This window comes from Corvus kubaryi, unplaced genomic scaffold, assembly GCF_017639235.1.
Source record: "Corvus kubaryi isolate FWS band 111438036 unplaced genomic scaffold, C.kubaryi_AGA036_p1.0 37334, whole genome shotgun sequence".
Lineage (NCBI taxonomy): Eukaryota > Metazoa > Chordata > Aves > Passeriformes > Corvidae > Corvus > Corvus kubaryi.
The window spans coordinates 15402500-15515351 of record NW_024581108.1 but is presented as its reverse complement, the minus strand read 5'-3'; the positions used below and the strand labels follow the sequence as shown (position 1 = coordinate 15515351).

General features: G+C 50.4%; 3 protein-coding genes across 10 annotated transcripts; 2 read left to right on the top strand and 1 right to left on the bottom strand.

Moving 5' to 3' along the window:
* Positions 1-44034: 44034 nt before the first annotated feature.
* HYI (hydroxypyruvate isomerase (putative)) lies at positions 44035-47054 on the top strand. The gene is made up of 8 exons (XM_042030477.1): positions 44035-44256; positions 44333-44444; positions 45582-45696; positions 45843-45921; positions 46104-46153; positions 46328-46397; positions 46591-46725; positions 46924-47054. Exons 1-8 carry the CDS (start codon positions 44061-44063, stop codon positions 47010-47012), a joined length of 846 nt encoding a protein of 281 aa, XP_041886411.1. The 5' UTR covers positions 44035-44060; the 3' UTR covers positions 47013-47054.
* A 600-nt stretch (positions 47055-47654) lies between these two features.
* Positions 47655-102334, bottom strand: SZT2 (SZT2 subunit of KICSTOR complex). 7 transcript variants are annotated; one of them, XM_042030469.1, is made up of 72 exons: positions 102227-102334; positions 101897-102022; positions 101564-101737; positions 101051-101221; positions 99127-99258; positions 96985-97144; positions 96403-96509; positions 96010-96220; positions 94788-94958; positions 89501-89732; positions 88700-88829; positions 87335-87477; positions 86553-86705; positions 86086-86200; positions 83344-83549; positions 82731-82955; positions 82234-82312; positions 81807-81904; positions 81373-81541; positions 80781-80895; positions 80165-80278; positions 79475-79675; positions 79241-79353; positions 78592-78733; positions 77912-78070; positions 77061-77265; positions 76732-76844; positions 76032-76290; positions 74508-74673; positions 74331-74423; positions 74077-74158; positions 73663-73944; positions 73157-73295; positions 72808-72924; positions 72627-72690; positions 72081-72266; positions 71671-72012; positions 71375-71564; positions 70904-70978; positions 70594-70732; positions 70239-70359; positions 69881-70010; positions 69622-69774; positions 69406-69508; positions 68911-69028; positions 68569-68680; positions 68012-68130; positions 67349-67513; positions 66671-66755; positions 63418-63606; positions 63104-63301; positions 62577-62746; positions 62242-62408; positions 61728-61825; positions 60768-60900; positions 60530-60657; positions 60108-60238; positions 59430-59612; positions 58727-58997; positions 58447-58526; positions 57982-58107; positions 55983-56188; positions 55771-55861; positions 54364-54444; positions 53888-53962; positions 52815-53028; positions 52350-52533; positions 51913-52035; positions 51173-51674; positions 50734-50850; positions 50563-50631; positions 47655-48391 (listed from the first exon to the last, which is right to left on the bottom strand). In XM_042030469.1, the coding sequence occupies exons 1-72, from the start codon at positions 102329-102331 to the stop codon at positions 48248-48250; spliced, it is 10989 nt and encodes a 3662-aa protein (XP_041886403.1). In that variant the 5' UTR covers positions 102332-102334; the 3' UTR covers positions 47655-48247. The 7 variants fall into 7 exon arrangements, with proteins under 7 accessions (XP_041886403.1, XP_041886404.1, XP_041886405.1 ...); XM_042030470.1 differs by having other exon boundaries at positions 70239-70356; XM_042030471.1 differs by having other exon boundaries at positions 79475-79672.
* A 193-nt stretch (positions 102335-102527) lies between these two features.
* Positions 102528-111974, top strand: MED8 (mediator complex subunit 8). 2 transcript variants are annotated; one of them, XM_042030479.1, is made up of 7 exons: positions 102528-102627; positions 105007-105125; positions 106146-106290; positions 106685-106825; positions 107240-107321; positions 108251-108499; positions 111504-111974. In XM_042030479.1, the coding sequence occupies exons 3-7, from the start codon at positions 106288-106290 to the stop codon at positions 111566-111568; spliced, it is 540 nt and encodes a 179-aa protein (XP_041886413.1). In that variant the 5' UTR covers positions 102528-102627; positions 105007-105125; positions 106146-106287; the 3' UTR covers positions 111569-111974. The 2 variants fall into 2 exon arrangements, with proteins under 2 accessions (XP_041886413.1, XP_041886412.1); XM_042030478.1 differs by lacking the exon at positions 102528-102627 and adding an exon at positions 102905-103569.
* The last annotated feature ends 878 nt before the right edge of the window (positions 111975-112852 follow it).

Here is a 112852-nt window from a genome sequence, read left to right as displayed (position 1 = left end):
CAGTTGGCAGTTGTGCTGCTGAAACTTGGGTATCTCACTAGAACTTTCTCCAGGTGCAGGGATTTTAGCAGAGGTTTCCAAATTGTCGAAACTAGGCAAACAGGGGTTGGAGCTGGAACCTCAGATCTGAAGACAAGATCTAGGTGTCCAGGCTGGGAGTAAAAACATCATTTTGTGGGTGAGGAGTTCAGACAACACTGCAGAGTGTGTGGGCAGTCGTGTGTGGCATGTCCACATGCTGTGCCTTCCCACAGGACCCTGGCAGGTGAGGAGGACTTTGAGGAAAGGCATGCCATGAAGATAATCTTCCTCAGAGTCTTCTTGGGGTGCTTCCTCATGCAACTCATCATTCACATCTTATTTATGCTTCCCTAGTGCATGACCAGACATGCTGTGAGACTCCGTATGAAAATGCTGTAAAGTAAAGAAGAGTTTTTATTGCATCGGCTTAAAGACTGCATCAGTCTTTCAAATGGCGTTTAGTATTGCCACTTTGACTCCATAGATACAGCTCTGTCACCCTGCCATCATAAACTTCAACTTACAGCTTTGACCATGAGGCTGCACTTGGCAGTGACAGCCCAGCAAAGGAGGATGGAATCCTTTCCCAAGCTGAAGATACATAATCCCTTGGAAGATAATTTGTATGTGAAAAAACCACACATTAGTGGGATTTGTTGTTTATATAACCCGAGAATGGTTTTAATTAAACAATAAATCTAAGAAGCAATTAGGCAAAAAGGGGTTGAGGCAAAATTGGTATTTTGAGAGAAAGCTGAGATATTGCACTTTAAAAATCAGACGGGCTGCATGTTCAGCAAGTATCTGCTACAGCACCTGTGGAAGAGCCACAGTGTGGTGTTGCATAAATAGATGCCTATCAGGCGAGAAGCTCCATGGGTAGATATGTAATTATACAACTTTAAAAACAAAAAGGCATAATATTTATACTGCAGCCTGGATTGGCTTCAATCATGTGCATGATACATTTATTTGAAAACATCCTAATTATGTGTTTACCTGACAGAAGGAGCCATTACAATCACCCTGGCACACAAACCCATTTTATAAATCTGCCTGCTTTTGCCTTTACCCAAGAGACCTACACCAACCGCACATTTATGATTATTTATTTTAATCTGTGAAATATATAAATAGTAGTATTCTTAAAGAATATCATTAAAACGTTCTGGACTTCTTTTTCTCTTCATTCTATATTGCTGGGCTTTTTTCTTCGAGCTTTTCTGAGCAGGGATGTTGCATTTCATATGCAGAGAAAAAAATGCATTCTTAACACTCTAGAAATAATAACAAACCCCTTGAAAGATTTAAATTAGTTTGTTCCCTGAATTAAATGTCCCATCTGCTTCCCTTCCCTCCCCAAACCTCTTCTCGCCACCCCCTGGTGCGCATGCACATGGGTTTGTGGTTTGTTTTTTTTCTGGCGTTGCTTCTGAATTCCATCAAACCCACAGCTATTCCAGCCTGCTGGGGTTGTGCCTTGAAAACCAGGTTTGGAGTTTGTGCTGGCTGCTGAGTGCAGGCATTGAACCCGCTGCTCAGGGGCTGCGCAGTCCAGGGTGGGAACGGGTGTGCTTGTGACTGCTGGAGTGAGAGCAACACCGGGGCTTGGCTTGTGTTTGGTTTAAACTAAGAGCTTTGGAGCATTTTGTAGGGAGGAAAGTGAATATTAAGAATCCTAACAAGTTTGCAAATAGCTGTAAGGCGGAAGGGCAGTGAGGTGGGAACTCAGCAACCTTGACAATATCTTTCTGAATAATGCTGGTTGTCTAATGTACTCACAAGCTAAAGGAAATTCTAATTTAAGACTGACTCCAATTTATACTCACAGGGCTCTCTCTCAGTCTCTGTTTCTCTCCTCCCCATCCTCTCTCCCTTATTTCCCTCTTTGCAGAGAGAATACTTCAGTCATATTAGAGAATGTCCTGGCAGCCTTAACTGCACATCATCTCCCTCATTAGAGACGAAATAGAACATGTAAATATTTTCAAACATGATGTTTTGTTGAATCTTTTCTTGTAACTCATGCTGATCATTAGCTTGTATTTTCGACATTTATAATGAAAACGCATTCATTTAAATTTACCCGTGGTTTTGGGAAATATCTGATTTTAAATTTAAGAAAAAGGGCAGGAGACATGGTTTTTCTTGCTCGTTGAATGTCCTGCCAGTCTGATTACACAATCTGTTATAATTATGCTGAGCTCTGCAGACCTTTGGGGAGCCAAGTTATACAGTAGAATGACTGCTAATTGCTAGGGGTAAAACCTTGGGCCCATTGAAGTCAAGAGAAAAATTTCTACTAATTTCATAGAGAGTATTTCTAAGACCATCTTCAGAATGATAAACATCAATATTATTTAATGTACTAACTTAACTGAAAGGGAAACCAAATTTATCATTAATATTATATGGAGGCTAATAAACTCAATTTCTTGAACACTTAAGTTACATGAAATTTAAAAATCTTTAGCTCATCATTATTGAGGAAAACAGAGCTTCTTAATTTAAACTGACCAAGATAATTCCTTCTAATACAATTTGTTATGCCTCTGCAAAATTTATGATGGAAAGCTCTAGGTCTGTGTGGGTTTTATGTCGGGGCAAAATGCAAAATGGCTGGATGGATTTGCTAAAAGACTTCCAAATGCAATCTAAACCAGGATTCAACATCCAGCAGAGTTTGGTTAAAGGCAATTATGAGCTCTTGAAAGGGGTGAGTGAGGTGTAAAATGTATTTCAGTGACAATAGCTGTCTTCCCTTTGCCACAGTGTAAGGGAAGGAACATGGGATGCTTGGGATGGGTGGCTGGTGCCCAGCTCCCACCTCCTCAGAGGGCCACGGTCCATCTCCACCTCTTCCAGCATCTCCTGGCCATGCCCATTTGCCCCCATCCCACTGCTAAGCTCCAGTGTGGATGCATTCCGATGTGTGCCCTATCCCTTCTGCATGGCCTCCCTGTGACTAAATTCACCCTTCCCCAAACCAATTTACAGAACTAACTGATGAATTTATTAAACTTCATATACAGTTTCTAATCAGGCAAGGAGAATTTGAGAGAGGAATTGAAAATCAGAGCCATGCTCGTAAGTGGGAGAAAGCTCTCACCAGTACTGACCAATTTGCATTCTTTCTTCCAGTTCATATTTATTCCGAATTATCATGTAAGTTTGCATTGAGGAGTATTTTTCATTGCTGGAACATAATCTCAAGCCAAACAAATTTAAGAATCAGCATAGAAGATTTCATGTTCATAGAAGAGCATGAAATCCTGAGTAGTCTTCATCATTTTTTAAAAAGGGAATCAGTCAGGATGAAACTGTAAAGCTGTGCCTAAGATAATTAATTTTTAAAACCTTTTTTTTGGTAAGTGTACTTGGAATGAAAACAATCCTAATGGTAATATTGGTCTATTACTAGAAATGATGAAATTGTAAAAGCACAATTTTTTATAAAACATCATCCTCTGTCTTCAGAGGAAAAGATAGATCACATTGTCATGTTAAATGATGGTGGGACATAATTAACTGTCATTGATCATGGAAGGCAATGCACAGCACCATTTTTAAACCAGTAGCTTAGATAATTTGCATCAAGGATCTTTTTAGGAGCCAGTCAGGAAGCTGTCTGGATGATTACCATTGGTTTTCAAGAGGTTTTTGGAACTACGGAAAGTTCAGGATCTGTTAAATAATATTGTTTGTGTATTTAGGAAGATACACAGTTGTAGGCCCTTCATCTTGACAACTAACAACAGCAAAAAATGAAATGAATGATACAGCACTCTGGTGAAGAATTAGAACTGGCAAACATAACTCACCCCCACTGAATTTATGGAAAATACCAAGCTAATTTGATATACTTTTGAATAGCTTTTGAATAACAAATTCAATTTTAAAAAGCGATAGTCTATTAATACCATCTACAGCTAGACTTCTAATTGCCTAATACCAAACATTCTCGTTAATAAATTAGAAACATGCAAGCAAACATACTAAAGATTAAATGAATCTGAGGGCGGCTCCTCAACAGTTCTGGCACATGTTTGGCACTGTAATGGCAAATGACGAATGCTCACAGGAGATGTGACTAAAGAGCCCAAAATGATCAGTTCCTGGCCATGCACATTTGAATGGTTTAACAGTGAAGGAAAGAGAAAATATAAATTGTTAATCATTAGTTTGTTGATGGCACAGGAATTGTGGAAGTACTGAAATGCAGAAAGCCCTGATAGAAGATGAAAGAAGACAGTTTGCACCAAAGGCTTATCTTGGCAACATGCCTTCTTCACAGTATGCCCTAAAATAGTATTTTCATTCTCCATCAAAGGCTAAGAATATACCAGAAACCATAAGCTTATACTTAATACATTTTATAATATGTATGCAGAACATTATATAGTTTCTAGAAACCTAAGAACATGTATTCAGCCACTCAGGTCAGGGAGGAATTAGCTAGAGCTGCAAAACATCGGCACTTTTTAGTTTCTAAAAGAAAATTTGCAACCACAGGATTGTGTTTCATAGCCGCAAATGTGCCCATCCTTCATGAATTTGTCTAATCCCATTCTAAGCCCATTTATACTCTGCAGTACCTCATGACAATGAATTCCACAAATTTATATATGTGTATATATATATAGTGGAAAAGTGCTTCCTTTTGTTGGTTTTACACCTGTGACCCACTTCAGCTGGGAACTTGCCAGTTCCTGTGTAGGGAGAAAGAATGAGCAGTTTATTTTGGTTCACTTCCTCCACATCATTTTTGATTTTACAGACTTCTATGGCATCTCCTCAGCTCTGTCTTTTACGGGGTGCATGATCCTAATTGTTCCTTGTACAGGCATTGTTCCATGCCTTGCTGCCCTCAGAGACCTCAAGATAGTTATGGGGAATCACACCAAAAGTTTGTGAAGACCAAGCAGGGGACGACAGCAGTATGCACCTTCCTGATCTATTCTCCTTCATCCCACCGTTCACAGCTCAGGCTTTTCCTAATCCAGAAAAGATGAGCATTATTCTTCTCAATTGCTTCTTGATTGCTGTGACCCTTCAGCATCCTCTGGCACCAAAGTTCCTCACCTCATTTGCTTCTCCTCCAAAGGAGCATCTCCTCTGCTTGGTGTTGAACCTCCATCTGGTTGCTTGGCTTGTGCCCCAACCTCTGGTATTGAAAAAGTCATTGGAGAGTAAATCCCAATTCATCCTTTCTGGCCTGTAAAGGACCTTATAAACATTCAGCATGGTTTGTGTCAGTTCAGGTCAGGAGTCCTCATCTGTTCAGCCATTCTTGTATCCCTGTGTACTTGGGGTTCTGAACTACCCTTGGTACTCTGCTCCCATCTTTTCCAGCTCTGCTCTCTGCTTTTCCCAAGGTGCAACCAGAGCTGCACCTAGCATCCACAGTGCTACTGACCTGCTGCTGTTTAGTGGTTTGGTCTGTTTTCCTTTCTCAGTTATTCTATTGCTTTTCTGATCTCTGCTGAGCACTGTGATGACATTTCCAGGCATTTCTCTGTGATAACCTCAAAATCTTTTCTCTGTGTGGTAACAGTCAACTCACAGACCAAACATGTACTTGAAATTAGATTTGTGTGTTCTCATTATGGCACTTTTCAGATATCTACATTGGTTTTAGTGATATTTTATTGTCCAGTCGTTTTGAATTGTAAGATCCGTCTAATCTCTTCCTGTTAAATACTTGTCCTTTAACCTTGAATAGCTACGGTCAACAAATTTTTTCACTTCACTGTTCAGCCTTTCTTTTCCAAATATCTAGTGACTCTGCTGATAGCACAGGCTTTTGTACCTCTCCCATGCTTGTGAAGTAGGGAGGGAAGGAAGAAGAAGAAGAAATAAAAAGAAAGCATCTGTTCTGGTTGCGGTAGTCAAAACATGGCTGTAAAGATTTGTCTGTATGGTAGACCTAGAGAATGACAGTGATTTCCTCTGCTTTGTTCTCCACTTTTCTCTAAATAATTAATAATCTCAGATTTACTTTTTAGACTGGTGCTGAGTGGTGAGGTATTGCTTTCAGGAAGCCATCTGCAGTGACTCCACAACCCCTTTCATAGTACAAACAGCTCATTCAGGCCCCATGATCTTATATGTTGAGTTAAGGTTGCTTTTCCCCTGTGTATTCTTTTGCAGCTACAAACACTGAATATAAATTTTAAAGTCACTGACTCAATATTATGAGATCACTCTCCACTCTTTGCAATCAGCTTTGGTTGTGTTTAGCTTCATTTCAGTAACCTGAATAATTTTGTATCGTCTTCAGACTGTGTCATCTCACTACTCACCCTCTGCTTCCAGACTCCTTCAAAGATGTCTCGAGAAACCTGTGTGCCCGCGACAAAGTGAGGGAACCCAGCAAATGGTGTTTGCCAGCCTGCCAGGGGTAAGTGGGTGGTGAAGCAGGAAAGTGAGCACTCATGTTGCCAGTTTCCTGCTTTGGGAAAGAAGGTCCCTCCAACTGGCATGAACTGCTGTGCTGCCTGCCAGGAGCGGCGGCTGCTACCCCACAGCTACTCTTCCAGGCGTCGCAGGTGATGAACAGCAAAGAAACATTTACTGAGCAAGCCAGAATGCAGTGTATAACACAGGAGCAGGCAAACAATATCTGTTTCAATATAAGCAATTATTTATCTAAAAACAAAGAAGGATGCCTACAAATAAGGAATGAGGACTTTGGAAGCAGTGACTCTGAGTTGGACTCATGGGTCTTGGCGGAAAATCACTTGCAGATGAGCTGCCAGTGTGGTTTGGGGCCAAAAGAGCTGGGGCAACTCGAGTGTGTAGAAATAGAGTAACCAAGTGCTGGCCAGGAGATCCCATTGTCTCTGTGCTTGGCTGTGGTGTGGTCTTTGTTGCTATATATAATAATATCTACGTTGCTTTATTATATAAAGCTTATTTTATTAATACATATTACATAAAACTTTGTTATTTTCCTTGATATCATTATTCCTTTTGGTCAAATTTCATAGCCTCTGGATGATGGGCTCAACTAAATCTCAGCTATTGTCATACCACAAAAGTTAATTGAGACTGGTGGAATGAGGGAAGTGGGACGCCAGCGGGGTGAATGATGAGCAACAGTAAACTCTGGCCTGCAGATTACATGGAGCTTCCAGCAGGTTGCCACAGGCTTAGCACTTAGGCAAAGTATTAATTAACTTCTGTAGTAATGATCTGCAATGGAGTATTAATAGCACGCTGTGTGCATGCAGATCATCCCAAAGCTGGGAGTGTTGTACACACCGGTGAAGAAACATAAATAATACAAAAGGATCATGAACATCTGCAGTACAGGCAGTGTATGATCTATACCTTGGAAAGACAGGGGTGAGATGGTCATACCATGAGGAAATGGGGTCCTGTGTTTGATCCATCCTTGTTCCATGTTTCAAAGCTGAATAGAATCTGCCTGGTCAAGAGATCATATTTTAAAGGTAAATCTTTGCAGGGTCAGTGTTCCTGTTGGTGGGCTCTGAGCCTTGCAAGGAGGTGTGTGTTGGGCACCTGGATATCTTGGGAGTTTTCCTTGGCTCCTTTCTGCATATTTGAGTACCAGCATTTAAAAACCTACTTTATGAACCTGCTGTGTTGGTACAGTATTACTTTTCAGGGTCACTGCCAAAGCAGGACAAACTGTTAAGCTACGAGTCTGTGAAGTCTGTGGAGCCAAACATGGGAGGCTGTTTGGTTTGTATGATGTAAGGATATAAACAGGAATTCTGGGCTGAAATCAAATGGAAAAAAATTGATAATAACATGGTGATATAACTCCAATGAAGGACACCCAATACCAGTGGTAGAAAGGAAGGTATGCCTTTGGGAGCACCTTGCAGGGAATCATGTCCACAGGGGAAGACTTGAGTTGGTCACCAAAGAGCTTTAAATTGGGCCTGTGCCTGCAAGTTCTTGACAGCACCTGCCCAGGCGTCCCCTGAGGCCAACCTAGGGTTGTCTTAGGCTCCAACCAAGCTCCTCCATGGGGTGGTTTTGCCGATGTTACTGTCTGAAATGCCTCTTCACCACTGTGTGGCAGCACCAGATACTGGATTTGTCCTCACCTACCTTCTAGCCAGAGTGTGCCCTGGATTCATGGCAGTGGCCATAGGACTCAACCCTCCAAGCAGCTTCTCTGACACAGTCACGGGGATGGACGGCAATGCTCGCACGTCTTGCTGGAGTCTCCCTCCTGCCTTCTGCCCCAGCTGGAGCGGGAAGGTACTTTGTGGCCAGCACCCAACCTGGCAGCTCCTCAAGGAGTGGCTGCTCTGCAAATGAGACACTAATCCAACTCGCATGTCCCAGTGGGACCCTGGAACGGTGTGCCATTGCTACCTCGGCATGGGACAGGAGAGAGATCCCACTCCAGGACTACCAGCAGAGCTTCTTGCTGCAGCAAACACACACACCCTCCAACTCACATTTGTGTCTCTGCTATGCCTGGTACTATTCTGTTGGTGAGCCAGAGCTTCAAACTTCTTTTTTACTTTTATCTGCCAGCCATTAGCAGTGGGTGAGGAGCAGGCACGTGGGCTGCTCCTTGCCATCATCCCGCTGCTGCTGCGTCACTCTAGCCTTGTGTGCCATGGGGAGCTGAGTGCCCTGCCTGGGAATGCTCGCTGCTGAGAAAATCTTACATCCAGCCTCAGCTTCTCCTTTTTAACTTCAGGCTCCTTGTCCTACCATCTTCTGAGACTCTGAACTAATTCCCTTCCTTCATTTATATTGTTACCTTGAAGGTATTTATAGAGCAAGACAGCATCCCCTCTGACTCTTCACACTGCTAATTTATAAAACCTTAGTTCCTCAGTCTTTCATAACCATGTGCCTTAATCCTGGCATCATTCCTATTACTTCTGTTTCTCAAAGTGGAAGGACGTTTTTTATATTTTAACTTGGAACAACCTGCACTCAGGCAAGTGGACACGCACTATGACGGGCTGCCCACTCCTTGGCCACTTGGGTTCTTCTCCCCATGGGGAGGCAGGCAAGAAGAGCCCAGTGCAAGAGGGGTCCATCCCAGGGGGTGGTGCACAGCTGGCAGGCACTCAAATGTGACTGGGATAAAGGACCAAGGACCACACTGGCAGCACTGCTGAGCTGCAACACTGGAACAGGCACTGGCATGGCAGGTACTGTACAGAACTCCTCCTAACCTTCCATCCTGAATGGCATCAGCCCTGTTCAGGGCTGTTAAACTGCAAGGTTATACAGTGTTAGCCTGACTCTCACCCATTAGCCTTGATCTCACTGTTTTCCTGTAACCAAGCCATTCCTTGTACTGGGTTTGCATGGCAAGGTTTGAGTAGTGGGGGGGCTACAGCGGTGACTTCTGTGAGAAGCTCCTGGATGCTTCCTCCATGTCTGACAGAGCCAAGATGGGCCTGCCACTGGCCAAGGTTGAGCTCATCAGAGATAAGGCCTCTGGGATAACAAGTTTAAGAAGGGGAAAAAAAACCCAGCAGCTGCAGCCAGAGAGAGAAATTAGGGTATGTGAGAGAAACTGCTGTGCAGACACCAAGGTCAGTGAAGAAGGAGGGGAGGAGATGCTCCAGATGCCAGAACACAGATTCCCCTGCAGCCCTTGGTCGCTGCCCATGGTGAGGCAGCTGTGCCCCTGCAGCCCTTGGAGGTCTGCAGTGGAGCAGAGATCCACCTGCAAGTCATGCATGACCCCACTCCAGAGCAGGGGGATGTCTGAAGGAGGCTGTGACCCCATGGGAATCCTGAGCTGGAGCGGGCTCCTGGAAGGACCTGTGGGCCTGTGAAGAGGGAGCCCACCGTGGAGCAGCTTTGCTGGCAGGACTTGCAAGCCCATGGGGAATCCACACAAGAGCAGAGAAGAGTGTGAGGAGTCTTTTCTCTGCAGAGGAAGGAGCAGCAGAGACAACATGTGATGAATTGACCACAGCCCCCTTTCCCTGTCTCCCTGTGCTGCTGCAGCAGAGGAGGAAGAGGAAATCAGGAGTGAAGTTAAGCCTGGGAAGCAGGAATGGGTGGAGGGAAAGTATTTTAAGATTTAGCTGTATTTCTCATTATCCTACTCTGATTTAATTGTTAGCAAATTAAGCTAATTTCCCCAAGTCAAGTGTGTTTTGCTGAGATGGTAACTGATGAGTGATCTCTCCCTGTCCTTACCCCAACCAAAGAGGCTTTTGTTCTATTTTATCTCCCTTGTCCAGCTGAGGAGGGGAGTGATGAAGCAAGTTTTTTGGGCTCCCACTGTCCAGTCAGGGTAAGCCCATCACATTGCTCTCTCTGTGAGGTTTCAGATTGCTGTGTTAGTGCTGTGTTTTGTCTTGTTGCATCCAGCCCATGGATGTAATGTTTCTAGACAGATTTGGATGCATCCCAGGCTGTACTGAGTGCCCGCTGGTGATGCTGATATAAATGGTGCTACTTCATTCTCTGTTTAATGAAACTTTAAAATGCAAGTGCCGGTCCTGTCTCCGGTGGTAACGTCACTAAAATTGTTCCCAATTTTGAAGTTTCATTTTTATGGTTACTATCTGAGTCTATGACTCATCAACCAATTTCTAGCCCACACCAAATTCTTTATAGAGTTTTCATTCAGTCTTTAAGGAAACTCAGTTACAGCACTACAAGAGCAACTCTGAGAGGACTGGCCACAGAGGGGATGGAGGAGCAGGCTGCATAATGAGGGCAGTCAGTTCAGATAGAGGAGAAAATTAGCTGTAAGTCATAGGGATGGGCAGGGTTGGAGGCAGAGAAGTCCCACCTCCAGACATCCCTGTGGGTTAAAGGGAGCATGTGGCTAAGTTCCAGGCAGCAACTGATTGCAAAGCAGCTTCACTTACTGCAGAGGTCCCAAAACCACAAGCTGCTTGAAGGGCTTGAGGTGCATCCCACATCACCTTCCTCATTACCACAGTGAAGTGCACTTGGCTGGAGAGCTTTGTGATTCATCCCTGATGTGAGCTGTGTGCTGGGAGGAGCTGGGCGAAGGGCAGATTCCCCAGCCTCAAGAAACTTCATACCACTCTCATACCAGCTCTCTCATATCTTAGTCCTTTCCCAAAATGTGAAAGAGCTGGGGAGGAGAGCAGAACATCTGCTTCCTGGAGAGGGAGAGATGTGTGGCTGCTCAGCAGGTTATCTGAGACTAGAGGTTATTGAAACTGTTATTTTCCAGGGACTGCACTTAAAAAGGCTGTTGGTTGTGTGAGCTGCTGGACTTTGAAAATAAGATATAGAGTTAGCTTTCCCTCCCTACTGACATTCAGTTCCCTTTGGATTTTGAAAAAAGTCTCCATGCACAAAAGTGAAGGCAGAGTGCAAACATTCCCCTCCTGCTACATGGGAAGGACTGAAACACGGAAAGCTGTGTACACAAGCAAGAAGGTAGCCCTGCAGGCAGGCTGCCTCACCTCCAAGCTCCCAGCTCTGCTGTGGAGCCCTGGGAAGAGGCTGTAGGTTGGGTAAGGCAGGAACAAGAAGCAGGAAAGAAGAAGATGGAGGGATGAAACCCTCTTTGAAACTCTCCTGCCACAGAGCTGCAGGCAAGAGGGCAACAGATTCCGGTCCTGTCTTCTCAACCTTTTTTTGTAATGGAATGCACATTGGCCTCTCTGAGGGCCCAGATAACCCCTCTGATGAAGGGAAGATTATTTTTCAAGATTGTCTTCAGGGATTTCTTTAAAAATTCTCAGGTGCACTGTGTCTGGATCTGCAGATTTACAATATGTAGGTTGAGTTTTTTCAGATACTCTTTTACCATCTCTGTGTTTATCCTTTGCTCTTGGCCCATCCATTTGCTCCCTCATAAATTCTCTCCTTCCTGCAGAAGAATCCCCAGTTTCTTCATTATCAATACTGAAGGTAGGTGAGCACGGTTCTCTCCACCCCAAACCACTCTGGAGTCAGCCCAACTCAGCCTTCAGTAGCTGGAAGACTCAGATTTATTCACTAATTCCTCTGTCCTTCTGTTCTTGTTTTTGAATTAAAAACATAAATATACAAACACCACAGTGTGACTAGAGCGAAGCTGTCCACATGGAGGACGTTTAAAATGCACAGTTCAAGCATATGCTCTACAGATATACATCATTTTGGCACTTGCTCACCTTCACATGGACCTGGTGTGTTCATGTTTGATAGCTTAAATGAGTAGGTCACAGCTCTGCCCATGTGTATGGGCTGTTTTCTTATTTCTTGTTTCCTAACTACCTTCTGTAATTTTGTTGCTGTTTCATATGCTTCCCTAGCTACGCATTTCTTGTCTGGCATTTTATACCCGTACATTATCTTTGAATTGCTCCTCTCACCACCCAGCCACTCACACTGCAATTTCCCCTGCACAACTGCACACTTCTATTTTCCCTGCTCTGGGCTGTCGTTGCCCATGGGTGGCAGAACCAGCTGTCAGCTGCTTACAACTACACAGAGACAGGACGAGAGCCCTGGCACCAACCCACTACCTCTGTCTAGTGAGTGGACTGATGAAAGTGCAACAGCATCTCTAGGGATGACCTGGAAACTGGGTAAATCACAGTCAAGCACTCGTGCTGCCTCTCTGCCTTTGGGAGGTGTGGGGCTCACCATCTCCCACTCATCAGCAAAGTGGTGGTGAAAACTCTGGATGGCTTCAATCTGCTACAGACCAAAGGCACTGCAGGACACGAGGAAAGGATATTCAACCTGGAGCTTCATGTTAGTAGCCATTTCCTTTTGATCACCATGGGCGTGATTCTGCAAGATGCTGAGCATTGGAACGTGAATGCAGCAGGGCTTCTGGCACATCCACACATCCAATATATGTGTGTCAGGACTGCAGAGCTGTTCAAGACACTTGCCTGTTGAGTCTTGCTCGGTGCTTAGCACCTCCTGAGGCTGAGCATTACAAGTGAACCCCCATGTGTGACATGCTTCCTTATGGCAATTGGTAGCCCAAATTTAGATGCTAACAACAGCAGTTGTATATTAGTGTGGTTATAGAGACTGAAGGGAAAAGACCAGTCTGGGCATCCCACACTCCCACAGAAGTAGAGCAGGGCTCTTCCCCCAGGATCTTGGCTGCCCCTCTTGGCTTTAAGCAATTGCAGGCTTTTCTAAGGAAGGAATAGTCTGCAGCCTATTTTAATCCTTTTTGCTGTGGTGGAGCTGGCAGGACAAGGCTCCGCAAAGCCTTCGCCTTCTGTTCCAGGCCCTGGCTGGGTTTGTGTTTAGCCATGCTCAAGTGTTCCTAGTGCAGGCTGACATCCTGGGTAGCACAGGTTTTGGGGGGCCAGGAGCCTGCTGCAGAGCCTGCTGCCCTCCTTTTGTAGGAAATGTAGTGCATGCCCCACCTGTCCAGCGAGCAGCAGGTGGAGACCCCAGAGAGGCTCCAGCGATGATCCCTCCCACGCCAAACGCCTGCCTGGCTGTCACAAGGCAAGCCCAGGAATGGCTCACTGGGGGCCCTGCCTGCTGCCTTCGGGCCGGCAGCAAAGGGCAAGCAGGACCCCACGGCACGGGAAAGGCTCTCCATCCCCACGGCTTTAGCCTTTCCAGCACTCACGTCCCTGCCTGCCCAACACCAGGCAATTTCAGACTGCAGCACTTCTCTCCTGAGGAAATACTGGCCATAGATTTAGGAATAGATATTGCCAAATAGTATATTGTTTTCATAAATCTCTGTAGATCCGCTTTATATCCTAGAGGCTAGACATTCTAATTATTGCTTCTATTTTATCTAAATTGGCAACAAAGCCATCATAGCTCAGCTCAGAGACAGTGCAGGTAATTCTGCTAGACCAAATTCTGACCTTTTAAAGTTCATTCTGAAGTGTCTTCTCCACTCTCTCCAGTTCTCGCCTGGCTCTTCGGTTCTGCTTTCTTAGAACCATTGCCCAATTTAAAATAGCAATCACCATAGCTTCAATACATTGTACCTTAAAGACGTAGACAATTACTGTGTGAAATATCTCAGAGGCAGGACTAATATCAAAGGGCATTCTCATACCCTTACAACATCCAAATAGCATATTAAAGATCTTGTTGGAGTTAGATTTAAGCTTGTCTCTTCACAGTTTATTTGCTGAAGCAAATGCCCTTCATTTCACAGTGATTTTTCCCCTTTTGCTGGGAACCTGCCTGTCGTACAGTGGTTTCACAGAACAGTGTTCATGTGTTGCAGCTGCATTTAAATAATGTAAACCAAAGCATCTCCCTCCTTAAGCTGCCTCGGCAGTGACAGATACAGAATTAGCTCCATCTGAAATTTTTTCTTCTTTCAACAGCTCCCAGATTTTCTATATTATGTTGCATTTTTGCTTTACCCCTTAAAAGTAGGATTTTTGTTTTTTTGGTTTGGAGAGATCAATGAAGTAAGCAATCTTTGGGGTTTAATGTGGTATTCCCTTCCGGACAGCCTCAGTCCAACCAGATATCTGAGAATCCTCCTGGGCTAAGCCTATTATAGCAAATGTTTCTCCTTCTTTGAAGATTTTTTTTTTTTTTTTAATGTAAATGACATTCTGTGCACCAGCTTTTAAACTAAAGTGGGACTCGACTGTCACAAACAGTGTGGAGTGGTACAGGGTGAACATCTCCCTATATGTCATCCTGTGGCATTTACAATAAAAATATTTCTAAGTTCACAATTAGGAGAGGTTCTCAAGTGGAATTGTTGGAAATGCATTATCTGGTGCTTGTTTAAAGACAAACAGTGTTGTGTGTTTTTGTTCTTTTTTATATTCTAAATGCAAAGCAGTCTTTGTTGTAAGCTCCTGTTTAATTCCCATTACTGTAGCGCCCTGTATTGCTTTCAAACAGTGGTTTCCAAAGTGGCTTGTGCCTTTCCCCAGTCCCAAGGGAAGTGCCTGTTGCCTCCCCTTCAGGAGGCTCTCAGCCCTTCACACCACGCCCATCACCCACTGCCCTCACCTGTGCCTCAGGGCGGGGCTGGCTCCTCCAGTTTCAAGGATACTTCCATGAACCCATCTATCCCCCAGTTCTGGCCAATTTATTTTGTCTTGTAGGGGAGGGAAATCAGTTAATGTCCCACAAAGCTTCAGAGAAGGGCATTAAAACCTGATGCAACTGCCTCCTCAAAAGCTGGAAGATGATTAACGCCAAATTTGTGATGTTTTGGGTGGACAGAGGCAAGGGTTTCAGTGCTTGGCAACATTGCCAACTTCTGGTGACCGCACACCCGTTTCTCATCCTTTTCCCTGTAAAGTTTGACCACTCACTTGAACATATTTGCCCCTGTACAAGGGTTTGCTCTGCTGACATTCACTGCACATGCAATCTTGTCTCTACGCTCTCTGCCAGAAGGCACCTTGGCACAACTCTGCCACTACCAGAGAGAATTATTTTCTGCTTCATTTGTGGCATATTTGACTAAACATGATATGATTTTTGCCTTGTGTTTCCAACAAAACTTAGCAAACAGGGACTCCCGCCTGTCAGAAAATGTCTTATTCCTCCTTTCTTTTTTTCACTTTTAGCCTTTTGTTTTGGAAACGATGCAGCATAAATAGCTGGTTATTCTGCAGAGAGGGATTTAGAGCCCTGCTGGTGCCTGCCAGCCTTTTCATCCCCCCATCTCTAGGCAAGAGCCATGTACAGCCCAGCAGCCGACCTGCTGCCCATGCTGAATTTCACCCCCAAAAGCCTCTGGCTTAGGTTCAGGTTATGGCAGTTTCTCACAGCCTTCTGTAACTCATTTACTTAATGATCCTCTCCATACAAGTCTGTTATTAATGAGTCACTAAGTTTTCAACAATCCTATGTTTGAGCTTTACGGTTTAAGCCATCACATGTGCATCCACTAATCTGCATTTCAATTAATTATGAATAAAAATGAGTTTTTCCTCTACACAACATCAGAGTCTCCCATGTGCCCTGTGATCAGCAGCAAGGCTCCATCCTGGTGTAACAGGGTTCCATGGCTGCAGTGGTGGCAGCTGCCTTTGCTGTCTTCTCCAGGTTTCTGCTAATTCCCCCTCTCAGGCATGCCTGCTCAGGGGGTTGGCAGTCCAGTGCTGCTCCCTGGGGTTCCTCTGCACAGTGTCCCACCGGTATTTCAGTCACATACCCTCCCCCCAACCTCTGCAATGCTAGCCAAATCACAGTTGACTTCATGCATGAGAACTTCTCATTCCTCCTGCCTATTCCCTTGGTTTCCAGTCTCAATGCAGAGACAGCTCTGACATATTTTGCTTATTCCCTCTCTAATTCTCCCTCTAAGTTTCCAAATCTCATCACATTTTTTTGCCTGTGCAGACTCCGAAATCCACATGCAGAGACAGGATGAGACACCTCCTTTGGGCCTCTCAAATCCTCTTCTTGCTTAGGGCTGCCTGGTCCAGGGGGTCTCCAGATGTCCCTAGCAAAGGACATGAGCTCACTCCCTGAAGGGATGAGACTGTGTCCCTGACAGGGCTCTAGCAGTTGCCCAAACAGAGAAAAATGGAAAAGTAAATTCATGAAAAATCTTATTTCTGTTTTCCTTGGTTCCAATGAAATATTTTTCTTAATTTGTTTCAATTTTCAAAATCCGACTCTTCTGCACACCCTCCCTCATTTTTGTCACATTCTCTCCACCTGTGTGTTTATGGATTTTACTTTACCCACTCTCGTTTTCTTCTTTAGGAAAAAAAAAACCAACCCAACTCAAACCCCTGTTTTTCTTATTCTGCCATTTCAGATGACCAGAATTAGTGCTTCTTTTTTTTTTCTCTCTCTTGTCATTTTTCCAGAGTTGAAGAAGTTTGGCCCTGTTCCAGCTAGAAAGGGAAAAGTCATAAGGCAGTCCCCACCCACTATCCTTCTGCTCCACTCCAGAGCAGGAACAACTAATGGGAAAGAGATGGGAGAAGAGGCAAGGGAAATAAAATAACACACCAAACTCCCAAACTTTTTATTTCAAAGAAATAGATATATTTTTGTGATTTAAAAAAACAACAAACCAACCCAAAATCACTAAGGAAGAGACATTGCTTTATATCCACAGCATTTTTTCCCCAAATGAGACACTTCTATCTTTCAGAAAAAAGCAGGATGCTTGGAGAGGCGCTTGGGTAGGGGCACACACAAAGTGTGCTGCTATGGGCTCAAGGCTCAGCTTAACACAGGGTGACACCTCCACAGGGCATCCAACCTCAGTGTCCTGAGCAGCTGCCCAGCCCTGCTGAGCTGGACTCAACATCTGAGAAAGAAGGAGAGAGGGAAACAAAACCAGTCCTGAGCTACCTCCTGCCCCTGTGGCATGCAGGCCATGAACATATTGAGGCCAGTACAGGTGGTCCTGGTGTCCCCGGGACAGCTGAAGCACCCCTGGGTACAGAAGGGTTTGTGCACAACAAGGCTCTGGAGCCTGCCCAGAATCTGGATTTACTTATCTCACATACAGGAATTGGCTGTTAAATTGGTAAAAATGCTGCCTTCTAGGTAGCTGATCCAACATCTCCTGCCCTTCTGCTAGCATCTTGTATTTTCTTTCTAGAATGAATTTTTCTAACTGCTGCTTCAGTTTTCAGATCTTGTTGCTCCTCTGTGAGACGGAGACTGCTGAACTGTCAGGAACATTTCTGGCTGAGGTTGGAGCATCCCTCAACCTTCTTTTCAGCACGCTGAGCAGTTTGTACCATTCCAGTCTTGTACCAGAGCTTGCTTTCTGATGCCTGGATAGTATGTATGGCTTTCCTTTCCTGAACTTTGGTGACCTTTTTAATTCTGGACATCCAGGTTGCCAATAACCCATAGTAATCATTTCAACAGTAACATGAAGAGTTGAGATGCTCCCCTGCTTTTGTTTGATATTCTCCTGTTATATATTCAAGGAAGATGTTGGATGCTTTCAGCATGCTGTTGAAATGACAGCTCATGTGGAGTCAGTTACCTGAAATCATTCATGAGCCTTCTACTGTCACAGCTTTCCAAGCCCCGTCCTGGACATAAAGGCTGTGATCTTTGTTCCCGGTTGTCTTTGCTTGTATGCACCCATATTAAAATGCATTTAGTTGGATTATGGCCATTTTACCAGGCAATTTAGAAGATGCTAGAGCAGCAACATGGCCTGCTCATTATTAACATCCCTACCAGTCACTGCATCACCTGCAGACTTCACCATCACGGCTTTTTCATGGTCAGGTTGACCACTGGATAAAAACATACACACTGTTGCAACAGGAACAGATTCCTCCAAGAGACCTCACTGAGGACACCTCCATCCTCTGAAGTCTCCCCAGTAGCTACTCCATGGTGAGATCTGAGACAGGTTTTAGTCCATCTAGTGTGTGCTCTGATAATTCCTTCTGTAGCGTGGGTTTTTGCATTCCAAATGTCAGGTAGTAATAGGAAAAATGCTTTAAGGAATTCCAGTTTGCTGTAATGGTACACTTGCCTTTATCAATCAGACCTAAAAGGCTGTCCAAAAAAAGACCCCACAAAAAGACAGGAACCAGCTCATGTGCAGGTCTCTGGGCTGTGCCTTTAAATTTTTCTAAACACTGGAACTACACTGACATATCTCTAGTCTTTTGGAATTTGACCATTTTTCTAAGATCTGTTAAGCTGTGGCGTTGGCTTGAGGTAGTTCCTTCTAGACTCTTGAGCATCAGCTGTCTGGATGATCTGCAAATGCTGAATTCGAGGAGATCATGCCTCACATCCCCCATTGTTACAGATGGCAGGATTTATATTCCATCCACAGTATCATCTGGAGATGAATATATCCTCCTGCTTCATTCCAAATACAGAACAGAAATATCTACTAAACATTTCTGCCTTTCTGCACCAGTCACCATCTGGCACGAGCAGGGAAGAAGCAGTGCTCTGAGCCAAGCTCCAGCGGTCCTGCCGGGAGGCTCGTGCCATGAACACACCCCACAGCCCCCAGAGTGCTGGGGAGCCTTGGGGCACCCCACAGCCTGCTGCCAGGGCTCTCCCCATGCCTTCCCCTGAACTCACCAACCTGGTTCTCTGCTGAACCTTGCTCCTGGCAGGGTGCTGGGGCAGACCCCTGGCCCTTGCCCTCTGCCTCAAGGCCAAGCCGGCAGTCTGGCTCCAGTGAAATTCCCCATCTGACCCTGGGCTGAAGAGGCCATTACCATGTAAATCACTGAGCCTGGAAGGCAGAGAATGTGAAGTAGCCTTGATGGAGAGGGATGAGATAAGGGGGCTTTTATTGAAATACAGAAATCTTTTATTCTTTTTCCACCAGTCACTCAAACTGCAGCTGAAAGCCAAACTGGGTCTTGTATGAGACTTGTTAGAAGAAAATACTGCAAAACATGCAAACAGCGCTTTGGATGTGTGTCTTAGAGTGGAAGTCACCTCTTGTGCCTCTTCAAGTCACCCCTCTCCTCTATCTCCCATTGTGGCCTGGAGTGGCATTCCCATGCTGCCACACCAGCAGGGCTTGATGGTGGTTTCCTTGCTCTGTCTGGTTCCTCCTGGTTGCAGCATCAAGGGCTTAGAGCAGGCGGTCCCTGGGCCCTGTAAACCACACATTCAGGGAACACCAGAGTCTCGGGGCTGGTGTGAGTGAGATCGCAGAGAAAGGATTCCCAGCCTTTCCCTTGATCCTTTTTTTTTTTCTTACATCAGTGTTCTTTATTTACTCCTTATTGCATATGGCAAAGCCAGGAGGAGAGAAGAAGAGAAAAAAGGCACAAGTCTGCAGGGGAGAAAAGAGAGGCGTTATTGTGAACGTGTGTTGTCCCTGGCTGGTGGCACAGCAATTCTGTGGGATGTGGGATTCCCTGCTCCAAGGGCTGCCTTGCAGCTATGCCACAGTCAGTGGGGGCTGCTGCACGAAGGGCTGTGCTTGGGTTGGAGAATGGCTTCTGGCAGCAGTTGCTGCACAGAGCAGCAGTGCCAGGTTGGCCTGGCTGTGTCCCCCCTCAGCTCAACACGGACTTCGTTAATAATTAACCAGGTGCGGAGACAGGCGTCCCGTGTGTAATGGCATCGCAGACATCCGACACTCCTAATGGCCTCCTCACTCTGCCTCCCACAGCAGGACTGCCAGCTGATCCTGCCACTGCTCCTGAAGGTCATCCCTGTGGTGCCATCTCCTCCCAAGGGTGCCAGGGCCCCTGCTGCCTGCCCGCCTCACCCCACCTCCTGCCTCCAGGCACCTGCTCAGGCTCACAGCTTCACCCCTGGGATGGCTCTTGAGGAGCCACTTTCTCTACAGCCCCCAGTGCCGGCAGAGGGGCAAGGGCAAACCAAGCTGGGGTCCACCAACCAACCATACTGCTGGGGTTTCTGGCAAGGAGTCATCCTACCTGTCATCCAAATTCGTTTTTCCATCTAGGAAATCCTCTGGCACAGGCTGGCGGTCCCTGTGCTGGGGCTATGATGTGCTGCATCAGTGCTGCCTGCACGTGCTGGCTTTGCAGACCCGCACCCGGGGGACGTGTCCGTGTGGCTCCTTGAGTGCTCTTGAGCTGCCAGAACATGTCAGAGGTTGGGTGTAACACTGGGCACAGCAGGTCATGGGGAGGCAGAAAACAAGCCCACGGGGAGGGAAAGCCACTGGCAGCAGCTCAAGCATCGCTGCAGACGCTGCAGCTGTGCTGGGACTTGGGCACACAGCCTTGTCCCCCCGTGACAGAGAGAAACATCTGCAGCAGTGTCAGCACTGGCTCTGGACCTTACATAAGGGACTGCTGGAGGCACCAAACTTCAGGGGGCCCCTCTGAAGAGACCACCTCGCTGTGATAAGGCACCAAAGTCCCTGGAAAATGAAGGTAAAGGTTCAGGTAGGGGATTAGCAGGTGTGATTAAAGGCTCAGCAGCTCTTGGAGTAGATCTGAATCACATTCTAAAGCAGCTCACAGCAGCTGTGCAGTGAGGAATTGCTCCTAGTCTGGCTTCATTGTATCTCATAGCAATTCCTTGCTTGCTGTCTGTGCTCACCTTTCTCAGGGTCACAGTGAGGGTGACCTGTGCATCCCTGACAGCAGCTTGGCCATCACCATGTTTAGGGCTGACACATGGTGAGGGTAAGGAGGCCAGTGGCAGAGTTCCACCAAAAAATCACTTGGAAATGTGGAGAAATGCTTTTCATCCACCAAATTTCAGTCACCAGCAAAGAGATTTAATTTTAAGCACCACTTGATTTTAAAGAACCAGAATCTGCTGTCACCAGTGACTTCCACCTTTTCCAAACAAAGACCTGAGAGCTGGTGGTGCCACCAGGCTGCCCCCCTGCACATGAGCACCCAGACCCCTCCAGCCTCAGTGCTGGCAGTCAAAAAATTGATGTCTGATGTGCTCAGCAATGTTTGTCACCTACTTCTTTGACGCCTTGTGAATGTTCCCAAATGCCAGTGGTGGATGCCGTGAGGATGCTTGTGCCTCCCCAAAACCCCCAAACACTGGCAGTGCAGGACAGGGGAGATTTTCACTGTGCAGTGACTTTTCACAGTCAGGAAAACTCTCACATTTCCAAAGACAAGTAGGGGGTGGAGAGGGCTCTGCCCAACAGAGCCCATATAAAATAGGTAGCCCTGGGAAAAGGGCTGATTTGTAACTGACTCCAGTGGTGGATATGTGGAAGAGTGTGAATGGAAAAGCAGCCAAAAAGGGGCTGTGTGAAGCCAGTGGGCACTGCCAGTGCTGTCATACACAGAAAAAGGGCCAACACTGGGCACGTGGGGACTGATCCCCCTCTGCCCCTGCCAGACTCATGAGACTGCACTTTGTGTCATGAGAAAGTATTTCTTTGATTTTAAAAATGCCAAGCCAACTCATTTGGGTACTCTCCTTGTTTTGAGAGACACAGTGAGGACTTCCAGGCTACTGAATTTCTTCTATACCAAAAGCCACAGCTTGTCCCCCCACCGGGATGGTGCTCAGTCCCTCGCTGAGCCAGAGTAGCCACCAGCTGCACTGCTCATCCCATGGCTCTGCCACACTACCACCCCTTTTTTGAGTGGTTTCTGTTCTTTTTCCAGTATCCATCCATCCTTCTCCTCACAGTTTTTGTGAGCATCACTGGCACCGTGGAGAGGAGGTCTCCTATCCAAAAGGCAATTGGAAGCCCTATGTTGTCTGAGAATGCTGGGATTATTTTTTCCACTGCGTGCAGCATTTTGCTTCATCTGACTGTATTTCATCCCCTCAACTACGAGTTTTGTGGCCCAGGTGTGGCCCCCAGGGACCATGCTGGCTGAGGACACTGCAGGGCTCCGAGGGACACCGTGTGCGGAGGGGACAGGGAGGGGATGCAGAAGCGAGTGGGACGTGCACTCTCCCGTGCAGGGTTGCCATATCAACAGGTTCTCTGTGAGTTTCTCACTGCAGATGCAGCCTTCTAGGATGCTGTGATGCGAGCTCGGGCACTCCTGGCTTGTGGCCCCACATGCCTTCAAGTGCCCTCTCCTCTCTGCTTCCTGGGGGCTCTGCCAGGCACGTCCCCAGGTGCATTTTCCTTCTCCCAGTGCTGCCAGTTTGCAGCCTGCTGCCGGTACCCCTGCCTGCATCCATCCCTGCAACGGCATCTGGTCACGATCACAAGGCAGCAGCTTGAGCAGCTGCAGCTGATGCTGAGGGGGACGGGAGGGACACCGAGCCCACAGACAGGTGAGAAAGGAAGCAGCGGGGACCAGTGGCTCCTCCCAACCCCCTGCAGCATCCCCCGTGGTCACAGCAGGGCTGTCCCCCCAGCCCACAAAATGCAGAAAGGGAGCAAACGGCAGCTGCATTTACTAATTTCAGAGGGGGGAGGAGAGTTTTATTGTCTGACATCAGCCAAAGCACCAGGCAGCGGTGCTGACTGCCCTATACTGGGGTGCCCTGAAACATCCTGAGCCTCTTCCAAGTCCTCTGGTACCTCAGCATGGCTGTTCTCCAGCTGCCAAAATTGGTGAGAAATGCTGAAATCAGTGAGAAATTCTCTTTGACTGCTGTCAGGGTTGCATGGCAGAGATATTTCATCTGGCAAAACCGGTCTGAGCAGGAGGCTGAGGCTGCCAGAGCAGGGGGGGACCACCACCACCCTTCATCCTCCTGGAGGGATGGGGTGACAGTGTGGGGTGGCCTGGGAAGCTCCCAGGGAGCCCGGGAAATGTCAGGTAGAGGTGAAGGGGGCAAACAGGTGTGTGGGGCGAACTAAAATGAGGGGCTGCAGAACAGCAAGAGGTGGACATGTCCCTGCAGATCGAGGCCCTCACAGTTGATGCAGGAGGCGGAGCAGGAGGAATTTGCTCTGGAGGCATTTGCTACTTCAGATAGCTGGGATTCCGGAGCTGGGAGGGTGTTTACATTCTCTCCCTTATCTGCACATAGGCACTGTGGGGCCCCTTTCCTGCTAAACAGGTTCTCCTCGGCGGGGGAGAAGCAGGAGCGCAGAGCCAGTGCTGACCCTGCACGGTCCTTGGTTGCCAGGGCTGCCTGCAGGGACAGGAGATGGGATGGGGCAGCCATGTACCAGAGCCCTACTGAACTTCTGTCTGCATGGGCTGGGGGGGCGGGGCACCCCCCAGAGCACACCCCACCTCTCCTCCTGTGTGTGCACCTCTCTGGACACCTCATCTGAGGGTGTGTGTGAGTGACTCAGAGTCACTCATCATGTTCTTGCTTGTGTGGCTTGGCTTTGCCTGTCAGGATGTAAATCCCCCTTTGCTCCTTGTATCTGGGACCCACACGTGCAAAAGGGTCCTGTGGAGGAGTCGGGGGTCACGGCATCCCTAGATGTGTCCCCCTCACCGTTGTGCCATGGGCAGACAGAGGGGTCCCCTGAGCCTGGGGGCCCACGGCTCTGCTCCCTGGGCAGCAGCTCTGGGTGCCAAGCCTCTCCCCGCTGGACACTGCCAGGGCAGAGGGTGATTCCAGTGACAAGACAGCACTGCTGGCAGCATGGCACTGCCAGCCTGTCTGCTCGCTAAGCTGAACCTCGACCATCTCCCCTGGAAATTACCAGCCCTGGGAGTGTGTCCTGTTCCAGGAGCTGGGAGCAGCTGCAGTGCCTGGGGCATCCCCCCACTACCAGCACAGCTGGGCAGGCGAGGCAGCAAGTGCTGCAGCTTGGCCCAGCAGCGCTGCCATGACCTGCCTGCCCACGCTGCACCTCCCACATCCAGCAGCCTCAAACCCTCCTAGAGCTTCCACATCGTCTCTCAAAGTGCTGCTCCTTCTCCCCAGACACCCCACGGATATGTTAAGCGATGCAGGGCTGTGGCAGAGCCTGCAAGCCCCCGCAGCTGCCCTGTGCTGGGATAACAACTGCCCATTTATTCCTGCTCTGTTTTCTCTCTCTTGGTGAGCCTTTGATCCATGGCAATACTTTGCCTCTCGCTCCACGACAACTTAATTTCTATAGTAACCTCCTGTGCTGGATCTTGTTGAAAGGCCTTTTGAAAATCTGAATAAACTGTCGAGTGGTTTTTCCTCTACTCACTCTTTACTGGAGTATTAGAAGAGTTCTAATACAAGAAATGAGGCTGGATAGTCCTGTCTCAAGCCAAACACATTGCAGTCATCCAACCACTCAGGTTTGGATAATTGTCTCTTCCAATCTGCCAAACACACAGGATTTTTCCTTGCAATGCTCCCATAGCACGAGCAAGGCCACCCCTGCCATGGTGGACCCTGGGAACAGCCTGGGAGCATGAGAGTCCCCTGACCCTGCCCTGGGCCAGCAGTGAGGGGGATTGCCACAAAGCACTTCAGCTTGTTACAAAATTTTAATTACTCTATGAAAATTTCCTATCTGCAAATAATTCAGACCTTATGAAATTCCAATAAAACCATTTATCACAGCTGGCAATTTGATGCTGGCAGCGGAGCTCTTGGACGCTTGGGGAGTAATTGATAGCCTAATATAATTTTAAATTAGGGTTTGTGTTATTAATTTCAGCCTTCTGAAAACACCTCTTTGTTTGGACTAAACCCCAGTTCTCCTGTGACACTGCAGGCAGCGGGCATGCACCCAGAGCTCCCCATAGGCAGCAGCCCTGCCTGTTCTTGCTGCCCTGTTTGCAGCGGGGCCAGGGACACCCAGCATCCTGTGAGGGCTGTGACACCAGGAGCAGGGCTGGCTGGTGACATGGCTGTGCATCCCTTGGGAGCAGGGCTGGCTCCTGAGGCGGGAGGGCTGGGGAGGAGCAGTGGAGCTGAGAGCAGCGTGTACCCACAGCTGGGGCTGAGCACGACCTCCGTGCCCCAGCTCACCACTTCTGCAGTTAAATACTCGGATCGAGTAATTTACACTTACGCATCCATCACCTTTCAGGGACATGGGATCCTTCTCTCCCTGCTGAGTAACATCCCTGCGTAATGCTAAACAGCTATTACACCCTGTTGTGGGGTGATTGAGTTTTGGAGGTGGGAGAAGGAAAATGATCCCTGTACTTACGTGGTCTCAATTCCATAACACGCTCAAAAGCTTGAAAAAGATACTGAGTAATGAATATGTAATGTCAGCTGAAATGTGACAGTCTCACCATCCCTCCACTACAGCGCCCACCAGCAATCCCAGGGACAACAGGAGCAGCAAGGGACAGACCCCACGGCAGGGGGATGTCATGAGAAGCCTGTGGGCACCTGTAGTGGTTTGGTCCAAAATACTCATTACTGTTTATCTGCTGTGAGATAAGAATTAGGAGAAATGCAAAACAGGCACCAAACTTGAAAGAATATAAAGAAGTTTATTAACAGACCTAAAAGAAGAAAAAAAAATTATACCACCTTCAGAACTCTCCTCCTCCCCCCACCTTCCTCCCTTCTCCCACTGACAATGTGAAAAGACAACCCTTAAGATGTTCAGTCTGTTTACCACTTCCATAATAACCTTGTTCAGTCCATTTAGAAAGAGAAGTCTCTTCTTGCTCATGCTATGAAAACATTATCACAACGAGACAGCCGCCCACTTCCAAATATTGTTCAGTCCATTTAGGAAGAGGAGTCTCTCTGCCTGCGTGTGAGTCCTTTCCCCCGACTTGCAGCTTTTCCCGCAACTGCTTTCGAGGGTCCACTCTTGAAGTTTTCTGGGGTACAATTTTAAGGTTGAGCCATTCAGAAACAAAAACAGAGGCCCTTCTCCTTCCCTGGGAGCAAAGGGTCTTCCTCATCTTCATCGTTAGGACTATCTCTGGGAGCATCTCTAGGAACTGAGGTTTTCTCCTTTCCCGTTTGGAGCAAAAGTCCTCATCTGGTCCATCTCTCCCTGTCCAAACTTCTCATGAAATTACAGCTGCGTCAGCATCTGCCTATCTCAGCGCAGGTGCTTTTGCTCACGAGTTGAACACTCCACCCCCCATATCTTCATGAAATCACAACAGGATACTCTGATATATCATAGCTTCACAACAGAATTTCAGCTTTAAGCATCTCCTCTCTCTCTTCCCTCAGGTTTTCAGCTCTTCACAGCAATAAAAGGGTTAATCTCACCTCGGCCTTGCAGCTTTGCAGCTGGAATGTTGAATGTTTCTTATCGAAGTGGAGAGGGGGGAGAGCCGAGCCGCTCCGGCTGCCCACGGCAAGGCAGTGGGGGGGGTTCCACGGCTGGAACAGGTCCATGGCTCCAGGATGGCCGTGGCCCGGCCCGGCCTGGCCCAAGCAGGGCCTGGTCGGGCCCGCTGGCCCCCACACGGGGCCCGCAGCCACCTGTGCCAGCGCTGGAAACGAGAGAGAGCTTGGAGGGGGAGTTTGCCTATTCTTAAATGTGGATAACAGAGGTGATCACAACTTTAAGTGGCTTAGAGAATTGTCCATATTCAAACTGGCCAGCTGATAGGTTCTATCAGTTCCCAGAGGAAACTGTAAGCACCCCCTTAGCAAGGACGTCCCTTCCGGGACTATGCTTGCTAACCTATGACAGCACCCCAGTGCTGCTCTGGGGCTGTCAGTCCTGGCCAGGGCTTCTACCACAGGGTCCCAAGCTGGGAAGGGGTTGTTGGTGACATGCCAGGGGACCAGGGAAGGGTTGGGGACAGCAGGGACAGCGAGACAAGGTGAGATGTGAGGCAAGAACATGTTTGATATGATTCACTAATTAATGGGCACGCCAGGCCTTGAAAGTGCAAACCATTAAAGAGATGCAAAGGATTCCATGTTTTAAATTATTTATCCATTTTTTTCTCTTTTTTTCTAACTAGACACTGTGAGGAGCAGCCCATGAGTAGCTGACTGGGAGCAATGTGGCCATGCCCGAGCCTGGTGAGAGGGAAACTAATGCAGGACTGGGCTTCATCTGCTGCTGCCCAGCCCTGGGATTAGCACCAGCAGCCAGACTGATGGGGCAGGGGCTGCGTGTGGGGCAGCGTAGCCAGCATATACTCACCCCCAGCCAGGAATCACTGGGGATCCTGTGGGGCTACTGCCACCAAAGGGCAGCCCTGGGAACCCTGGGGCATCATAATGGGGTTCTCATAAACAACCCCCGTATGGCAGAGTGCAACTGCTTAACCCTTTCTTGGGGACCATCAGGACACTGAGCCAGAGGTATAATTGAGCAGGGGAGTGATTATCACGTTAAAAATCTGGACACAACCCCGTAACAAGATTTGCAATTTGTACCAGGCAGGCAGGCAGGCTGCAGGGTACTTTCCCTATTAGGGGCCACATGCTGTTAGCAATCACATTAGTGGGGCTGGGATTTAGCATCAGGAAATCAAAGTGGTCCCTGCAGACCCCAGCCTATTGCCAAACCAGCCAGGCAGCCAAGGGGCAGGGAGGGGCTGCTCATCCCCGCAGCTCCCTGCTCACAACTGGACCAAGCTATGCTGGGGTCCTCCTTACTCCTGCCAGCATGGGGAGCCACAGGGTCCTCCCACTCGGTCACCTGGTGGCTGAGCTCCCTTGGATATCAGAACACAGTTTGCTCTGCTCCCAGCTGCGCTGAAGCCCCAGCAGAGTTCCAACCCTTGCAGCCGTGCTGCTCTCATTCACTATTTTATTCTTCAGATCCATTGGTTAAACAGATTTTAATCCACACAGTCTGGAGCTATTGATACCGTGCCGTGCTAATTTGTTAGCTGGCTGTCAAGTAAATGAAGTGAAATGCCAAATATTAAATGAAATGTATTGCATGAAACAGGCCAGTGCTGAGTTCCCCATTTCCCATGTGGCATTCTGCTCCCGCGCAGGGCTCAGGGAGATTTATAGGTCTCATGGGCCTGGACTCTGAGCAATGGGTGCTCTTGGGGTGTACACTGGCATGTGGGACACCTGCAGGGCTCTCCTGGCCCCATGGCTTTGGAGGGAGCAGGAGCTATCCTAATCTGCACAAGAGCTGGGACATGTAGCTGTGTACAGCCAGTCCCTGGTGTCTCACCCCTCTGCCCTCAGTGGGGAGGATTGCACTGCTGCATCCCAGCACCCATGACACCTCCCAGCTCACCGGGTGCCCTTTCTGCCCCTCACTGTGTGGCCTGAGGGGTCCTGCCAGCCCCCAAGGGATGGTGGAGGCTGCTCTGTGCTGGGGCAGCTGCCTGAGTGCGAGGGGGCACCTGCTGCCTGAGTGCCGCGCCTGGGAGATTATTTATTTGGTGAGTTATGACTCTGTTTTCCCTTGTGTAAATATCTGGGAAGCACAGCTAATGTTCTGTGCACAGCTGAGGCAATTACAATCTTCAGCACAGCCCTGCACCCCCAGCCCCCTCACAGAGATCAGCCCAGCCATGTCCCTGCCCCATGCAAAGGGAGAAACTCCCATTAAACCACCACAGAGAAACACGGACAGCTCTGCCCATAGCCCTCAGCAACCCCACTCCGGGCCCTTGGGGCTGGATGTGCTCTTGGGGCAGCCCCACATTGGCCGGCTGTGCTGAGATTACCCTTCCAGCTGTGCCCTGGGTGGTCTTTACAGCTGTTCCAGGGGCTGAAGATGTGCAAAGGTGATTTTTCAGCTGTGCCTGGGGTGCCTCTCCAGCTGTGCAGAGGCGGGATGGGGCTCCAGCTGAGCAGGGCTGGCTTTTCCAGCTGTAGCAAGGAGAGCTCGAGCTGCCCCCAAAAATGTAGGGGAAGATCCCCATAGCCCCACATCCCCAAACAGAGCAGGTACAGCCCCAGACCACTCTCCTGATGCTCCGGTCCCGAGGGCTGCTCATTTCTCTCAGGAGGGCGGGTGCCCGGGCCATGGAGCCTGAGCAGCAGCTGTGTCTCCCAGGCCCCGGCCCCTCGACGACAGGCAGCCCCCGAATCAGCTTCATTAAGAACCATTGATCTGTTTCCTGCTTAATATATTTTTCATTTCCAAATGTTTTTTTCCAGTCTCCACAGCATTTGCAGCTTGTACCAATTAAGGCAGCAGCACAGAATGAGTGCTGCAGCCCATTAATTAAACTTACAGGGAGAGATTAAGTGCCCACTCCATTCTCCCTGGCAGGTCTCTCTGAGCAACAGGCATGCTGGGGACGGGAGCAAGGCTGAGCACTCACGTGCTGCTCACCTGCCCTCTGTCCCTCCCTACCTGTCATGTTCCCAGCTGGCCACGAAGCCCCTGCCGCGCTCAGCTCCAGCCCGTGGCCTGTGGATGCTCACCCTGGGCACAGTGTAGGCTGCAGAAGTGCAGGAGCAGAGGGAGTGGGAGCTGCCAGACCCCCACAGACCAGGGCTCAGGGTTGGCTCCTCCTGGCTCTGCTCAGAGCAGGGGTGCTGTGCTCAGTGTCAGCATGTCGGTGCCTTCATTCGGGAAAGGGCACAGGGCACACGGGAATGCTGCCCTGTCCTGTGTCTGCCAGGGACAGGGGTTCATGCTAGCGGCAGACCTGTGGCACCCACTGTGTTGTCGTGCTCCTGAGTGGCTTCTGCCCTCACTGCAGAGCAAGGGGACCTGGGCAAGAGGTCCATGGCTCCCATATGCCTCCACTGAGCCAGCTGTGGGCACAGCTCTGCCCCACATTCACAGAGGTGATCAGGGACCAGCTGTGGGTTTGCTCAGGCTCATGGCAGCCCTTTGCACCCCGCAGAAGGTGCCCATGCCATGCTGCTGCCTCCAGGAGGAACACACTGATGGGCCACCTGAGCTGCAGGCACCGGTACCAACACCGTGGAGCAGCAAACCATGCCTATGCCATCATATACTGTTGCCATGGAAATGATCATACTGTCACATGCTGACATCCTCCCATCCAGGGCACCTGGGCAGCCCCTCTGGCACTCACTTTGGTGCTGATAATGCCAGTGGGCAGGTGACTCACAGCCCTGCAGCAGGAGGGAATGTGCAGGTGCAGCAGGGGCAGGCCTATGGGTGCAGGTAGATCACCCCATTGCAGAGGGGTCTTGTTGACGAGTCCTCCAGACATTAATTTAGACCAAATTAAAGGGGAAATAGAGCCATGCCCAAAACCTGGAGCATGGCCCAAACCTCGTGTTGGAGGCAGAGTCGCTTTCCCCTGGGCAAGGATGGCAAAGAAAAAGGGATGCTGCAAAGAGCAAAGAACAAGTGGGGAGATGCTGAACTCAGTGAAACAGTGGAGGGCTCATCTGGGGTCATGTCAAAGAGCCAGGAGGGAGCCCACTCTGTGTCCCACATCGGCCCTGCGCAGCAGATCCACTGCCTCTTTGGGCAGGATCAGAGCCTGGCAGGCACAGACAGCTTCACCAGCAGAGCACCATGGATTTCCCTTCACCATTTCATTTACTGCGACATGACATTTTGATTAAAAACTTGTTTTATGAGGAATTAAGAGGACACAGTAGATGGATTAAAAACCTGCTCATGGACAGATTCCCTACCTGGTCCTGTTAATGGGGAAACATCAGAGAAAGCCTATGCCAAGGGGAGGCCCTGGGGATCAAAACTATTTACTGTTTTCAGCAACAGGTAATGTGAGGTTGCAAAGACTTCCCTGGTGTGCAGAAGATTTGAGAAATGATAGTGAAGAAGAAGATGGTTTGCTGCAGCATCACAGCCTGAGGTGCCAGGGATAGCACAGCAGAGCAAGCTGCAACATGAGGTGATATTGTGTTTAGGTGTAGGTTTAAGGAGAAATGGGGTATCCTCTTTCCTGAAACAGATTTTACACAGCTCTGTGGGCAGGGCACATTAACCTCTGACTTCTCTATTTGTTCATGTTTTTTGCCTTCCTGCGAGCAGTTGGTTCTGTGGAAAACCATCCCCCATCTCTGCTTTGGGATACCCAGTCTGGCCATGGGCTCTCCACTTGCCTGACACCACTGTGAACACTGGGCAAGGGCAGGATGCACAGGCCTGCTGGGACTAGTGGGGCTGAGGAACCTGCAGCAGGTGATGGGCTTGGAGCAGGTGGCAAGGAATAAACCCAGCCTTGCTGGGAGCTGAGCCTCTCCTGCCCATGGACTGCAGGGAACTGCATTGTGTGAGGCAGGGGGAGGGCAGGATGCTGCCTGCTGGCCCTCGTGGGCTCAGCCCCCCCTCCAGCTTGGGGCACCCACCAACCTCTCCCCAGCATCGAGGCTGGAAATGCCACACAAGGCTGTGGGGTTGGACCAGGGCAGGACCAGCATCCCCTGCCTACACTGACACCAGTGCTGGTACCAGCACTGGCACAGTGGCACCCACAGCATCACTTGGTGCTTCCCTGCCTCATTGCTTTCGATTTAGCAGTTGCTAGAGAAACTAAAAGTTGCAGTTTGGGGAGCATCTGCATTTTAATTAGTAATTACCAACAGTGCTGCTCTGGCCCAGCTGTTGCCTGCAAGGTCCCTGCTGCCACTTGGGGCTGCCCTGCTGGGGCAGCCGGGGATGCCCTCAGCCTGCCTGCCCTGCCCTCCTCCCTGTGCCAGCAGGCAAGCAGAGGGTTTGATTGGCCATTGATGGCCCCAGCCAGGGAGGGTGACCTGCTGAGCAGGGATCTGTGCAAATGTGTGGGGGTCCCAGTGTCCCAGCTGCAGCCCCGTGGGAGGAGAGCATCACTGTGGCATCTGCAGCCACGGCTGTCCTGGTTTGTGCTGCAGCAGCTCCCTCTGCTAATGCCTGCACTTGTCCCTGTTCCTCCACCTGATTAATTCCTCCTGTGGCTCCATAAATGCTGCCGTGATGCCCAGAGCAGGGAGATCTGCATATCCCCTCTGCCTGAGAAGAGCAGCTTGCCCAGGAGAGAGCCTGAGGGAGTGTCCCCAGGCACTGCAGTCACCTTCCTTGCTCCCCTCTGGGGTGATGTCTGCTATCCCCATGCCAACTCTCCACCCCATGCTAGGTCCCCTCCTGAAATTCCTGACACTGGACCTGCCAGGTGGGTGCAGGGGCCAAGGGCAGGATCCCCTGCAGAGCTCTGCTCCTGGTTGCTTCCATCCCCTCCCCGGCTCACTGGGCCAGTGGTTCATTTTTACAAGGCTTTTAGGCTTAAGTGCTGCTTGACATGACTGGAGAAATTGATATTTTGAGAATGAGCTTTCGAGGGGCCATGAATAATTCACGCTGGGGCGGTTCCGTTCCCATAAACAGGCTGCTAAAAAAGCCAAACCCAGCGCTTAACAGGGAAACCAATTCCCATCCTCCAAAGCCCTAGACCCCAGCTCAGCCTCTGATGAATCTTTCATCTCCAGAAAGGGGTTCCTACATGGCAGTAGCAGGGAGGGAAGGTGGCCCTTGTGCCCTTTCCAGAGCATCCCAGGATGGTACCTGCTCCTCACACCAGGCTGAGCAGCACAGCCCCCGGGGAACTCTGCTGGGGTCACTGGTGGCAGTGGCACTGAGGCCATGCGAGCCAGTGGTCAGCAGCATGTCACCAGCCCCATGGGCCTGGTTTGACCCCTTCATTTCATTAGGTCCCTTGCTAAAGGCTACCTGTGGGGCTGAGGGCAGTGAGCCCCCACTGCAATGAGGACAAGTGGGTGAAGCCTGTCACACCGGGGGTGACTCTGGGAACAGGGTATGGACATCTCACACTGCCAGGGCAGGCACCAGGACACACGACCTGGGGACACAGGGCAAGGGCACAGGACAAGGAGCTGAGGAGGGAAACTGGGCTCAGGCCCTCTGCAAGCATCCAACTGTCCACCTGAGGATGTCCCCATGGAGACCTCCAGGAGCTGGAGGACAGAGGGTCTCTCCCTCTGAGCACACTGTGATGAGCATGCAGGAGGGCACAGCACTGCCAGGCTGGAGCACAGCATTGGCATACGAATGATGGGTTTCAACTGGCCATGAAAGAATTTGGGCTGGAAATTAGAAGCAGGGTCCTCACTGCCAGAGCAGCCAGCCCCAATGTGACCCCAAGATGGACAGTCCAGGATGTGAGCTAAAGCCAGGCTGTAGAGAGGGAGCCAAGGGAGGAAGAAAGGGAGGAAGGAATGGATGGATGAAAGGATGGATGTAAGGATGGATGGATGGATGGATGGATTCCAGCAGGATTGCAGCAGCCAGGCATGGAGCCATTCCCAGTTCCACATGCCCTTCCTTCTGGGTGTGCCCACCCCATGCCAGCAAGGCTCTGGCATCCAGCTGCCAAGACCTTTGTCCTCTGCACCATGGCTGGGGGAACATGGCTGGCTCTGTGCATCTCAGGAGCATCCCCCACCTGTCTCAGTGCTAATGTAGGGAGTCTGGGACCACCTTCCCCACCCAGAGGGGACAGGACAGGATCACTTGCTGCTCCCATCCCTTGCATGGGTCCACTGGGAAGTGCCTCCATGGTCCCACTCCCAGCACAGAGCTGGTAGCCCTGGTGTGCCAGAGGCACTGCATGGTGACAGCAGTGTCTGTTTGCTGCCACCGAGGATCCCTCTCTCTCTGGCTGCTCATTACTGGACACCTTCCAAGTGACAGGGCTGGATGACACTAATCGGGCTGGTTTCACAGCAAGAGCCCATGCTGGCAAAGGGCTCAGTGGTTGCCCACAGTAGCTCTGCCAGGGAACTGGAGGATGCTCAGGTTTTCACAGGGGTCCTGGAGCACCCCGGGGAGAAGGGATCCAAGGAGGCAAACATGGGACCAGAGCCAAGCTATCATGACAGTGATCAGGAGCACTGAGGGCTACCTGGCACGAGTTCAGAAGAGTTTCCCCTACACTCCACACTGCAGGAAATGCAGACACCACACATCCCAGCTGTCCCCCATCCCTGGGCTACACACCAGCTGTACAGGATTCCTTGGCAGCGCTGCTATTCTCACAGATGCTGGTCCTGTCTCCTGTCCAGCTGAGACCCCCAGTGATCAGGATGCTGATGGCTTGAGGGGAGCAATGGTGCACGATAGAGGAACTGCAGCCAGCACCAGGGCCTGGGAATGCTCAGTGAGAGGTGAGGGGCACAGCATGGGCATCTGTCCTCTCCACAGGCACCCGCAGCTGTGGCTGCACCAGAGCTTCGCAGTCCCTCCACCATTCCATCTGGCCTGGCAGGAGCTTGGCAGGGACTCAGCCTCCCTCAGGCTGGATATGTGGTGAGGGGGCAGAGAAAACCCTCTCTCTTCTCTGTGGGGAAGAGGGTCCCCCGGCAATATCCCGCGGCCTGGGGACACGGACCCCCAAAGGCACCGAGGGCCGAAGCGGGAGCACAGGGAGTGACACGGCATCCTGTCCCCGGGGAGCGCGGTGGGAACCTCCGCCGGCTCCTCGCCACGGAGCCGTGCGGCGATTAGCGGGGAAGAGCCCTGCAGCCCCGCCGCTGCGCGGGGAGAATTAGCAGTAATAAGTCATGATCATCCCCTGATGACGAGCACTTAATGTGTGCCGGTCCTGCTATCAAAGTGCCTCTTAAACCCCAATCGCCCTGTCGATAGCGATGGCAGCGGCTGATGGATCCCCAGTCGCCCGGCCGCCCGGCCAGGTCGCTCCCGGCATGCCACAGGCAGGAGCATCGATTTCCCACAACTGCAAAGAGGCAAATATTTGAAAAGTGATAAATACGGGGAGCTGCCGTCTCTGCTGCGCACGTCAGCGCCCGGGATTAAGGCAACGAGGTGAGACTGCCCAATTAAATCCCAAGGAAAATGGCCGCAAATTCAATTTTTCCCTTTGCCCATATCCATCCCAAGGGGCGGGGGGGGCCGGGGGGGGCGGGGGGGGGGTGAGGGGAGGGGCTGGTAACACGGGGTTCATCGATTGGCACTGCTGGAAAGAAATCTCTCTGAATTCAATTAGTTGGGAAAACACAAGGGGCATCACAGGGAGCAGGGCTGTGACTGTGCCTTTGTCATACCCCAAGCACCTGCTGCGAATCACTAGAGGACCACTGGACACAGTGGTGACAGCACCCATGGGTGGCCACACTTGGTTTGAAACCCTTGAGGGTCACCCCAGGTTGGGCACCCCAGCAGCATCTGCAGGACACGGTGGCAGCTGTGTGGAGGAATCAAACATCCTGCTCCCTCCCCAGCACTGATGGCGGCTGATGGCGAGGGAACAGCCTGTGTGAAGCAAACTGTGCCCCTGAGCAGTGCCTGGCCAGTGCTGACCGGCACGGAGCAGAGCTGGCCCTGGCAGGGACAAGGCTCTGGGTGCTCAGCACATTCCAGTAGGCTGGGGGGCTGGGATGCCAGGGCTGGGGGCTGCAGCTGAACCCCAGCCCCTTCTTCCAGAGCTCCAGCGCAGAGGGATGACCCTGCCGGGATGAACAGCCATTATGTCTCATTGCCTTGGAAACCAAGAGGCAGCTCTGAGGAGCCTCTCAATCTCCTGCTTCTCCTTCTCTTTTTAGCTGAGCCCCATGGGAAGAGGCCAGAGGGATTTGGGGCTGGGGACAAGCTCAGGCTGTGCTGCTGGGTGCAGGCATGGGGGCTGCCTGTCCCTGCCAGCCCCTGGGCACCCTGTTGCCTGCTACCTTGCTTGGTTTCTCTTCCCTGTGTGTGAGAGGTCCTCCAATAAGGCACATGGTGCTCAAATTAGCCTGAGTAATAGGGGAGTCTTGCTTTGTCTCCACATTGGAGGCACAGAGGGGAAGATGTGTATTCCAGCCAGTCCCTGTCACTGTGGGAAAGAAACTTGTGGTGGTGGGTGAAGAAAAGGCTCCCCAGCCCCAGAGCCATCAGCCTCGCTGGACTGTGGAGATGGGATTGCTGGGGCTGTGGGGAGCAGGCACCAGGGTCCTTGCAGGGGTGGCAGTGTCCTTACAATCCCATTCCTCTGCCACCTTCCCTGGGGTGGCAGCCTGGGCTCCCCCTGCGCCAGTGGGGACAGGAGCCCAAAGGCTGCAGTGGGGAGTTGGAGGTGACAGAACGAGAGGTGCTGGGACAGACGGTCTCCCCAGCCGGCACACCTCTCCTCTGTGGCACAACAGAGCCCGTGCACGGCCAGTGGCCAGCAGCTTTCACCCGGGGCAGGCAGGGACCACTCTTCTGCTCTCTGCCAGTCCGGGGCCGCTGTGACGGCTGGGACGGGGCGCTTGCCCGGACCGGGATGGCAGGACGGGGCTGAGAGGCGCTGAGGCACATGTGGGCTGCTCTGCCTCGGGAAAGGTTCTTTTGCCAGCTCTAAGCACAGCTGGGGCAGCCCCGGGCTCAGGCCGGGACAGGATGAGCGCTGGGGCGGGAGGCGGCGGCGCGGCCGGAGCGCAGTGCCCTGCTCCGGCCTTTCCCTGCGTGGCGTCCGAGCGCTGTGGGGAGCAGGAGCACAGCCTGCTGGCTGCCGGCTGCACGGCCCGGCCCCCGGCTGCTGCCTGCCTTCCGGAGGGAGCGGGACTCACGCAGGACATCCCTATGGTCCCAAACAGAACATCCTGTGGCCCCATGAAGGGAATCTCCACAGCCCGACTGCTGCAGCCCTGCCAGAGCACCTGTGATGTCTGATGTGCTGACTGCCCCCACCTCCAGCCCCACCATGCCCAGAGCATCCCAGGCAGTGGGACAGGCCAAACCCTCAACTAAATGGTGAGGGAAGGGGTGGAGGGCCCAGCTGGCTCAGAGGACAGGATTCCCTTGCAGCAAGTGGCTCCAATCCTGAGACTGCAGCAGGACCAGTGACAGCCGGGGCTTGCTAAAAGCAGTGGCACCGTGTGTGGGCATGGGGCCAGCATCGCCTCAGCTGGCAGGAAGCAGGGTCAGGGCACATCTCTGCCTCCCACTGCCATTTGCCTCCAGCCCTGTAGCACCATGTCGCCTGGTGGCCTTCCTGCTCCTTTTCCTTCTCCTCCCTGCAGCACAGTGAATGTCATGTGAGTCTGAACAGAAGTGGAAGTGGAGGGACAGTGTTGTTGGGGACAGGCTTACCTGGCAGAGGGCTTAGGGGTCACAATGCAGTGTGGAGCCTCTCCTGGAGCACTGGGGGGTGGGAAGAAGGAGCTCATGCAGGATCCATGACACAGGCAGATGGTGGCTGACGTATGTCCCTGCTGCCTGTCCCCTCACACACACTCCTGCTGAGCCCACAGGAGCAGGTAGAGCCTCTCTAGTTGGCCTTCCCCCTCCTGCCTGAAACGTCCTGGAGTGACTCTGCACCCCAAAGCTCCTGGGCCCTGGTCTGAGACTTGATATTCTGCCCACTCCCCTACACACATTGGCAATTAAGCATAATTGTAATATTTGCATATTCATAACAGCTGAAATTAATCGCATTTGCATAATGGTAATGAAAGGGACTTCATTAATTACCACTTTTTTCTGGGGATTTTGCATGTAAGTGGATTCCATTAGGCAGGTTTAGCTGTGGTGGGTGCAACCGTGGGATGGGAGCCGAGTCACTGAACTGGGGATGGAGCTGTGAGGAACGACAGCCTCACTGCCACCCTGCCTGCCCCAATCCACTGTGCCCCACTGCCGGCCTCAGCTGTGCTGAGGGGACTTGGCAATGACTTCCTACCTGTGCCCAAACCCGGTGGCTTCCCCTTGTCCTGCTGACCCCACACTTGCCTCAGGCACCCTGCTATTTGAGGGGTCTGGGGTGGGAGCAGGGATGGGCACCATGGGCTGTGGAGACACAGAATCTCTCCTGGAGGCACTGCAGGGATGGCATCCTGCTCCATGTGCTCAGCGAGGGTGACTGCTGCCACCAGCCCCTGTGCCTGGAGTGTCCTGTGTATGGGGAGAGCTGGGTGGCTGCTCACAGCAGTCAGGAGACCCGAGTGCTGCCCCAGAATGATGCCCAGGGAGAGCTGGGCAGTGGGGCCAGCCGGTGTGAGCAGATGCCTCCCCCTGCATCACCTGTCACTGCAGGGGCCTTCCCAAGGGATGCACCAGCCCGGAGCCCCACAGCACAGCCCTGCTTGCCCTGCGCCCGGCCAGCACGGCTGCCTCCTGGCAGGGATGGAGCGGGGGGCAGAGGAGCAAGAGGGGGGAGCAGGGCTGTGCTGGCACAGCCACGCCAGAGCCAGGCAGGAGCGATAACCCCGCCCAGGGAGCTCTGGCGACCGCACGCAGTGGCCCCTGGGTGACTGTCCGTCCCTGAAGAGTGAACACCCTCCTCTGCTTCCCAGCCCGCCCGTGTGTGCGTGGCCAGTTCAGCCCCGTGTGTGCTGGTGCCAGCAGCAGCTGAAGTAACAAACGCGCCAGGTTTGGGGAAACCTGCTCCGCAATGGTGCCGGGAAGTGACAGGTTTCGGTTCGGCCCCGGCCATGTGCTGTGTGTGGACAGCCCTGCTCTGCTCGGGAGGACGGTCCAGCTGCCGGGCACCTTTGCTCAGCTCCGGGTAGGAAGAGGTTTTCCCGGGAGACGGAGCTCGTTGACTCCTTATTGATGACTCTTTCCCTCCTGCACGTCTGGGGAAGAGACCTGCGGAATAAATCAGTGCAAGAGACAGATTATGGCAGCTAAAGACTCCAAATGAGATGATAATTGCCGTGGTAATGACAACGAAGACCTGATGCTGCCGATGAGGAAACATCTCTTCTGCTCTTGCCTGGTGCCCGGACAGGGGTTTGGCACAGGCGTACGGATGAAGCTGTCCCCAAGGATACCAGGGCCAGGCTGTGCCCAGGGCAGGGGCTGGGTGCCCACGGCGGGGGTGGTCGGTGCTGGTCCCCACAGAGGCAGGGATGGGGGTGTTGGGGCCAGGCGAGGGGCCCGAGGTGGGCAGCCCTGGCGGGGCTGTTTGTCTGGTTCTCCCGCCGGCTGCGTGTCAGCTCTAATTAGGCAAACTTCTGTATTCATTGCGAGCCCAGCCAGCGGAGAATTCCACAATTGAATTTTAATGCCCTAAAAACACATTACAATCAGCCTGATTAATTAAGAGATGGCTTAACATGGTGACCGGGCTGCAGCGGGCTGTGCTGGGGAGGGGGCCACAAGGACCGACCGGATCCTGCGCCCCACGGCTGAGTGTGCTGGGGCCGGCTTTGCTGGGGCTGGTCACTGAGCCCCGTGGGGCTGTGGGAGGGGGTGAGAGCCAGGAACTGGCTGTGCCCTGGAGGTGTCGGGCTGCATAGGATCCCTGCGCCTCCAGGCAGGGAAAGGCTGAACTCGGACGCCGTGCACCTCGCCAGCCTCGGCTCGGCCAGGCAGGCAGCAGTGGGAGCAGCCCCTTCCCTCCGTGGGCCCTGCTTTCCCCTGTCAGGTTTGCCACTGGGGCCCTGCTGAATGCCTGTCCCCTGTGTTCCCACTATGTCTCCTCCCTGGGCATGGGGACTGACACTGTGCCATGCCACTGCCATGAGCAGGGCACTCCTGGGGGGAACCCGCTTCCTTTTGTTTGGGAGTGAACTCAAGCAGGCAGGCTCCTATTAATAACTAATAGGTAATAACTGATAGATACTATTAATAACTAATGATGAGCTGGGAGGTTCCTATTAATTTGTATCTGCAGTGATTCCCTGGGGTGCCAGTGATGCTGGCTAATGGGCTGCCACTTCCCTCAAGGCAGCTCTGCCCTGCTTCCAAGCCACTGCTTGATGTCACCGTGCTGTGCCCAGCCCTGCCCAGGCTGTGTCCCCACATATATCACTGCTTGGGGTGGTCTCACCTGCCCACCTGAACACTGTGTGATGAAGCACCCCCAGGGGTGCATCTCATCATGGGTGCTGGGAAGTGGGAGTGATCCCTGCAGACCCTTTCTGGGTTGAATTCCACAGGGTGCCCCTGGTCAGGGAGATGCTTTGGCCAAAGCCCATCCTCCTGCAGTGTAATGAAAGGAAAAGGGAGGAATCCATAATCATGATGTAAAGGAGAGGGTGCAACCAGCAGGACATCAATCAGAGGGAAAGTGATAAAGGGAGCCTCTTGACAGGAGGGGCCAGCAGTGGAGGGAGGGATAGTGGCAGCATCACGAGGCCAAAAGAAATTCTGGCACGGTGATAAATCCTGGAGCGGCTGGAGCTGCTCAAGCACTAATGATGAGGCAAAAACACCAGCCACGTTTAACAAATATTTCTGCTCTGTATTTGGAGAGAAGCAGGACGACATGCTTGAATTGTACAAGAGTGATGAAACCATCTATTAATTACTGCCGGGAATGTTAAACAACATCTGCCAGCTCAGCGGGCCCAGGCACCACCCGCCCTGGCCTCCTCCAAGAGCTGGAGTAGAATTTGGCCTCCTCATTAATTTCCTGTGAAATCTTGGAATAGCAAGAAAATCCTGGCCAACTGATGGAGAGCCCACCCCTGCTGGGAGCTGCAGGGATGCAGGGGTGCTCAGTCCTTAACTTGGCTCTGCTGGGATTATATCGTATTTGCACCCAGTTCAATCCTTCTTGACGAAGAATAGCCGTAAGTTGGCAAATGTTGGGCTTTTGTTTCCCATAACTTGGTATATAGATTTTTTTATATCCATGTGTTTTTGGAGGCTGCAAGAAAGTGAGGCCTGAGCTGGACAATGTGCTCATTAAGGCATCCTGCAGGAATCTTTGTCACAGCTTTGGGAGGGACTGCCAACTTACCCTGCATCTCCCATGTGCTGTGCAGTGCCTGCAACCAGAAAAATGGAGGGGACAGAAGCACAGAGGGGATAGGGGGACAGGGGAAGAGAGGAGATGAGATATGGAGGGGGTGGAGGGATGGAGGGGAAGGAGCAGAGGAGGAAGAAGAAATAAAAGAAGAAGGCAAAGATGAAGAAGAGGAAGAGGAGGAGGAGGTGAAAGGGGGTCCAGGAGGGGAGGACCCCACAGGACCAGGGCAAGCCCCAGCTATGGCACAGTACTGCTGCACACCATCATTAGCAGCCAAGGCAGCTTCTTCATATTAGGAGGTAGAAACTGAGTGAGCAGCAAAGGTGGCTGAAGGGCACAGCAGACTTCAACGGCAGAAAACAGGTGGCTCAGCAGCAGAAAGACACTAATTAACAAATTAACTCTGTACAGTATGCACTGACCAGGGTAAGCAGAGGAGGACTTGACAGAGTGACAATCCCACCAAGGAGTCCCCAGCAGGCACCGGGGCTGCCACCTCCCTTCAGTGCCAGGTCCTTGAGTCCCACTGGTGCCCATGGCCACGGAAAAAAGCAGGTCCAAGAAATTCAGGTGCGCTAAGGAGGAGGGCATACACATGCAGCCAGCCAGGTCACACCACTCAGCAAAACCTGCCCCAACACCGGGCAGCCGGGAGGGACACCCTGGCAGGGGCTGGGGCTGACGGGGCTCAGGGCACAGCCATTGTGGGGATACACTGGGCCTGGGGACATGGGTGGGGAGACGGGGCTGGGTTGGTGCTGGATCCTGTGGAGAGGCTTTTCATCTCTTGGCTCCTTTGCACCCTGGGGGCATAGGTTTAAAGAAGACTGGTGAAAAATCATGAGATTTAATACAAGCAAAGCTCCTGCAGCTGTCTCCGCAAGATGCTGGGTCACATGTGGATTATTTTTCCCAGCCTTTTTCCACACATAAAGAGGCTAGAATTTACTCACTGTAAAAGCCAAAATCCAAACATGGCTGCAAATTATTGGGGTGCTTTAGAGGAGAGAAGGAAGCTTGGGGGGAAAGGATGCCTGGGATACCCCCTCCTAGCCTGAGCCCTGGATTCCCTTGCACAGCCACAGGGTGCAGGGGGAGTGGGACAGGTCTGGGGGTGCCCAGGAGGGACAGAGGTAACAAACGTCAGTGGGATGGTGCCATCCAGCCACCCCAGCCCACAGCACCTCATCCCTCATGGCCCCCAGCTGAGCCACCTGAGAGTCTGGGACAAGCAGTTAAAATACAGAAATCTCAATTTAAATTAAAACATGTTTCATAAAGGAGAAAAATAAAACCTTCCCTGCAGCACAATGAGATGAGAGATTTATGGGGTACTGGGAGGACTGGTGTCCCCACTTCAGTGGGCTCAGGGTGGGGGGCTGGCTTGGCTGCTGCTGTTGGCACCGCGGGGCACCCCAAGGCACTGCCACCTCCCCATCCCAGCCATCACAGAGGCCAGAGCTGGGTCTGCGACGAAATGTCAGCTCGACAATAAAATGTGCAGGAGCTACGTTTCCTTCAGGCTAATAAAACTCCTGGGCAGCTGCAGAGATGCTCAGTACAGAGCTGCCCTCCCTCTCCAGCACCCTGTTCGGCCCCCTCCTCATCTTCCTCGGGGACACAGGGGTCCAACTCACCCCATGCTCATTGTGCTGTCTCCTCACACAGAGGGTGCCGAGCACAGGCCCCAGCACCAGTGTGAGACACGGCTCCAGAGCTGCATGTGCCACGGCAGGGAGTAAATCCTCTGCGTCCTGTCAAGGTAAAGTGACAAAACACCGGCCTGCAATGCAGGAACCGCAGTTATAACATGAGAAAATCAATGCAATATATTACCAGAGACATAAAGACGCTATTAATGCTTCAGCACAGAGCCCTCAGCTTCGCCTGCCATTGCAGGGCAGGTTTACATGAGGGCTCTGTGCATTCCCATCCAGCTGCCCAGATTACCCACATGCTGGGGCTCAGTTCTGTGTTTATTCACTGATATCCCGACCCAGCAAAGCTTTCCTGCTCCCACACACTGACTCCTGGGCTTTGACCCTGTCAGGGGCCCAGGCTCCAGCTAGAGATGCAACCAGGATGGCTGGGGCCGGGGCAATGCATGGCCTCAGTGATGCCTTTTTGAGGTGTAAGGACCCAGTGAGGCTGCAGCCCTAGGCCAGGCAGGAGCCACCTCTCGTTCTGGGGATTCCGATGACTGTGCAGCTCTGCCATCCACCCCCCTGCACTCAGGCACCTCCTAGGAAAGAGTGAAGAGGAGGACAACCCCTGTGCACCGCAGAGTGAGGCCACAGGACGTGTAAGGTACAGCGCTCCCCTGGCATGGCAGCTGCAGGCAGGGAGCAGTCTGTGTCCTGGGGACATGTGTGCTGAGGACATGGATGCCACTCCCTGCAATCGACAGTTTGGATTATTACTGAGAAGTTGAGTCAAGCCCGTTCTAATTGATTATCAATAGCTTTAATTGAGTTGAGACTCCATAGTGGCTAGCTTCACCACTGTTATCCCTTTGGCCGGCACTGCCCTGACCTTCCACCAAAAACCTGTTGCTGTGGCTGGCCTCTGTCCAGGCTGGGCTCTCAAAGGACAGTGGATTCCTGGGGCTTAACAGTTGCCTGGGGCTGCAGAGGGCTACTACAGCAGCCACAGAGGAGTCGGACCACGCAGGACTCCCCCAGCACGGAGTAGGAGCCCCCAAAAACAAGCTGAGCACAAGAGGCTGCAAAATGTCCACGGCTCATGGTAGCCGTTCTGCCAGGCACGGCACAGCCCCTGGGCATGGGCCGGACAGGACACGCACCCCACCTGCAGCCTGGGAGTGCGCCTGGGGACACACAGAGCACGGGGGATGGGGACTGGGAGCTACGGGCACCGCCGGGGTCAGACTCCTGCACGCCCAAGCCACAGCTCCGCAGAAGTGGAGATGAACATTTTATGGTAAAATATGCAGAGCATGGGACAAAAGGAGAGAGGGTTTCTCGCATAATGAGACGCTGTCAGAGACAAGCTCCCCAGGAAACCAATTAAGAGGGCGCTTTGCGTGTGTCTGGCCAACACCTGGCAAAATCCCCTTTCCCAGAGCGGATTCCAGCCGCGCGGTGCCACGCGCCCCCAGCACGCCCCTGTCCCGCAGACCCTCTGGCGAAGCCGGGAACCCCACGCGTGTCACCGGCAGCGCGGGGTCGCCTCTGCCCGCCAGGGCGCGGCGTGGGGCCGCGGGCACGTCCCGCAGCCCTCAGCGCGCCGCACGGCCGCGGGACTGACTCCAGCACCGTCCCCGCCGATGGGAGCTCGCTGCCCCCCGCGGACGGGCGGGGCCGCCCACACGGGACGCGCTGCTCGGAGTGGCCGCGGGAGCACCGCCCCCGCCCCGCCCCGCCTGCCATGGCGCTGCGCTTCTCCGCGAACCTCTCGTGGCTCTTCCAGGAGCTCCCGGGGCTGCCGGCGCGACTGGAAGCGGCGGCAGCCGCCGGGTTCGGAGCGGTGGAGGCGGCTTGGCCGGCGGCCTGCCCGGCCCTGGAGCTGCGGGCCGCGGCGGAGCGGGCGGGGGTGCGGATCGCGCTCCTCAACACCCCCCCCGGTACGGCCGCGTCCCGCTGCTCTCCCCGTGCGTGGGGTAGCGAGGGCCCTCCGCTGACCCCGCCGTTCTCTCCCAGGGGACCAGGAGGCGGGCGAGCTGGGGCTGGCGGCCGTGCCCGGGCGGCAGGCAGCCTTCCGGCAGGCCCTGGAGGCGGCCGTGCACTACGCCAGGGCGGTGGGCTGCCGCAGGTAGGTGCGAGGTGGGACCCCCGCTCCGGCCTCGCTCCCGGCCCCGCGGCCGCCGGGGGGGCTTCCTCTGCTGCCCTCCAGCTCCAGCGCTGCGCCCGATTGGAGGTCGCCCTTTGCCCCGCGGTGCCTCCTCACGCTGGGTCACGGAGCCTCTCCCGGGCAGCATCTCCTGCTCGGCTGCGTCGGGCCGGAGCCAGCTCGGCGCAGACCCCGCTGTGCGGGGCCGCGGTCTCAGCGTGCTCGCTGGGAGTGGACCCAGAGCTGCCAGGCATGAGCCTGACCCTGCCCTTGGCAGTGGAGGCTCTTGTTCCCACCTCCACACAACAGTCCCCAGGATAATCCTCCCTTTTTCCTCCCCAATTGCACCAGTCGTTTCCCCCAGGACACCACAACAGTTGCTTTATTGAGGCCACGCTGACTCCAGCACAGCAGAGACACCGTAAAAGATGCAATTAGCCTGGCACAGCTCCCTTCAGAAAACCAAGAGGGCCCTTTTATTCCACTTACTTTGCACCATTCTTTCCCGTTGAAACTCAGTCCAAAGCCCTGTGGAGGGCATGGGCCAGGCAGGCGAGAGGCTGCCCAGCGCCGCTTGCACACTGGTAAAGGCAGATTGAAAAAGTTTTTGTTTCTCCTTAACACCTTCCTGCAATGGTGGCTGAAGATGGCCTGGCCCTTGAGCTCTTCATGGCAGGGCAGTCCAGCACGGGGCACTGTCCCTTCCCTGCTCACAGCCAGCAAGCAGTGACACCATGCATAGGGCAGGCCCTGGCAGAAGCAGCATGCCGGTTGCCCAGCATGCTGGGTTGGGGCCCCCAAGGAGTGAGACCCCAAGAAAGCTCCAGCCTCAGGGTGAAAGCTGAAGGCAGTTGGCAAAAGAGGAAAGAGGCAAGGTCTGTGATTTGTCAGGCAAAAGGTTCAAAGTCATCGCTCTCTGTATTGAGATAGTGCATATTTGTGTCCTGTCTGACAGCTCGCTGGCTGCTGTTGTGCCTCCTGCAGGGGAGATAGCTCCTCTTACCCCCTTCTCTGTCTGCTCCCCCAGCCTCGCCCCTTTTGGCATCAGCAGAGGAAGGAGTATTGGATCAGGGTAGCCGCTTGCAGTTGCTGCCTGTGACTGTCTCTCTGTGCCTGTAGGATTCATGTGATGGCTGGGCGGGTTCCCCTGGGCACAGAGCGGGCTGCAGTAGCAGGTGAGATGGAAGCCACCTTCATTGAGAATCTCCGATATACTGCTGACCTCCTGGCCCAGGTAAGTGGGGAATGGGCCCTGCTTTGAGTGTGCAGCTCTTGGGATACCCAAGATGGAGAATACCCCACCAGCCTGGCATGGGGAAGTTACAATTCCTGCTGCAGAGATGACAGGATGCTCCACAGGGTGACATTACTGTGTTACAGGAAGACATGATTGGACTGTTGGAGCCTATTAACAACCGCATCACTGACCCTCACTACTATCTGAACACCCCACACCATGGTAAGCCAGACACCAAGAGTCTCCTTCAGAGGAGGAGAAGGATCTCCAAAGTCTGAAAAGCAGGAGGTTGCCTCACCAGCAGGCAGATGCTGAGGGAGCACAGTTGATGAAGGGGGGTCTTGGGGCTTCTCTGCAAAGCTTCGACCCTGGGGGCAATGATCTCTCATTTCTTGTCCCCTTAGCTGCTGCCATCCTGGAGAAAGTGGGACGGCCCAACCTGAAGCTGCAACTGGTGAGTCAGCATTGAAGCTCTCCATGAGGGAAACCTGCACAGGTCCACAGGGGAGTTCTGGTGGCCATGGGCTTGTTATCCCCTCCTGGGGACAGGGGACAGAGACCATAGCACAGCTGTCCTTAACTGCTCACTGCTGAACAGCTGCACCCTCCATTTTCCTCTCACCCCCAGGACCTCTTTCACTGCCAGATCATGGATGGCAATTTGTCACGCAACCTGGAGACGTACTTCCCACTCATCGGTAATGCCCTGCGCCTGGCCAGCTCCGCTGCAGCCACTGGGCAGGAGTGGCTTTGACAGGGGCCCTCCTACTCTAGTCTCTGCTGTAGCTGGCTGGGGGTGTGGGGCTACTCTTGGGTCACCTTGTCTCATGGCCAAAGAAGGCTGCAGGCAGGGCTGCCTTGGGCACGGCCTCTCCCCCCTTCTCTCCCTAGGTCATATCCAGATTGCACAGGTACCAGGGCGGCACGAGCCCGATAGCCCTGGGGAGTTGAACTTTCCCTACCTCTTCGAGCTCCTGGAGTCCCTTGGCTACACTGGCTACGTGGGGTGCGAGTATGCTCCGAAGGGTGAGTGGGCCTGCAGGTCTGAGCCCCATGGGCAGCTCCAAGCACAGACCAGCTGGCTGGGTACTGTGTAAAGACAGGCAGGTCCTGGGGGGCGCAGGTAGTGGGTGTCAGTCCCTATCTGGGGATGAGAGCTCTGTCCTGAACAGAAGCTGCTCCAGCTTCTCCAGCTGCAGCAGGAGACCTTGTCTGTCACTGCAGGAGACACCCTGGAAGGTCTGGGCTGGCTGCGATCCTACTGGCAAAGCAGAGGGCTGCAGCACGGTGTGACCAACAAGGCAGCCAAGTGAAACTAGAAAACCATGAGAATAAAAGACAAAGCAATGGCTTAACAGAGGAGCACGTGTCTTCTCTAGGAGTATGGGAGTGTGGTGGGTGGGATGATTCCTAGAGCGAGGTTAGGAGCATCTATCTCATATTTCCCTTCCCCAGGCTCTACGCATCTATGTCATATTTCCCTTCCCCAGGCTCTACTGGGCCAGTCCAAGCTGTTGGACCCTCATCTACACAAGTACCACCTGCAGCATGTTAGATTTAGGGATGGCTCAGGCACACAAGAGAACTTTACTTTCCAGGCTGCAAGGGTGTCCAGGGAGAGGTTTCCAGTCTCCCCTAATAAGGGGAGCATTCCAGCTGGTGCCTGAAGTTGTGGGAAGAATGCTCTGGACTTCCAGGTACTGAAGTTCTTAAGGGTGTTGCCAGTACCCAGCACTGACTCTGTAGCAGGGCTGCAAGTAAGGCAAGCCATCCTCTCCCAGGCTGTCCTATCCAAGGTAACAGGCTGGGTGGGGGCTGCCTGCCCATGGACACTCAAGGCTGACTGCCCTGCTGCTCCTGCTCCAGAGCAAGTGTCAGATTCCAAAGCAAACCCAGCCAGCCCCATAGTCAGGGCCACTCTGCATCCTCTACAGGCAGCTTTCCACAGCCTACAGTGACTGAGCAAGGATCTGGTTCAGTTTATTTCACAGATACACCAATGGCTCAAATGTACACCTCCATAAAACCTTCTGTGATCCAGTTCACCCTTCCTGTCCCATTTGTGCTCTCCTGAGGAAAGCAAAAGGCCACTAGCAGTTTTCCTCACTGCCAGGAGCCCTGTGGTCAGGAGTCTTTCCTCCTAAAGCCAGAGCACTGTGCAGTGCTGCCCTGGGCAGAAGATGGTGCCACGTGTGCTCCTCAGTGCCTTCCCAGCAGGCAGAACTCACCTATGGATGCCAAAGCCATGTCCCTGAGAGTTGCTCTGCTTCAGCCAGGCTGTTGCAGCAGCCAAGTTCCTGCCCTTGCTGTTTGCTTCAAGGCCATTCATATCAAACCCACTGAAAACAGCACACGAGGGCCATACCAGCCAGCCAGCGATGAGGTGCACATCCCCTGGCTCCTCAAGTCAGTAGCCATGTGTGCCACCGGCAGTGCTGCCTGCAGTGCCCACGCACAGGTCCCCCCAGAGACCTGTTCTTCCCCATGGTCACCAATGGCATGGCTGTGCCGAGGTCGGAATCATTGCTCCAGGATGTGGGTGCCAGTGCTAGAGCAGGCCCGTCCACAGGTTGAAGCAGGCGGTGTTGATAACTGACTCCAGGTGATGGTATGTGGACACGAGCTGTGGCAGAGGACTCTCGCTGTTCTGGGGCTGCACTGGGAACGGCTCCCGGAAAACCACGGTGAGGCTCTGCCAAGAGGGAGGAGAGGGTCAGGAGACAGGATGCAGACAAGCACTGTGCAGTCCCTAGCCCAGGTGTGTGGACATTTCTTTGGCAGTGTTAGGAAAATACTGGGAGAAGTCCCAAAAATGCCAATGGCACAAAACTAGTGCCTCCTCCTGTGACAGAGCATGTTTGAGCCTCCTCCCAATTTTTCTGGTGGAAGTTTGATGCAAAGACTTGCCCACTCTGTCCCAGCTCTCATGCATCTGCAGTTACACCAGTTCTGGCAGCAGCCACAGGGGAGGAGGGGATCCTACTGCCTCCACAGTAATCGGAGCTTCCAGGGAAATTAGAGGGAAATTTCTTCTTCTAAGGCGAAGAGTAGGAGTGCAACAAATGGGGAAGAGGAGGAGATTAAATGTAATAACTGCAATCCTGAAAATAAATGCTGCCTGCTCCACTCCGATTTGTGACTGTACTGACAAGGCAGGGCAAGGGCAGAGGGGAGTAGGGAGCAGGCAGAGGTTGCAGGAGCTGAAGCAGAACAAAAACGTCAGTGACTCAGTGCACTTAGATCAGCATCATGGAGGCAAGACATAGGGACGGGATGTTCTCCAGAGCTGAAATGCAGCACATCCAGTAGCCAGGATCCCTAACAAACTGGTAAAACCATGAGAAGAGCTGTGTAACTACAAAACAGCAAATGCACCACCATCGTTTAAGAGGGGAAAGGAAGTGATTTGTGAACCCAACTCCAGCAGCATGCAAGGCTTCAGAGCAGGCTGGGAGAGACAGAACCATGAGGGAAACACAGCTCAGTGTTACTAAAGTGATGTGCTAACACTAAAGTTCTCTTTGATAAGGTAACATTTCTAGACAAAGGAATCATGGTACATCTTATCTGAGATTCAGGAAGGATTTGATGTGGTGCCACATGGGAAATTTAGGTGAGCGGAAAAGATAGGAATTAGCTAAAAATTATAAGGTGAGAACATGGCAGTGCTGAAAGGGGAAAATAGCAGGCTGTAGAGAGGTCACAGAGTTCCTTCAGGACAGGCTTTGGGACTCACATTGCCTAGTACTTTAACAAGTCTGGTACAAAGATGAGGAGTGTGCTGATAAAAAATTTGAGGCACTAATTCAAAAGAGGATTGGGATAATGCAAAAAAAAAAACAACAAAAAAACCTGAGAGAGTTTTGAGAGACCACAAGAATGGGATGAATGCTAAGCACAAAATACAATGTTATGAAAACAAAGGATTTCTGTTACAAAATGGGAGTCACTGGGAGAGGGGATGGAGGGCTGGGTATATCATATCAATGACCACAAGGTGACACTAAGACCATCAGGTGGCAGGAGGCACTGAGCAGCCTTCCAGCAAGCACCACCTCTTCTGTCTCTGCTACCTGCTTTTCAGATGGAGTGTGATTTATTTTATACAGTATCAGTTACTCTGCAGTCTGCAGAAGCCTTATCGTGGACTGAAGCCTCCTGTAGATCCCCTGCTCTCACATGGAGCTGCATTCCCTGTGACCCATCCTGTACCCTGCCTGGGAGCACAGCTGAAAGCAAAGTATTTTTACCATCAAGTTCAGTGAGGGGAAAGGTCCTTGCAGGTTTGCTGGGACCCTGACAGTGCAGGTCCCCTTCCTTTCTGCCCAGGTAGGAGCAGCCCACAGTACTGGTAGCCCCTCCCACCCAGACCCAGTGTGATCTGACTTTGGACTGAATACAGAAGGACTGCTTAGCCTGGATAGAGAGACAGCTGAGAAAATGATCCAAAAGCAATCCTGTGAAGGAAAAGAGGATCAAGTGCTCACTGTTTTCTAATACAAGAACAAAGGGGCATCACACGGAAAGAACAGTAAGAGCTTCAAAATTAAGCCAAGGAAGTTCTTCACCTAGACTGCATCTGCCTCATGGAGCTGCAAGTCAGGGGAAATTGTGGATGCTAGAAATGAACCAAAGGAAATAAAGCTGTGGAGGGCTATTAAATAAATGCAAAGGCCACCTGTAGCTCAGGATGGGCCTAAGCTACCGATTTTCAGATGTTGGGACAGTATTTAAGAGAAGCATTACAAGCTTCTTGACCTGGTCATGTTCTCACGCACACCTACCCATGGCCACTGCTAGATCAATCTAGACAAATTCCTGGCCTGAGCCAACATAGCTGTTATTCTGTTCCCAAGGACTCACTGTTTTTCCTGAATGAGAATCGAGAAACACAAGAACGAAGCAATCTGTGAACTTCTGGTTGAGCACAACCTGTCAGGAGAGTCACAGAGCACGTTAGAGAGAAGCCAGTACAGAACCCAGGACAGGGACATGGGGACAGAGGCTGCAGGTGGGCAATGGGCTGTGTCTTACCAGATACTGGGTGCCGGTTTCAGCATTGTGGAAGTGCCGACAGCTCTGGGGAAAGCGGCTCAACAGCACCTTGATGAGGCTCTGGTACCAGGAGACTGTCATGGTGAGGAAGCATTCCTGCAGGCATAGAAAAGGCCTGATTTTCATCCTCCCTCTAGCCATGGCACCAGCAGCCATATTGCCACAGCAGCCTCCAGACCCCAAATCAGATGCAACCCTCACAGCCCACTGAGGATGCTGACTGAGGGCTGTTCACTCTCTACAGACAGGTCCGTGCAGTCTCCCCCTTCCCCTGCCAGCTAGGAACTATGTTCCTGCCTCTACCTTCCCACCAAGCAGGAAGAGATGTGCATTGCACGCCCCTTCACCTGGCTCCCCACTTCATCCCCAGAGCAGAACAGCAGCTGCTGTGCACTGTGCCCCCATCCTTGCTGCTCACCAGCTGGGGGTCGACATCTGCAATGGATTTCCCATGCACGGCGTCGAGCAGCTCCTCCAGCTCCACCAGGGAGAGCTTGCCCAGCTTCAGCTTGTCAGAAGCCAGAGGCTCCAGAAGGAAGAGGCGCTTCCAGAGGTTGTCCCTGCGGCAGTGGCACTTGGCCAGCTGTACCATGCTGCTGAGCTGCTTCTGGGCTGAGGCCACCTCGGAGGCCAGCAAGGGGAAGAGTGGCGAGGTGTAGAAGAGCCCTGGCCCCAGTTTGACCTGTGTGCCCCCCACATAGAACTCGCTGCTGTCCTCCACGTCCTGCCACAGCTCCCGCTCTGCCGACGGCTGCCGGCCCAGGCTCGGCTCTGGCTCCGCTGCCTCCCAGGCTGCCCGGCCCACCACAGGCTCCAGCACTTCCCGCTGCAAGCGTGGCAGCTTCTTGAAGCGTCGCATGTCGGCCGTGAGCCGCGGAAAGAGCTCCCGCTGGCTTGTCATGATGACGTAGAAACGCAAACTGGGAGCAAGGAGACACTTGTGACCTGGGGAAGGGCTGCTCCCCTCTCAGCTGCACTGCAAGTGAACCACAGGCCCCTCTGTCCCTGACAGAAAGGGTGCTTCTCTGCCCAAGTTCTCACAGTGATCCTCCCTAGACACCAACAACTCTGCCTGTGCTATTCCAGACAGAACCAGTCCCTCCCAGAGCCCTCCTCCCCAGCCAGGAAGCTTTGCTGTCACTGGCACCCAGTGCTCACCGGAGCATGCGTCTCTCTGCCTCACTCTGCTCCTCAAATGGTGCTGCACTGTGACAAACCAGGAGGGACACGTCAAAGTCATCATGATGACGCAGACCTTCAGAGTCCTTGTAGGAGCCCGAGCTGTGATAAAAAAAGGCACATCAATATGAAGGAAACCTCGCTTTGTTCTCCCAGGGCTCCTGATCACAACAGAACCACTGGACGTGGGGAATTCCACACAGCGGGACTCCTCAGAAGTGCCACAGGAAATGTCAAATGCACCTGCACACATACACACCACCCCTGATGGCCATCTCAGAAGAACTGGCCAGAACTGCTGTCTGCCACTGTGTAGAGCTGTCAGCTTTGCTGGCACCTTGGGGCAGTGTCCCAAGGGACTGGAAGGTTGCCACCAATCTCCAGCAGCTCCAGGAACTTGTAGCAGATGCACTCACCTGTTCCAAATAGAGACAAGTGCATATTCATTCTGCTCTGTGCCTGGTGTTCCCTTCTTGCTGTCACTGCCCGTGGCCGGTCGGGCCATGCGCAGGGGTTTCATGTGGTAGGTGTTGGCATGGTCAGCAATGTAGTTGTACAGCTGGTGTGCAGTGATCATGTTGGTGGGCAGGGCCAGCGTGCCTAGTGGAAAAATACATTGCTATCACAGGAGGCACTCTGTGCCTCTTACCTGGGCAGAGCAGTGTCCTCCCATCTACTCCAGGAGACAGAGCAACCAACCTGCCACTTCCACAACAGGGCAACAAGGACTTCCCCCAGAGCTCAGCCCCTCCCATCACCCTCACCCTGTCATCTCCCTGAATACTCCAAAGGTCAGGTTTATTTGTAAAGGACTTGGAAACATTTTGCCACGTTACGTGCTGGTGATCAACCCCAGACTGATCACACATTGACCTACAGACCTTGGAAAACGTGGTTGCGGCCAAATTTGGGGATGTCAGGGTGATGGGCAATGAAATCCTCCAGGAAGCTGGTGAGATGGTAGCCTTGGCGGAGAGTCATGTGGGAGCCCAGCAGGTACTGGTGGACTATGCGCAGGTGGAAGTCATAGCTGAACGAATGCACGTGCATGAGGTCCCGCACCTTGTCACACTCCTCCGTGAAGAGCATAGAAAGCTGTGGAGGGACAGGGAGTCAAGGCAGGAATGTTGCCAGGCACCTCACACCCTCCTGCAAAGCCCTGCTGACAAGGCATGGCACAGCCAGTGCAGCTGTCCCAGCATCAGAGCAGGATGCAGCCTCATACCACTGCCCTGTGCATGTGCAAGCTTTCCAGGAAAGACTCAGCAAACCCGCAGACAAGGCCCTGGAAGGCTCTAAGCTTAGGAGAGACACTTTTGGCATATATAAGATGCAGCCGTGCTACAGAGGCACCTTGGAAAGGACAGTATGGTCATGCATGCCTCCTGTCTCAGACAGCCTGGGGCTGGCCAGCCTCTACACAGACACCTAGTGCCCTTGGGAACAGGCAGGAAACACCCTGACCCTACAAAGGAGAAGGGAGCAGGCAGCCCCAGAGTGTTGTAGAGCAAGGCACAGAGGTATAAAGGAACCTTTCTGGTGCAGAAAGTAATCTCCTCTGGCAAAGGGCAGCCAATCATGTTCACAGATGCCTGTTCCCATTCCACTTCCTTCTTGTTCCAAGGGAAGCAGAGAGCCATGCACTGACTTTCTCTGGAGCAGTCATCTTTGCCAGAATTGCTCCTATTCCTCCCCAGTCTGTTCTGCCTTGTTCCCCAAGCTAGGATGAGAGTCATCCTCTTGCCAAACCTCCCACCCCCTTTTACTGCACTTCAGCTCTGCTCCAGCAGAGCCATGGAGGGCACGTGGCTGCAGAAGGCTTTTCCATGAGGAGGGAGCAGAGCTCTCCAGAACTTGCTATACCTGAACTGCCCATTCCATTCCAGAGATCACTCCTCCCCCCAAAGCATCCCCTGACCCTGAGGAGCACCAGCTGTGCCTGCAAAGCCATTACCTGAGAGTTCACAGACTGGCCCATGGGGATCCGCGAGCACTCCAGCGCGTACTGCTTCACACAGAAGTAACAGCCCTGGAGGAGAGAGCACGTGAGCAGAGCACAGCACAGCCTTGGGCCTCTCCAGGGAAGGAGCACAGCCCCCACGCTTCACGCTCTGGGCTGGGGCCCAGACATTCTTGCCCCATGTTCTGTCTCATCTTGTCTGAACCAAGCCAGACCAGCCAACAAGTGGCTGAGAACAGAGCACCCTAACTGCTGCGGAGCCCTTTATTGTCCTTCCTACAGGCAACTCTTACTGCTCTGAGCCCTGCAGAATAATCTCCAGCTGATCCCAGTCTTGCAGGGCCATGGAAGAAACAGGACAAATGAAGAATCACATGTCCCTGCTGCACTCCTCGTCACTCCCTTTTGTCACCTCTGAAGACTGTCCCTGAACCCCCAGAGATCATACTTTGTTTCTTGTTCTTTCTTACCTGGAAGGCCAACTCCATGAGCACAATCCCACCTGGAAGAGCCCTCTGTAGATGGTAGGTGGCAACAGCAGGGCTTGTGCTCTGGGAAGAGAAGGACAAAGCTGAAGAGGCTCTCTGGTGCACAAGGGTGTGAAGCTGCCACAAGGCTCTGTGGCAGAGGTGGAAATAGAGGGGCCTCCTCAACTGAGCAATCTCACTGGAGAGAAGAGAGGAGATATGGCAGAGCTGACAGTGAAAAGGATCCTAACAAACCTAACAGTCTTTGAGAGAACACACCAGGCACACTGATCCCTTCACCTCCTGCTTGCTCAGGACATGGTGCTGCTAGAGTGTGGGACACTGTGAGCCAAGGAAGGATAGTGTCCATGGAACCTCACTCCTTGCTGAGGTGTCCCCAGACCATTGTGCCTGCCTGATACAGAGCTATACATTTGCCCCCTCTTAATTTGCTCAGCAGATTGCTCTCTTTCTCATTTTATCTGCAAGGTGTTGTCTTACTCACAGTCCTGCACCAACATCAGCCAAAGGCAGGTGCCAATAAAGTGTTGGAAAAGGGTGAGTAAATGCTACCTGCTCCCATCATCCCTGGCTGATTCCATGAGCCATGGGTGGTTTCTGCTCAGCTGGAGACTCCAATGGAATTCTCTTCCAGGTACTTATTTTGTCTTGTAAGCTCATGTTCACAAAACTCACTTAAGGTCTTAATTGTTCACAAAACCTTTTGATGATGACCACTGGTAGCTGCTGCTCAAAGAAACACTCTCCTCAGTTTCAAAACTGGCTCCAAATACTTTCATCTGATGGTCTCTAGGTGTTGTATTGAATAAGACAGCAAAAGATCAATCCCTTTCCAGGTTAGCTTCAATTTTGTACAGCTCTGACTTGTTCCTCCCTAGCTGCCACTTCTTTATACATGAGGAACCTCAGCCTGCTCTCACAGTAGAGCCATTCTAGGCTTATCTTCTCTAACCTCTTTAACTTCTGCATTCATCTCACTCTAGCTAAAGATCCTTCTGCCCTAGAGTTGCCCTTAACTGTAGATGCTGAAGATTCTCTGACAGGTAATCCTCCAGAATCTCACCCAAAAGCAGCTATCCTTGCTCTAGGTCATCCTGTTCCTCTTCTGAGCCCCTCCAAGTTGTTACCAGTCTTTTGGTATTTGCCCTGGTTCCACCCAGTGCCAGGAAGTGGCTCTGAGGCCTGTAGGAGGACATGCAGGAGGGCAAAGAGATCTCATCATACCCGAACTCCCAAAGATGGTGCTGGTCTAGACAGGCTGCTTTTGATGCTTTCTCTGCCCTCCCACATCCTTTCTGCCTGAAACCATTTCAAAAGCCAACCAGAACTGGTCCACTCCACAGCCTGACTTCCATCCCAGTTCCACCCTTGTAAGAGAAACGCGCTCACCTTTGGACTTCCCTCTGGTTTTGGCTTTGTGTAGGAAAAGGACCCTCTACCCTCCACTCCCATTGCTGCTAGAGCTCGGATCCGGCTTGTGCTATTGGAAATGAGAGCAGAGACAGCCTTGAGCAGGGAGCCAAGACCTGTTGTGTCAAACCAGGGCACAGCTCAGCATGGTGGCTTTTCTCCAACACCAGGGCTCCCAGCACATCACTGACCTGCGAGTGGTGGGTGAGGGTGGCCGCACCTGGACCAGGATGAAGCCCATGCTCTGCAGGTACTGGATGTACTGCTGCAGGAAGGCATTGCACATCTCCTGCAGCCATGGCTCCTCCTTCACCTTGCAGGGCAGCGCTTCTGCTGAGTCACAGCTGTGGCTGCGGTCCCTCCCTGAAGCTGTAGAGTCATTGGAGCGGTGGCGCTTCTGCAAGAGAAAGTTGCTAAGGAAAACTGCTGTGACTGGCCCCAGCTGAGGACACCAGGTGCCCTGCTTGAGCAAAAGGTAGATGTCTCTCTGCCAGAGAGCACTAACATCTGGTTCTCCAGGTACTGTCCTAGTGCATGTGCCAAAATCCCAGATCCAAGATCTACCCAGCCATGCTCTGACCTAACAGTACTGCAACAACCTGCAGGAAATAGCCTGTGCCAGAATTCACATCTGCCCCCCAGAACAGCTTCCACAAAATGTTAGGGACTCACAAACTGGTTCATGCAAAGCTCAGAGCTTCAACTCCTATTGCCATGGTAAGAGTCCAACCCCCTTATGAATCGTGCTGACTTCTCAGGATTTCCTAGCAGTTCAGTAGCACTGAAAAGGAACAGTGTTTCCTTCTAAACACTTTCAGTTCTCCTTTTGATGTCCTGAAAACTCCTTTTCTTTGTGCTGAGAGAGACTACGGTTTCATTTTTTGATCTCTCTACTTTAAGCCTGCGGCTCTGTTACGTGTTTCTATCTGGCTTTCTGCCTATCTGTTCCACCAACCACAAGAGATGTCTCTTCACCTGGCATCGCTCCAGCTACTCTTTGACCTCCAAGTCTCTCCAGTTCAGTGCCTTTGCCACAAATGTTTGGTCTCACACTTACTGGTCAGATGAAGACATTAATACAGTAGCATTTTAGAAATGTATTAGAATATTTCCCATTATACTAACACCCCTTTCTGGTGTATTCTAACCAGTGTCTGCTGTACCCAGCTGTTCCCAAATTGAAGAAACCACTGAGATGTCTGCTCTGTACAGGCTCTGCAGTGAGTGTACAATACAAAAGGGTTCAAATTTCTCTCCACATTGTGCTGTTTTACTGGGAACCAGATCCCAGCTCTCACAATAGCGCTCATTTCACAAGCTACTCAGCTATCTCCTGAGTTCCTTGCAGTCTTTTTCTGTTCTGACCTATCTGAACAGCCCTCCAGCACTGCAAAGCCTGGCAGCTCATACATCCCAATAAAAGACCTGGAGATACTGAACCCAATACACTACCTTGAAACCCCTGCTGCGAAGCTCTTCAAATCCAATAACCAATTTCCATTTTGCTCTGTTCCAAAAACAAAGTGAAGTTTTCATTCTGTGATGATACTTTCCCTTTCACTTGTGAGTGTTCAATTTCTGTAGCAACCTCTGCTTAAAGACTCTGTCAAAGTCCTTTTGACATTTTGATAAATTACAACAGCCTATTCTTCCCTTCCGACACACATACAGACTGTGAAGAGCCAGTATGGGATCTGCACTGGTTACAGTCTGTCAGGTTGCAACCTGCTCAGGATTCAGCTGGTTTGCTTTCAATTGTTTCAGCTATTTGTTTGGTCCAAGAAAGGTTTACCAGGTCTGGCTGCCGAATGCATAAGGGAAGTTTTGCTTCCTTAAAAGATCAGTACCACACAGTGCCCTTGATGGCTTCTCCAGACTCAGCCCTGAATTCCCTGGGTAGAAAAGGAAATCAGTTTTCTCCAGGGATAGTGTGGCTGCAGGAGAACGGCTCTGAGGACCCAAGGATTTTCTCAGTCTCCATCTTACAGGGTTCAAATTTATCCTGTATTGTAGGAGTGAGGCTAGAGCAGCTCTGTCTTGGAAAAAGACTACTCATACTACCAGTCCCAAGAAAAGCAGGCCTGGGCTCAGCATGGCTCTAATGTGCAGTGGGAAGCGCATTCCTCAGCCTTCTTCCCCCTAAATAATTCAGTCACCAATGAGCACCTCCTGGTGCTTGCTGACACTCACCTTCCCCTCTACCTTGCCCAGCTGGTCAGTCTGGATTTGCTGCCGGAAGGCCGGGTCAAAGAGCAAGGGGGTGGCACAGTAGTGAACCAGGCGTGAGGACTGCTTCAGAGTCTCCAGGTCTGCCAGCTGCACGACATGAGAGGGGCATGGTTACAGCACACACCCCTCACCGAGGCCGGGAGCAAGTCGTCCATGACACTGCAATGCTGCTCAAATGAACCTAACTGGGGGAATCCCCTGCTTTACAGCCTTTCCAGTGCTGGGTAGTGAGGCCCCATGCCCAAGTGTGGTTCAGAGCCCTACAATCCCAAAAGTTCAAGCAGAGAGCAGTGCTCCACTGCCTAGCACCATCCCCAACATACACCCAACATACACTAAAGCTCGGTGCTTTAGTGCTCCCCTTTGCTGGTGCTCCTAGTGTGCTGTAAGAAGGCCCAGCCCACATCCTGCCCAGGCTGCACTCACACTGATAGGCATGTTGGACTGAGCTGATCTCTGCTGCCAGGTGACAAAGAGGTTTTCAATCTTCATCTGTTTCTCCAGTTCTAGAGGAAAGAGAGCAGTCACAAGAGCATCAAGCCACAGCCCCAAGTATTGCTACTCTCCTTTACTCCCACCCTGAACAGGCCATCACCCATTCCTGCAGAGAACTGTCCCCTGTCAAAACTCTCGTTCTGCTCTGCTCTCCTTTTCCAGAAGTGAGATTATTAGGCAGGCTCCCACGATACCAGCCCCTTTGCTTTACCTTTCCTCTCCATGCTCTTGATTTCCAGGAACTGGGCCCCATGCCGAGCCACGGGGTCAAAAGGTCCCGAGTCAGGCCCATGGGGTATGCGCCTGATGGTGGTAACGTCCCGCAGAGCTTCATCAAAGGGCACCACGTCAGGATGGAAGTGCAGGGACGGGAGGCTGCGGGCAGAGCTGCTCAGCCGGCCTTGCTCCTTGCTGGGTGGGGGACACGGGCTCCGGATCAGTGCATCCACCTCCAAAGTGGAGTTCAGGAAAGGATTTGGCTCCTAAGCAAACAGATACAGCCATGAAAGCCTCCTTACTGCCAGCCTTGGAGCAAGAACCCACAGAGCAAATCCAGTTCTGGCCATCTGCTGAGATCCGTGTTAGTCTTCTCTACTACCAGTCCCAAGAAGAGCAGGCCTGGGCCCAGCATGGCTCTAATGTGCAGTGGGAAGCCCATTCCTCAGCCTCCTTCACCCTAAATAATTCAGTCACCAATAAGTGCTACCAGCAGGAGGACCTGCCTTCCCCTTCCACCTCTGTCTCCAAGAGTAGGGCAACAGTCTGGCTGGGAATGGTTAAGTTGGACATGTGAATGTCTCGGGATGCCCTGCCAATCAGCACACAAAAGGTGCCTGCAAGCTTCCTCAGACCCCCAGACTGCCAAGGCCCTTCCTGATGAAGAAAAGACTGCCCTGCCTGGCATGGTGCCCTACCTGCTTGCTGTCCTCATGCCATGGTGTGTCCATGAAGCAGTGGTGGTGGAAGAGTCCCAGCTTTTGGCTGATCAGGCAGTGCACGATGTGTGACCGGGCATTCTGCCACTGCAGCAGGCGAGTCAGGGAGCAGTTCAGGTTGGCGCCCAGGTCTGGGGACCAGTTGTAAGTGTAGAGCGTCAGCTGGACAGAGAGGAGGGGAAGATTTAAGGACTCTCAGAGAGACCCTGCATGGTGGCACAGGCTACCCCAGGTGTTCTGGTGGTACTTGCTGCAGCCAGTTTTGGATGACAAGGCTGGAACAGGGAGAATGGTAAAAGCTCAATTCGAGTCCCCTGTTAACAGCCACAACAGTGGTGGTGGCAGTACTTCCACTGGCAGTACAAGAGCCCAGCCTGGGCCTTGCTGTGAGCAGGGAAAGGGCAATTACAGCCCACAGCAGGACAGCTGAACAGAGAGACAGCGAGGGCTGCTGGCCCTGGCATTCCCTAGAGTGCTGCAGGGAACCCGCAGCTATACTTGTGACACAAGCAGAGACATCCTGCACAGCTGCTTTGGAGGACTCTTCCCTGTGGAAGGCTGGTTGCCTGCAGAGGCACTCTTCCTCTCCTCTTTCTAGACCTGGATCATCCAGGAACAGTTTTTGAGGAGGCAACATCACACAGGCACCATTACTACCTTTTTGTCAATGATCTCCAGGAAGAGGAACCTTTGCCGGGGCACCAGGTCTCGACCCACAAGGCTGGGATCAGAACCTCTCTCTGCTGAGCTGAATTCCATGGCCTCAAAGCGCTGGAGCCCTTTGTGAGCTGGAAGAAGTCACAGTTATGACCCTCAGTACTGGCTCATCCCGCTCTTACGCCCCATCATGCCATTAAGGTGGCATGACAGGATGTTTTGCCACAGTACTGCTCAGCTCATCTTGAAATAAGCTGTTACAAACACATATGAGAGTAAGGTCTCAGAAGGCAAAACCAGACAACCCACTGCCCACCTCTGGGCAAAAGCAGTCTGTCCCAGTAAGGAGGGGAACCTGTTCATTGATTGTCCCCCCACAAGAGACCCCAGCACAGTCCTGGGTACCATGGCCAGGCACTCACCCTGTTCTGTGCTGCAACGCCACTGCTGGAAGTTGCGTCCCAGCAGGATGAAGTGTCTGATGACTCCAGGGCGAGGGCTGACACTCTGGCCAGACTTATAGGGCAAGAAGGCAGTGCCCCGATGGTAGCTGCAAAGAAAGGCCCCAAAGGTGGCTGACAAGTAGAGCTGTGGCAGTAGAAATACAGCTGATCAACACCTGCTGGTGCCAAACGGCCACCTGTGAATCACGTAACTCACCAGATCTGCTCAAACACTTTGACAGTGGTGTCACTTGCCAGGGCAGTGACCAGGTTCACCACTTCCACTAGGATAGAGGACAGGAGGAAACGAGAAACCATCTCCAAGGAGCACTGCTGCACCGATGGGCACCCTGCATGGAAGATGTACTGTAGGACAAGGTGCTGAGCTGCACCAGAGCCACATCCTGCCCACATGAGCAGTGGAGAGGGCTAAGGGCCTGAGGCAGGCAGAGCTGGAGAACAAGAGCCTTATATGAAGGAGAAGAAGAAGCCTGAAACAACCCCTGGTTTCAGGCTCTGGCCTGAAATGGCACCTGGACCAAACTCCCTGTATGCTCTGAGCACGGTGCTTTATTCCCCCACTTATTCCTCGTTCCCTGGCTTACTCCTCATCAGAGGAAGAGGAGAGCTCGACTTTGCCAGCAGGAGTGTGAGAGGCTGCACAAACACCAAAGTCAAAGGTAACCAGAAAGCAGCAATGTGGCAGCCATACAAACCCAAATCCCTGGATATGAAGGGTGCTCCTCCTCTCCCTCCCTGCCTGCAAGAGTGAGGGTCTCCCATGCAACTTCACAGTCCCAGAGCATGTTGTGGAGGCTCAGATCCTCCGTCCCTGCTACTTCTGGGAGCTGGTTGTTGGAGTACAGGTCTCTCCAAAGCAGCTGCAGGCAAGTTTGGCAAGCCCTGGACTTGGAGCATGGCAGACATAACCATGGGCCTTAGCAGGTTTGTTCTGATGCACAGGCCCATGCCAGGCCTCCTGCCACAGCTTTCTAATGCTGATGCTGCCCCTGAGACAAATGTGACCCTGGTGAAGTTTGGGGAGAGACAGGGTGTGCAACTAGGACCGGCAAGGAATAAAGATGGATGGTGCTGTAAGAGGACGTGTCCTGAGAGTTCTGGGTAAAAAAGCCCACTCCCAGCCCATCTGGAAGAGCTGAGACCTGAAAACACGTACCCAGCTGGTTCATGAATGCCATCCACTGCTGGCAGGTTTGATTGAAGAGTGGGTGCATGGTACCTACATCTCCTTCTTCCAGCTGGCAGGCTCGGCGCCTGAGGAGAGGGAAGGGAAGCACAGTTACACTAGATCAGTCATCTGTAGTGAATGTAGAAAAGTGCAACAGTCCCCTCACAGCTCCAGAGCAGAGCCCTGGGAGCCTCCTTTTCGGGTTGATACAATCCTTGAGCTGGGTCACTCTTAGTCAGTAGCCATGAGTGTCAGGTGTTGCACAGGGCCCCACAGTGCAGAGAAGGGATCTCTGGCAGGGAGAAACAGATGTACTCCCAGCAACGCTCCAGCAATAAGGGCTGAGGCTTTGTGTGTGCAAGGCAGCTTTCCTAAACTGTCTGTGTAAGGGAGAAAGTACAAGAAAAAGAAATGTGGTCCAGAGGCTGTCAGGATGCAGAGCAATGTACAACAGATAGGGGGGAACAACGTCCTGGCTGTCCAGCCTGCAGGCTGTGCTTGCCTCTGTGCCTGTTCCAGTTCAGCTGTGGCTGTGGCCCGATCCTGGCTCAGGTGCTGCTTAACATTCTCAGTCTTGTGCCGCCGCCTCGTGCGAGCCTCTTCTGGCCTCTCCAGCACAATGTCATCAGTAGTCTTGGGGCTGCCCAGCTCTGAGGACTCTGCTTTGCTCTAGGGGAGAAAGGGGTAAGTTAATAGTATGCACATACACAGTGCCATGATCTCAAAGCCCCTGCTGCCAGCCTGGCCTCCCACCCCCAGCTAGATCCCTACTGTCCATTCCTCCTGGCCTGACACAGCATGAGGACCTTACAAGCCCTGTTCCTGCAGCAACATTACCAGCATGTCCCAGAAGCTGCGGCGCCCCAGCTTGCTTGTGGGTGTCACTGGCTCTCCAGAGCTTGGTGAAGGTGCAGAGGTGAAGTGCAAGGGTGGAGGACAGCTCCTGCCAGGCCCTGCACTGGGCAGAGCCAGGCCCTTGGTCTCTGACATGGTCCTCCTTAGGCCTCCTGGGGAGACAAAGCAAATCAGACTCTGCAGAGCCTCCCCCTGCAAAGCTGCTGTATACCACACTGTGTCTGGCCAGAGCCTGACTGGAGAGAAGGGGAAGAGCCATCAGTAATACCCAGCAAAGTGGATACGGTCCTGGGGAGCAGACAGACCCTTAAATATCTTTTCCAACACTAATGTCTATGATGCTTCTTCCCCAAGACATCACACCACACAGGCGGCAGAGGGGAGAGCAGCTTCCTCCCTCCTTGCCCACCCAACCAGATTCCCCCCAGCACAGGCAAGCTCCTGCTGGCCAGGCAGGAGGAGCAAGGCTCGGTGGAGGCTCAAGGTGGCCACCCTGGCCAGGCTCTCACCTGCAGAGCTCAGGTCCTCCAGGTCTGCAGCACTCAGGGGGCAGGCAGCTTCCACGCAGAGCGGGGCAGGCAGCACCAGGAACTCCATGACAGCATCGCAGAGTGCGTGCCGCAGGGCCCCGCGCAGCTTCTCCGACAGCTGCAGCAGGCTGATGTTGCCCTTCTCCCAGATATCCAGGCGCACCAGCATGCAGGGCTCTGTGGGGAAAGGGTAGTTCTGCATGGCTCTTCAACCCTGCCTTCACCAGCCCTCTGAGGTGCCCCAGGGGATGCAGAGGCCGCAGGCAATTGGCAGCTGCTGGCCAACTCCCTACCTGAAGGCGGGGGGTCAGCCCCTGGCTGGTGCCTGCTGACTGCTGTGAGGCTTTCAAAGTCGGTGTCCTGCAGCAGGCCCACGATGGGTGAGGGGGAAGGAAGCTTCAGAGGGTCAGGCCTCTCCCCGTGGGGCAGCAAGGTGGGGCTGCCATGCTCATCCACAAATGTCAGTGCAATGCACGCAATTCCTGCAGGGCAGAACCCGAGACACCCTCCATCAGCACAGCACCAAGTACACCCCTACAGTGCCTGCCTACACCTTGCCATTCCACAGCTGGGACCATCATGTCACCACTAGAGTTGCACAGTGTCACGTGGCAGGCATGGCCCACAGGAGGGGAGGCAGCCAGGGGAGCAGAGGCCAGCTGTGCCTGTGGGGAGCTAGGGTAAGAAGCATGGGGTTTGGCACAGGGTGTCCCCATCATTGCAAGAATCTCTCTCCCGTAGAGTCACAGCAGATTTCACTTGCCCTGCAGGAGCTTCCTGGGTTGTCCAGCACCACATACAAGAAGAAATTATCTTTATTTGCACCAGGAGAGCCTTTATGCAGATTGATCCAAGATGGGGCTCACATTCCTGTCCTCTTAAGGGACAGAGTACAGGGCCCAGACATGCTCCAGCAGCCCCCTCCAGGCTGTGAAGGATGTAGAGTCCCTGCAGATCTGACACCTTGTTGGAGATTACACTCACAGCCGTCTCCTCACTGTACACCTGAACAAGATTAGGTGCCTTCCCCATCCACTCCAACCAGGCAGGACTGGGAACAAGGCAGGCTCACACCTAGGACTAGCCTGGAGTCACTGCAGAGAAAAATTCAGACCCTGCCTGTTGGCTCTCTCTACTGAGCTCTACACACGCCCAACAGGACAGTTCAGAGCTGCAGAGCAGCTGTGTGGTTCCTGCCTCACAGCCCACAGCCTGTGAGCCCTGGGGCACACAGGAGAAGCCCTGCAATGGACCAGAGCAGAAACAAACACTGACTCCCCACGGCCCAGCTCAATGGTCAGGGCACCAGGGAAGTAGCTTTGAGGTCCAAACCTCACATTGTAACCTGAAATGTTCCCACTCTCTTTGAAAGCCCCCTAAGACAGCACTCAGGTGGCTGGATGGCAAAGCTGCCCCAATGCTGCCTAAGGGTGATGTGCCCAGATGCAAATAACCTTAGCCCTGCAACACTGCTGAGCCCATACTCTTTCTCCATCCCAGCAAGGATGGCAGTGACACCAGACTCCACTGCCACAGAGAAACCAAAGTGTCCCTGACTGGATCCCCTTGGACAAGTGCCCTCTCTGCATGGAGACAAACCCAGCCCAAGCAGGCTGTACCCAGTCTAATCAGCAACAGCACAACCACCCAGTCTCTATCATTCCTTGTGAAGCATAAGCTCTGCAGCAACCTTTCCTCCAAGGCATAGCAGACACAAGGGAGAGTGCACTGGGATGGAGAGAGATGCTCACAAAGGAGAGAAGTAGGCATTCAAATCAGAGGGCAGTTCATCTGCACCCACACTGAGGAAAAGAAACTACACCTATGAGCAATCCCCACAGAGCCTCTTGCCGCAGCAGGGCAGCTCTCCAGGACATGGGTGTTAATACAGAGGTATCAAGAGCAGGAAATCTGCCCCACATGACAGTGAATATGAGCTTTACCAGCCAGACTTACGTTTTTTAAACAGTAAAGGGCACAAACTCCTCAACAGTCTGGCTTGGCAGTCACCCCCAGGCCCACCAAAATGATTGAATGATCATGTGGTAATCATGGACGACTCCCCTGTTCTTCTCCTGGATAAATTACCACACTCAGCCCCTTCAGCCTCTGGCACATGTCCCTACTGCATCATTCCTGTACCTCTGCTCTGCTTCAGTCTGTCTGAGATGAGGACATGAGAACAACTGACCACAATTCAAGCAGGCCAGGTCAGCAGCCTGCCCCTGCCCAAGGAGCAGAAAGGCTCTCCTCCATGTCGCAGGAAACAAGGCTTCCAGGAGCATAGAGAAGCTGAAATCTAACCACTAAATCATAAGTTTAAAAAAAAAAAAAAAACAGCAAAGAAACTCAAAATCTGAGTTCTGGAGCTGTAGGAATAGGTACATTAGCAAGAGCTGCCAAGAGTCTCACTTCCTGGTGCAATGGAGGTGGGGTGCTACAGAACTGTTACCTCCCATCTCTGGGGGACACTGAGCCCCCTCTGACCTAGGCTCACTGAAATACAAAGCACACATCTAATGGTGCCTGGCTACTCCAGCCCTTTGCTAAGCAAGGGAACAGCCCACACCAGGATACAGCCACTGGGAGAGTGATAATGCTGCACCCTGGAGCATCAATGACATTTGAAACATCAGGACTCCTGTCCTCCTCAGGGAAGAGATGCCTGTTCGGATCTGTGGGAAAAAAGATGCAGGATTTTGGAGTTCACTGCTTGCAAGCTAACAGGGCAGCACACGGACCCTCGGCAGCTGGGAATCACTGACCTGCCACCTCAGGGCAGCAGATTCTGTTTGCTCATTTATCCAGCCAGCAAGAAACAGGGCTCAGCTAAATGGACACATACACACAAACACACAGAGGAGTCAGAGCTGAAGCCACAACACAAGGAAAACAAGATCAGCCGGGACCAGAGAGCTGCATGGGAAAAGGAGATGGAGTTATACTTGGAGCCACGGGTGCTACCTTGGAAGTGAGAGAGTGGAAAGAGGTGCTGCACAAGGTCCGACATGGTACCTACATAACAGAAGAACATTCAAATGGTGCACGAGGGGCACAAGACACGCAATGGCCAGGTGACAGACCACACGGCCTGGACAAAACACGACATGACAGGCCGCTGCAGGGTGGGCCCTATCCAATCCCTCCTCCAGCAGTCTAGAGAAAAAAGCAAGGACATTGCCCACACAGCCCACACTCAGTTACAGGCAGCCAGATTTCCCTCTGCAGCAAGGCTTCTGCCACAACTGCTCCCACCTCCAGCCCCACAGAGCCTCTGGCCCCACGCTGAGGTCTCATTGTGTCTAGAGCTGCTTCCTGCAGCAACAGGTCAAGCTTAGCAAGTTGCTCTATGGAGGCCTTAGTTTGCTCTGCCACACATGCAAAGGCGTGAAGTCCCCCAGGCACACACCTTACCCACCTTCCAGCCGTGGAGGAATGCACTCCCCCAGCACTGGCCCTCCTCACTCACTCATAGCTCTACAGCATGGAAAACAGCTCCCCAACACACAGCCCCATACCCTGTTTGAGAAGAGTTGAGCAGAATACCTTTTCCACCAGTGCCTTGGCCACCCGGTTTATTGTACAGATAGAGATCCTGGTCAGGGATGCTCCCGTTGTGGTTGAAGTAGTGCTAAGGAGAATAAAGAAGATACTGACAAAGATTAGAGAACTTGCCTTAACTGCAAAGAGGCTCGTGTGTATGCACAGCTCATCCCCAAACCTGTAGAATCAAATCCAGAGCTACTCAAAACACTTGCCAACACAGCCTTCACCACTGCTGGGGTGAAGGAACCCCTTACAGCTCATAGAGAGTTATGTGGCACTACATATCTGGCCTCACCCTTTGTCTTTGCTATAGCCACGCTAAGGAGTGGGTGGCTGCTCCCAAATTTTTATTAATCTTGATGTTTCAGTCCTTACATCTGAGCAAGACATACAACGAGCCAAGTTTAGCTTTGAAAGGGGATCTTCTCCCATGCTCCTGGGACATGGATGTGGGCATGAGCTTTGTGGTTGCTGCTTTTTGCACAGCAAGTGATTGCCTAGGCTAATCAGGATGTGCTCAGTCCTGTAAAACTCCCTCAGGCTTCAGGAGTTAGTGTCAATTTCTCCCTAACCCTCCATGGCAGAGCTGGGAACGTGGTGTCTGAGCTGCCCCCACAAATGCCCTCAGCAGCAGCTAGAAGCTGGGCAGATTGCTGTCCCAGTCCCAGCCCTCCTCACCTTGAAGTGGTGCTCCACGTTGCTGTCAGTGTACTTGGGGGTGTGCAGGAAGATGAGCAGGTTCTGGCGCAGGTAATAGGCCACGGCGTGCAGCCAGGGCAGGGCTGAGGGCGGCAGGGAGAACTGCAGGACCTCTGTGGGCGGTGTCCCAGGGGGCTGGATAAACTGCACACAGGAGGCTTTAAAACCCAGCTGGTACTAGCAGGCTCTGGGGCTCTAATAACTAGCTGGGGCTCTAATACTGATACAAATGATGCCAGATGGCTCTGCAAGGGGAGAGTGTGGCGGGCACAACCCTAGACCTAGTGCCCCAAGACAGATCATAGAATATCCTGAACTAGAAGAGACCCACAAATATCATCAAAGTCCAACTCCTGGCCCTGCCTAGGACAGCCCCAAGATGGGAGCAGACATTCATTCCAAGGTGTGGGAAGGAGGGCACAGGGAAGTCCTGCTGTGCTGCAAACCCAGCAGAGGGAATCTCCCAGCTACCCTGGCACCCACACAGTGTATACCTCAGTGAACGCTAGCCTGACCAAGCACTGGAGCAGGGAACAGGATGTAGCAAACTGCCCTGGTCTTCCTTGGGGCAGGAGCAACTGAGACAGGTCAAAATGTAGGAAAGTGCTCTGGGATGAACAGAGCAGATAGCCAGTGAGGTACCTCCACATCGGCTGGGGTCAGCTTGCAGTTCCGCACCAGCATGACCGTGATGATATCCAGGGTGGCCTCGTCCAGGCGTCTGCGCAGCACTTTGACCAGCTCATCCGTGATCTCAGGCCCTGGCAAGTGAGCAGAGGTACAAGCAGCTTTTTCACCCCATCAGTAAGAATGACTACAGCCATCTCTTCCTTCCTGTTCAGGATGTACCACCCTCACACTCACTTCCCATAGGGAACATGACTTTCCCCACCATCAATTTCTTTGGACATCTTTTTCTATGGGTTTATGATCACAGAAGACTGCTGGTGCAGTAGGAAAAGACAATTGCACTCCTGCACAGGGAAAGCTGGCACATGGTCTGCAGGAGGTTTCATTGTGGACCGTGGATCCTTTTATTTTCACCCATACAGAATAGAGAGCAGTTATGGGCTATGGAAGAGCTGTTTGCGCAGGAGGGAGATTCCTCTATCTTCAAGCAAAGATGGCAGGGAGCAGAGCTCTGTTCCTCTGCTTTACATCAGCACAGTTCATCTGCTGCCAGGTGCTATAACACATACCTGCTGGGGCAACACCATGGACCATCAGCTGGATGTGTCTGTCTATCTGTCCCACAGGGCGGGCAGAGTCCACACTACGGCATGAGGCAGTGTCCAGTGAGGAACGAGAACCCTGGAGAAGCAAAAACAGCCCTGTGGAAGTAATTTCATATAAATTCTAGATCCATCACTGTCCCAGGCTGTCAGCAGGGTCAGGCAGATGCCACCCACTGCCGCTCCACTCCACATATCTACAGTGTAAATTTTACCCCACGTGAAATCCAGGTTGCTGGAACTACTGAGTTCCCTCCACTCTGGCGACCATGAGCGCCCATATCCGCTCGCAGAGAGCGGCAGACTCACCATCAGATCCTCACTGTAAATGGGCTCCTGGCTGCGTGTCAGTGCTAGCGAGCGAGATGATGCACTAAGGCTGCTCTCTGCTTCCCACACCTTCCCACTGTGGGTGGTTTCAGTCAGCCTGAATACAAGAGAAAGACATGCCAGCCTCCATCCCCAAGGATGACAGCATCATACATCCACAGAAGATCCACATCTTCTTTGCTCTGTCCCCTGTGCACTTTGTGGGGACTAGAATATGGAGTTTTGTGGAAAAACTGTTCTCTGGCTCCTTCAAAAAAGCCATCATTTTTCCTCCCACGTGTAAAGGCTTAGCACAAGGAGAGCAGGATGGGCCTGGCTTGATGTGACTGACTCATCAGAAATCAGATATTTGGTGCTTGGGTCACAACACAGTCCCTGAGGCTGGGCAGATACTTTCTGTCTCAAGGAGCTCTCAGTCTGGTGTAACACACCAGCAAGGCAGGGTCAGGCCAACAAGTCACACTGGCTTCTTACCGGAGGTAGAAAACAGATTTAGTGGCACGTTCCTGGTAGACAAACATATTCTTCCTGTTCACCACAGAGAAGGCGTTGAGCACCGAGCGAAGTGCCTGGATAGCTGTGGGCAATGTGGGACATTAGCTATCCCACATACCCTTCTCTGGTGTGCCAATCCAGCCAGCAGCCGGACCCCCGACACACCAAACCGGGGGGAACCTGGGCTGTACATACCTCGTGAGACCCCCATGTTGGGGCCCATCTTGAGGCGTGAATGCACGTGGATGAGTGTGCTCCACACCACCTCACAAGCAAAGTGCCCTGGCATGAACTGCATGGTGGCAGCCAGGTAGTCCCGGGGCTGGTAGCTCTCCTCTACAGAGTAATCTGTAAAGAACATAGCACATAGCTGGGGCCATAGCATGGAAGTTAAGACCTTCTTAGGCATCTTTGTAGCACTGCTGCTGAGGCATGGCCAAGGGAATATTCATACCATCCGTGGGCATCACACGCTGCCTGTAAGAAGTATATGGTGTTTCACTCTTCCAGATGTCCTCCTCACTTTCTGCCACCAGTAATGAGTTGCATATGTGGCTGTCATGCAGGTCCTGCAGCAGCAAGCGCTGCAAAGGATGAGGAAAGATTGGTTCTGTTGCTTGCACAGCCACAGAAGACAGCAAGAAGTGCTGAGGGCCAGACTGAGTCCCTTTTCCTCTGACCCCGCCAAGCTGAACTGGCCCCCCAGGCCCTCCTCTGAGCTGAGCCCAGACTAGATACCCTCCAGAGGTCCCTTCTCATCTAAGCCATCTAATCACTGGCAGCTCTGTCAGTGCCCTCTTGAGATTTATTACCTGATTGACAACCCTGCAGATTTCACTGATCTTCTTCACCACCACCTGGTTGAGACTCTGGCACTCCCCTGGCTGCTCCTCTTCTGTCTCTGCTGATGCTGCCTTCTCCACACTCAGGCTGCTTTACGAAGAAAGGGAGAATGGGGTCAGCAGGGCACCTGGACAGTGCCTGTCACTGGGTGCTGGGAGCAGGAACACAGTGGGAAAGGATGGCAGTTTTCCCCTTATAGAGCACCAGCCTAGTCTGCAACTTCCCACCCACACTGGGCAGGGAAGAGATCCTGTCCAGAGATGAGTGAGCGGCAACAAGGTCATGGTACAGAGAGGCCGTGGTCAGACAGGGGACCCTCCTTACCGTGTGTGATAATAGACCTCCACTCGGTCCTGATGGATTTTTATGATGAGCCAGAAATCCGGCATAAGGGGACACCTGGGTTCCTGGTCGCTCATTAATGCTTCCTCATACTCCGAGTCACTGCTTCCCCCATCATAACCTGCAATGTATCCTCACTTCAGCCCTAGGCCTGGCAAACCACCTCCTCCCTGGGCACGGCAGCCACTCACAAACGCTCAGGGCTCACCCCAGCCCAGGCACACAGACCCCCCCAGTGCGTCACTATTAGTGTCACCACACACTGTCATCCTCCCTGCCCCAGCAGATTCACCAAGATGGTCGGAGTCCATGCTGCCCTGGCTCGACACGAGGCTCTGCACACGGCTGGGACGCTGCCTGCTGGAGCCTGCAAACAGAAGAGGGGTTTGATCATGGAAGTACTTGCTAAGCCCTTCCCCATGCCCCATGTGCTGGAGAAACATCACATCACATGACAGTCGGACTGTGCTGGCCATGGGGAGGCAGCGCTTGCAAATGGGGCTCTCACAGCCATTACTGAAATCAGCAGGAACTGTCATTAGGGCTATGAGTGCAGCAGCATAGCCTAGTACCTTGGGTACTGTTAAGCAGTGAATTGCCAGCAACCTGGCAAGGAAGAGACCAAAGTCCTCAGTAACAATGCTGGTATTTAGGAACAAGAACAGGAGTAGCAGTTATATTATGTATGTCACAGCCAGAACTGGGCTCTTCCCTTAAAAGTTTCTGAGGCTGAGGTACATCCTGCCCACACTGCAGCTCCTACCTTCCCTGCCCTGTGTTACAGACTCAGTCAGGCTCGTTGCAGATGGTGTCACCAATGGTGATTTCTCACTGTTTCCCTTCTCAGAGGATGAGGATGGCAACGACTGTATGGTTGTCTCTGGAACTGCCTCTTCCAGGGAGTCCTGGCCTGGTGGTCTGCTTTGATCAAGTCTCAGCATATCTCCTGGAGCCTGCATAAAGCCAAGGTCACAAAAATGGCCAGAAAAACAGGCACTGAAAAAAAATCCCATCATCCTTCTACATTCTGTCACCAACAGATCACTCAGTGCTTCTCACCTCATTCTGTGTGTGGCTGCCTCCACCTGCAGGGTTTCCTGTGTCTGGCACAATGCGCGTCTCACCCTCTGGCCACTCCCAGAGACCCTGGCCGCTTTCTGGGAGAACACAGCTCCTGTGGTGTAACAGTTCAGAGCCTTCTGCCTCTGTTTCGCTGCTCCCCTCCTGGCCTGCTTGGCCCAGGGCTGTCCTGGTGCCACCTCCAGCTGGCTGCTGCAAGCAGGCTGTCCCTGAAGGGTCTGGAGCAGCCCTCCTGGAGTGCAGGCGGCTGATGGAGACGTAATGGTAGTCATCGCCTTCTGCATTGAGCATGTAGCCTGGCAGAGCCATTCTTCTGAACTCCTGAAACACAGGGAAGAATAAGCATCCTGGTAGCAAAGCGTGGTGCTGCCTCAGGGCTTTCTCTTTACCTCCTTGAACTTCTCCAGAGAGTGCTCAGGCCCAAAGACAAACTGGAGCAGCACCACCTCGCTGTGGCAGCTGGGCCGGCCCTTGGAGTTATAGATGTGGGTGGCCACCCTGTGTAGGATGGAGGTGCTGATGACCTGTGAGTGACGCAGCGCTGACACAATCTCATCGTCCAGGAGCCAGCGAATCTAAGCAGAGCAAGGACACAGAGCGACATCCAGGTGACCTGTGTTTGCAAGCCTGCCCCAATCCTCACCCAAGCCCCAACAGGACGAAGGCAGTCTCTCCCATCTCCTACATCCCTCATCTCCTGAATGTACCTAAGAAGAGGCCTTTAGAAGGCAGCTCTGCCTGGCCCACCGCAAACGCAGCAAGAATTTTCTCAAGGTAATCCCACGCTTTTGGGAACCACAAGGCTAACAGCCTATGTGACACCAGTAAAGCCTAACAGTCAGTTCAGCTGACAGGTTGCAGATTGGAGCAGGCTAGGAAGAGTGGAACAGCAGTTGTGTGCTCTAGCTGGAAGCAGGGAGGCAAGTCTGGCTTACCTCATTCATAGTGGCTTCAATAGCCTGCCTGTGCACTCCAGGGAGGTTGGAAAGGGCATGGTGCCTAGGAGAGAGGAGACAAAAGAATCAACCAGTCCTTCTCATTCGTGCAGCCACCACAGTGCAGCTCCCAGGCAGTAAAAGGAACCTGTGAGGGGCTTTTATACCTGCAGTGGCATACCTCTCATCTCCAGTGGACGGGAGCCGTTCCAGGTTGTGCATGATATCCTCATCCGAGCGGAAAGAGGATGGCTGCCCGGGAGAGCGCGTGAAGGACACACTGCTCTCCGAGGTGCACCTGTCACAAGAGAGAGAGCAGCCTGAGCATGGGGCCAGAGAGGACAAACAGACACAGAGAGCAGAAAAGGGATCTCTACAGAAGGTGAGCCTATCTAGGAAATATTTTAGTTAAGACTGTGACAGGCTCTGTGAAAAGAAGAATCATAAGTCTCAGTACATGGAAATGAGCCAAGAATGACTGCCTGGGAAGAGCAGGCAGAGGGTAGGTGACTGGGCCTCTTTCCACCTACCTGTTGTGGAGGATGTCTGTGTTCACAACTTCTATCTCCAGAGGCAGTGTCAACACAAAGATGTCCAGGGTCACACAGAGGTCTCCCAAGTCAATGGTGTTCAAGCCCTGGCAGCTTTCCAGGCAGCCCAGAACTTCCCCTGAGGAGAGATCACAAACCAAAGGACTCAAGCAACAAACATCTCTGCTTACACACATACCCAGCCTGGTGGCAAGTACAGAGACTGCAAGAGGTGGCTGTCACACACACCTGGACAGGCTCAAGAAGGCCACCATCATCTTCCATGATCCTTTCAACCTTCCATGACCAATCCCACAGCAAGTGGGAGACCTGGTAAAAAAGCCCTTGTCTGATGATGGCAAACCCTGGGGGCTCTGTACAGGGAAGGCTGATCCAGAGAGACTGCTGTTTAAGACACAGCATGTTTGTTCCAGGGGCTGCTCACCCAGCAGGGACCTGACTGAAGCACTACTGCTATTTAACCTCCCAGCAAGGATTGCTCTTACCTAGACAAGTTGGCAGGGACTGCACAGGCATGGAGCTGTGCTGGCTACGCAGCTTCACTGAGCAGGTCAGGTGCACAAAGAGCGGGGGCATCTCCTGCTCCAGGAACTCCTGCTCATTGAGAGAGTCCCCTCCCAGCACACTGAAGGAGTCGTCATCCTGGTTCACCGTGTTGGAGTCCGAGAGGGAATCTGTGTCTGGGAACTCATGCTCCAGCTTCTCACGGTACTCCACCTCCAGCTCTGGGTCACTCTCTGTGGCAATGCAGCATCCAGACACAGCTCCTGTTGATACAGGTTCCCTGTCAGCAAACCTGATTCACATCTCCAAAGGCCCCACCAGACACACCTAGCCCCGAAAAGCATTATCACATGGACAGACATTTTCTTTTCCAAGGCAGAGCAAGTAAATGTTACCTTCTTCAGCTGCCATTTCTGCCTCTGATCCCTCCATGTCCTCACTGCCTTTCCTGTCTGCCTGATCCCGAGATGCCTCTTCCTGAGACAGAGAGAGAAAGGGCACATACTAGAACCATGCCAGGCAATACAGCAGGTTGTTGATGGGAGCTTCAGGGACTCAGTCTACCCATGGGTCTGCCAGCCCCAAATCCAGATCTGACACCAAGCAAAGCTACCCCACAAGGTGCCTGCCAGGACAACCCCATGCCTACCTCTTTCTTGGCTGATGGTGGGCAGTAGAAGAAATAGTGAGGATTTGATGGCACTGGCTTGAAATGTAAACTTCCAATTTCCAGGAATTTTTCCTAAAAGAGAAATCCCACATATGAAGCAGACATCCTACTCTACACCCTCCTGTCAAAGCCAGGTCAAGCTTGCACATTCCTCACCTGGATAATTTTATGCAAGTCTGGGTGTGCCTGGCAGGGTTGTCCAATTTCCAGCAGTGAGAGGGGAAATTCTGAACAGCAGCTGGTGCCCACGCTGCTCTTTGGCTCCTCCGTGGGGCTGGCAATGTTATGGGAGTCCTGCTCGCTGTAGTCCTCCATTTCAGCACTGACAGGGTTGTGGACAGGTCAGGCAGGCAGATTGAGAAATGACACAAGTTTTATGTGCTATCCATCCTGCCAGTATCCCACCTCCCAGCTCCCCAAACCTCATCAGTGTCAACACAACCTGAATGTCCACAACTCCACAGCCCAGAAGCCACCCATGTGCCCAGATAAGGCCTCATGCTGTCTGAAGCCAGGCCTGAGGTAGTTTAACCATGCTGATCACATCGCCATGCCTGTACACCACACTACACACCCTGCCTGGGAAACAGAGACACAGACTACAGGGACAGGCCTGCAGCAACCTGAACTACCAGCAGCCAGTTCAGAGCACCTCACAGCAAGCACCACCATGCCAGCACCCCAGTGGCTGGGCAGCAAAGCTCAGGCCCATGGCCACTCAGCAGCTCCATGGCAGAATCAGACCCTAAAACTCAGAAAAAGCAATCTGGGGAGTGGGATGTCGACTGGTCAAAGCACTCTGCAGGTACTCCGGTGATAGAGGTGGCAGATCTGGGTGCAATGTGTCACAATGTATATATATATACACCCTTCAGGAAAAGTTTATGCAGCTTGCTTTGGGATAGGTGATTCATAATATCCTGTAACAAAAACAATGTTCCCACAGTTTTTCTTGGGGAAAGCAGCACTTGAAGTCACCTGACTTCAAACACTAAGCTTTCTTCAAAACCACAGTCTCACCTCAATGATTTATACTATAAGATGACATAGCATTGGAGATTCCCAACAAATGCCAGTGAATTCACATCAAGGAACTGTGCTGAGGACAAAGGACCTAAGTGTTTCTTTGACTGACACTAAGGCATAGCACTTTTTTCCCCCCTGAAGTTTTCAGAGGCAATACAAATCTTATAAATACCCTAAGGAATAAGACAGAAGTTTAGCATATTTCAATTCTGCCTTGGTATTATCTCTTGTGCATTTTTTCCAGAGTTTTAATTAAAAAAAGTGACACTTTATTCATTAGAAAAGGATAACAAAGCTGTCTTTTACACTAGAGTCAACAGCAAACTCAAATGAGTCAAGCAGCAGGAGATGCACAATTTCTCCAGAAACAAGGCTTGCAGACAAACTGCCCTCCAGGTCAGGCCAGATGGGACAGTAATGAGCCAAGACTACAAGAGAAAGAAAGGATGAATGTCACCAGAGACTAAAAAATAGAAGATCCTGGTGGACACCATACCCACCAGGTGGGTATCTCGCTGTAAATATCTGCTCTTCTGTGTGGCTGTTAGACTCTGTCCTACAGCATTCCTTCTAGCAAGGACTAAAATACGCTTGAAGAAAGATTTGTCCTGGCACAATGCTAAGAACAGAAGCAAGACTCTGGTGGGTTGCTACCTTGACTCAGAGACCAAGACACCTCGTTCCCTAGAGCTCTGCTCCTCTTCCTGCTCCATGCTGCCCACTTGGAAGCCGGCTGTCTTGGAGTGTGTGTGGAAATGTTGATGGCTCTCTCGGAACGAGCGGACATGGCTGCACACCGTCAGCAGGAAGTTGGTGATATCAATCTCTTGGAGCAGCTCCTCACAGTAATCCATGGCAGTAAGCAGGTCCTGGGAGCTGATGCTGTGTGACTGCTGAAGGCTCTTGAACAGCCCTACAGGTAAACACAGTGCTTGAGCACTCCATGGCAAGGATGTGAGGCTGTGGGAGTCAGGCAGTGGCTACATACAGATCTTCACCATGTCCCCACACAGACCTGGAGAGAGAGGAGGCAGCCAGGGCACCTAATGCTACATGTTAGTCTGGGCTTGGGTGACATCAGAGTGCCCATGGGATCTGCCACCTTGAAGGTGAGAGCAAGGCATCAAAGAAGGGATGCTCCTTCACAGCACTCCACAGATTTGGGAACAGACGCTGCAAGGCCCATAGGGAATGCAGAGAGGCATCTTTAAATCCCTCCTGGTGGGACATCAGTCCCACAGCTCCTCCCTTTGCCTGGAGTAAGATCACAAGGAAAATGAGACATTGCTTTCTTAGAAGAAGATCCGGGGTCCAACCCCAGCCCTGCCACAGCTCCCATTGTGCTGCTGCTCACCTTTCACATAGCACTGGTGGGAGTGCTCCTGCAGCAGCGTGCAGTAAGTCACCAACTCCTTGTGCTTGTGGTCCAGCCAAGCAGCAGTTGGAGGACGTTCCAGAGACTGGGACCTGGAAAAGAGGAACCATGACCTGTAGTACCAATGAAGCACATTTTAGACTGTAAATGGCTCTGGTGCCAGTAAAGCAGAGCCTAGGGCATGCACAGGCAGTGGCTTCTACAACGTAGAGAGGCCAAGCCAAGTCAAGACGGCAGGGCTGGAGCCAGCCTCTTGTCAAGGAAACTCCTCTGGTTTTTGTCTAGGTACCAAGTATGGTTGGTATTACCTGAAAAAGATGTCCCGAGGAGGGCGGTGTGCCCGTGGGCTGACGAGCTGCTCCCGTAACAGCTCCAGAGAGCAGCTGTAGATGTAAATGGGGCAGCGAAACCGGTGGCACTCGCCCAGCTCAGACTGTGAGTTCTGGCGACAGAAGGAGATGTGCACATCTCTCCGGGAGGGGCCACTCTGCTCCCCAGGGTCATGGCTCACTTCTGCAAAAGAAACAATTCTAAGACAAAGGCCTCTGATGATTCCTCGTTCCTGTCTGAGACATCACAGCTCTCACAGAAGCATCACAGTTAGACATTGGGTTTTCAAGCTTCTCACCACTCACCCTCACCCAGCACCCAACCACTCAGCCCAGTGCTTTGGCAACCTTGATCCCCTTCTTCACAGCCATGAACTGCTCATCACCACCACCACTGCCTCCTGCAGCAGCACAACCCTTCATCCTCACTGCAAGCATGGCTGATCTGCCCTAGGGGCTGTGCAATCAAATCCCATATACCTCAAGAACTGTGCCCTTCTCCCTAAGACAATGTGCTGCTGACAGTGCCAGTCTGGATCATGAAATGAGAGACACTGACTTTCCACTGCAGCCCACTACTGCCATTCCTAGTAGCTTCTATCTACCTGCAACCTCCTTGCCCACAAGGAACCAACCTTAGGCCATGGGCACCCAACTCACACTCCTTCATATCCCCATGAACATCACTGCGCCTCTTGTACTGACTCTGCTGACTGCCAGGCAGGAGCTGCCAGGCTGCAGCAGCCTGTTATTCCTCCTGCTTTAATCTGCTCAACAGTATGCTCAAGATTAGCAAGGATACCAATACTTTAACAAGGTGCTGTCAGTACCCTGGGCTGGTGTTATGCTGAGGGTTGGTAACGGCACTGCAGCATCCCCCTCTTCAGCCCTGACTCGCTCGGCACAGACAGGTCCCATGGTATCTTCTCCAGATTGACACTCATCTTTCGGAGATTTGTCCAGCCCACAAGCCATCAGCTTCTGTACATCTGGAGGAAAAGAAAATAAAATCATCCTCTGTCCAGTGAAAACAGCTTAACCCCTCAATCTACACTCCCAAGAGAGCTGATTTCCTGCTACCCCTTTGTGTGTAGAAGCAGTTTCACCTGAGCCTAGCAGACTTCACCAGTGACTCAGTGGAAGCCAGACCAGTGCCAATGCCCAGAAGCAGGGACTCTTCCAGACCATCCCGTTAGCAATCTCCTTACTCCATTCATTAACAACCCTACTGGGAAAACAGTCCAAATGGCTGCAGCCAGTAAACAACTCAACACCACATCCCCTGCCTGAAAACCCTATGTGGGCAGCACCACATCCAAGGAGAGAAGAGCAGGACATTCAACACCTGGCACTACTTTATTCCTAGCCATGTGGTGCAAAAAGACTGCACATGAACTCTGCTGTTCAATTTTCTCTCCACCCTACAAGAGCTGATCCTGGTTTTTCTGTTTTCCTGAGGAGGTGCTTAGGACTGTTGCCTCCTCTTGCTCCCCACAACAGACCCCCTCACCTGAAAAGGTGGCTGGCAGGAAGGTCAGGAACACGTGCTGTGGGTTGACCAGCTTGGCATAACATCGCCATTGAGGGGGAAAGGGCCCCATTGTGTCACTCAGTGTCACATCATCCTCAGGCAGCTCTGTGTTGCCAAGGCTCTGAGGGAAGAACAGAAGTTGGGTAAACTCATAGCATATGGCACAGGCCCGCCTTGAGGCAGGGAGCAACCACACAGTACAAGTTCTTCCACGACTGCTATTTGACACAGTGCTGAAATCACCCTGGTCACCTCTGCAGCCTGGCTCTAGAAGTCACCATTCTGGGAGCAGCCTGGCGCCAGGAGTATAGCACAACAGTCAGGAGATGCTTAGCCAGCTTTGCTGGGGCCAGTTCTGACCTCTAGGCAGTGACTGCCCATGGTTTCAGAGCAATCTGCAGCACAGCACCAGCGCTGCTGTAACAGGCTTGGCCCATAGTGAATGCAACGATCCACATACCTTCTAGATTCCTGCTTGACTTCAGCCACAGGATACAGCTTAAACTGCTGCCAAAGATGGGGAAAACCAGCTGCCTTTCAATCTTTCTCAGCCCTTCTAACTCTCCTGCTCTTTAACAGCTGCTGCCTTGCATTCCGAGGGGGTCAGGAGAAAGCAGCACAGCAGTACCTGCAGAGTACTTGTGGAGCCAGTCATATCCCTGGTACCATTACTGCCAACAAGATGATAGGACGCAGAAGCATCCTGCTGCTCCAGGGTCCCAGAAGCTTTTAAGGTTTCTTCTGAAATGAAGCACAAAGAAAACAACCTGAGAAACACCAGCTGAAGATGAGACTTGAAAGCAATGCTCCCGAAACAGCTCACTGCTCCTGGTGTCACTACTGCCACACTCCTGGTCCTTACCTCTGATCACAGGGAGCGTGAAGGGGGGTTGATGGCCATCACGATCCCGCTGCAGAACCTGCTCCATGAAAGCCACATGATCGGCATCAGCCATGGGGATCTCCCGGTCACTGAGGTCATGCTGAAGGCAGCCGTGGAAGAGGTTTAGTAGCATTTCATTGGGCACAAACGAAGAGTCCTTGGTCACCTCCTCATGCTCTGCTTCAAAATGGAACCATGGCAGCTTCAGAGACAGCATTTCCATAGCCACCATCTGCCCAGGACCCCAGGAGACAGCCCTTTGCAAAGCAACACTTCCACACAGCCAGGAATTTCCCCAGCACCTCTGCAAGACCGACTTGGAGAGTGTTGAGGAGGCCCTGTAGTTTTGGCATCCTTAGTTACCCTGCACTGACCCACACTGCTACTGTAACTGTGGTGGAGATGCTGGGGGTACACACTAGAAACCACCACCACAAAGCAACTATCTAGGTTTAAGGATTTCAAAAGCAGCTCTTACAAATTATCATCCCAGGAAAGGCAGCAATATAGCTGGACAGCCCTGGGGCTGCAGATTTGGGAAGGACAGCATCAAGCTACTAAAAGAGGCATGACAGTGCTCACATGCTGCTGCCCAGGGAGAAAAGCACGTGGAGCAGGCTGCCCATAGGAGGGAGAACAAGGAGAGGCAGGTGGTAAAGAGGTACCTACCTTTTGTCAGCATTAGAAAGAACATTTCCACCTGCTGGCATCTGGGCAACAGCTTCATGAGGTTGAACTGGAATGGGATCTCATGCACTCGAAAGCCAGGCCCCATGTCTGGATCTGCAACAGCGATGAACAGGACCACCAGAAAACAAGCATCCCACAAACTGCTCTGGGAACTGTGACTTGTAACTGAGAACAGAGGAGCTCTTTCTTTACATCCTTTACAACTTCTATAAAATCATTTTCTCAGGCACACCAGGCCTATTACTGAAGATATGAGCTCATCTTCCACCTGCTCCTTAAGTCAGCTCCTCTCACAAAATTACAGAATGGTTGATGTTGGAAAGGTCATCTGGACCAATCCCCCTCAAGCAAGGTCACCTTGTCACCTCTCCAGCCTAGGCAGAAAGCCTCAACGCTTTTTAGGCCTTCCCAGGATGAAGTAATTTCTCTGCCAGCTTAGTGTAAGTGCAACAAAGTGACCCACAGACATCAAAGTCTACAAAGTTGTCAAAATACCTGTTCCAACTTCCAGGAACTTCTACAGGTCCTGAGACATTCAAGACCTAGCTGCTTCTTTGCTCCATCAAGCTTGCTAGGACATAGATGGTGGACTCACCTTCAGCAGCTTTGGTGTCTGAAGGAGGGCAGACCCACTCCTCGTTCTGGCACAACTGGCTGACGTACTCAAAGGTCAGCATGGTGGCAATGCACGCAAGGTCCCGGGGGTACAGCTGCAATAAGCAGTCAAGGCTCACTTTGTGCAGAATTATTACCCACAAATGCAGAAGAAAAGAGTCTAAAAGTAAGGAGAGGGAACACCCATAAACCTGTTCCCTGAGTTGCCCTATTCTCACTCATGGCCCCCTCCTTCTCCACCAGCCCTTTAGCCTGTTTTCACCTCAGGAGGAGTGCTGGCAGTACTACCTGCAGTCCCTGCTCTGGTCCAGCTTGCTCCCCTCCAATGGAATGACTCTTCACAAAATAATTTGCATTTTCCCAGTTATCCCACAGCAGTGTCACATACATGGCATTGCAATCCAGAAACCTTTTATGGCCAGTGGCCAGTTCCTCTTTTAGAAATCTCAGACTCTTCTGTGACTAGCATTCCCATACCTTCTGGCCCTCAGTATTTACCTGCAGTTTCGTGATGCATTAAAGCCTTCTCCCTCCTCAAAAGAGCCCAAGCCCCTCCCCTTTCAGGGACTCACTGCTTTAGGTATTTTCTGGTAGGGCAAGCCATGGAGGTGCTTCCAGTTCTCAGCAGTACTGTGGACATGGCCACTCTGTGGCTCTACCCAGCACTCAGTGACCAGGTTCAGTTCTGTGTCCACTTCAATGGCCTCTACCTCTGTATCATTGTCATCATCTGTGGAAAAGCTGGAGGGAAATCAAAAGGAAAGTGCTGTGAGACGGCACAGAGCTAGCAGCCCACTGCAGCTCCTCTCACAGCTGTGAGAGGAGCCACAGGAACCCAAGATTGGCAAGCGAAGCCCCAGCGACCTGGTGATCAATCCATGACAACTGGTTATCTCTACTGGATTGTGGAGGTCCCCCTCCTTTCCACACACACTGACTGCAAAAGGCAAGTCTGGAGCCGTGACTCCACTGCCAGCCCTCCTTGGGAGCAGAACAGCGGCCTCACCTGTCCTTGGTGGAGGTAGAGTGGGGCGGGAAGAGGATGTACTGGACAACACAGGTGTGCTTCTCCCTGTCACTGCTGCTCTCAGTCGAGCCATCAATCTGGAGGGGAGACACTGCATGAGCCTTACCCAGTACCCCCTTACACAGCACAGCCCCATCACCCAGCTCCACTAGCAGTGGTGGAAAGAGGAAGCCTGTCCCAACCCCAAGAACTCCTCCAGCACAGCATGACCCTACCAGCAAACCAACTCTTCCTCTGCAGATGAAGGCAGAAAAATGCTCAACCCACAAGCTGCTTTACTTTCTCCCTATACATGTCAAGGCTGTGTGCTAGAAGCGGATGATAAATCCTATCACAGAAAGGTGAATCTATACCCAGAACCAGCAATGAGGGACTGTGTCCACAGGAGGACAGAACCCAGGCTCACCTGTATGGGCAGCTCCAGCACCATGTTGATAATTCCATCCCCGCTGGATGCAAAGTGGAAACCCTCTGACAGACGAACCCTTGCAACAGAGAGGAAGTCAGACCTGCTGGACTTCTCCACCCATAGTGTAAGCTTTAAATGCAAGAATGACTGTACCCTTCACCCCAAAACACCGTCCTTCCCAAGACAGGGAGCTACACACAGGGAATGGGGAGATACAACACTGCCAGAACAGCCTGTGTGAAGATCAGCATGCTCCAGGCACAGTAACACCTCTTGCCCTTTTGCATGTTTTCCAGGACTCTCATTCTCCTCAACTACAGCTGTAGAACTGGGTAAAGCACTGACCCAAGTGGCTCTAGAAGCTGTGTACAGGACCAAAATCCTCTGCAGAGTAGCTTAAACTGTTACCTATAATAAGGCCTCAGGTCCACCTTCTTTCCCTGCATCCCCATGACTAGCTTGGAGAAAGGACCCCTGTCAGGTGTGCAACTTACTCTGTGAGTGTGGAAAGGAGCTGGGCCACAGCAGTGATGGGTACAGCCGGTGCCAGCCCTGACTGGACACTCCAGATCCAGCGCTGGTGATAGAAGTAGCGGGACAGCGAGGCCAGGGTTGAAGAGGCAGTGCGATTGGCCACCATGGTGAGGGGACCAGACACGGGGGGATGCTCCAGGTTGAGAACGAAGGGGGCTCGATAGTCAGAAGGCAGCTTCTCATACCTAGGAGAGGGCAGAAGTGTGGCATGCTGAGATGGAAAAAATGTATTTTTTTTTCCGTTCAGAGTCAGAGCTATCTGGATTCACAACCCACTTGCTGGGCCCAGGACAGCGTCTTCCAGCAGCAGAACATGGCTGGCCCAGCACAGGATCCTGATCAGACAGCAGTAACTAAATTTACTTCTATATCCTATTTAGAGTGACAAATCTCTCCGTCCACCAGGAACCCCTGCTGCAACTCACAGCCATGCAACCCAAACCCACCCCAACAAGCACCAGTTTCATCCACAGCACTCTCATCCTACAACTGACAGCACCATGCACAGACCTTCCTCTTTCCCAGTTCCCAGGGCAAGGGGACTGTGCTGACAGCCTGCTACTCCATCACTACCTGATAAGCAGCTTCTCCAATGGTTTGTGCAGCACAACAAGGCAGGGTCTGTCTGAGAGGGCTGACTGGGCCCCAGCCACAGGTGGAGATTTGGAGGGAGAACTGCTGCCCAACATCTTCCTCTTTGCTTTTGGAGTTGCCTCCTTGCTCTGAACCCTGTGGGGAAAGCGCAGCTGCAAGATTCGGTCCCGTAAGTCTTCCACTATCTGTCATGGCAAAAGCAAAAGGTAAACATGAGCAACTTTGTCCGGAGACATAAACTACTCAAAATAAGTGTCTAGAACAAGAGCTTGACCAAAAGGAATAGAACACTCCTTGAATACACAGAAGAGCAGAAGTTAAAGGTCATTTTACTTCTGAGGCACTAGCAAGACCAAGATCAAGATGACACAAGGCTCTTTGGTCCCTATTTTAACAACTGCAAGTATTTTTAAAAGCAAAAGGAACGTTAAAAAACTCCCAAGACTATTTCAAGGCTGAAGAAGTTGCCTTCCAAAACTCAGATTAAAAACAAATTAATTGCATGCCAGCTTCTCCACAGAAACAGTCCAAGCACCCACCCTCATTCTTCCCTCCTCCTCTCCTCAACAGCCCACAGTAAATGTAAACTAGTCCATATCAGCTGTGGGAACAGTCTGGCTCTGTCTTATGTATTCCCTCACTATCGTGTTCATTTGTCAAACCTTTATGGCAAAAGGTTTCAGGAGCCTGGGTTATTTTTTAGGTTAACTTTTTCCAAGATACTTCCACAATGACTTCCTGATTACTCTTTTTAGCTTTTAGCAGCTCTGAATATGGTTCTACCCATGCCAGCATCTGATTCCCACAATAGCCCAGCGTTTTATTTGAAATTTCTACAGTTAGGTTTCTTCCATGATCTTTGTTCAACTTTTTTCAATTTTTATTACCGTTGTAGGCAAACAGAAGAACAGCAGCTCTCCATCTTCCTCAACACTAATTATTTCAGTAACTTTTCCCATCATTACTATGTCTTTTTCGAGGAAAGGAATGTCCCCAAACCCAAATGTTAAACAAGAGCTCTTTCCTGCACTATCCTGCCACTTGGGACCCCTCTGTGGTTTCATACTGATATCACAGAACCACTAACTGTGTTTAAGCTCTCAAATCCCACTTTTTTGCAGTTATCCATACTGGCTTCCAGCCACCATTGCGCTGCTTAGGTGTCACCAAAGCACAAAGGTTGAAATAGCTTTGTGCCACCCACACATTTCCCCAGCTCAGTACCTGTTACCTTTCTGCAAATGAATTCCCTACCCTTTGACTAGAAAAAAAGATTGGGAAAATCACAAACAGCTTCTGCTGTGATGAAACAGAGCACTTTTTCAATTTCCTCACTTTGTTCCCCAAGCCAGTTCCTGTTTTGTGACACCCCATTCCTACAGTTCTACACTTGTGCCCTACACAGTCTCACCTAAAGCTTTCTGAAAGTCAACTGTATGAATTGCTTTCCTTCCCTTCAGCATTGGAAATTTGAATTGCTCAGCACAAAAACACCTTTTCCTTAAACAAAGCAGGCTAAGTTCTACTGCCATCCTCCACACTGGGTAGTTAATCAGCCCTATGGCAGGCAAAAAAAAAATAATATTGTGGATGATACAATTTATGACCTACATACAGCTCCTCCTGCAATGACCTGAAGCTTGTCCACAGCTGCAGGGTATGGTGCTTGTCTCACACCTTCTACATGAAATAGATAATGATTTATACCTGCCAGAGGGAACTCCTTCACAAAAACCTTTCACTTGGCATTACTAAGCCCATATGTTGGCCCAGCAACCTGTGCCCAAGTCCTGGATCCCCTAAAGACATAAAACGGCAGATCTGCCAGAGTGCCAGAACATTTAGTATTATCTGGGTTCATTATCTCAGAAAGAGATGGTCCTTCCCATGTTTGTCAGCTTCTCCTCAGACTAATCTCAAACACTAAAGCTAAGTTAGACAAACCAAAGATTTCTTTCATGAAGATAAAAGACCTAGATTTAATGATAAACTTCTTGTTCATATTAAAAAGTTCACATAGCTTAATAGCAGGGCATCTTTCTCATGCTTTAACTAGGAACACTTAGACTTGTCTCAGCCATTGTAACTGGTGGTAAACTCCACCTTCTGCATCTGAGTGGGGCAGCCCGTTTCTTTTGATACAAAAAGGTTACTAAAAGTCTTTCTGGCAGACTTTTATCCTGAAAACATTTCCTAGGTACTAATTTTTTTTCTCTCCCTGTACTGCTTCTGTGGGGCATTGTTTGCATTTTAACTATTAACTTCCTCCCTGCCCAAGAGATTCAATATACATGTACTGGAAGAGATAGCCCAGGGAACATGTAGTACATCTATCACAGAGGTCTCTACAGATGAGTCAGACAAGTATCTGCTGTTCTTTACAGATGGTATTGATTGTGCTTTGGCCAGAAGGATAGACTAGATAACCTTTGAGTCATTTCAAGCTCCACAGTTGAATTAAGCAGTGGGAAAAACATCCATGTGACCAGCTATGCTATTGATCTTCGAGTCTTTGGGTTTAGATCTTTCATAGACTTAACAAAGAAAGTTTGTCCCAACTGACCCTTTCTGTTACAACAGATTCAAACCCATCTAAGCCTTAACATAGTAGTTACTTATTAGAGGGTAGCTGCCCAGTGTTGCCTGTGATCTACCCACCGTTTCCACATTCAGAACTTCCTGTTCTACTCCTACCCCACAAAGCAGACAGCCAGCTCTCACCTTGTTCCTGGCCTGTGCAGGTGTGCCAATGGGGAACCCCAGCCGGAGAACCATGCAGGGAGCTTTGGAGATGATTCGTACCACATAGAATGAGGAAGGGGTAAGATCCTCAGACCTAGGGAGGAGGGATTAGGACAAGGCTGAAATGGCATGGATCTTGCTGCTCTGTCATGCCAGACCAAGCAGAGGTCTGCTCCACAGAGGCAAACAGCCCACACAACTTCACAGTACCACATATCAGTTCTAGCATGCAGAAACCACCCTAGCTGGCTTCCCTCTCCCTCTGGGCTGTGCCTGGAACACAATGGAACAGTTCAGAAACTGCAGGATTTCATACTCCCTTGTCTAGCTCTCATCCTCTCCTGTAAACATCTGCTTCAGGCCCATCACCACATACTGGTCTAACCAGATCCTTGCTCTGGCCACATGCCCGATTCCCCACATGGCACCGTGTCAGAGCCACTCACCCATGGATCAGCTTGACGTAGGAGTAGCCCTCCACCAGCACAAAGCTGCTCCAGTCCCGCAGCAGGGACGTGAGCGCCGAGTGGGAGATGCGGCACTGGATGGTGCTGTAGCGGCCGTTGTTGCCCGGCGTGTGCAGGTGCTTGGGCACAGGCCTGCAGGGTGGGCAGAAAGTCATTTCAGAGCTGCAGTTTCTCTTCTTCCCCCAAAACCCACAGAGGCTTTGCTGCATCCATCCTACTCTGACTGGTCTATCAGCCTTTTTCCTCCACAGCAGCCAACAAACAAGCACCTCCCCTAATCTCACAGTGGAGAGAGCCACACTCCCTGAGTGCACTGGAATCTCCACACCGCAGAAAGCACATCCCTTGTATGCCATCTCCCTCCATGCAATAGATGACTATTATTCACATAACTCTGCAACTAGGACCAGCCTCAGGTAGGCAGTACTTTTGGGAAAGACATTTTCCAGCAGCAAACAAAAGCATGTGGGTTAGCTCCCAAATGAATGGTCCCATACCCCCTGCAATCAGGAAATCAAAATCCAAGAGGGAGCTGAAAAACAATTTATCTTCCCCCTCTCAACAAAGATGACTTCCTAACCTACTGTCCCTCTCAGATAAACAAACCTTCAGCATCCATTAGGCTCCACTAGTGAAACCCTTCCCTTGGCCATAGGCACCTGCAAAAGAGCTGCAACTCCTCAGCTGGGCTGAACTGGACACCCTGCTTTCCCAGGCTGGCCCACAGCGTGCACATGAGCTCAGCCCTGCCCATTACATACGTGTCATGCTCCAGAAGGATGACTATACGATGCATGTGCAGCCATCTCTGCCAGAAGTTGGCATCCATGGAAAGGATAGGCTTCCAGTAGGAGGCAAATTGGGAATGGCTTGAGTCGGACCCACTGTGCTGCAGAGATAACACCTGAGAAAATGACAGGACAATATTCAGCATGAAAGTGCTCTACTCAGAGAGAGTAAGAATTTCTCTAGCAGCTGAGCTGTTGTAGGCCAAGAAGGCCACATCCCTGGCTTTGGGTAATTTCCTCTGAACAGAGTAAGTCTGCTCACATTGAAACACAGTGCAGCGTAAGCAAAAATAAATTAGGCTCCTAAAATGTCAAGATAATTAGGAATTTAACTACTTAGCATCAAGTAAATCAACCACGAAAAAGATGGCATATGTAACTGTGTGCCTTCTGACTGAGAAGGGGATATATGGCTTGTGTCAGCAAAGTAATTAAACACTGAGATTACTCATCTGAGAGTGCTCAGGCAAATAGGGTGCCAGAAAGGGTGGCATTGGGCAACTCTAATAGGTTTGTATGGTGACACTGGTTCCACCAACTATAGCAACACTGCTGACATAGAAATACAGTGGTGGTTAGCCACAAGATGAGATGTTCCAGATATACTTTGGGATACATAACCCTACACAGGGAAAATGTACTAGGCAAATCTAAAGAAGGACTTAAACAGTAAAACAAAAGGAATAATTCTCTGAAATTAAAGCTCCCCTAACTTTAGTATCTGCTAGTCCTCTTCCATCTATGCCAAGGACGCTGGTAGCAGGGAACAGATAATATGCTGGCTCTTCTGCTTAGTGAGTTTCAATGAGTTTGAATTTTGCAGTGGAAACTATTAGCTCATATTTTGTTTCGTTTCTGCTGTGCAGATGGCAAGTATCTCTCTTGCACCTTCCACATGAGTGCTCAGAGCAATGAGCCTATTAAACAACTATTCAGCACATCGTGTATCTTCACCTGACAGTACTGAGCTACATCTCCAGGGCAGTGGTTGCACTGCCAGCAGCAACTCCATGCCTATGGGGCATCCACTGAAAAAGCACAGCAAAAGCAAGCGTGTCAGCCTTCCCATTGGTCTCACACATCACAGCACTACAGGAGGTGGTTTCAGAGCACACTTAGGAGACTTGCTGCTGGGCTTAGAGCTGTAGCTGCATCAATGGAGACATAGGGCGATGTCTCAGAGGGGGAAAGGCATAGCATGGGATGTTGACTGTACCACACCTGAACTCTCTGACTGAGCAGGATAAGATGAAGACAAAATGAGCAAGAGATGAAGCCTGAGTACAAGAACAGGCAGGGGAGACAACCTGTCCCACATTAGAGAGAGAGGCAACATACCGGAGTGGTGGATCCTGGGGGGATGTAGAACAGGGGCACACCATTCTTGGTGCTCTCAGGAATGGTAAAGTGTTCTGGGACTGTGTCAAAAGACTGCAGATGTACCAGCATCTGATCTGTCTGGTTGATGCTGTAAAAGAAGAGGCAGTTAGCCACAAAAGCCTGTGCTCTCCCCCTTGCTGCTCCAGTCAGCGCAGAGCTTGCACACACAGCATGCCCTATGTACTGGGAGCCCATCTGCACCAACAGAGCTTCCTTGGGAAATGCTGGAACTCCATGCCCAAGTACAAAGAGTGTGTTAAAGGGGCTTCAGTGTAGCAGCCTCATCCACACAGAGGATGAACAGAGTTGGAAATGAAGTGCTAGAAAAGGAATCTGCCAAAGAGTTGGATGTAACAGTCACCCTGGCCAAGAAATGGTTATGACCCCAGGCACTTCAGCCCCAGACACGTGTGATGTGTTTGCTGCTCCTGGTGTGACCACACAGCACAGCTGCATGGGTGTGCTGTAAGAACACATGACCTCCATGGGATGGCAGTCAGAGGTAAGGTTTGCATCCCAGGATCCAGATTCAGGAGCAGCCACACCATCACCCTGAAGCATCCTTACAAACTAGATCACAGACCAGTTTGAGTCTTTTCCTTGGCTAGACAACAAGCTTGTTACCAGTTGTGTCCCCTCCTCAGAGCACATTCCTTCTGAACCCTGGGTTGGGATGGCCACCTGAAAAAGCCTCATGCCAAGGAAGGAATTACTTGTTTACACTGGGCACTGGAAACTGCTGGGCATGGTCCAGCTCACCTCTGCAAGGTGTTCCAGAAGCGCCGGATGACTGTGGTGCGGTACAGACTGGTGATAGGCTTCCTCATGGTGCAACTGATGTCATGCAAAATGTCATAGCTTCCCTCCATTGTCACTTCCACCCAAGTGCTGCGTTTTGATGGGTCCAGGGGCCAAGGTGTCACAGCTAAGTACTCAATCCTCATGTTATGCTTCCAAAGCAGCACCAGTTTCACCTCCAGCTGAGACCCACCTGCATGGGAGCAGAAGAGCAAGTTCAGGTGTTCCATACACATCTGAGCTTTACGTCTGATCAGAGATTCATGAGTACCATGAGATCATTTGATTGCTGAGGGGAACAAAGTGATCTAACTGCTTGCTTTAGCTGAAGTCACTCTCCTCTCCACCTAATGGAGGCTTTGCTTGCACTGAGGCGTTTGGTGAAGAGTTCTCAATTCTTTAAGTGTACATGTAATACCTGCACTAGGGAAGGAATCTGAAACTCAGAGGAAGAGCTGACATTTGCAATGGGCTCTCTTCTTCACAGCCTCATCTTTGTTTCCAAGAAAACTGCTGCTTTGCACAGATGAGCAGGGCCATTAAAGTATAAAGTTTTGTCATCCACACTGCACAGAGTTAATCCATCCCATTGCAGAAACACAGCCATCTGACGGACACAGATCATAAACAACCTGGAAGGTGAGGCCTAATTCTTGAATTAATCTCTATTCATCCTGCACAGACTGTATTTCATGCAATCTAGAACTTCAGTCTTCAAAGCTTCTCACCATGTTTACATTCTCTTCCCAAAGTTGTTAAGAATGAATATTCACCTATTCTTCAACCTGTATATTTTTACCATTTCCTTTCAGCAAGCCTAATAAGATTAACACTAACACCTGACAGCAGGCCTCGCTGAGCCAAAAGAGCAGAGACCTGTCCCATTCCTGCTGACTGTGCATGTGTATTTGTACTAAAACATCCCAGGGAAACACATGACCATGCTGCGATTTCAGCTGCTCGATCATCTATTCTATGTCCAGCCTGCTCTGTACTTTGCCAGACTTGCAGCGTTTGTGTGATAAGTGATTGGATGTGCTGGAAACCTTCTGAACAGATCATCAGCCTGGATGCTCTGTTTCCTGCAGAGTTGCATTTGCTGCTGTCAGAGGCACATCATGCCATCCCCTTCACAGGCTGAGCTCCACTTTAAAGCCATCTTTTTGCTCTCATGGTCCCTGCTGGGAGGTTCCCTCAGAGCACTCTTCCCCCATCAATGTTTAGAAGAAACCTTACAGAGTACATGCCAAATTCATGCTTGGTTGTTCTTTTGATTAAATCATTTTTATTCTGAGCAGCTTCATTTCCATAACATTGACAGGGAGTGTGCACTACCAATAAATCCTTACTCAGTTTCAGCTGTTACTGTGACAAAACATTCATTCCTCTTAACAGACCCAGACCTTCCTGCACCTTAAGAACTCACCTTTCTTGAAAAAAGATGATCAGAAGTGTATACTGTATTTTACCTGTACTTCATCTGGGGGATTAGTAGGATTTTATTTAAGGTCACTAATATTTTATACAATGGATGGTTTGTGTTATTATAATTGCACTTGCCAGGATTGCACCATCTGTTGTTTCCTATGAAGATTGTCTAGTTTATCAGAGAGGCTAAACAAGAATTTATAAATTCATCTCTTTTTATTTCATACTGTCACCTCACTCTTATTGCTTTAGGGCTCATCCACTGCTACTTGCACAATATTTTTGTTCTCATAATAAAGCCTTTCTACTTCATCAACAGAAAACATGATAAGTAAATTCCCACATTTTTGCTTAGATCATAAATGAAAATATTTCCAACTTTCACCTCTGTTTCCATTAGTCATCCTGGCTTCACTCCTATGATCCCACACAAGCAAAACTAAAAACACAGGCAAAATATTTACTTAGTTTGAAGTTACACCTAGATGAATCTTCAGCTTTTTCTTACTGCAAAGCAATCTCTTTCTGTTCCTGACTTTATAGATAATAAAATTCTTCCTACTTTGATTTCCTTCACAAAGTCCAGCTCTGTTTTTTTAGAAAACTCACTTTGTCTTCCTGATTCCTGTCACTAGAGAATAGCCATTCTCACTGCCCAGCTATTTTTGGTGCTGGACTGATTCACAGAGGAAGATGATGTTTTGAAAACCATCCTCCAGGCTGCCCTCAACACAAAATGGCGAGAATTTTTTTTTTTGCTACAGAGGGAGATCCCCTGACAGTGTTCCAGAAAGTAAAAGAGCTGGGCTCAATTATGCACCATGGCCCTGAAGCTTCTTTTCCTTCCATACTTTCCAATCCTTTTCCTTTCACAAGTACTTCTGCATTCCTAACTAACCAAGCTGCCTCCTAAATACCTAAATATATAAAAATCAAACAGTGAGGGTAACCAGAACACTTATAAATATCACAAACAACCTCCCCAGGCAACTCTGAGCACAAAGCTAGCTATTTAATCTATTTTGTCTTTGGTAAAGTGAAGGAGAAAAGCGACAGTGTCAAAGTCCACAACTGCACTTTTTTCCTCTCGCTTCACAGCCAGCTGGCTCCTTACCAGCCTTTAATTGGCAAGTGTTGGCAATCCAGGTTAATTAACTGTTCTTTGTTATCCACTTCTCTGTAGAATGGCTCAGAGAGCCCTGATTAGGCAAACATGTTTTTCCTTAGCAAAGGCAGTACTGAATGTCTAAAATTCCTCAACTCTACTTTTACCTGTTAGCTCAGCAAAATTTTAAGCAACTCCCCAGAGCATTTAGCCTTTCCAAAGTATTAAATAACATTATCTGCTACTAGTCTGAAGGCTGCATAGAAGTACACTCTATATTTTTGATACCTCTGACATTTCATTTTCAAATTTCTTCTAAAAAATACACAGAAAGTATTTCTGGCTCAAGGAGCCCCTGAGCTGCAAAGAGCTAGAGAGGGCTCAAAGGAAGAAAAAAGGAAAGCAGAATAGAGATTATCATCATGTATGTTTACCCTGCTCTTACTCCTGTGCACCTGCCCACAGCTATTCACCACAGAAGGTAACTCTGACCCAGCAGCTGCTCTTCTGCTCTCTGCTCTTGTAAAAATGGGAGACCAATCCATTTAGCACTCCAAGGAGTAAAAGCCAGCAGGCAAATACCTGGAGGAAAATGCAGGGAGCATGGTAACATGTTGTGATATTTCTAATACATTCCTCCAGAGTGCAGGAATTCACTGCTTTACAATATCCTGAGCCACAGGTTGTAGCTACACCTTTGTGCAAAAAAAATACAATGTGAACTTGTCTGACTGCTTTTTGAATGATTCATACCTGGTGAATGCTCTTCCAGCATTTCTGTATAGGACTACAGTCACCAAAAGCACTTCAGCATTGCTGCCAGATTAAAGAGAAAGGCTTTTTATCCAGCACTGTTCAAGTTGTAAGTGAACTTGGGCACAGAAGAATAAAAGACACTGAGTGTGGACACGAATGGACTTGTCACACTGTTTCACAGACATTCCTAGACAAGGAGAGTGCAATGGATCTAATCTGCCTGGATTTAAGGGAAGTAATCTCATGGCACACCGACATTAGTGAAAGCAATCTGCAGACATTACTGGAACAGCTGTCTCACCGGGAAAACTTAGCAGACACTTACTTTTAACAGAAAATTTCTGAAACAAGGAATTAGGGAGATTCCTAGAAGACCAACTTTAGAAATTATCCCACCTAATATGATTGCTAGCAATCTTCCCCCCAAAAATGGTGATTTAGATCCATTCAGTTTGTAAGATGCATCAAGGCAAAAGAACTGCAATTCCCAGGCATCACAGTGGAACAAGGAGGTGAACTGAGCAAAATGAACTTAAGAGTACTATCATGTGAAGGACAGCACATGTAGGGACTCCTAAACAAACAAAACCCAATAGAACACCCCCAAGGACTCATCAGTTGAAAGAAAAGGTGCATGAAAGATTCAGAGATTTCTGCAATACAGTCGTGGAGAATGTTCACATGATTCCCAGTCTATCAGATTTGTTATTTCACTTCAGAAGCAAGGAAGTGTCAATGCTGCTGAACAAGGCACTGATAAAACTACACTTAAAACACTCTTATCAACTGTTTTGAGAAACATGAGATCAAACTGAAAAGAAAACAACTTAAGGGGAAAAAAAAAAGACCTATTAACCTGAATAAACAAAACAGAAAGCCTGCCCTTACAAAATAAAGGTGAAATACCTGCTTGCTTAATATTAACCTGCCAAAAGGTAGGTTACAAGGAGAAAGATGTCCTTAAATATGTTTGTGGAAGGCAGAGAAGGCGGATAAATTTAATTAAAAATAATAGTCACACAGGTCCAATTTGGTCTCAGGGAGTTTAGAAAGGAAGCCAGAGAAAGAGCAATGAAGCTCTGGGACAGTCTTCCAACCAGAGCAGTGGCAGAAGGTATTTACATGTTTTTTAGGCAGACCACAGTAAATTCACAGAAAACATCACATGGCAAGTTTGGAATGGTTTGGGAGAGACTTTGATTCTCTGATGTAAAACACATTCTGTGTACTAATAAGCTTGCATTTGGATTTTTTCATCTCCCCTTCGGTTAAAGTACTAGCACTAGTCACAGCTGGAGATGGAAATTTAGGTAGGATTTACTGGCCCTCCTTAGGATAATCAAACCCCTCAAGGTCCCTAGTCAGCAGCTAGTTCTCACCCTCCAGGTGCCATGTCTAGTGAGTCAGGTGAGAGAACAGGATCACTGGAAGGTTTTATGGTCTTCTAGAATTGATCACGGTCCTGACTGATCTGACATTTTCACCTAACAATATCCTTGTTTCACCCAATTTCTTCCTTTGGAAGACTGTAGTTCGGAGGCATTAAGCCTGTTGTACCAAAGGGCTCAACTTTGCGTTAGTATTTTGGAGGGCATCTAGCAAAGAACTAGAGAGGGATGAAAAAAAAGAGAAATATAGATGAAATCCCAAAAAACTCTGCAAACCCCAGTTCTGTCACTAGTTTCTCTGCAATTGTGGGGAATCATTTCCAAGATACAGTGCTTCACTGGCTGTCTCTCCCCAGGCACAACCACAGAGAGCAAGCCTGGCAAGTGCATAACCACACAATATTGGGCAGCCCTGCAGCAGGCAATTATTTGTGAAAACAGAATTTGGGGAAAATGGCTCCTTCCTCCACAATACCACCACTCTGCTGAGATGGCAGATGCTGTGCTTTCCTCTAAGCAGCTGAGAACAGAGTCCTATCTGAGTCTCCAGCCCTTAAGGCAGCAGAGTCACCTTTGGTGATGTTGACCTCCCGGATGCTGTAGCCCTCGCGCAGCCGGACCGAAACAATGCTCACGAGGTCGGCGTGCACCTCCTTCTCCGTGTGCTTCTTCCTCCGCATCGCCAGCGCAGGGTTGCTGCTTGCAGACACCAGGTGCTCATTGAACAGCCTGTGCTGGGACACTGCAAATGGCAGGGATGGGTTTGTGAGGGAGCAGCTCCCCTGAGCCCCATCATGCAGCAACAGGCCTCCCCAAGAGCTTTATAAAAGCTGCCAGGAACACTCGCTGGCCTGAAAAACAGTACATCCTTCAGGCACCACTTACAGCCACTCCTGATTCTGCAATACAGCAAACAGGTTCATCAGTGTGGCCAAAAGGCCTGGGAAAGGGACAGGGTGGGGTGACAGGCACTGCTTCCTCTGGGACAGCTTTTGTGACAAGACACACATTGGAATTCCACATCCAGCCTAGACAGGCAGAAACTGCACATCTGTTTCAACAGTCACACAGCAAGCGTTGGGGCTTTACGGATTTCCCTGGAAAATTTTAAGTTCCCAGGTGCTTTTTAAAAGATATCAGGATGTGGAAGACTTGAGCTTAAACCACTAGCAGCTGATCTTTTTAAGATTCAGCATTTCCAAGTCCCAAGCTAGCTCTCTTCAAACTTGCCAGTTTACGTGGCTTCTGCTGCCAAGTTACAGAAAGCAGATGGCACCAGCATATCGCTGGGACATGAAAGGGTGTTTCCATGTTTTACTGGTAACTAAACTAAGCTCTCCTGGCATACTCTCAGTCATTAATAGTCACAAAATAAGAACAACCAGGAGAAGCATTTGGGACAGTTCTCAGGGGTCTAGTTTTTCAATCCAAACTGCCATCTGCAAGCCCTGTTAGGACAAGCTCTGCAGAACATCCCTGTCTGCAAGCTAGCCAGTGTGCACGGAAGGGTGGGCAAGAGCTTCTGACCCCCTCCAAGTCCCAGCACAGTGGGCCTAACTGCAGATTGCTAAATCAGGGGAATGGTGGAAAATGGGGCATTATTTTTCCCTGGTCCACCCAATTCCTGGAACCAGGAGGGGATTCACAGGTGGGGCTGTGTGACCAACTGTGCCCAGAGCCTACAGAAGGCATGACAAGGGACAGTATCAGCATAACCAAGCCTGGGGAGTCACCCCAAAGAGAGGTGCTTTAAGACACCCATCTACTGGAAGAAGGACATGCACATTTCTCACCACAATAATATTCTGGATTCAGGGACTCCCCAGTACGCAGAAAGGAGTACAGTAGAAATGCCTTGTGATACACATTCAGATCCAGGCTCAGGGGATCCAGCTCAGGGCACGTGGAGAGGTAAGCACCAAAAGTGGCCATGGCGATGAATTTCATCAGTTCCACATTGGGAACGTGGCCAAAGCTGCAGTCATAGGAGTAGACACCGCCCACCTATGGGATGGATAAAGGAGACACCTGAGTGACAACAGCAGTGCTGAAGACAAGGCAGATGATTGGTCAAGAATTCAAACAGGCAGAGAAGGCCCCCACTTCTCCTCTGGAGGTGACTGCCACCACCATCAATCCACCTGCCTCCCTCTGGTACCCACACTCCCAGGTACCAGCAGACATACCTGCACAAAGGAGCAGGCCACTGTGCCACTGCGCAGCTGGTTGAGTAAAGTCTCGCACACAGCCACGTCAGGGACACTGGTCACACCATCCGTAATTATTATAATACCTGTAAACAAGGCAGCATCTTAGTGCATCTTCCATCTCAAACAGCTATCATTCTCCCAGTAAATTCACCAGAGATAAAGCTTAGGCAGGGCAAAAGTAGAAGGAAAATCCTGAGGCTGGTTTAGAGCTTCCAAAGCATTATGGAGCTGGCAAACATCCTGATTAGGTACAGCAGAGCACACAGAAAGGGCACTGCTCTTCACACCCCAGGTTGCCCTGAGCAACAGTCACAGCTGTACTGCCTCACAAACTCCCCAACACTGACACACGTCACTTGGCACAGTGCTGTCCTCCCCATTCCCACCACCACAATTTGCCCCCAGAATGCAGAGTAAAAGGCTCTGGTGAAATTTCATCCCTAACAGAAGGGTCCATGCACACACCCGTCCTTACAAAATTAACCTCAGCCTACGGCAGGAGCAATACAGCCCTTTGCAAACAACCAGGCAAACCTTAACCCCGAGGATGCAGCCAACCTGCGCTGGAGTTGGAGGGCAGCAGCTGCAGGGCCAGGATCCCTTGCCGGACCATGCTGACCAGACCAACGTCAGCAGTGACAACAGACACGCTGGGCTTCCTCCCAGATGACTCCTGCACGTCACCAGGGCTCTCTTGAATCAGGGGGGATAAATCCACCTGGAAAAGTTTAAAAAGCCCACAAGGCCCCAGGGGGCAGATTTCAGCCTAGCTCTAGTCCTCGCTCTTTCAAACACCTTCGGTCTGGCAGTCCCATGGTACTCTGGAGCACCACAGCAGACTCCATTTGTAGCTTTAACTTTCAGGTGCTCTTAAAATCCTGGTCACTTGGGCTGCTTCGAACAGCTGGGCAAGGCTGCTTGAAGGTGGAGGGACAGCATGCTCAGAGCTTTATTCTAAGTTGATTTCTCACAGAAGGGGAGATATGAGACACTTTGGGGTCACTAAAACTCCTCTGTGGAGCAAAGCAGTTCCCAGTTAAAGAGATGGTGAATACCTCTTTCTCCCCTTGTCATTTAGTAGAAGCTGCAGCTATTCAGCATCTCCTTAATCTACTCTATTCAGCCCAGAAACACTGGAGACGCAGAGACAGCTACGTCTCACTCGTGAAGCTCTGCAGCAGAGGGGGAAAGAAGCCTCACAAGGACTAAGTCTAGTGCCTATGCATTTAACTCAAATGGCCCTTGTTATGCAGTGTTGATATAAACAAATGCAGGTAGGCTTCTCCTGCATCTTCTACAAAAAATATCCCCTAGGCAAAGCCTGAAATTTGTATAATTACACCCGTGAGAAACCTACTGTATTCATAGTCCCTTAATCCCCATAAGGCTCTGGCAGTTCAACCCTGTAATAAAATATTGCTTCATTTTTACTGCTAATGCAGAGAATGGCTGAGACCCCCCTCTGCAAAGCTACAGACGATTGGAGTTGGGAAAAGAAAACTAGAACTAACAAAACTTTTGCTATGCACAAATGGGAGCAGTCCGAGAGCAAAAAATATTGATTATCCATCACTTTAATTTGCCAGATGCCTTAAATTCAGATACTTGTTAACAATGATACAGCTAGTGCAACTTCAAAAGTGAATAAAGTTTCAGTCCCTGCCTTTCCCCTGGGGCCTCCCACCTCCACCCCACACCCTGTGGCAGGATTCACCAGTCCCTCTGGCCTGCAAGAGCGTCTCTCTCCTCCATTTGCATGGAAGAAGTTACAGGGTAGTTTACCATGAGAGAAATACTGCATCAAGCAGGAATCCACACAAAGCACTGCAAAACCACCATCTGGTCTCACTAGTCGAGGTATTTACTTCTGGCAATCTACTTTCTGTTTGAGGACTGGCAGTTTTAGCATTGAAACATACAAATTTCAGCTACAATGTGAGACTCCCAGCACTTCAGATATGCAACTGCAATTCACTACCAGTATCCTCTTGGTCATCTGATTTTGGGACTTTTTACTTCCTTTTTGCCCAAACTCTAATAACTAATGCTAATTAAGGACTACATAACCTCAGCCAGACCAACAATGACTTTGACTGCAAGAAGATCAAAAGCAGCATGGCCAGCAGGTTGAGAGAGGTGATCTTTAAATGTCCCTTCCAACTCAGACCGTACTAGGATTCTGTCATTAATATGCTGATACATATATCCATGGCTACTAAGCAGCATCTGTCACAGAATTCAAGGAGCACTTGAAACTGCACCAGCTGTTTATTCAGTTTCACTGCCAGTTTTCATGGTAACAAGTAAGTATTTTCATTCAAGAAATGTCAAAAGGGCTAAGGGCATATTCACAGCTATTTGCAGATTAATAATATGGACATAAGCACCTCTCCCACCATCTTCTTCAGAGAGAAAGCACACCTTACACCATTTCTCCCATGATATACAGTCAGGCCATCTTACTGCACATTAACTTTAGGGAAGGTAAAGATCCTCACCAGTCCTTCTAAACACTTAATGGTTCTGCTTCCTCAGTGTTCACATCTCATTACTGGATCCCACAGTGTTATCTCACCAACTCCTTAGCTGTTCCTTCTGCAGACTTATGCTGCTGTTCCTCTTGCCACCCCACTTCAGAGGGGCCTCAGAATGCAGATCTCCAGGAAGCCAAGAGAGCCCAACTACCTCTGCCCTCCTTACCTGCGGTTTGGGTTCATACTGTTGCTGAAGCATCTCTGCCACTTTGTTCTCAAAGGCACAGAGCTGTGTGTAAACTTGGTGCAGAAAGGCCTCACGTTTCGTCTCATCCAGCTGACAGCCCTGGAATAGTACCTGGCCCAAGGACACACATGTCAGTCATCAAGTTAAGATTTTACAGCACCAGCCCCAAGATGGTACACAGGAACACAGCTCTGCACAGGGGAGTTCAAACATCTCCCTGACAAAGCACAGGTACAGCACAGGCCACTTCTCTCTGTCCCTGCTCAGAGACAAGAGCCTGTGAGCAGTGGTGTCTCATGGCACCTGCTGTGCACCCCACTGCAGATGCTTACATCACACTTTGGCAAATCTCCTTCTTGGGCAAGAAACTTCTACTTCATTTGACTTTCTCCAGGAGAAAGTGATGTGGAATCATTGTTAGAAGCCATTAAGTGTAGTCTGACACTTCGAAGGAAGGCCTGTTTGTTCTAATCTGCCTCACCTCTAGACTGATCAAATTTCTTCCAAGAAGAACAGCAAATTGAAATAAAGAAAAGAAACAATGAGAGTGGACATTACAAAAGAGGCTGAGTGATGTGACAGAATAAGCCTGCCACCGCAGAAACTCCCCAGGGCACAACACCTGTGTTTACAGATGTCACCCTGGTATAGGCAATTCCTGTCCACAACCAGGAGGCAAAGAAGATACAACATGCAAAGACCTCAGCAGATTGGTGGGATGCTGCATGTTATCCACATTCCCTTGGCCTCATATGGACAAGACCTCATAGTGACATCAGAGAAATAAATTATTACCACAGAGTCTTTCCTGGATGAGTGATACACACATATGCCTTTTCCTCCACAAAAGAAACAAAATTATCCAGTAGTACCCAGATATCACAGTTCATGGCCTCATGCACAAAGTGGGAATTTAGAGAGATCCAAAGAAGAAAAATGTAGCAACTTCAGAGTGCTCAATATAGTGCAAACAGGGGAGATACTGAGGCACAGCATGATGGTGTGTGCAGGATTGCTGGACAAGATAATACACAAAACATCAATGGCAAATGGAGAAATTCCTGCTAGGCTTACTCTAGCAGCACCTCAGAACAGACCAAAGCGATGGCCACACTCCTCAGCTACAAACCCTGGCAGAAGGCTTGGGCAGGGAGGGAACAAGCATAGACTAACAGGCTCCTCCTGTTACCACACACTTTCCCTGGTATTAGCAAAGGGATGAAATACACCACCAGAAACGTGTAAGTTACATGAAAATACTGTAAGGTGGAAGAGATCAAGGATGAACTTCAAAAACCATGCTGGCCCCGTAAACCAGACTTGAGTTTCTTAAACAGACCTGCCCTGACACAAGTGAAATCTCACTGATAAATCTCAATACTGGGGCTGGCTGCTCCCTCCAGCAAGGAGAAGTATATTCAGACCAGTGCAAAAAAACCAAGGTTTGTAGGAAGAAGCAATTATCTTTGAATTGACCCCTGCTACAGAGCTGGAACAGGCAGACAACCTTTTGGTCATACAAGCTCTGCTTGAATGCTTCAAGCTAATTAGAACACGCAAAAAGAATAAATCAACAGAAATTAAAAACAAAAACAACCCCCAAACAACAAAACAAGAACAACAAGCACATATTCAACATGAGGCAAATATTCCCTGTGGCCCAATTCTAGAATCGTGCCTGAGGGCAGCATTCTCCAGAGAAACCTCTGCTTCCTGCCCAGAAAGAAGTTGCTCACATACACTTCTGCATCATGCCAGGCCACGTGTTTCAGTGAAACAAGCCTGCAGCATCACAGATAACAGAGCCCAGCTGCCACCTGCCCCTGTTTTCCTCGTGCTCACAGGACACCTGCAAACCACAGCAAGCTTCTCATGCCGTGCCAAGGGAGAGCCTGAACTTTACCTGGTGGGACTGCAGGCCAATGATGGAGGAATACACCTGGATGGTGACAAAGATCTCTGGCTGGTAGATAATGTCTGAACCAGGGATACGAAAGGGTCTTAACAATCCCACCAAGCATCGGGAAAGGGCGTGAAACACTTCATCAAAAATTATCTCCCCCGTTGAGTCATCCTACAGAAACAGAGAAAGGGAACAGCTTTTTCACCTTCTAGGACTTTCACTCTCATTGCTGGTTATCCCACTGTGCAGAGCCAACAGCAAACATCCTCCTGCAGTGGCAGCTAGATTAAAGTGACAACTCTTGTAAACAGAAGTCACACATTCACCATCCAACAAAGAAACAAGATTTGCATTTAGTTCCCAGCCAGGGGCAAGCATGGCTCCCTCCCAGGAAAAGCAAGACTTCTGCAAAAGTTAAGACTGACACTGAGAGCAATAAGCCTTTTCTCAGCAAATATAAATGGGTTTCTCTTTTAATGCACAACACCCCAGAGAGGCAGCTTCTGCTCTTACCACAATCCCTGTGGAAGGGCTCAGATCGAGCTCAATCACAAATCGGTACTGGCGGGCCAGGAAGGTGACCCGTGTAGAGGGCACAAGGAGGTAGGGCCTGGGCTGGACCGGCTCGTCTGGCTGCCACCCGTTAGGCAGGATGCTGAGAACATCAAGCTCATTTTCTGACTTAACCTGCCGGAACAAGCAAACGGTACATGAGAGAACATCAAGCCATGCCAAAGGAAGAATCAGAGAAAGAAACAGGGCTTAAATACTCTGAAGGGCGCAGGTGCTGCTGGGTGGTGCAGCACCAGCCGCGCTGACACCATCCAGCCCTGAGCACCAACTCACCAGCTCGGGCTCGGGTACGGCCCGGATCACCTGGTGCAGGCGGCTGAGGACCCAGGCGAGCCGCACGTTGCGGGAGATGCGATAGTCCTTCTTCATCAGGAGGAACACATGCCCTGCCTCCTCCACCTGCGGCGGGAGCACGGCGGCCCAGGTCACCTCCGGAGCAGCCCCGGACAGCGCCCGCGCCGCCGCTCACCCCGGGCCGCTCCAGCCCCGCACTGCCGGCCCCACTGCTCCCCATGGCGACCGCGTCCCCTGCGCCCGCCCCTCGGCCCGGCCCGGCTCGGCTCGGCCCCGCTCCCCCGGCCCCGCGCCCCGGCCCGCTCCCACCTCCCCATCGGGCCTCTCGGCCGCCGCCATGTCCGCGCGGCCCCGCCCCGGAAGTGCCGCTCTCCCGGGACAACGGGGCGGTGCCGCCGCCGCCATCGCCGCCATCGCCGCCATGCAGGTGAGGGCCGGGGGGAGCGGGGCCGGGCGGCTGCGCGGGGGCCGAGCCCATCCCAGGCTGGGGCACCCTCGGAGGGAGGCCGAGCGCGCCCTCGAGCAGCCGAGGCGATGCTCTGCTGTGTAACAGCCCCTTGTTGCTGCACGGCTGTGGGGTGAGTGTTCGTACAGCTGAGCGCCCTGGCCCCGCTTGAATGAAATGTCGTTAATGGGAGAAGAACCGAATTACTTTACTAAGTGCTCTGAATTTGTAGCATCCGTGTTGTCCAAAGAAAAGAGTTGCAGAGGTTAATGACAGGTTAATAGGTTGTAAAAATCCGCCTCCTTTGGTTTGTTTGAAACCACAGTCGGCTGGCTTCATGCGGATCTCCTGGTTGTCCTGCTGGAAAAGAAAGTGAAAATGGATTGTCCCGCTATTACTCATTTATAGGGTTTATTACAATTGTCTCTCCTTGTTTTAGCCACTTGCTCGTACCAGTCTTTTTTACGGTTGGTTTTTTGGTTTTTTTTTTTTTTTGGAACTATGAATATTCTTCATCATCCTCGTTCCCGTTATTAGTACATATTCCTACTCTATCCCTTTTCAGTTTGAGGGACAAGAGTGACGTGTAATATTCGAGATGAAAAGGAGGCGTGCATTTATGTGGTGACATAATGATGCTTAGTTTCTGTTGCTTTCCTAATAAATCCTGTGGTCGCTTTTACTTCCTTGCCTGCCTTTTCAGTATCGGGCAGATGTTTTCGTGGGTTATCCTCAGACAATCCCGAGATCTTGTTGTTGAGTTACAACGTTATCGGCTTAGATAATGTCATTGTGTACAGAAAGTCTGGGGGGTTTTTTCCCTCTTTGTTTTGCCAATCAGGATTTTTTTTTTCCATTTGATTTGCCGCCTGCATTGCTTTATCTTTACCTACTCTGGATTTCACCTTTACCTCTCAGTTGCTCCATATCAGGAGGTCCTTCAGAACCCCTACCCTAAGCCCTGTCTTTACTACCTCGGCACAATTTAGCATTGCTAACAAACTCCTTAAAGTGTCCCCTTGGAGAGGGCTAGCATTCCTTGGAATCACTGCTCTGTCTTATTGTGTGCTTATTGCAATGCTTGCATCTGCTTCCAGCTCCTAATGGCTTCGGGAAGAGCTTAGGGAAGGAGGGTTGGAGTGCACTGCTGCCGTGAGAATGGTCCTTGTGCGGTGGGGTTTCATTCATCCTCTTCAGGGCTTCTTGGGTAAGCACAGGCAGTGGGCCAGGGGACTTGCCATGGCTGCATATGCCTGGCACCCCTGCAGTAAAACACTGGCTACCAGCCCAGCTTGTAACACAGGCGGTAGTAAACCTCCCTGCACAAACACAGTGCACACAAACAGTTGTAGGCACATTTCTTAATTGGACAGGAACTGACTAGTCCCGCCACAAAGGGAAGGAGAGTGCTTTTATCTCTAGGTGGAACAGCCAGCAGCAACCTGTTGCATGAATCCACTCCATGGACTGGGGATCAAATTTTAATAAGGTTGCTCCAGCTGTTTATTCTAAGGTGGTTAGAGTAAAATGAAGTCTCATCCGTGATTACCAGCTTGTCAGAGTACAAATAAAATAGAATAAATAATACAGTGTTCTCATGAACATGGAAGGTGCCTGATAATCTTTCCATGAAGCTTGCACTGGGCTGGTGTATTTGAACAGAGCAACAGCAAACGCAATAGCAAGCATGCCAACAGCCTGAGTTACTCTATCTGCTTTCCCAATCGGTATTCCCTTTCTATTATTTGACTGCTTTGTCCCACCCTCCTCATGGATTATTATTGTACAGTTCTGAACTTACACGAGCAGTTCCTTAGGGCTGGGACTTTAATTATGTTTTGCGCAATACTGTAGTACAAGTAAGTTCGAGTAGATAAGAGTTTAGAGGGTTTTTGCCAGAGTCAAGGGCATGCCTTGGTGTCTTTGGCAGCAGATCCACAGTCCTGACACTTTGTCTGTCACTGTCCTCCCTCACCCGGAAGGGAATGTCAGTGGGAAAGATTTCTTAAACAATGTAATCCCAGCAAAAGGCAGGAGGTGAGGGGCGTGTGTGGGTATGACACCGGTCTGTGTCATGGCAGGGCCTCCCACAGCCCATGGGGCACAAGGCCAGTAGGAGCTGCCAGTTTCCTTGGCAGCTGGAAGTGTCACATGGGCAGAAAGAAAGTAAAGAATGAGGTGAAGGGCACAAACTGGAGGTTTTAGTCCATGGACCTGTTAGTCATTTTGCAAAGACTGTTTTGGATGAAGACATTGCAGCACCCACAGCTGCTGTCAGAAAAGGCTGAGGGAATGCTAATCTTCTTTGAGCTGAGTTAGCTTAAGTGGCTTACAAAGATAGCGTGAGCTAGCTTTGATGACTTTGCCTGATGTGGTAAAAAGCAGATGTAAGTGATGATGTCTTCACTACACCCATCTAGATCTTTAACAGGACAGCTGGCCAAGTGTTTGTCTCAGATACAAGTCTCTTGCCTAAGTAGTCTGACCCAAGGGAAAGGGTCAGTGTGAAATAATGGGATTTTTATCTCCAATATCTCTGCTTCCTCTGAAAAGGAGGCTGTCTGTAGGACAGATTGGATTATGGATGCATGGGCGTGGATTCACACCTTTGTCCTCCTCCCTTGTCTGTCTTGCCTTTTTTTAGAGAGAGGAGAAGCAGCTGGAGCTGACCTTGGAGACGCTCATCAGTCAGGTGGCCGACCTGAAGAACTCCTTGGTCAGTTTTATCTACAAGCTGGAGAATGAATATGACCGACTCACATGGTAAGGTGTCTTGCTGTTGATCACTGCCAAAGCTCTTGCTCAAAGGATTAATTAAGAAACATTAGTTTCTTGTCAGTAGGTTTCAATTTTCTTTTCTCATTTGTGCTGGAGGAACCACTGCACATCTTCCACCAGAAAAATGGTTGAAATCCATTGGCTTCATGCTGTAGAGCAATAAGAGTCATGCTCACACCTTTTAATCCAGACAGTTTATGGGAACTAGACTTGCATCTGCAATGAGTGGACGTTCTCAGATGAGGCACCTTAGAGACCTACATACACTATAAAATGAACAATAGTTCTTTCTACATTTCTTGACATTTTCCAGCTTTTTATGGCTCTGATATAAACTGAGCTTTTGTGTTTTGCTGGTTTTTCTTTACCACACAGTTTGAGAGACTTGCAAGATGGCATTCTCTTCTTGGAAAATATGGAGCATAAAGATATTATAGCTGCAGCTTAATAAACTATGTGGTATCTTAGTGTCTGCCACTGCAGCAAAGCTTCACAGAGAAGTTAACATTTATAGTTAATGTTGCAGAAGGGAGGAGAGCTGATGAATCCCGCACAGAGACCAAGCTGAAGAGGACCTCCTTGACAACATTATCAGTTATTTAGCTTCATTATTACTTAGTCTGGATAGCCAAGCTATAAACATTTTCTCTCCTGGCTGTACTGCTTTGGGATGAAATTATTTTAGACCTTGCTCCAGAATTTCACTGGGAGAGGTAGTGACAAGGAAAGAATTGCTTCTGTGTATGTTACTGAAATCCCGAACAACTGCCACTTTCAGTGGTACTGCTTGTAATGTCCCTGAGGTATTTGATGCATTTGAGCCGTTTCCAGGAAGGACTGGGGTTTGTCCACACCTGCATATTCAGCACTAGATTTTACTGCTTACTGTCTGAAGTAGACTGATTTGAAGACTAATGATGTTATTTCCTCACTCCTCAGCCATTTGAGTGAAGAAGAGAGTGGCATCCCCTCTCCCTGTTCTATCTTCTTTATTTACTTTTCCAGGCCTTCAGTTCTGGACAGCTTTGCATTGCTCTCAGGACAGCTGAACACCTTGAATAAAGTGCTAAAGCATGAGAAGACCCCACTATTGCGGAACCAGGTGATCATCCCCCTAGTGCTCTCTCCAGACCGTGATGAGGAGATCATGGTAAGACATGTTCCTTGAGTATCAGAAAGTGCTTGAGTGCCTGAGTATTCAGCTTGTCACTCATTTGTGCTGGGCATTCCTCAACTCTGCGTGTAAAGGAAGGAAAGGCAACAAGTACTTCTGTGTGAGAACTGCTTTGCTGTGGGGTTTTTACCTACAAATGCTTGCACTGGATACACTTTACAGAAGGTGTTCCTGTTCATAAATATGTTGCTGTAACTAAACAGGCACGGTGCAATTCCTAGACAAGTTGTTGAAACTTCCTAATGCTCCCCAGATCAAGGTTTCCCCACTAGCCTTGTTCGGCACCATGGCCTGTGCCCTGGTCTGGAGCTGCCTGATTGCTGGGCTGGAGGCGGAGGCTCTGAGTGAGACTATTGTCCCACTATTGCAGCGGCAGACAGAGGGACGTGTGCCGGTGTTCAGCCATGAAGTAGTGCCTGACCATCTTCGAACTAAGCCCGACCCTGAGGTGGAAGAGCAGGAGAAGCAGCTGATCACAGATGCAGCTCGAATTAGCCCTGATGCGGCACAGGTAGGTAAAGAAGAGTTTGATACTTCTGCCTCTTATCCCTAGGGCACAAGATGCCCTTTAACTGCTTCCTTCACTCTTCCATTTGACAGTTTTCTTTTTTTTTGCTGTGTCCTTTCCTGTCTGAGATTTCTCCAGCTGACCCTAGCTGAGGTTTGGTTTCCTCCACAGTTTCACAAGAGTATCCAGCTCTCTGGCTGTTCACAGGAGGTGCCATCCAACCAGTCAGAGGCGAAGGTTATCCCATCCCCACAGTGCCCTCCTGCATGCATTAGCACTGGGCGCTCTCAGCTCAGCTACCAAAACGCTTACTTTTGGTTACACAGATCCTGGGAAGAGAAAGCTTGTTCATTTACCTTGCTGATTTGTACTGAGTTGGAGGTATCCTGGCAGTTTCTGACAGTTTTCATTTTGCAGAAACAGATCCAAAGTCTGAACAAAATGTGCTCAAATTTGCTGGAGAAAATCAGTAAGGAGGAGCGTGAATCTGAAAGTGGAGGTATGTCACTGAGGTGGGAGTGGGGTACAGGGTTCAAGCAGCAGGCCTGAGAGAGTAGAGGCAAAATAGGTACATTGGAGAGCCTGAAGTATGGGAAATGCAGGTGAGCAGCATAAACGAAAACATTCCAGAAGATGCAACATTAGCTGTCCTGGAGCACCCTAATTTGAGAAGGGAGCCTGTGGGTGCATGTGTCTTCCTTGTGTCATCTATGCATGGTGGGAAGGTCATTCCAACCCTTTGACATATCCCCTTTTGAGGAGGTGATAAGTATCTGCCAAGAAAACTTCCCAGTCAACTTTAATTAATAAAAATAGCTGTGAAAATGCAGCACCAGTGAATAAGAAACCCTTTAGCTGTGTTCTGAAGGAGACTAAGTGTAGGCAGGCTCTTGTGTGATCCTGTCTAGATAATGGGTGCTTCAGGCTCATGGCCAGCTTTTTCTGGTAGAGGTGTTCACTGTACCCAGGAGTGCCACACACAACTCTTAAAGGCAGTGGCATTTTTATTGTCATCTTTGACACAGGACCTGAGCACAGGTTCTGTCTAGTATCTGGGATTAACAGTGTAAGTGGGCACATGTGTGGCAAAAAAACTTGAAGACACCGTGTTGCTCATGAGCCTCTAAAAGGGGGTGTTGCTATTGCTTACCTAAATCACAGTGCTTGTTACGTGCCATAGGATTCGCTTTTCCTTCCTTGAGCAGATTATGCCCTGCTCTCAGTGAAAAAGCTCTTGGATCACCAGTGTCCCTGGATTTTGCAGCTTCTTTGACCTTGCTGAGATTCTTGTAGGACAGCTTGTAAGAAACTCATCTCTATTGCATGCACTAAAGTAGCTGAAAAGTAAATCCAGGACCAGCTATGCTACTTTTTAGACCTGATTGCCAAGTCTAAAAATAACTTCCAAAATAACTTCTTTTTTTACAGGTTTACGACAGAATAAGCAGACTTTCAACCCTGCAGATACCAACGCACTGGTAGCAGCTGTGGCCTTTGGGAAAGGGCTGTCAAACCGGAGACCCCCAGGCTCTGGGGCATCTGTCCAGTCGGGCCAGCCAGGAGCTGGTGCCATCATTGCAGGTGCTGCAGGCATGCAGCAGGTCCCAATGACAGGTGCACCAGCTCAGCAGCAGCCAATGCTGGCAGGAGTGCAGATGGCACCAGCAGGACAGCCAGGTAAAGAAGTTCTATATCTGAGATCAGTTGAAATCCAGGGAGCAAGAAAGACAAATGCAGATGTAGAGATTCTTCCCCAGTCACCTTTTAGATGTAACTAAGTACAGGGTTCCTTTCTGGCCTTAATAACATGAGTCAGGTTTTAATAGTGTAGTAATACCTGTTTAAAATTGGCTCAGAGGTTGAAATGGATCCCAGCCAACCAGCTTCAGCTTCTTAACTCCCTCTGCAAGACTATTTTAATAATACACTTAGTGAACATAGGAATCAATGTGGAGGGAGATCACAGTGTAGTTTTGCAGGGATCTATACTGGGGATTTTTCTGTGAAATTTAAGTTGTGGGTAGGCAATAAAGTGGAAAAGTTTGATGATAATGAGTTATTTAAGGTAAGAAAAAAACAAAAGTTTTCTGTAAAAAGTTAGAAGGTTTTCCTATACAAAGTGACTTTGCTTAATAGCAGTAGATGACATTTGTCTTGAATATAAAGTGAAATACATAGGCATAGAAATTTGACTGTACACATCCAGCGCCTGGACTCTAACCTAGTTATTTGTATTTTTGAAATACATCTATAATATAAGAGTTCTGTAAAGACAATAATTGGGTGTTCAGTTGGGGCATAAATACAAACTAAATACTAGGAATTGCTAGAAAAGGAACATAGAGGATATCTTTAGGCCATTCTGTTAATCCATTGGGCACCCACACCTCCAATATTGTGGGCAGTTCTGATATCTTCTCTGCTAGTGGGCATAGCTTTGGGCTAGGGAGAAAAAAGTAGAAGCCTATAAAATCCCAAATTATATACAGCAGGCAAATGAGGAATGATTGTTCATTGTCTCCCATGACGCAGAAAGATTGGTGAAAGTGCACGAATCAAAATGTGGGCTTGTAGATTTGGAACAAAAGGGAGATACTTTTCTGAATACTAAATAATTACACTGTGGAGCACATTGCCTAGTGTGTGATAGGCAGATATGTTTATGTGAGATGGAAAACTAAGTAAGTACATAGATTTCTGGATGAAAAATCAGGTGACAGCTAATCCTGAGGGTACCAACTGATTCCATGACCCTGAGCCACAATTTTTTTAAAAGCAGAGTAGGTATTCTGCAGGGATATCACTGCATGCTTGCCCTGTTCTGGTATTCCTCCTTAAAAATCCTCTGCTGTCAGGAATGGGCTTGGCCTGGGGGGACCTACAGGCTAGCCCTGTACTGTCAGAATGTTTATGTTGATTGCGATTTAGGATATCGGATATCCTAATTGGTGTTTTCTTGCCTGTGTATAATGACTGTTGTTAGGATATGCGCTTAAGCAACAATACAATCCTAAGTTAAATACGTATTTATGTAAGAGTTAGAAAGTCATTTCCACTGTAATTTGGTAGCAAAGAAGGCCTCTGTGACTCCTGGCTGAATACCCAGAGACACTGTATCCAGGGTGGGAAGGCAGTCGCTTCTGTAGGCCAAGCAGAGTGCACTGGTAAGGAGAGCACTTGTCCAGCCTGTGTGTTGGGGAAAGTACCTCTTGATAAGAGCAGCTACAGGCGGTTTTATCAAAGGTCAGTCTCACTATTCTGCTTTTGATAGTGCCCATAGCTGAGGCTGAAAGAATATAAGAACAAAGTATCTCTCGACCACAGTTATTTTTTAGGGATTTTAAGCCAGAGTCTGGTTCGATACCATTCGGTACAGTAGCCATTATTTCCTGCAGTTCCCGTTTGAATTACAGTTTGACTTCTACAACACCTGTGGCAATATGTCCCACAGCTTTATCACATTTTGCTTAAAATCCTTTTTATGTTTAAATATTCTGCTTGATGATTTTATTGCATTTTTCTTTTTTACCCATGTTGTGAGAAATGGTGAATAAGCATTCCTCAGTTACCTTCTCCATACTGGTTTTCGTGTTTTGGAAATCTGTCATGTCTCCTTCCTTTGTCCATTTTTAGGTGTTTTTCCCTTAGCTAACAAGTCCTGTTCTCTTTAATGTGACTTTGTGTTGAAGTTATAACTTGGACCATCCTTGTCACTCTTAACCTGCATTTTTTCTAGTTCTTCTCAAGACTGGGAACACCACAACCACTCACTGTGTCTCAGATGTGGGTGAACCATGCAGTCCTGTTCACTGTTGCTTTTGGAGCAATATCTAACAGTATTTGTCTCCTGATTGTTAGTGATATCTATCAGTTACCTGCAAATTCATTGCTGGCAATGACCCACTTTGAATATGTTCGAGAAAGTTTAATAATCTTTATCATTTTAGGCATTTGCTTATCAAATCTTTTCTTGTCCTGCCAGACTATAATTTTAACTTTCAGAAGTTATCCTTTTTTTTCTTTTTCTATTTGAAGACACTGAAGGAGTGTTATTTGACTACCACTCTGTGCTGCTCTTTAATCACTGTTTATTTTTCAGATCATCTTAGTTTTGTCTAGCACTCTACACTTACTCTAAGCTGCCAGTAAGATGTCTTTGAACACATGTGAGATTGGTATCAGCAGAGAGTAATAATGCCCAAGAGGTGGATGTGGTTACAAGAAATTAAGAAATCTGAGAGAGGCTTAGTAATTTAAATATACATCCTGACTAGAAATAATGCTACGGGGAAGGGGATACAGACTCTGAAATGGACGTGGACACAGTCTGGGTTCTTCTTCTGTGTGTGGTGCTGCCAGCAACTTCTGTGAGACTAAGTCTGACACTCCTGTAGGAGCCTCCTGACAAAGAGAAAGGCTTGCTTAGGATGAAAATGGAATAGAATTGGAGGGGATAGCAGGGGGACACAGGAATTGTCAAGGAAATTTGTCAGCAGAGAGAGATGCCAATTTGTAGAAGAGATTGATCGTGTAGGTCAGAAGCTGGAAGATGCTGTAGCAAATGAGCCTGGAGTGAAACTGGAAAAGCCCAGACAGGGTTGTTCTGAGTCCTACATGCTCCTGAGCAAATGTCCTCTCGTATTGCTGATTTTGTACTGCTTTTTCTTTTTTCCCTCTCCAGGAAAAATGCCGAGTGGCATAAAAACAAATATCAAATCTGCCTCAATGCATCCGTATCAGAGATGAGCTGAGATGAACCAGACCTGGGGAACAGCAACATTTGTTACTGCTGCAGGCACCCCACCTGGATTCCTTCTAGGACTTCCAAGTCCCTTCACATATCTACACGCCATATCCAGGAAGACGGGGGTAATAAGGCCCTTCCCTGGGTATTTTTTAGTGCTGGGTGGCTTGTGTGGAGCTGCTGGTGGCCATGCCTCTTGGATACAAGTACTTCTCTGTTCAGCCAGAGCAGAGGACTTTGTTTGTGGTATTGATGCCAGCTTCTCCAGGTCTGGCCTGGAGGATAACTACCCTTTCCTGATACAGAACCTGAAGAGCTGCATAGAGCTCCTTGTTTCTGCTTGTTCACTTGGTATGTTCTTTCTTTACTCCCTCTTGTTTAATAAAGATCTTGTTATGCTCACTGTGAGACACTGATGTCCATCTCTCAAATCATAAGAACTCATGTCTCTTTGGGTAAGGCTACAGAGCAGCTCTAATCTAAACCACACTGAAAATGTTGGGAGGCTGAGCGCTGGAGCTGCAGGTTTATGCGTAAAGGGGTGTTGTCGAGTGAGTCAGCTGGATGCCAACATAAGCAGCAAACATCTCGTGCATAGAAAACCAATTATAGCTATTCCCCAGAAGGCAAAATACTAGGAAGGACTATTTCAAGGCCCACAGCAAGCAGGCAATACATGAGGAACAGAAGCACAGAGCTCTTGTATTCTGAAGCTGCAGTAAATCCCAGCTGGATCTGATTTCACTTCCATGCTTCTCTGCTTCTGTGTTTTCTATAAAGTTTCTTAGCTGCTTCAGGATTAATTGATCACTTCAGAAGGGTACTTCAATGTGCTCAGGACTGTGACATTTCTGTATGGGCCAGGTTGAAGTCTGGCCCATTTCTCTTTGGAACTGGACACTGTGAATCCATCCCTGTTATACTTTCTGCTCTTGAGCTGTAACATACAATCTGCCTTATGAGAGATTCCTGTGAGACAAAAGTGTGGGGGCACATGCCCACGGAGCCTGTCAGTACGTACAGCACCATCCTAAAGGATGAATGTCCTGCTTCTGGTTGCTCTTGCATGGACTTCCTTTTGACTTGTGTTGAAAGCCAGCACTGTGTTTTACTCAATAGCATCTGTCAGCAATCTTTGGGTGAGGAAATCTCCACTCAGCAGATACAGCCTGCAGCTGCTCCTGCACTGCTTGCCTCTGAGCTAATCAGATCCAGCTTATTTGTGGAGGCTGTGAGCTGTTCTCCCAAAACAAAACCATCCACAAAGCTGTGACTAGAGCAGTTAT

What these genes read in the sequence shown, in the direction of transcription:
- SZT2 (XM_042030469.1), bottom strand. Translation starts at nt 102,331, where the DNA reads ATGGCGGCGATGGCGGCGGCGGCACCGCCCCGTTGTCCCGGGAGAGCG. An exon ending in GCAGCCACACACAGAATGAG is followed by an intron (nt 71,565 to 71,670) that starts GTGAGAAGCACT and finishes GGCTTTATGCAG; the next exon opens with GCTCCAGGAGATATGCTGAG. An exon ending in CAACATGGGGGTCTCACGAG is followed by an intron (nt 69,509 to 69,621) that starts GTATGTACAGCC and finishes CATTGCCCACAG; the next exon opens with CTATCCAGGCACTTCGCTCG.
- MED8 (XM_042030479.1), top strand. An exon ending in TTAGCCCTGATGCGGCACAG is followed by an intron (nt 106,826 to 107,239) that starts GTAGGTAAAGAA and finishes TTCATTTTGCAG; the next exon opens with AAACAGATCCAAAGTCTGAA. An exon ending in GGCACCAGCAGGACAGCCAG is followed by an intron (nt 108,500 to 111,503) that starts GTAAAGAAGTTC and finishes TTCCCTCTCCAG; the next exon opens with GAAAAATGCCGAGTGGCATA.
- HYI (XM_042030477.1), top strand. Translation starts at nt 44,061, where the DNA reads ATGGCGCTGCGCTTCTCCGCGAACCTCTCGTGGCTCTTCCAGGAGCTC. An exon ending in GCTCCTCAACACCCCCCCCG is followed by an intron (nt 44,257 to 44,332) that starts GTACGGCCGCGT and finishes GTTCTCTCCCAG; the next exon opens with GGGACCAGGAGGCGGGCGAG. An exon ending in AGGGCGGTGGGCTGCCGCAG is followed by an intron (nt 44,445 to 45,581) that starts GTAGGTGCGAGG and finishes CTGTGCCTGTAG; the next exon opens with GATTCATGTGATGGCTGGGC.